This window comes from Mytilus californianus, unplaced genomic scaffold, assembly GCF_021869535.1.
Source record: "Mytilus californianus isolate M0D057914Y unplaced genomic scaffold, xbMytCali1.0.p SCAF_1, whole genome shotgun sequence".
Lineage (NCBI taxonomy): Eukaryota > Metazoa > Mollusca > Bivalvia > Mytilida > Mytilidae > Mytilus > Mytilus californianus.
Window position 1 is genome coordinate 74,966,909 of NW_026262581.1, and position 144,179 is coordinate 75,111,087.

A 144,179-nucleotide genomic window follows, 5' to 3' on the forward strand; every position below is an offset into this window, starting at 1 on the left:
AGGTCTAAATCCAAGCTGTGCGTATGTGATAATACAGTATTTATCGCTCCATTTCAGCTGTCTGGTTGGTATTGTTAGTAGCTGTAAATGTTTTTCCTATATGAGACACTAATAATATACCTCGATTATTTCCAGAGTCATTAACGGGACCTTTTTCGGCACTATTATACATTTCACCTAGAGCTCTGGGAAGAACCCAGTGCATAAAATTACATTAAAAAGTTTACACAATAAAGGTAATAGTACTGGCATGCTTTCAATAATGTATTCCTTCACGATTTTGTAAGCTTATTTATTCTTTGAATAAACTTATTCTAAAATGTTATCAATTTAACACTGTAATAAGATTTTTGAACATTGTTTTTATCGGTACTATAATCATTAATTTTGTTATCAATCAGTAATCAACACTTATGTTCTACGTCCTGCCGATGCTTATATTTTGGCATTTCAAATATTTACCTACAAGGTTATGTTTTCTTAGACTATTTTAACAATTTAGTCTTCATACTCAATCCATTGCATGCATGCTGATTGATATTTTGTCTTGGATACATGCATGATATATTTTTTATTAGTTGTTATTGGCTTTGGAGTAGCTTTCAGTAACTGAAAGTACTCTCAGATCAGTATTTTGTGTCTTTAGTGTTTTTTTAATTTTTTTTTTTGTGCTTTGTATAGGTCTGATGAGTCTAGCCCTTTCACAACTAATCTTATAGTTTGTTCATACGTTATGCTGTCACACCATTGTCCCACACTAGGAGAGAGTTTGGTGCTAACAAACAGGTTTAACCCCGCCACATTCCTTATGTACATACCTGTCCCAAATATTTTGGTGCTGTATATCATATTTGCTTTTCGTTTTTGTTTTTTTACATAAATTAGGCAGTTGTTTTTCTCGTTTGCATTTTTTTTTTATATTTTGTAATGTTTGGGTCTTATATATCTTACCATAATATTTTTTTTATTGTTGAAGGCCGTACGGTGACCTATAGTTGATAACATCTACGTCAATTTGGTCTCGGGTGGAGAGTTGTATTATTGGCAATCATACCACATCGCCTTATTTTAACTCCAGGTAACTTTTGCAGAAGCTTCTTCATAATCAAAAGATAGCAGCGTTGAATTTTGATGTTTTCCTTATTAAGTTGTCTGGTTTTTTTTCTTTTAAATAAAGTTTCTTTTTTGACTGTCAACATTAACTTTTACACGGAGAGCAGCACCCAAAACCCTTTACGATTTTTGATGGCGATGGCAGTACATAAAACACGTATATAATAATTACATAATGTAAAACAATAGTTATATAAACTGTTAACACAGAGATATGTCTCGCCTTTTTGTAATTTTGATAATGCAAATGTTGAAATTAAAAAAGCAACACTTTAACATGTAAATTATGCAAATATTCAAAGTCAATGAACCATGACTGACGGTACATGGCTAAACAATCTCCATATAAATGAGATGTGCCAATGCTAATACAACTGCATACCAAATACCATTGACTTATCATAAGCCGTTCCCTTTAAACAAACCTAAACACAAACATTAACTTGTAAACTATGTAAAAGTTTCAAAGTCAATGAACCATGATGAGGGGGTGGGGCTATATAATCTCCATGGAAACGAGACTTGCAAATGCCAATAAATTTGCATACCAAATATCATTGACTTAAATTAACATTAGCGGTTCATCTTAAACTGATCTAATCACAAACTAATACATGTGAACTTAGCAAAAGTATTAAAGTCAATAGACCATGATTGAGGAGGCGGGGCCAAATATTCTCCATGGAAATGAGATGTGTTAATCCTTATACAACTGCATACCCATTAACATTGGCCTACCACTAATGGTTCCCCTTGAACTTACCTAATCACAAACTAATACATGTAAACTAAGCAAAAGTTTCAAAGTCAATAGACCATGACTGAGGGGGCGGAGCCAAATAATCTCCATGGAAATGAAATATGCCAATGCTTATACAACTGCATACCAAATATCATTGACCTACCACTAGTGGTTCCCCATAAACTGACCTAGTCACAAACTAATACATGTAAACTAAGCAAAAGTTTCAAAGTCAATAGACCATGACTGAGGGGGCAGGGCCAAATAATCTCCGTGGAAATAAGATGTCCCAATGCTAATACAACTAAATACTGCCGCCTCCGGAAACAGCATACATATGTCTCGCTTTTTGATTCCGCCAAGGCGAGACAAAAAACTAAACGATATATGGGTTAAAGGTCTGCTACAACAACTTTTTATATACTATGATGTGTGATAACAACCCAGCGACTTAAAATTACAATAATAATATAAAAGCAAGTGTCTATACAACATATCAAGCCGTAAATCGTCTGGAAACCAACGATTTAACAAGGACTTTTTTTTCACCTCACACACTCCTTCTTTGTTATTGATACTTGTCTTATAAGCAGTTGCAAAATAGATTGTTTATTTACTTCACATATTAAGTGTTCAGCTGAATACGACGGACTTGTTTATGTAAATTTTGCCCTTAAACATTTTTAAATACATATTTGCCAAATTGGTTTAGATTACCACTGAAGATTAAACGAAATGAAATGTTGATGTATGAGTTACTGGAAATCTTGGGAATAACAAACTCAAACCATAGTTTCATATAGAAATGAATTGAACAAACTCGACTTACTCGCTACAATAAAAGATTTGTGAAAAAAGTATGTAAGAAAAAGAGAATATACGGGAAATTACTTGTTTAAATTAATAATAATAAACAAAAATTAAAAGAGTACATACACAAATATATTTTAAATTGCAGTTTACTCTAAATTTTTAAACTGGAATTTTCTATTGAAACCACAAAAAGTAACAATTCTGAATTGTTTTAAAGGAAGAAGCTTGTGTTATACAATGCAGTAATTTATAAGTAATGTTGTGAAAACTTGAGTATGAGGAACAATGAAGGAAATATTACATCCGTGTGATAACAACAATTTTCCTTGAATATGTTGGGTGTTCCTTCCTTTTTTTATTAAGCTGATTAACCTTAAGCTTCATATCTCTAAAATAACGGAAAAAATAAGAGGAATAATATAGTTGTGTGATCAAAAACTTCCTGTTCATAGAGTATAAAATCAAATCATTTCTCACTATATCTACTACTTGCTACTCAACATGACTACGCAGTCCATCATCGTAGTGGTTATTCTTTTTGCTGTGTGCAGTGGTAGAACAATACAGCAGAGAGAAAATGGGTTCTCTTTTACTGGTAACAAATGTGTGAGCTGTGCAAATGTTACAGGTAATTCATAATAATGACTAACTTTTAACACTGATATTTCACATAGTAATGTTTGAAATATATATCATGTATATACAACAAATGAAAATTGAATTTCTAATTTATCATTTTTGTCGGCATTTTATCTTCCAATAGACGAGAGTCTGGGAGGGTTTCACATAATAGAGAATATTGGGCCAAATGTACAGAAAAAAATCAACCCTCCAAAAAAAAGAAAAGAGAAATATAGGATAGAAAATAAAGAAAAGAGAGATATGGAGTGCAGAAATACAGAAAAAAAAAGAGAGTAATGGGCAAACATATCATTAATAGAGAAAAATTACCTAAACATTAAAGAATACAGAAATGAAGAACCCCATCCAGACCCTAATAAATTCCATTGTCTTATTTTTTAATTTTTTATCAATTACGAATATTTACCAGGTTTAAGGAAAGAGTTGTCAAAGATGGCTACACTAATAGAAAAGATTGAAAAGACATGCAAAGTTAGAGGTATGCATCTATAATAAGAACCAGGTAAAAAATCAGCACACTCGTTCTAAACTAAATAAAGTAAAAATCTACGCATTTGGTGTTTGATCATGAAAACTAATTCATTATGAAATGCTTGGAAAAATTATAGTGATATATAAAGGCTATTTTTCAGTAAATGTGTATTTTTTTTTGTTATTCAGAAAACAGGTTCACTACCAAAAAAGTTTATAGACTGCACCATACGCAGTATAAAATCAGACAGAAAACAGCGATATTAGTTCCATTATCAATATTAGAAGCGAAACAAATAATGAACAAAACGTTCACTGACCATGGCATGCTGTCTTTCACAGGCACATTACAATGTGGCTAGATGAGGGTCACGTGTCAGCATAATAATCAACATAAGATAGATTTGAAAAAAAGTATTGAGGGTAGTTAATATACCGAAATAGGTATCATGCTTTTCATTGGGAATGGTTATTTCTAGTTTTTACCTTTTATCTCGAAACTATAATAGAATTGGTAAAAACTGTAAACAGCAAAATCTTTACAGTCTCTAGAAAAACTATGTAATCTTAAATCGAGCATTAGGAGGGAGTTGTTTCAATGAAATAATATATTTTTGTTGCAGAGATCAATGAGTGTGAAGCCAAGCCATGTAAGCATGGAGGGACCTGTAAAGACCAAGTCAATGGATACAAATGTTCATGTTTACCAGGATATGCTGGATCGAACTGTGAAATAGGTATTAATCGATCGGTATCATCATTTCCATAAGGTATCAAATGTAGAAAAGAAGCATCTATATAAAGCAAATATATTTCAACAGGAACTAAGAGTATTAAAAAAAAAACAGCCAATCAAATATAATCCTATATAGTTTTTTGGCCTTAAATAATGATTTTTCAAACTTATTTCCAGTTTTAACCTTTTATCTCGAAACTATAATAGATTGGTAGAAACAACAAATGGCAAAATCTTAACAGTTGTGAGAATCAGGCTTTTAAAGACTCTTCTCTATGTCAGAAATCTATGTCTTCTTTAATCGGACAGTAGGAGGTGGTTACAACAATTAGCAAGTGACTTCACAATTTTTTTAAGGAATTTTATGTTTTCGTTGCAGAGATTGATGAGTGTGCAGCCAAGCCATGTCAGCATGGAGGGACATGTAAAGACCAAGTCAATGGATACAAATGTTCGTGTTTACCAGGATATGCTGGACCAAACTGTGAAACGGGTAATAATCTATTTGTGTTTTGTCTTACCCATAAGGTAGTCCAAACATCTGAGATGATTTCTAAAAATAGAATATTGATTTGAATAAAAGACTTATTTATTATATATTTCTCTCTAACGTAATGACATCGACCAAGTTAATTATTTCATAGTGAAAGACATTTTTGAAAGGTCGTCATCTTTAGGTAATCTTTAATCCTACAATTTGAGGGGTAATGGCAACAATTTCATTTATAAAAATTATATATTTTTATGACAGATGTCAATGAGTGTGCAGCCAAGCCATGTCAGCATGGAGGGACATGTAAAGACCAAGTCAATGGATACAAATGTTCATGTTTACCAGGACATGCTGGATCGAACTGTGAAATAGGTATTAATTAATCTACCGGTATCATTATTTCCATGATGTATCTAATGTAGGTAAGAAGCATCTATATGAAGCCAATACATTTCAAGAGGTAATTAGAGTACTTAAACAAAAACAGGCATTCATATCTTGATACTTTATATATAAATATTTTGAGGTAAAACATCCATTTTCTCTCTGTCTTTCTATGTTAATGCAGCAAATATATGATAATGGTTTAAATCATAGTTATTTTTGAAATGTAATCAACATTTGAAAATTAATTTTTGCAAGTCTTCTTTAAAGTAGAATAGGTTATAAAGTTTTAATTAAAAATAATAATAGTAAAATTAAAATATATTCAGATAACAACCTAAAGTGTTTCAGTTATTTCTTTTGTCGTTTCATCTTCTAACAAAAAGATGCAAAAATTGACGGAAATCATTGAATGGCTCCTTACTTAGTTTGTTTTGTCTTAAATGGCGTTTGTTTTATCCTTATTTCTAGTTTTTGCCTATTATCTCAAAACTATAATAGATAGGTACAATGAATCAACAGCAAAATTTTAACATTGAGCGAATCAGGCTCTTATAAGTCTCTTGTTTATATCAGAATCTATGTCATCATTAAACGGACAGGGGGATGGAGTAATACCAATTATCATGTGACCTCAGAAATGTAAAGACCAAGTGAATAGATACAAATGTTCATGTTTATCAGGATATGCTGGATCAAACTGTGAAACAGGTTATAATCTATTGGTGTCATCTAATCCATAATGTAGCCCAATTAAACAACTTGGTGATTTCTACGAATAGAAGACTGATTTAAATAAAAGAATTTTTCATCACAATTTTGTCACTAACGTAATGGCATCCACCAAGTTGATTATTTCCTAAAAATAAATTTTTAAAAGGTCATCATCTTTATGTGATCTTTTATCCTACAATTTGAGGTAATTGCATCAATTTATTTATGAAATTATATATTTTTATGACAGATATTAATGAGTGTGTAGCCAAGCCATGTCAGCATGGAGGGACATGTAAAGACCAAGTCAATGGATACAAATGTTCATGTTTACCAGGATATGCTGGACCAAACTGTGAGACGAGTAATAATCTATTTGTGTTTTGTCTTACCCATAAGGTAGTCCAAACATCTGAGATAAATTCTAAAAATAGAATACTGATTTGAATAAAAGACTTATTCATTATATATTTCTCTCTAACGTAATGACATCGACCAAGTTAATTATTTCATAAAAGACATTTTTGAAAGGTCGTCATCTTTAGATAATCTTTAATCCTACAATTTGTGGGGTAATGGCAACAATTTTATTTATAAAAAATATATATTTTTATGACAGATGTCAATGAGTGTGCAGCCAAGCCATGTCAGCATGGAGGGACCTGTAAAGACCAAGTCAATGAATACAAATGTTCATGTTTACCAGGATATGCTGGATCGAACTGTGAAATAGGTATTAATGGATCGGTATCATCATTTCCATAAGGTATCAAATATAGAAAAGAAGCATCTATATAAAGCAAATATATTAATTATTTCATAAAAGACATTTTTGAAAGGTCGTCATCTTTAGGTAATCTTTAATCCTACAATTTGAGGGGTAATGGCAACGATTTTATTTATAAAAATTATATATTTTTATGACAGATGTCAATGAGTGTGCAGCCAAGCCATGTCAGCATGGAGGGACCTGTAAAGACCAAGTCAATGGATACAAATGTTCATGTTTACCAGGATATGCTGGATCAAACTGTGAAACAGGTAATAATCTTTTGGTGTCATCTTATCCATAAGGTAGTTCAAACATCTTAAGTGAAGATTACTATTTGAATAAAAATATTATTCATCATATTTTCTCTCTAACGTAATGGCATCGACCAAGTTGATTATTTCATAAAAGACATTTTCAGAAAGTCATCATCTTTATGTGGTCTTTAATCCTACAATTTGAGGGATAATGGCATCAATTTTATTTATAGAATTATATATTTTCATGACAGATATTAATGAGTGTGTAGCTAAGCCATGTCAGCATGGAGGGACATGTAAAGACCAAGTCAATGGATACAAATGTTCATGTTTACCAGGATATGCTGGATCAAACTGTGAAACAGGTATTAATCTATCGGTATCATTATTTCCATGAGGTATCAAATGTAGAAAAGAAGCATCAATATAAAGCAAATATATTTCAACAGGAACTAAGAGTATTAAAAAAAAAACAGCCAATCAAATATAATCCTATTACTAGTAACCAATGTGTAGCTAAGCCATGTCAGCATGGAGGGACATGTAAAGACCAAGTCAATGGATACACATGCTCATGTTTACCTGGTTATGCTGGATCAAACAGTGAAACAGGTATTAATCTATTGATGAGGTAACGGCATCAATTTATTTATGAAATTATATATTTTCATGGCAGATATTGATGAGTGTGCAGCCAAGCCATGTCAGCATGATGGGAACTGTAAAGACCAATTAAATGGGTACAAATGTTCACAGCCCTTTTATTTTATGTATTTATGTCTTTGAAAATCAGAAGGTCGCTATTTGACAGATTTAATATACATATAATTTATTCCTTTTTTTGGGGGGGGGGGGGGGGGGCAAAAAGGATTGCCTTATACTGTTGTACTGTGTGGTATTTTTTTACGATTTATGTTATCCCCATTTTTATAGTAGTAATTTTTGTAGTAGTACATCTACAGATGTGGATCCAGGATTTAAAAAAGGGGGCCAAACTAAGTAACGTCAGGAGTTGGGCAAATACAAATATATGCATTAACCATATATGTAGCTCCATAAGGGGGGCCGGGCCCCTTTATCCCTAATACCGTCCCTTATCTAATATTTATTAATTTGTACTATGTATTCCTTCATGCAGTATTATTTTTTTTTATTAAATAAATATCAATGAATGTGCATCAAATCCTTGTGGTTCCTATGGACGCTGCACAGATCGTGTAAACATGTTCACCTGTGCATGTGTTGATTGATATACCGGATCGAGATGTCATATAGGTAATAAGGTTATATTTAAGTAAAAATTTAACACTAATGATAAAATGCTTGCAAGATGTTTCTCTGGATCTATATTAACATATATATAAATAAGTTTTGACATCCTTAGACATATTTTAAATTATGATTTTCCATGAATTTTTAAGTCCTTCTTACATATTTTAGGCTTTTAAAAGTACAAGAAGAATATTCAACATGCCTAAGTCAAGAGTGAGTCATCTGCTGTCCATGCATAAAAAAGTAATCTACATAACTGCAAAACTTTTCAAATATATATCAGTTTTCACTTGTAGTAAATTCAAATTCTGAAAAAAAAACCAGAGGAGAAGGAAATATGCGGACAATTGGTGCCTTGAATTAGAAAAAAGGGAAGGCAATATGCAGTCCCTTGAATTCGAAAATAAAAAAGGCATAATATGTCTACCAAAAACATCCAACAAATATTGATATCAGTATTCATGCTTTTGAATTTTGTTTTTTGTCTTACACATTGGTCATTTTCTGTAAATATACTGTATATAAAATGTTGAATTACTCGAAATACTAGGGGGTATTCTATCCCTAAGAATAGATTGCAATAGACAGGCTTGTTTTGTTTGTGTTTTTGTTTTTGTGTTTTTTGTGTTTTTTTTTTTAGATTTCAAGGCCTCTTCAACTCCATATATTAAGGTTGTTTTAATTCGAGTGACACTGATTGGTGTTATGTATATATAGACGAAGCGCGCGTCTGGCATAACAAATTATAAGCCTTGGTTTTTTTTATTGGTTGTTACACTAAGGCTTTTCTACCCCAGACATAGATTGTCAAAGATGTATTTGACACATTCGTTTTGGAATTTTCGGTTTTTAATACTCTTCAACTTCGTATTCGATTTGGGTTTCCAACTGTTTTGATTCAAGCGCCACTGGTGAATCTGGTGTGGACGAAACGCGCGTCTGGCGTACCAAATTACAAGCCTGATATCTTTAATGAACTTTAACGTATTTGATTTAGAGCTTTAAACGTTTTGCATTTAATAAAATCAAGCAAAAAAGGTAAAACATAGTACGTTTTGAGCTCTTGCTATTAATATTTAGATATGAACCTTACCCAAAAAGATGTTTTGCTACAAAATGTCTTCCTCTGTTTTTCATTGTCTATACATCTAACATAACTTCTGTATATTTTTACAGCAACGCAGTGTCCTTATAATTGGAAACTATACAATGGCCATTGCTACTTTTTTGCAATACAGAAGTCGACATGGTACGAAGCTAAGGTAAACGTAGAAGTAAAAGAATTTTAAGTTAGGTGTCAGACCGCCAATTCACCCACTTCAATTTAGAACATATAAGTAAAAGTAGCCCTTCCCTGACAAAAAAAAAAATTTGCTTTTGATGTCATAGTTTACTTAAACTAACAAACAAATAAGCAGAAATTAAACTTTTGGTGAAAAAGAAATATATGTAGACCATTTTGAGCCATACGTCGTAAGAGTAAAAAAAAAAAAACTTTATCCACTCATTATGTGTGAGTAAGGTAAAAAAGTTTATGAAAAAAAAATCGAATCCAAAATGTGAATTTAAAAATGATCTCATTAAAGGTTTAAACTAACCCTTTTTAAATTAGTGATGGTAATTAGTTAATAAACGGTAATATAAAAATAGACTTTAATTTTAAATTTCCCTTTAGAATATGCATGTCGAGTGTTCAGTAAATAGAAAAGTGATGAACACAGAAATTTTTCTGCAAAAACATATAGTTTATTGCAACTTTTGTTGCCTCGAGGGACGGATCATTCCAGACTAATCATTGAAATGTATTGTTCTCGTATCAGCACGAAGTATTGTGGAGTAAGAGAAAAGATTAAGTCAGACTTTCTTGTTTGAGAATTGTTTTTCTGCAAATTTATAAACATGAGTTAGCGCTAACGCCGTTCAAAATCATGCTTTGGGTATCGGACATCATCACAACTGTTAATTGTCCAGAAAATTATAGAAAGATTTTTAAGGATGAATTACTGTTCTTTACAGCGACACATATCAGTTTATATATCAAAGGCTGTCTCTTTGGATGAAACTATCATTTCTTATACATTAAATCCTTTATAGATACGAGATCATACAACATCACGGCGGTTGTATAATTATACAAATACCATCTTATTATCGCGTTTAACTGATCTGTACTATTCTTCTAGTTATATACATTTAGCGTTGCGATATTACAGTATTTCAACATTTAGCAAACTGTTCATTATTTATTATAACTAAACCAAGAAAAAAAATATTTAAAAATATTCAAGGAGTAATCGAACAAAACATCAATTCACGAATGCGTATATGCATAGCTCACGCGTGAAATATTACTGTTGTTCGGTCACGAGTTATCCTTTTGTATTGTGGAAATAAAGTGGAAAATGCATACTAGCTATATAATTACTATTTATTTCACTCTGTTTGGATGCACTGTTATTGACCACGTCTTGTAATCACCTATCGCTATTCGATTTCAGTAATGTGGAATTACAGGTTTTAATTGCCATGTAAAATATCGGTTCTTATTTGACAGTGTTTATCAATGTTAAATTAACATATCTTATGAGATGTTATACATGTATATAATTATATAATAATGAATTTTAATTTTAGAGTCAATGTTCACAGGCAGGTAGTTATTTAGCTGTAGTTGATAACAGATATGAAGATATGTGGCTGCAGAGTAACTTAAAGGGTAACTTTTAGAGGCTACAAATTATGGCGGTCATGTCAGGTCTCAAAAGATTGGGAATATTCATTATTATATCTCCTGAAAAGTTTTTACAGAATATTATTCATTTGCACGAGATAAAGATTTATGTATTACTTATTTCTTCGATAATAACTTTGCCAAAAGTATAAGATCGATATATTGAAAAAGGAGAATTTCGTAATCTTATAATGACTAGGAATAAAGTGTAGTTACAATATTTTTTCTATTTTGATGCAAGAAAATAAGATAAGTGTTCCCATTTATCATTTATTTTCTGACAGCATTTAATGGCCTGTTGTCATAATTAACAACACGTACATTGAAAAAGTTCAGAAAAAGCTGCACATTTTACGCTTCGGTTTTCATCTGGAACTCTGAAAACAACAAAGGGTTTTGCTCATTGTTAAAGGCCGTACGGTGACCAATAACTGCTTTTAAACAACAAGCCGGAATACAAAATTTAAACTGTACCGTTGACAATCTTTGAATACAGATAAGGAAATGTAGCGTGATTGCATTTAAGACACCTCCTCAAAGATCACAGTACAAACACGAGAAAAATTATATATCAACATACGGCCTTCAACTATGAGCAAAACCCTTATCGCATAGCGATATATCATTATAGCATACAGCAACTAACGACAACCACTTGATAAAGTGATACAGACAGTTAAATGAATACAGTAACCCCTATTATGTTCAAATCTTTAAACGGAAATGTGCATAGCAAATACATATTTACAGATCTCTTCACAGATTTGTAATTGATTGTTTTTTTTAGTATAAACAAGATAAATGCTATATTCATAATTTTGTCGATAGTCAAGTGCAGTTCAACGAGTTATAAACCCCAACAAAATGTCACAAAAATCAGAAATACGTTTACTTTGCCTTAATTGCAATAACTTCACTAATGGGGAACTAGGAAAAAACAAATACAGCTATTTCTCTGTACGTTCGAGATATGTGTATGATTTTGCATTACAGTGTTTATGTGGTAAAACATAGTACATTAATTTATTTTGATATCATGTCTACTCTGATGGATTATTAAAATACATTGCAGACGGTGCCTGGATCGATGCAACTGACTATGGGCATGAAGGACGGTGGATAAGTTCTTATTATGGTAGAAACTTACCATACACGCGCTGGAGAGGTGGAGAACCTAACAATTCTAATGGTGGTGAAGACTGTGCATACATGAATGCTGATGGATGGAACGATTGTCCTTGCAACGAACATAACATACCACAATATATCTGTGAAAAAATCCTCTAAACACAGTTGTTCGAGGAATTTTACAATGGCATAAAAATATTTAAGCTGCTTTTCTATCTTTTGACATTTGATACTTTAATATAAATGAAATATATGTATTTATTTAGTTGATTATATTCTAAACATAAAATATGAATGTTTAGGAAAGCATGTACAAATAAATACATGAGATGGGATAATACCAAAATGCTACAACTGTCAATTGCAAGGATCAACGTCAATGACAAGGATATAAAATCCTCCAGGTTAGCGTATGGACGTCAACAATGAGCAAACAAAGATGTCATATATAGCAAATTCTTGGCTTAAACCGATTGGAAAGCTCGATAAGTATTGGATATACCAAAAGCAAAATAGATAAGATATTGCACTGTAAATGTAGCTGTTTATGGTCAAGTGTTATATATTCTGGTAACACTTGACCATCAATTCGCACGTCCATTTGAAAAGAAAACGGAATTTAAAACTGTGATACAAATGTAACGGTGTTGATACTAACGTAAGAAATCCTTCAATTCTATTTTATCTACTTTCTCTTTTCTCTATTCTTATTAACTTTGCCCATTATTCTCTATTCTTTATATTTTAGCGCCCAATTATTTTCTATTCTTATAATTCTTTTGGTATACTTTTCTCTATTTTCCCCCCTTTTATTCTGCATATTTTGCCCATTATTCTCTATTCTGTAAACCCCACCAAGACCTGAAGCAGTGATTTGTTTCCCGATTGTCATCTTGTATATATTTGTATTTGTGAGGATTTGGATAATACCCAGTTTAATATCCAGTTTGATTATTGTCTTTTATTACTTTTGTTTGGATTCAACAAAACAAGAATACTGTGGATAAGATTTTTGAATATAATGAGTATGTTAATGTAGATTCATGGTATACCGCCATCTTGGATTGTACAATCGCAGTACACAATCGGTCTAGATCTTTGCCAAAATCTGCAAATTTGGAGACAGATAGGCAATTTATAGGTTAGACTGTTTATTTGATGAAAGAAAACTTGGTAATTTATTGCATTATTCAAAATGTTTAAATAAATTCCAAATAATTGTGTTTTTAGAATCATTTTTATTTTCTTACAGCATATTATAAAACCTATCTTCTAATATTTTATTTCAAAATTCTATCTCATAGATTTCTTTTTATGCACAAAAATGTGTTTTTTCATGAACAATCTAAGCAAATTTGTGCAATTTCGTACGACCCGTAGCTTGAAAAATAGCACGGTGACCCATACTTTTTATTATATTTTTTAAAAAAGCATAGAAAAATCTTTATTTTGGCAAAGTATAAAAAAAATCTATTTGAGGAAATATATACCTATGATATACCTTAAATCCCGTATTGAATCCAATTATTTTAAATGATTGCTTGGAAAATTTTCGCAAAAAGCTTTCACAAATTAAAATTTCCTGTTACAGAATTTAATAGCATTACACCAGGAGTTGGTTTTTACTATCTCACCTGTTTGGTAATCACTGAAAGCTGATGGCAATAGCTTTGTTGGTGGGTTTACAAGGTGGTGTCAATACATACACGTGTGGGTAATGATATCAATATTAGGAAGGAATCTTCCTAACACCAATATTTGTACATTTTTTTGCAACACCAAGAATGCATTTACAAAATTTAATATTTAACTTCTCTTGCTCCCAATCTGTGTACATTATATAAGTACATATCTTTCCTTTTTGGGTCAGATTGATCATCATTCTCAAATTTTCAAAGCCACAAAGCACTTTTTTACAGCGCTGGACTTTACATATTCAGCGCTGTATTTAATATCTGCAGCGCTGGACTTTGCATCTCTAGCGTCTAGACTTTACATCCTCGGCGCTAGACTTTTCATGTTCAGCGCTAGTCTTTAAAACTCCAGTGCTAGACTTTACATCTCCAGAGCTAAACGTTAAATCTCAAGCCCTTGACTTTAAACACCACACCTTTTTATTTGTATGAGACCAACAAGGCTCCGCACATAACAGATCATGACATACAAGTAGTATAAACTGAAACAGACAATACTCAAGACCAACTCAAACCTCGTAAGATACCATTATGTGGCAAAGCGAAATAGGAGATCCACGAAATAACATAACCTTTGAACTTCCATCCAGAGTTTTTAGTTTCACAATAAATCTGTAGCCCGGATTTAATTGCTGAAAGAAACGATTATGGTAATGTGAACAGAGGTTTCTTTGAACATTTGGAAGACTTAAATAACTTTGTATGTGAAGACACTTAATATATAATTTGTGTATCTACTCGGAGTGCAGCAAGATTCATGCAATTTTTCATCTTTGATCGAACTTCTCAGTAACATACAGAACTTCGATTTGCACCTCCGGGCCGGGGCTAGATATTTTACTTTTATAATATATTTCTGTATTAAATGTAAATGGACCTAACATCATTTCAAACATCTACGATTCAACAAGACTTATCAATAAAATTATTAACAAACTTTTACCAAATTTACGAAGGTTTATGGTAGCAAAAATTACAGAAAATATAACAGCTTCCTCGTAGCTTTACCCTCCAACGGTCGACCTAACAAGTCTTGGTTCTTGATTCATTGAGGGTCTTAATATGAGATACTGGTCATTATCCTCGTTTCCATCGTCATTTAATTGGTCTTCCTTCAAATACCTCAAAGGAAAACTATCTAATAGAATAGAGAATGGCGTCACCAAATACAAGAACTTTCTATTGTCGAGTTACCTGCGGGTTTAATTTTTGTTTAAAAAGAGGAATAAATCGGGGGGGGGGGGGGGTATTCTGGCCTGGTTATTTATGTATTACTTTTATTGACACGTTTCTTGACACCACCATAACTTTAGAAAACGGAGTCATGACAACCGACCTTCATACCAAAAAAACTGATAAACACCAATTTCTCTCTCCGAAGAGTTGTCACCCAAATCACTGTTCCCGGAGCATCCCGTACAACCAAGCCATCAGGTTAAAACGGATTTATTCATCGGAATCAAAACTAAACAACCGTTTGGGACAACTCAGACAGCAACTTAAATCAAGAGGTTATAAGAACAAAAATATTTCAGAAGCTTTCGGTAAAGCAAAAGAAAAAGACCGAACAAACCTACTTGAATACAAAGAGAAGACGTCCCAGACAAATAAAATTCCATTTGTTGTCAGCTTTCATCCTGACCTGACAAATCTTTCATCTATTGTCCACAAACACTGGCGTCTTATTGAAAATGATCCTTCCTTAAAAGAGATTTTTCCATCACCTCCCGTCATGGCATACCGTAGACCCAAAAACCTCAAAGATATTCTAGTAACATCCAAATTATCTAAACAGGAGATATCGACAATAGGAGGTTATAAACCATGCGGAAGGGGCAATTGTAATTAAGTGCTGCAAAGTCGCCAACATCGAAACCCAATTCGTCAGCACAGTCACGAAGAAAAAATACAACATATTTACAACATCAAATTGCAAAACGCAAAATTGTTTTTATGTTCTAACGTGTGGAACTTGCAAGTTGCAATATGTTGGTGAAACAGAAACCTCATTTAACATCCGACTAAATAACCATCGGTCATTTTATACAAAAGAAAGAAACTGCCCAATCACAAGACATCTTTTAAGAGCAGGGCATGATTTTGAAAACGTCACATTTCAAATCATTGAGAAAAACCAAAATTGGGATACACAAGGAAGACAAAAAAGAGAGGGATTTTGGATGCACCAGCAGAGACATATAATACAATTGTATTATATGTCTCTGGCACCAGTTACGAACTCTTGAACCTGATGGACTCAATGAGAGAGACGAAAAAAGATTTAAAAACAAATCTAAATAACAATCCTGAAATCAGGCAAATTAATTTATAGAAATTCATACAATTTATCGAACATCAATAAATATGTTAAACTTTTACTCCAACTTTATGTAGTTGTAGCTACAAACATATTTTTTTATAGAACATCAATAAATATGTTAAACTTTTACTAAAATTCTGTGTAGTTTGAGCTACAAAAATATTTTTTTGTCATGCATCCGATTTCACCTTGAGAGATGCACACGCCTGATGAAGCTAATTTGTTTAGCGAAATATTGCGTATTTCTATTTAAAATCTAATATAACTTTTTAATGTATTAATTAGCGTGTTTAAGTTATATTCTTAGACATTTATATAATTTTAATTCAGTAACTGTATCAGTTTATTTTCACAAACTGATCCACGCCTAAATAGATTGAATGTTGATTGTTGCTATTTTTAGACATTATAAGAGACATTAATTGTCGAAATCCGGATATGGTGTACAAAATTTTTGCACCTCATGTTGCGGTATACCATCTTTTCCACAAGTTCATTGTTTCCTGTTTGGTAATTAATTAATTATAAGATCCATTTTTTACATCTTGTGATCCGTTTATTTGGCAATCGCCAATGGCAGTCAGCAGGGTTTAAGAACATCAGTTGTTCGACCTGCTAGTCAAATGCGTTTTGTTAAAATATACTTTTTCACTTTTTTGGTCTTTTGGAAAATGTTGTTTGTGCTGTATTTAGACCCCTCTACAAAGAAATTTGTTTTGCATGCACACGTATAAAAATTGCGGTTTTTAAAAAAGGACGATGCTGTGTACTAAATTATTCTTTATCTTTCCTGCATCTTTTCTCATCTTTTTCTCATCTTTTTCGTTAAGACCATCAGGTTCTAAAGTGTGGAGTTGGTGGATCCAAAAATTTCCTCTTCTCCTTCTCGAAGTACTTTCCAAATCATAGAAGTCAACACCGAGTGGGACACCACGGTGAGAAGGAGAAGAGAAAATTTTTGGATCCACCAACTCCACACTTTAGAACCTGATGGTCTTAACAAAAAAGATGAGAAAAGATACAGGAAAGATAAAGAATAATTTAGTACACAGCATCGTCCTTTTTATCCTGTAATATTGGCCAATGGACGTTGCTAACTTTAACTACCAATTTTGTAAAAATCTTGAACTTCATCCAAATTATGTATTATTTTCAAGCCAGCTAAATTCAAGTGCAACATATACATTGAGCTGCAAAAGTTTCTTATCATCTACATCCGATTTCACCTGGATAGATGCACGCTTGATAAAGCTAGTTAGTCTAGCGAAATATTGCGTTTATTTTCATCATTTTGTAAATATTTTAAACATTCTTATATTTACATACTAAAAAGTGTGTTAAAATTACATTGTTAGGCAATCTATATAATATATATATATATATATATATATATATACTTCCCTAGAAAAGTGCGACGACTTGAACGGACGGACGGTTAGGAAAATGCCTCTATCCCCTTAAACATGATGAATGGTCGGCAAAACAATGACTTAATAATAATAATGATAACACATGCTTTATTTAAAGATGTTAAACGCAGTCAGATACAACGTGACAAAACGTTATCGTTCCTCATTTGACTTCTGATATTTCACGCTAGAGGGTCGTAAAAAAGGGGGTATGGTAACTAAAGTGGCCATTTAACGATGAACGAACAATTAAAACTTATTTTTATATAAATTTGCACGAAATACGGTTATATTGAGTTTCAAGCACGATAACACGTGAAATAAAAATTGCACACGCGTTGCACGAAAATAACCCTTTACCCTCTAAATAACACTATATTGAAGACGTCAAAGAATAAGCACCTTTTACCTAGATCTGAGTTAACTTGCCCGACAACGCCCGCACCGTCTATGATGCCCGGTCTTAATGGGGTCCTTATCTGTATTCTTAGGGCATTTGTCTTTATCTTTAAAAATCATGCTTATTCTGTAAATTCTCATGCAAATGATTTTACTATCAACATTTTCTGTAATTATATTTCATTTAATATTACATTGCTCATTTCTGTAACCAGTTACTGTATTTTATTGCTGAATTCTGTTATTCTTTGTATTTTGCACCTCACGGATCACGAAAATATAAAAAAAAATAAATATGTAGAAAAAAGGATCACGATAGCGAAAATTCGCCGATCACGAAGAACGAAAATAACCCATCAGGCCCCTCATTATTGTCTATTCTTTATAGTTTTGATCATTTTTCTCTATTCATCTTTGTTTAGACCCCATTTATACCCTCGTCTGTTTCGGTTTTAACATTTTTGACTTATCGGCTTATGATACTGAACGGTGCTAGTTTAGGATGCCGGCTAGCCGGGTTTGATAAAAAAAACAGCATATTTTGTTATGTACATTGACAAGGGGGTGACAAGTTTTTGGGATGTGGGATTAGTATGGGTGGTAGAAAAGTGGGGATGTGGGATATAGGTGATAAACAAGAGGGATCTGGGAAAAAGAAGGGGAAAAAAAAGCGGGAAGTGGGAAAAAATTACAAAAAAAGCGAGATTTTGGAAATGAGCACCTCCGTGTCACCCCCTCACTGACGTCAAAAAAGCACCTTTAACCTTGACGTTATATACACGTGGTTATCGAACCTCGATTTGACTGAAAGTAACGTCTAAATTCCGCCATAAAAAGACAGAGAAAAAAGTTGTAATTTTTGTCATTTAATGTAGGTATTTTTTAACATTGTAAACTATCAACAATACTTAATGGTATCTGCAAAGTACATATTGTGATGAATCAATATGTCAAACTGTACATTCATGATGATGTGTGCCTAAAGAAATCTTGCTAGACGAAATTAAATTTCTGGAAATAAACATGTAGAATATGGGCGGGATATAAACAAAGCAATGGCGATACATCGATAAATTCCTATCTTATTATTATATTAAAGATACATGTAGAATTCCTGTTTATTATACATTGTAGTTATTTTCGCGGCTGACTGAAGCAGAAAACTTGTAAGTTGTATGTATAAATGTAAGACAGTGAAAAGAAAGAATTGGGAGGGGCTTTACCATCGAATATATAATATATAACAACTAACCAAGTGCTTGTGCAGTACACAGGTATGATCAGTAACAAATGGTTAAATAAGAGACTCATGCAGACAATTCAGGAGAAGGAACAAAAGGGCTATTTTTGATCCCTGGAATCCATGCAACCTGGCTAAACAGAATCCAATAAGTGATTGTAAGCACAGGAGCGTGGATATATATAGTTTGGATTTTTTTTTCATTGTTTGCACTGAATATATTCAATTTTCCATGAAATATTTGCCACTGGACATTAAGGAACCAATAACTGAATAAGCAATAAATCAAAACATTGAGTCTAGTCAAATAATGTTGAAGACATTTAAAACAAATAAACTGCAAAGTAAATTATTTTTACTGGTGAATTATTGAAAAAATATGTTTTTTTTCAACCACTTTTAAAATGTATCTTATTATTGTGTCTGTTGTTCAAACAAAAATAATAAAAAAATCCAATATTAAATTACAAAGAAAAGGAGATCAGATGTGGGGTAAACAATGCAAGCATCTTAGATTTTTTCTTTTAATCAAAATTTTGGAAAGTGCTTTTGATTGGATCAATAGTACTAACTCTTGGTTAGTAACTTTTCCATGAGAGGAATAAGTTGCTTGAGGGATCAAATTCATTGATAATTAGGTATCCAGAAAAGATGCTTACCAAAAGTTATGCCTTTTATGTAATCTTTAGCATGTATATTTTTCCTCTAAAATCCAAAACAAATTTTTGCACAGTAAATTTCCAATTTGGCAACATATGGTCACATATAATGAGAGGAAAGTACTTTTGTTTGGATCAAAAGTACCAACTTTTGGTTAGCAATTTTTCCATAAAATGAATAAGTTGCTAAAGGGATCAATTTCATTGATAATGAGGTATCCAGAAAAGTTACTTACCAAAAGTTATATGCCTTTTTTGTAATCATTTGCACATTGTTTTATTTCCCCTAAAATTTTTGCACAGTAAATTTCCAATTTTGGCACATATGGTCACATATAATAGTCAACAAAAGAAACGATACAAGGAAATGTATTTTCCATATAAAATGAAATTGGATACACTGTACCAAGGTCAATAATTGCCCAATTGGTCTAATATTTACAGAGTGTTATTTTCTTATCAAAACCATTGATTTAAGACAAATACGCAAATTTATTTTTTTTGCAGTTTTTGTTATTTCAAAAATTGTATTTTCACACAAAAATTCAAAAAGTGATATAATAACTTAAAACTTTAAACGTAAACATGGTCTGCTTAAAATTTTGAATGCATTTGCAGATATTTAAATACTTAATTCTCATCTTCCAAATTAAGTGCCAACTTTTGACATCATTTTCCGCAAAATAAATTTGACCCCTGTGTTCAATAACATGGTATTTTCTCACTTTCCAATTTTGTCAGATTCTTTTAATCATATGCATTTGCTTTGCAAATGAATGTTTTTCATTGGATAATTCAACAGTTTTTTCTATTTATTATATTTTATGATAAATTGGAGTTCAATCTTGTGTATCGTTACTTTTGTTGACTATAGTATATATTGAGAGGAAGATCTCTATTGATTTCGTGGTCACAATCAAAGGTCAAGGCCTTAGTTATTAAAATTAGACCAAAATTTGTGTAATAAAAGAGCCTCTGGATGCAACATCAAATACTACATATGGGATTGCAACTTTTCTTGGATAAATGGTCAAATATATATGTGATGGAAATCCCTAGTGATTTTGAGGTCACATTATACCTGTAGTGGGAATAAGATCCTTGTTGATTTTGAGATCAATACCTCAAAGGTCAAGGTAATAGTTACTAAAGATAGACCACAATTAGTACAGACAAGTGGCTGCTGGATGCTAAATCAATTACTGTCTATATGGAATAGACACCTTACTTAGATATACAGTCACAATATAATGAAAGGTAGATCCATAAGATATAGATTTTGAGGTCACTATATCTAAGGTAAGGGTCATAGTTACTAAAAATAGATTTGTGAAATACAGTATAATAATATTAGTCTAAAATCATAACAGAAAAGAATGATACCATAATGTTAACAGAAAACAACTGCTATCAGGTCAATAAAAGCTTTCTTGTTTACAGGGGGGTGTTGACTATGTGACCTTGATCACTAAATGGTCTTTAATTATTTCTTGGACCATTCTGGATTGTAGTGGATCTTACTGAGATTGAAATTTTTTTAAATAAAAGACAAACTATCATTTAAGCATTTTAAATTATAGCCATAACTTTCATGGGTGCATTCTATTTCTCATCACTTGGCGTCTGTTGTCCGTAGTCATCTGTTTAACTTTTACCATTTTTAAAAATTTTTTGCCTATTATCTCAAAAATTATAATAGATAAACAGAAACTTTAGATAGCAAAAATTATTAGGAAGACAAGATCTACAAATCAGTCAACATAACCACAATTGTCAGACTGCTTATTATACCTCACACAACGAAGTTGGGTAGGGTATAATGTTTTTGACCCGTCTGTCTGTCAGTATGTCTGTCCATCAGTCCGTCTGTCTGTCTGTCCGTCAGTCCTGTCTTTGTCATCACAACTCCTGAAACCACACAACAGAATTTCATGAAACTTTGTAAATAATAAGGACATACTGTGTAGATGTGCATATCGACAGGATATTATGATATCAATTTTTTTCTAGGTGTTATGCCCATTTGAACTTAGAATTTTGGTCTAAATATTCTACTGCAACAGTTTGTCATTGCAACTCCTCTAAAACCACACAACAGCAATTCATGAAACTTTGTAGTTAATGAAGACATGATATGTAGATGTGCATATCCACAAGAAATTTTTATCAGTTGATTTTTTAGGAGTTATGAGTCTATGAACTTAGGAATCTGGTGAGATTTTGTTTGCCCAGTCACGGCCAGTGACAATGTTGGGGTGTGGGATATGTGAGCATGCTCACAAAGGTTCTTTAATTAGAGATATTGCCCTTAAATGATGATTTTTACCAATTTTTTTTGTGTTATTGACTCATATCTTAAAAACTATGATAGATAAGATAGAATCTTTAAACAGTATAAATGATCAGCACAACAGGATCTACAAATAAGTCAACATATCCAAAATCTTCAGTTGACTCCTTATTAGAGTTATTGCCCTTTAATGACGATTTTCCCAATTTTTATGCATTTTGGCTTACATCTTAAAAACTATAATAGATATATAGAAACTTTAAAAACAAAAATGATCAGCAAGACAAGATCTACAAATAAGTTAATAAGACAAATATTGTTAGTCGATTCCTTATTGAAGTTACTGCCCTTTAATCACCAGTTTCCCATTTTTTCCCATTTTTGCCTATTATTTCGAAAACTGTTGTTGATAAATAGAATAATCAGGAAGGTAAGATCTACAAATAAAGCCATATGGCCAAAATCTTCAGTCGACTCGTTTTTGGAGTTATTGCCCTTTAATGATATTTTTTTTGCATTATGTGCCTATTATCTTGAAAACTTAAGATAATAGAAACTTTAAAAAGAAAAAATTTTCAGTAGGATAAGATAGATCTACAAATATGTCAACATGACTGAAATTGTCAGTTAACTCTTAATAGAGTTGTTGCCCTTTAATGATGAGTATTTTGAATATAAAAAGCCCTGCTGTAAGGGGTCTTGTATTAAGGGGATTGCCATATGATTTCCTTGGTGGGCCAGAAGAATTTTTCTCTGACAGAATATTCTATTCACCCTTCTAGCCTGACTTATTTAGAGGCTAGGCAAAGCAGAGGATCACTTTTTTTCACTTTTGTACAAACTTTAATAATATCCTGCATTTTGTGGGGCAGAATATTAATTTTTATCTTATCTGGATCAAGAATATTTATTTTCACTTCTTACAAGGCCAACATATTCATTTCCAAACCCCTCCTATTTTCATTATAACAAGCAGTGTTATCTATTTTTTTTCCAGTATGCCTCCAGACTCTAAACAAAGACAAAGAGAATGTCAAAAATGTCTTGCTCATGGTGTCCATGTTAGATTCAAAGGTCACAAGTTTGGATGTTTTTTTCGTGACTGTCAGTGTCAACGATGTCAGGTTGTTAGTATAAAACGCCAGAAAAACAAGTTAGTAACTGCTCAGAAAAGACGACTAGAAATGGATAAAGTAAAAAAATTCGAAACAGAACAAGCAAATGGGAAAGGAAGTGGAGAAATCTCGGGTAATATTCTAAGAATAAAAGTAAGATAATTAGATTGTGTTACCTGCTGATGGCAATGGGTAAAAGCTGTTAGTTACTGGGAAGGAAATATAAATCAGGCAGGCTTCCCCAGAATCAGTTGTTGTTTATCAAGGAATTTAACTTTTTGCATATTTTTAGTGAACGGTCCCATTGAATAAATACAAAAGCTATTGTTGTCTTTGGAGTTCTTTCTGACAGTTGGAACTTTAAAGTTCTCCTTGGAAAACCAATAATTCATTTATTAATTTGGCTGAACTAAAAATAAACTCCTACTGATGAAAATACATATACCAATAAGGACCTGTTCAAAACTGCATGTGATGTTGTATTTATTTAATATCAACTAATTTATAAATGTAAACTGTAATAACAGTCTGTTGTTTATACTTGGTTACTAGATTGTATGAGGGAAATATTGACTGCATTGTTAACTCACCTTTAGTTTGCTCACTATAACCATAATAAACTGATATAATTTTGCAATATGTTCCATTTAAAGCAAAACTGCCTACAGAACCTTTCCCCTTAAATATGTACAAAAGTTTAATTTTTCAATATGTTCAATAATAACCAAAACAAAGTGAATTTCTGGTATTATGAGAAATTTGTAATGTTCCTGAGTTATTTTGTGACCTCCAAATTATCTTAAAATTAGGTACCAATGATTAGGCTGTCCTGAATTTATTCTATGTGTAACATCAATAATAACCCTATAGTTTTGGGAAACAAATGAAAAATAAATAAACAATATTAAACAGATGTTTCCTTTCAGAAAATGAGAAATTGACTGGTCTTTCGAACACAAAGACATTTTTCAAACAATGGTCACCCATTTTGATAAGAAATTTCAGCTGTTTTGTTATCATTCTTTTGAAATATTAGGTATTATTACTGGACCTCTTAGCTAAGTTTAGCCGCATGAGATGCTATATATTAAATGTTTGGGGTTTTTTCTTTGTTTATCACTTTTCTCTTTCCCTCTAAGGTTTTGCATGATTTAATTAAAGTTAAAAAAAATTCAAATTGGGACAGCATTTCTATGAATTTAGAAGGCCATTTCTTGTGAATCTGTACAAAATGAAGTTCCTGTACATTCATCCATCAGGGGTCCTTCCATCTGGCCTTGTAAACGCACTCACATGCACAGTTCTTGCCATATTTTTATCAAACTTATATCAGAGGTTTATATTAGCAATGTCTTAGACAAGTTCGAAAATCAGTGCAGATCAAATATATTTAAAAGAGTTATATACCCTTGGATATATTAATTTTCAAACCTACATTTATATCCTATTTCTAGACAAATTTAAATATAAAAATTATAGCATCTTTAAAATGAATGACTATACTTGTTGGGGAACACAAAAAAAATCCTGTAATTTAAAGTAGATTTTTTTTCAAATCAAACAAAAGGAATAATCATAAAAAATGATTTTCTATTTCTAAATGACTAATTCCTCAACAGAAGTCTGGTGACTTAAACATTTTGGTGATTTTCATGACTTCCAAGTGGAGATAACTCTAGATAAATTTAGTGAAAATTAAGTGATTCATCATTTTCTTTTAAAACTTTTACTTGTTAGCTGCCAATGATAGAAAAAATATTCATTAGTTTATGCTGATTAATTTTTAGATATATTGCCTGTAAATAACCTCTATTGGAGTAGTGTCTTCAGATTAATTGTTGATTTGGTTTAGATTTATAAAGATCTATTCTTTATATGTAACTGGAGTGCATGATTCTTATTAGAAAATCACATTGTCTCCTCCAGGACTCAAACCCAAGATCTCTGTTCCAAGTCGGTGCTCTAACCGACAGAGCTTAAGAAGAAATTCCCTAGCTCGATTACTGCCTAAAGCTGGCTAAGTATCTACTACTCATGGGAAGCAATCCTGTCACGCATAAGATGCGACAGTATCTGAGTTTCACAATAGTTAAAACTTGCATTCATAATTTTAGAAGTGATTTTCCTTCACAAAATATTGGCAATTGCATTATATAGACCTCAGGTTTTTACCAGTTATCACAGTGGGAAATCTAGTGGCTGAGAACAATAGAAAATTCACTCTTCTTGTGAAGAAGTCGAGAAAATCAATAATAAAACAATGCCTGTCAGGATCAAAATTTTTTTTTGAACAACAAGCGTAAAATTTAAAGAAATTATTTGTTAAACTGTGTTTTTAGAAATATACATGCAAATACACAATGTTTAATGTTCAGTATAGATTTAGATTATAAATTGCATTAGAAGCTTGTGAAACTGAAAAATGAAAAATGTTAATCTTTGACTGCATATTAATAAAACAAATTGAAAAAGAAAACATGCACATACTAGATTAAATCTAAAGACCTTTCAGGCCACCAATTTTGAATTGTTCCCCAAAGTCCTTATTGCTGCATGTTACAATTTCCCAAAATTTACCTATTTTTCACATCAAAGTTTTTCAACTATACCAGTCTGCTCTTGTCAACTACACAGAGAACAATAGCTATTGTATTTATTCAATGGGACACTAGAACTGACAAAAGTTTAAATACCTTACCAAGAGGAGATGATTCTATGGAAAAGTTTCATTTGGTTCGCAATAATCTTTGTTGCATATCAATCGATTCCTTTGGAATTTTTCCTGAAATTCTCTGATCTAGCTGCATACATATACAGATAATTGCCATGTTCCAGAGAGGTATACAGCCAGTAGAAAAATAAATTGAAATTGTTACTCCAGCAATATTTTAAACCAATTTTACACCAAGCTCCTATAGCCTGCTGTATTTGTCATTTGCCATTTCAAGGGGGAAATCGGAGGTGGATTTAGGGGGTGGGGCCCAGGGTGGGTCCGGGCACCCTGGGCCCCACCCACTAATTTCTGAATTTACAGTATTTAAAGGGGGAAATCGGAGGTGGATTTAGGGGGTGGGGCCCAGGGTGCCTGGACCCACCCTTTAGTGGGAAAAATTTGGTTGATTATATAGGAAATCACTGAGGCATGACTGGAGCTGGCCCCCTCTTAGGCAGTCAGTGGGCCCGCCTTATGACAATTTCTGGATCCGCCACTGGAAATGTTAACAATAAATGGAGATTTTGTTTTTATTCTAATTTATTTTTATTTTTACTATAACAAGAACGTTTTCTCTTGAATTTATAATTGATAGTGTCCTTGCTAAAACAGGACAAACATTGAAAAGATCAAGTTTTCAGTGTTTAATACAGGGGAGGTAATATTTTGTCACTAGATTTCCCACTGAATCGGTGATTCACAATAACAAATGCTCCCATTTAACGGCATTAATTTCTGAATTTACAGTATTTACAAATGATTACAGGTAAAAGTATGAAATCATATGAGGCAAACACGCATGTGGCAATATCCAATTCAACAAAACTATAACGTACAACATCTTGAGATCACTGCGTGGTCTACAAATGCTAATACTCAAATACAATCGAGCAAGTTCAAGAAGGCCCTGCAATCAGCAAAAAAAAATAAATAGTTAAATACCACATTATTATTGTTGAATAAAGGCAAGTTTTATTGTATACAAAAGTGTGTAAAAAAATGCCAAATTTTACCCACAATTTGCAACATCATATGAACCTCAAAATGAGAAGCCTTAAACTCTAATATGACAGCAAAAATTTCATAAAGTATTTGAAGATTTTTTAATCTATTTGTAGATTCAGAAGAAAACCAGTTAATAATTGATGAGAGTAGCAATCAACAACAAATTCAATTATCTGACAGAAGAGCTGTATATTGCCGTAGATGTCAGATCCATGGCGTTAAAAATCTGGTGCGTGGACACAAGGATAGCTGTCCATACAGAGGTTGTTGGTGCACAGAGTGTAGAATAATAAGTAAGTCTTAATAGAAAATGGTTCTGTTCAAAGAATAGATTCCATAATAGACTTAAACTTCTGTTATTAAGGTTTTTGCTATAAAAACTGGATACCAAATCATACCATAGATAACTTATAATACATCAACAGCCAAAAGCCAACTTATCCAAGACAGTCATTCCCAAGGTCGCCGGACATTGGACAAAGACCAGTAAAAATTGGTTTGGTCCAGTTAAGTGATATGCATTACTGGACCAAATGATCAGTAAAATTTTTAATTTTGTCCAAATCATATGTGTAAATGTCCTGTAATTAATAAAGAGTCTGGTCCAGTTAAAAAGAATTGAAATGTCCAGTTGATTTCTCAAAGCCTTGGGAACCACTGCCAAGAGTGAAAACGTGTAATCAGACAATCTATAAAAACAACCAATAAACAATTGTTCTCAGTACTCTCCAGACCATGGGGTACATATTAAAATAGAGTAAAAAAGAACTGCAAACTAGATGACTTATTAACTTAGAAGCAAGATGTGGCATACAATTTGGAAATCATGTTCAAAATCTTCTTGTTTACAGGTAGTTAATATGATATAGCTATTTGTTTAAAACTAATATTCCAGAATACATTATTATAGACAACAAGGCTAGTATGACACCCTAATTCATTATCAGATTTGCATAAATGCTCAATATTTATATCACAGCGATATAGCCTTTTTGTGCTGATGCGGCGTAAAGGAATCACCAATCAATATTTATATACATTTGTACATGTAAATTAATTTTTCAATAAGGCAAAAAAAAATAATACATGCGTTTCTGTGATGTGCTGAAAAAAATAGGGTAGGTAGGAAGGCAATATCATTTTATTTCACAAACATTTTTTAGCTGGTTACTACTAGGGAATCAGTCTGACTTTAACAGTGCTTGTTCCAAAATGGCATAAAAAGTGTAAGGGTAGGTAGGGTTAGCAGAAACATATGTTTTATTTTTTTTGGCCAAATATATGATCATTATATTTTTCAGATTCTCAGTCCTCTGTGTGTAGCCACTGTGGATTTTATCCACCAGTTACACCCTATCCACGACCATACCCACCATCACTTAATTGGGTAAGTTTGTATTCATGTATTATGTGAAAATCTGTTTATTTCTTCCCATATTAATCATTATGGGTAAAGGCTGTCCATATTTCTGACTTAGGCTTGCTGTCTATCTGTTTTCTATTACAAAATATATAGTTGACATTAATGACACTAGCATGGTACCAAACTTTACAGAAAAACCTCATTCCAGATATAGAGAATTGCAAGCACCATTCTAGTTTAACCTTCCCATGACAATAGTCATAGATAGGGAATTAGGCTGGCTGTTTCTTGTGTTGGTAATGTCAACAAACATAAATAAGATAATTAGGTAACATAGGCAAGACATATCTCTGTGTTTTAAAACAGTTTTTTGAGGTTTCTCATTTCAAAACAGAAACTGTCCTTTCTAGTTACATTTTGCAATACTTTCAAACTACACCTTGAATGCAAAGCACTCACTAAATGGATTTTATGGATGGATTTAAATCGGAATAGAACTAAATTTGTATAGATAAGTCAGCCAAAAACTTACACAGCATTCTTTCTTTGTTTTAATATTCTACAGGATATGACATCTTCATGAATATTATAACTCTTTATTGTTGTATCCTTGCAGAGCAGGTTTCAAGATTAACTGATTGCCCAGGACAAGTAAAATCATTCTTAAGCAACCAAAAGCTGCAATGTACTTGTCCAAAATAAAATAAGAAATAATCTTGTCTAAAGATATGGTTCCACTAAAGAATAGGGTTGGTAGGTAGGATATTTTTTATCTTTTAACTTTAATTTCTTATTGACAATAGATTTTAAAAAAGTATCGCTGAAACTTCATTATTATTTGAATAAACACCTCTTTCACAGTAACTTAAGTGAGTTTGATACCTTTATGAAAAATGAGTTTTAATTTTTTAAACAGTTGCTGCATCAACAGAACAATACAGCATGTGGAGGAGGTAATGTAATCAATGATTTTGTTTGCCTTATTTAATATGTTTAAATATCAAGCTGTAATATTTAAATAGATTGATTGATTAATGTTTAATGCCACTTTCAGCACTATTGGCTATTTACTGGCGGTCAGTTTTTATAGGTGGAGGAAGATTTTTATTGGTGGAAGAAGCTGGAGTGCTCACAGAGAACCACCGACCTTCGGCAGGAAAACTGACAATCCAAGTCAGTTAAGATTAGAGTTGAATTCACCTGCCACGTACAGGGTTCAAACTCACAACCTTATAGTGTTGACAGTCTTTATATTTTAAAAAATGTTTGTCATATTTAATTCTAATTTTAACATATTTTACAAATTACAATGAATTTTCACATATTTGCATTTTCAGAATGAATATTGAAGTACAAAAGTTTTTACTTTTACACCTGCACCTTTTTTGTTTGGGTGTTGCTATTATGAAGAGTACATTTTCTAATAAGTGACTAGTTTTTTTTGCAAAGGGTTTTTGTAAATGGATTAAACACAGTTATATAGGAAAAGCTTTGGTTCCTTATCTATACAATGCAAATGGCACATGCAAGCATAATGTATTGTCCTAGATTTGATCTAATTTTGACTCTGTAAGTGCATCATACATTCATGGTAAACAGGCATTGTGAAATCAGTAGGTTATTAGGGACCTAAAATTCTTAGCAGCTTACATTATAACCATTATCCTATATGTGCTTCTTCCATAAGAAATTGAAAGATTTTACATACAAGTTATCTCCATTTTCAAAAAATTCTGAAGTTTTATAGAAACTACTCAAAAGTTATCTACCTTTACAAAATATTCTAAAATTTTATAGAAACCATTCAAAAGTTATCTCCCTTTGCAAAAAATTCTGAAGTTTTACAGAAACCCCTCAAAAGTTATCTACCTTTACAAAAATTCTGAAGTTTTATTGAAACCATTCAAAAGTCATCTACCTTTACAAAAATTCTGAAGTTTTACAAAAACCCCTCAAAAGTTATCTACCTTTACAAAAATTCTGAAGTTTTATAGAAACCCTTCAAAAGTTACCTACCTTTACAAAAATTCTGAAGTTTTATAGAAACCCCTCAAAAAATTATCTACCTTAACAAAAAATTCTTAAGTTTTATAGAAACCCCTCAAAAGTTATCTACCTTTAAAAAAATTGTGAAGTTTTATACAAACCCCCCAAAAGTTATCTACCTTTACAAAAATTCTGAAGATTTATAGAAACCCCTCAAAAGTTATCTACCTTTACAAAAATTCTGAAGTTTTACAGAAACCACTCAGTTATATACCTTGACAAAAAATTCTGAATTTTTTATAGAAACCCCTCCAAACTTATCTCCCTTTGCAAATATTCTGAAGTTTTATAGAAACCCCTCACAAGTTATCTACCTTTACAAAAATTCTGAAGTTTAATAGAAATCACACAAAAGTTATCTACCTTTACAAAAAATTCTGAAGTTTTATAGAAACCCCTCAAAAGTTATCTACCTTTACAAAAATTCTGAAGTTTTATAGAACCCCCTCAAAAGTTATCTACCTTTACAAAAATATTGAAGTTTTTAAGAAACCCCTCAAAAGGTTATATACCTTAACAAAAAATTCTTAAGTTTTATTGAAACCATTCAAAAGTTATCTCCCTTTGCAAAAAATTCTGAAGTTTTATAGAAACCCCTCAAAAGTTATCTACCTTTAAAAAAATTCTTAAGTGTCATACAAACCCCCCAAAAGTTATCTTCCTTTACAAAAATTCTGAAGTTTTATAGAAACCCCTCAAAAGTTATCTACCTTTACAAAAATTCTGAAGTTTTATAGAACCACTCGGTTATCTACCTTGACAAAAAATTCTGAAGTTTTATAGAAACGCCTCAAAAGTTATCTCCCTTTGCAAATATTCTGAAGTATTATAGAAACCCCTCAAAAGTTATCTACCCTTACAAAAATTCTGAAGTTTAATAGAAACCCCTCGAAAGCTACCTACCTTTACAAAAATTCTGAAGTTTTATAGAAACCCCTCAAAAAGTTATCTACCTTTACAAAAAAATTCTGAAGTTTTATAGAAACCACTCAGTTATCTACCATAACAAAAAATTCTTAAGTTTTATAGAAACCCCTCAAAAGTTATCTACCTTTACAAAAATTCTGAAGTTTTACAGAAACCACTCGGTTATCTACCTTGACAAAAAATTCTGAAGTTTTATAGAAACCCCTCAAAAGTTATCTCCCTTTGCAAATATTCTGAAGTTTTATAGAAACCCCTCAAAAGTTATTTACACTTACAAAAATTCTGAAGTTTTATAGAAACCCCTCAAAAGTTACCTACCTTTACAAAAAATTCTGAAGTTTTATAGAAACCACTCAGTTATCTACCTTAACAAAAAATTCTTAAGTTTTATAGAAACCCCTAAAAAGTTATCTACCTTTACAAAAATTCTGAAGTTTTAAAGAAACCACTCGGTTATCTACCTTGACAAAAAATTCTGAAGTTTTATAGAAACCCCTCAAAAGTTATCTACCTTTAAAAAAAATCTTAAGTTTTATAGAAACCCCTCAAAAGTTACCTACCTTTACAAAAAATTCTGAAGTTTTATAGAAACCACTCAGTTATCTACCTTAACAAAAAATTCTTAAGTTTTATAGAAACCCCTCAAAAGTTATCTACCTTTACAAAAATTCTGAAGTTTTAAAGAAACCACTCGGTTATCTACCTTGACAAAAAATTCTGAAGTTTTATAGAAACCCCTCAAAAGTTATCTACCTTTAAAAAAATCTTAAGTTTTATACAAACCCCCCAAAAGTTATCTACCTTTACAAAAATTCTGAAGTTTTATAGAAACCCCTCAAAAGTTATCTATCTTTACAAAAATGCTGAAGTTTTACAGAAACCCCTCAAAAGTTATCTACCTTTACAAAAATTCTGAAGTTACAAGAAACTCCTCAAAAGTTATCTACCTTTACAAAAATTCAGAAGTTTTATAGAAACCACTCAGTTATCTACCTTAACAAAAAATTCTGAAGTTTTATAGAAACCCCTCAAAAGTTATCTACCTTTACAAAATTTCTGAAGTTTTACAGAACCCCTCAAAAGTTATCTACCTTTACAAAAATTCTGAAGTTTAATAGAAACCCCTCAAAAGTTATCTACCTTTACAAAAATTCTGAAGTTTTATAGAAACCACTCAGTTATCTACCTTAACAAAAAATTCTGAAGTTTTATAGAAACCCCTCAAAAGTTATCTACCTTTACAAAAAATTCTAAAGTTTTATAGAAACTACTCAAAAGTTATCTAACTTTACAAAAATTCTGAAGTTTTATAGAAACCCCTCAAAAGTTATCTACCTTTACAAAATTTCTGAAGTTTTACAGAATACTCAAAAGTTATCTACCTTTACAAAAATTCCGAAGTTTAATAGAAAACCCTCAAAAGTTATCTACCTTTACAAAAATTCTGAAGTTTTATAGAAACCACTCAGTTATCTACCTTAACAAAAAATTCTGAAGTTTTATAGAAACCCCTTAAAAGTTATCTACCTTTACAAAAATTCTGAAGTTTTATAGAAACCCCTCAAAAGTTATCTACCTTTACAAAAAATTCTAAAGTTTTATAGAAACTACTCAAAAGTTATCTAACTTTACAAAAATGCTGAAATTTTATAGAAACCCCTCAAAAGTTATCCAACTTGACAAAAAATTCTGAAGTTTTAAAGAAACCCCTTAAAAATTATTTCCCTTTGCAAAAAATCTTAAGTTTTATAGGAGTAATACCACCAATATTTTCCCCCTATTAGTCTTTGTTAAATTCTCATTTTTATTTTTTTTTAAATTGTGCAGAATTTATCTTTGTTTCAAATATTAAAGAAATACTTGGCATGAGTGAAGTTTGATCCTGTCCAGACTACTACAGTCAAAATTTCACATAACATTTCATTGCATATAAGATAATAACCATCACTGGAAGTTAACCAATCAAATTTTTTTCCCCTTTTTTTCCTGTTTAGTAACCATGCCACCTCAAGTTTCCAAAATATTTTATAGAAACACTTAATATAAAAAAAATCTTTGAATCACCCAAGATATATGTTTATGACTCAGAATTTTTTTTCTGCAATGAAATGCATGTAACGAGGTTTAATTTCCTACAACTGTCAAATTCAAGGGAACATTTTTTTTCTACCCTTTTTCATATGAAACAGGATGTGACGAACAATGTTTTGGTGGTATTACTCCTTAAAGAGACCACTTAAAAGTTATCTCCCTTTGCAAAAATTTCTAATAATGGAAACAGTTAGTATTTGAATATAGACTTTTGAAATACCTGGAAATCTAGCCTTCTTTCATATGTCTTGTGTGATAGGTCAACAATACATGGTAGGTTAATTGTGAGGGGTTTAAATGTTCATCTGAGATACTTCATTTATGACTTTGACCTTATTTACACATACAAGTGGTCAGATTAAGATAAAATAAGGAGATATGGCATGATTGCCAATGAGACAACTATCCACCAGAGACTAAATGATGTAGATTTTATTTATTAAGTATAGATCACCATACAGCCTTTAACAATGAGCAAAACCCATAATTCATGGCAAGCTTATAAAAGGCCCCAACAGGACAAAATGTAAAACAACTCGAACGAGAAAAAATCAACAACCTGATTCACGATCACGATTCACTGATTGTACGATAAACAAATATGATATGTAGCAACAAACAACAACCACTGAATTACAGGCTTCTGACTTGGGACAAACGCATACAGAATTTGGCGAGGTTAAACAAGTTTTTGGATAGACCAACCGCCTTTAACTTGGGACAGTGGTGTAACAGCACAACATAAGAATAATTATAAGTTGAAAAGGGCTTGACTCATCATTATTATCATAAGTTTAAGGATTATGTCTGTAACTTGACATGAAAGGTCATGATATTTTGTGTATGAATTAGTTTTAAAAGAATATACACAGCTGACCTGTGATAAGGGTTAGACCTTTTTTAACCATAATATTTGTTTATTTTCGCACAGAAATTCTCGGGGTTCGTCCAGTCTTGTATGCACTCTCACAAGTACAATTCTCCCTAGATTTTTATCAAATCTTTATAAGTGGTTTATATCTGCATTGTTTCTGACAAGTTAGAAAATCAGTGTCCATTAACTATTTTTTAAAAGTTGTGCCCCTTGGAAATATTAATTATATGTGTATGGGAAATTGCATTGCAAGTGCTCTCACATGTACAGTTCTTTTTTTATCAAAGGTTTATATCAGCAATGTCTTGAACAAATTGGAAAATCAGTGCAGATCAACAATTGTTTAAAGAGTTAGACTCCTTGGAAATATAAGTTATATCAAGGATTTGTATCAAATCCTTGTTTATATGTAAAATTGCATTGTAAGTGCTCTCAAGCCTATATTTCTTGTAGGACTGTTATGAAATTAATATTGAAGATTTAAGTCAGCAATGTCTGTTACAAGCTTGAAAATCAGTGCAGATGAATTATTTGTTCAGAAGTTATGTCCATTAGAAATGTAAATTCTATAGAAAATTGCATTGTAAGCGCTCTCCCGTGTACAATTCTTGCCTGGTATTTCAAAGGTTTACATCAGCAATGTTTATGACAAGATTGAAAATCAGTGCTGATCAATTATTTTTAAAAGAGTAATGCCCCTTGGAAATATTAATTATATGGAAAATTGCATTGTAAGCGCTTTCATGTGTACATTACAGTAACAATTCTTACCATCTTCTTTTATCAAAGGCATATATATCAGCAATGTCTTGTACAAGTTCAAAAGTCAGTGCCCATCAACTATTTTTTAAAGAGTTATGCCACTGGCACTTGGAAATTTTAATTGTATGTAAAATTGCATTGTTAATGTTCTCAAGCCTTCATTTCTCTAAGGTATTTATAAAAAAAAATATTAAAGAACAAAAAAATTTTTTTTTTTTTTAGTTCTAGCCATTGGGCAGATGAAATATGTACAATGTGGGGGACATTTGAACTCTGTTCTTTTATTAATCTTTCAAGTAGTCTATCCATCTGTATTAATAAGAGTGACAAGTCATCAATTTTTGGTATAGCAATTTAATGTCCTTCAGACATGTCAGTACTGAAACCTCTACATCAATTTCACACACTTATGGTCAGGTGATATTTACAGGTTTAAATAATAGAAGGCTTCCTCCAAGTAACCATACATGAGGTCTGGAATAAATTATTGTTGTTGAAAGAATATGTCATTCTGGTTATGTCATCTGGTCTTGCCCAAGCTCATATATATTCATTTTCCTGTGCTCAGTATATGTTTATGCTCAATCTAGGATAGTCAGGTGGGGGGAAGCATTATGTTTTCTGGCCTGTACATCTGTCCTTCTGTTTGTGCATTAGTCCATCCTGAGTATCAGGTTAAAGTTTACCAAGAAGTTGTTGTCTCCTTGATTTGAAACTTTGTACACATAATCATTATGATAATATTCTTTCAGGTAATACCAGTTCATCTAACTATAGCAGCAATCTTGGATACAAATCACAGGTGTGTAAAACAAAAATCTTGTGAATATAACTTGATTGCTAAACATGATAATGTCATTAACCTTTTTCTACTGCATTAGGGCCTAAGCCGTAAAAAATACACAGTAGTCAATTAACCTGTTAAAGAGGTAAATCATAATCTTTTCATGTGAGTGATGATGTGACCTATAAAGCATCATGAATAAATTTAAGATGTGGAATAAAAGTCATTAAGAAAGCAACCTAATGACAAAAAAAAATTAGTCATGGAGAGAACGGAAACTAAAAATTTTGTAATTTTTCCATTTATAAAGGGGCAGAACTCTAGAAGGGTTAAAGTGACACCTCCAAAATTCAATCTTGATCTGTGTTTTGTGGAAATAAGCATTGTGTATAAGTTTCATAACATTTGGTTGAGGCAAACTCAAGTTAGAGAACGGAAACCAATTTTAGGACGTACGGACAATGCCCCCTCCGCTACGGCGGGGGCATAAAAACACCTAGAAATGAGCATAAAGTCTTCAACAAAAGACAGGGGACTATAGAATATATGTCAAGCTCTAAACATCCTGAGTCTAATAATAATATTCAATAAGATGAACAGAAACAACCTATCACAGGTCTGCCATCACCACCAAATTTTCTAAAGATATAACATGAATCATCCACTGATAGGCTCCCTGACCTGAAACAGGTACACAAATTTATATGGGGTTCAAGTTTTTTTGAAAGAAAGTTCATGAAATCTCCACCCTCCTTCTTAAATCTTGATAAGAAACATGAAAACACTAAAATAATGTTATTTTTGACATTAAAAATACTTAGTCTAGTACAAACAATCTAATGCACAATTCTTTTTTCAATTTACTATATTGAATTTTTTATGAATATTTATTTGTTCTGTCTTAAAATAAGAAGTTGCAGTAAAGTCAAGTTTGTCTTTTAGTAACTCCAGTTAAAATTAACCAGTGAAGCATAACCATATAAGCCATCAAAGAGTCACACTTGATTTAAAAAACCATTCTAAGTAAAGAGCTGGATTTTACATGTCTGTTCATTCTGTATTAGCCTTTCAACATATGAATATTAAGAAATGTTGTTTAAACATCATTAATACTGCACATTGAACAAAACAATAAGATAATAAAATACAGTCCATATTTCAAACTGACTGCATTTACTTGAATGATAAATATTCTTCATTGTCATTCTGTCACTTGTGAAACAAACAATTATTACATGTACAATGTACTAGCTGCTTATTATTAAGTAGTGCCCATGGAAGATGATATAAAAAAATCAAAAACTGATACTATTTTCCTTGTATTTACTTATGAATTTCTTAATCAGAATTATTATCTTCATAGAGATTCAATTTAATAAAAAAAGTTTGAAGCAGTAAACAATATCATTGACACCAGTGCATGTGTATCTCAGTCACTAGTAAGACATATATGAAATTTCTAGGAGTTTCTGAAATAAAGCAGTTAAAGCAGTCACAGAATTCTTTGATAAAGATCTTTATAAAACTTTACACTGACTTTTCTTGCTTAGCTTTAGTTATACATCTATTCATTTATTTATAAATAAGATATTATATAAAGTTGACCATTTATTATAGGTAAATTATGTTCAACCAGCTAACCTTAGCCTGCCATATAATTCTACCCCAGGATACATGCAGGGACCACAACATGATATACCACATTCAACTGTACCATATGAAACTCCAGCTAGTCAACAAGATGGAAACTTGAGTCTGTAGTCATGGCAACACAAGAAAGAAGGACCAAAGTTTTTTTTTATGACAGTTTCTCTTCATTTTCAATTTAGCAGTTGTATCAAAATCTCAAAATTGCATCCCTAGTCATGTATGGCTTAATTGAATTGTTAGAAATTCAAAATCAAGGACTTTCAAGGGATTTAAAGTACGATATTTGAGAAATACAAAGTTACAAGATACACGTACAAAATTGATTTGATTAGTCTTATGCACATTTCATTACTCAAAAATATCCTAAGACCAATTAACTAAAAATAATATGTGTAAAATAGACAATAGACAATAAAACTTCATAGACAATTTAGAAATTAATACAAACACCTTAAAAAAAATTTAAAAGTATATGACACATTTACCAATAAAAAAGATGTATGTAAAAATTTAATGAAAAATGTTAATAATTAATAATTAGTTTACGAGAATTAAGATTAAATTGGCATAAGTGGAGAAATATTATTTTGATGTTCAGAATGTTTCTCTAAATGATTTTTATTACTGATCATTAGTCAAACTCAATTCAGAGGTAAATAATTATAGCTCACTCTTGAAGCATAATAATGAAGCTTGCTATTGTTGAGGGTGGGGGAAATATTGTTGGGAGTATCTGTCTAACTTATTACATTCCAATATTCAAATATACAAATTTCCATATCAGTCACATAGAACTTTTGAATGCCTTGAAAAAAATTATTTATACTTTGCATTATTATTGGCAAGCACCAGAGGATGTGTCTTGAATAACATTAGAATGCCCGTCTGCAAGTTCAAGGTGACAAACATATTGTTTAAAATACAAAAGTCAGGAGGACACATTTTTGAATGCCTGGAAAATTGACATTTTTGGTGCCCACCACCAGGGAGAGTTTTGCAAATAAGTTGGAATTTTTGTCTGCAAGGTCCAGGTCACAAACTTCATTTAACTTTATATTCCTATATATTCAAATATACAAAGTTTTGTCTGATTTAGTACTTTTGAATGTCGACATTGATATTAATGATGTTTGATATGAATCATAGTTGTCCACCACCAGTGTATATGGTATCTTAATTTTAGTGTCTTTCACCCTCTTATTTGATACTGTATAGTTTATTATGCATTTTCAGGAATTATTAGCCCTTTCACCAGTTAATGAAATATCATAAAAGGCAAGAAATTTTAATGTTCCATTTCTTGTATGGGGCGATAGTTTGACTCGTCATATCATATGATGCAATTTGAAAAATAGATAAGATAGGCAAAACTTGATGAATTTGACATTGTTAAGAGTGCTTTCGAATCTTTTTCACTTTTACTCTTGGAAAAGATATATATTCCACTTCCATCATCAGAAATGGTACAATTACCGGTCTAAATGAAAATCAAGATCATAATTTTAACTGCTATTATATATCATGTATATATACAACTAAATTGTTTCAAATGTTTGTGGGCTTAAAAACTAATATATGGAAATGAAATTTACATATTTTACACCAGAAAAGGCAAACAATAAAAAAAGCATGAGTTCTAAATAATATGTGAATTAATATAATGGTAGCGAAATGAAAAAACAAAAATAATGAAAGTGAGTTTGTTTTTCGTGAACAAATAGACTTGATGACTTTATATGAAATATAATTTCAAAAAAAAATTTATGATTAGGTGTATAATTTATATGCATGCTGGATATATTTTTAAACCCAGAAATTGTAATCTATAGAAAGTTTTAATGGTATGAATTGTTCCCATGCATGATATGAGCAAATATATATTAGCAATACTTAATTATGTATTAATTTTATTTTATCTAATCCAAGGAATGGATTTTAATATTGAATTTTGATTAAGTGATGATTTTGTTAATAATTGTTGAATGAAATTTGTTTCTTTTGAATAAAATGAAAAAAGTAGACCTTTTGTCTCTTTAATTTACAAACCTCTTTGGTTTCAATTAATGGTAGGTATCTACAGGATCACAGCGATCATTGTTACAATTAGAATTCTACACATTCAAAAGAATTAAGATGACAGAATGGCAGCCATTTTAATACTGATTACACTTCATCAACCTTTGTTAAATCCTCGAGAAAGTTTTCCAGGCCCTGTATGGTAATACATTTATATTTATTTGTCGTAAAAAAAATCTTAAGTTTTATAGAAACCCCTCAAAAGTTACCTACCTTTACAAAAATTCTGAAGTTTTAAAGAAACCACTCGGTTATCTACCTTGACAAAAAATTCTGAAGTTTTATAGAAACCCCTCAAAAGTTATCTACCTTTAAAAAAATCTTAAGTTTTATACAAACCCCCCAAAAGTTATCTACCTTTACAAAAATTCTGAAGTTTTATAGAAACCCCTCAAAAGTTATCTATCTTTACAAAAATGCTGAAGTTTTACAGAAACCCCTCAAAAGTTATCTACCTTTACAAAAATTCTGAAGTTACAAGAAACTCCTCAAAAGTTATCTACCTTTACAAAAATTCAGAAGTTTTATAGAAACCACTCAGTTATCTACCTTAACAAAAAATTCTGAAGTTTTATAGAAACCCCTCAAAAGTTATCTACCTTTACAAAATTTCTGAAGTTTTACAGAACCCCTCAAAAGTTATCTACCTTTACAAAAATTCTGAAGTTTAATAGAAACCCCTCAAAAGTTATCTACCTTTACAAAAATTCTGAAGTTTTATAGAAACCACTCAGTTATCTACCTTAACAAAAAATTCTGAAGTTTTATAGAAACCCCTCAAAAGTTATCTACCTTTACAAAAAATTCTAAAGTTTTATAGAAACTACTCAAAAGTTATCTAACTTTACAAAAATTCTGAAGTTTTATAGAAACCCCTCAAAAGTTATCTACCTTTACAAAATTTCTGAAGTTTTACAGAATACTCAAAAGTTATCTACCTTTACAAAAATTCCGAAGTTTAATAGAAAACCCTCAAAAGTTATCTACCTTTACAAAAATTCTGAAGTTTTATAGAAACCACTCAGTTATCTACCTTAACAAAAAATTCTGAAGTTTTATAGAAACCCCTTAAAAGTTATCTACCTTTACAAAAATTCTGAAGTTTTATAGAAACCCCTCAAAAGTTATCTACCTTTACAAAAAATTCTAAAGTTTTATAGAAACTACTCAAAAGTTATCTAACTTTACAAAAATGCTGAAATTTTATAGAAACCCCTCAAAAGTTATCCAACTTGACAAAAAATTCTGAAGTTTTAAAGAAACCCCTTAAAAATTATTTCCCTTTGCAAAAAATCTTAAGTTTTATAGGAGTAATACCACCAATATTTTCCCCCTATTAGTCTTTGTTAAATTCTCATTTTTATTTTTTTTTAAATTGTGCAGAATTTATCTTTGTTTCAAATATTAAAGAAATACTTGGCATGAGTGAAGTTTGATCCTGTCCAGACTACTACAGTCAAAATTTCACATAACATTTCATTGCATATAAGATAATAACCATCACTGGAAGTTAACCAATCAAATTTTTTTCCCCTTTTTTTCCTGTTTAGTAACCATGCCACCTCAAGTTTCCAAAATATTTTATAGAAACACTTAATATAAAAAAAATCTTTGAATCACCCAAGATATATGTTTATGACTCAGAATTTTTTTTCTGCAATGAAATGCATGTAACGAGGTTTAATTTCCTACAACTGTCAAATTCAAGGGAACATTTTTTTTCTACCCTTTTTCATATGAAACAGGATGTGACGAACAATGTTTTGGTGGTATTACTCCTTAAAGAGACCACTTAAAAGTTATCTCCCTTTGCAAAAATTTCTAATAATGGAAACAGTTAGTATTTGAATATAGACTTTTGAAATACCTGGAAATCTAGCCTTCTTTCATATGTCTTGTGTGATAGGTCAACAATACATGGTAGGTTAATTGTGAGGGGTTTAAATGTTCATCTGAGATACTTCATTTATGACTTTGACCTTATTTACACATACAAGTGGTCAGATTAAGATAAAATAAGGAGATATGGCATGATTGCCAATGAGACAACTATCCACCAGAGACTAAATGATGTAGATTTTATTTATTAAGTATAGATCACCATACAGCCTTTAACAATGAGCAAAACCCATAATTCATGGCAAGCTTATAAAAGGCCCCAACAGGACAAAATGTAAAACAACTCGAACGAGAAAAAATCAACAACCTGATTCACGATCACGATTCACTGATTGTACGATAAACAAATATGATATGTAGCAACAAACAACAACCACTGAATTACAGGCTTCTGACTTGGGACAAACGCATACAGAATTTGGCGAGGTTAAACAAGTTTTTGGATAGACCAACCGCCTTTAACTTGGGACAGTGGTGTAACAGCACAACATAAGAATAATTATAAGTTGAAAAGGGCTTGACTCATCATTATTATCATAAGTTTAAGGATTATGTCTGTAACTTGACATGAAAGGTCATGATATTTTGTGTATGAATTAGTTTTAAAAGAATATACACAGCTGACCTGTGATAAGGGTTAGACCTTTTTTAACCATAATATTTGTTTATTTTCGCACAGAAATTCTCGGGGTTCGTCCAGTCTTGTATGCACTCTCACAAGTACAATTCTCCCTAGATTTTTATCAAATCTTTATAAGTGGTTTATATCTGCATTGTTTCTGACAAGTTAGAAAATCAGTGTCCATTAACTATTTTTTAAAAGTTGTGCCCCTTGGAAATATTAATTATATGTGTATGGGAAATTGCATTGCAAGTGCTCTCACATGTACAGTTCTTTTTTTATCAAAGGTTTATATCAGCAATGTCTTGAACAAATTGGAAAATCAGTGCAGATCAACAATTGTTTAAAGAGTTAGACTCCTTGGAAATATAAGTTATATCAAGGATTTGTATCAAATCCTTGTTTATATGTAAAATTGCATTGTAAGTGCTCTCAAGCCTATATTTCTTGTAGGACTGTTATGAAATTAATATTGAAGATTTAAGTCAGCAATGTCTGTTACAAGCTTGAAAATCAGTGCAGATGAATTATTTGTTCAGAAGTTATGTCCATTAGAAATGTAAATTCTATAGAAAATTGCATTGTAAGCGCTCTCCCGTGTACAATTCTTGCCTGGTATTTCAAAGGTTTACATCAGCAATGTTTATGACAAGATTGAAAATCAGTGCTGATCAATTATTTTTAAAAGAGTAATGCCCCTTGGAAATATTAATTATATGGAAAATTGCATTGTAAGCGCTTTCATGTGTACATTACAGTAACAATTCTTACCATCTTCTTTTATCAAAGGCATATATATCAGCAATGTCTTGTACAAGTTCAAAAGTCAGTGCCCATCAACTATTTTTTAAAGAGTTATGCCACTGGCACTTGGAAATTTTAATTGTATGTAAAATTGCATTGTTAATGTTCTCAAGCCTTCATTTCTCTAAGGTATTTATAAAAAAAAATATTAAAGAACAAAAAAATTTTTTTTTTTTTTAGTTCTAGCCATTGGGCAGATGAAATATGTACAATGTGGGGGACATTTGAACTCTGTTCTTTTATTAATCTTTCAAGTAGTCTATCCATCTGTATTAATAAGAGTGACAAGTCATCAATTTTTGGTATAGCAATTTAATGTCCTTCAGACATGTCAGTACTGAAACCTCTACATCAATTTCACACACTTATGGTCAGGTGATATTTACAGGTTTAAATAATAGAAGGCTTCCTCCAAGTAACCATACATGAGGTCTGGAATAAATTATTGTTGTTGAAAGAATATGTCATTCTGGTTATGTCATCTGGTCTTGCCCAAGCTCATATATATTCATTTTCCTGTGCTCAGTATATGTTTATGCTCAATCTAGGATAGTCAGGTGGGGGGAAGCATTATGTTTTCTGGCCTGTACATCTGTCCTTCTGTTTGTGCATTAGTCCATCCTGAGTATCAGGTTAAAGTTTACCAAGAAGTTGTTGTCTCCTTGATTTGAAACTTTGTACACATAATCATTATGATAATATTCTTTCAGGTAATACCAGTTCATCTAACTATAGCAGCAATCTTGGATACAAATCACAGGTGTGTAAAACAAAAATCTTGTGAATATAACTTGATTGCTAAACATGATAATGTCATTAACCTTTTTCTACTGCATTAGGGCCTAAGCCGTAAAAAATACACAGTAGTCAATTAACCTGTTAAAGAGGTAAATCATAATCTTTTCATGTGAGTGATGATGTGACCTATAAAGCATCATGAATAAATTTAAGATGTGGAATAAAAGTCATTAAGAAAGCAACCTAATGACAAAAAAAAATTAGTCATGGAGAGAACGGAAACTAAAAATTTTGTAATTTTTCCATTTATAAAGGGGCAGAACTCTAGAAGGGTTAAAGTGACACCTCCAAAATTCAATCTTGATCTGTGTTTTGTGGAAATAAGCATTGTGTATAAGTTTCATAACATTTGGTTGAGGCAAACTCAAGTTAGAGAACGGAAACCAATTTTAGGACGTACGGACAATGCCCCCTCCGCTACGGCGGGGGCATAAAAACACCTAGAAATGAGCATAAAGTCTTCAACAAAAGACAGGGGACTATAGAATATATGTCAAGCTCTAAACATCCTGAGTCTAATAATAATATTCAATAAGATGAACAGAAACAACCTATCACAGGTCTGCCATCACCACCAAATTTTCTAAAGATATAACATGAATCATCCACTGATAGGCTCCCTGACCTGAAACAGGTACACAAATTTATATGGGGTTCAAGTTTTTTTGAAAGAAAGTTCATGAAATCTCCACCCTCCTTCTTAAATCTTGATAAGAAACATGAAAACACTAAAATAATGTTATTTTTGACATTAAAAATACTTAGTCTAGTACAAACAATCTAATGCACAATTCTTTTTTCAATTTACTATATTGAATTTTTTATGAATATTTATTTGTTCTGTCTTAAAATAAGAAGTTGCAGTAAAGTCAAGTTTGTCTTTTAGTAACTCCAGTTAAAATTAACCAGTGAAGCATAACCATATAAGCCATCAAAGAGTCACACTTGATTTAAAAAACCATTCTAAGTAAAGAGCTGGATTTTACATGTCTGTTCATTCTGTATTAGCCTTTCAACATATGAATATTAAGAAATGTTGTTTAAACATCATTAATACTGCACATTGAACAAAACAATAAGATAATAAAATACAGTCCATATTTCAAACTGACTGCATTTACTTGAATGATAAATATTCTTCATTGTCATTCTGTCACTTGTGAAACAAACAATTATTACATGTACAATGTACTAGCTGCTTATTATTAAGTAGTGCCCATGGAAGATGATATAAAAAAATCAAAAACTGATACTATTTTCCTTGTATTTACTTATGAATTTCTTAATCAGAATTATTATCTTCATAGAGATTCAATTTAATAAAAAAAGTTTGAAGCAGTAAACAATATCATTGACACCAGTGCATGTGTATCTCAGTCACTAGTAAGACATATATGAAATTTCTAGGAGTTTCTGAAATAAAGCAGTTAAAGCAGTCACAGAATTCTTTGATAAAGATCTTTATAAAACTTTACACTGACTTTTCTTGCTTAGCTTTAGTTATACATCTATTCATTTATTTATAAATAAGATATTATATAAAGTTGACCATTTATTATAGGTAAATTATGTTCAACCAGCTAACCTTAGCCTGCCATATAATTCTACCCCAGGATACATGCAGGGACCACAACATGATATACCACATTCAACTGTACCATATGAAACTCCAGCTAGTCAACAAGATGGAAACTTGAGTCTGTAGTCATGGCAACACAAGAAAGAAGGACCAAAGTTTTTTTTTATGACAGTTTCTCTTCATTTTCAATTTAGCAGTTGTATCAAAATCTCAAAATTGCATCCCTAGTCATGTATGGCTTAATTGAATTGTTAGAAATTCAAAATCAAGGACTTTCAAGGGATTTAAAGTACGATATTTGAGAAATACAAAGTTACAAGATACACGTACAAAATTGATTTGATTAGTCTTATGCACATTTCATTACTCAAAAATATCCTAAGACCAATTAACTAAAAATAATATGTGTAAAATAGACAATAGACAATAAAACTTCATAGACAATTTAGAAATTAATACAAACACCTTAAAAAAAATTTAAAAGTATATGACACATTTACCAATAAAAAAGATGTATGTAAAAATTTAATGAAAAATGTTAATAATTAATAATTAGTTTACGAGAATTAAGATTAAATTGGCATAAGTGGAGAAATATTATTTTGATGTTCAGAATGTTTCTCTAAATGATTTTTATTACTGATCATTAGTCAAACTCAATTCAGAGGTAAATAATTATAGCTCACTCTTGAAGCATAATAATGAAGCTTGCTATTGTTGAGGGTGGGGGAAATATTGTTGGGAGTATCTGTCTAACTTATTACATTCCAATATTCAAATATACAAATTTCCATATCAGTCACATAGAACTTTTGAATGCCTTGAAAAAAATTATTTATACTTTGCATTATTATTGGCAAGCACCAGAGGATGTGTCTTGAATAACATTAGAATGCCCGTCTGCAAGTTCAAGGTGACAAACATATTGTTTAAAATACAAAAGTCAGGAGGACACATTTTTGAATGCCTGGAAAATTGACATTTTTGGTGCCCACCACCAGGGAGAGTTTTGCAAATAAGTTGGAATTTTTGTCTGCAAGGTCCAGGTCACAAACTTCATTTAACTTTATATTCCTATATATTCAAATATACAAAGTTTTGTCTGATTTAGTACTTTTGAATGTCGACATTGATATTAATGATGTTTGATATGAATCATAGTTGTCCACCACCAGTGTATATGGTATCTTAATTTTAGTGTCTTTCACCCTCTTATTTGATACTGTATAGTTTATTATGCATTTTCAGGAATTATTAGCCCTTTCACCAGTTAATGAAATATCATAAAAGGCAAGAAATTTTAATGTTCCATTTCTTGTATGGGGCGATAGTTTGACTCGTCATATCATATGATGCAATTTGAAAAATAGATAAGATAGGCAAAACTTGATGAATTTGACATTGTTAAGAGTGCTTTCGAATCTTTTTCACTTTTACTCTTGGAAAAGATATATATTCCACTTCCATCATCAGAAATGGTACAATTACCGGTCTAAATGAAAATCAAGATCATAATTTTAACTGCTATTATATATCATGTATATATACAACTAAATTGTTTCAAATGTTTGTGGGCTTAAAAACTAATATATGGAAATGAAATTTACATATTTTACACCAGAAAAGGCAAACAATAAAAAAAGCATGAGTTCTAAATAATATGTGAATTAATATAATGGTAGCGAAATGAAAAAACAAAAATAATGAAAGTGAGTTTGTTTTTCGTGAACAAATAGACTTGATGACTTTATATGAAATATAATTTCAAAAAAAAATTTATGATTAGGTGTATAATTTATATGCATGCTGGATATATTTTTAAACCCAGAAATTGTAATCTATAGAAAGTTTTAATGGTATGAATTGTTCCCATGCATGATATGAGCAAATATATATTAGCAATACTTAATTATGTATTAATTTTATTTTATCTAATCCAAGGAATGGATTTTAATATTGAATTTTGATTAAGTGATGATTTTGTTAATAATTGTTGAATGAAATTTGTTTCTTTTGAATAAAATGAAAAAAGTAGACCTTTTGTCTCTTTAATTTACAAACCTCTTTGGTTTCAATTAATGGTAGGTATCTACAGGATCACAGCGATCATTGTTACAATTAGAATTCTACACATTCAAAAGAATTAAGATGACAGAATGGCAGCCATTTTAATACTGATTACACTTCATCAACCTTTGTTAAATCCTCGAGAAAGTTTTCCAGGCCCTGTATGGTAATACATTTATATTTATTTGTCGTGAAACTTGATTAAAATTTTAGATCTGGTTCATTTTGTGTACTGAAGTTTTGAATAACTATACAAAATTTTTGATGGATAATATTAGCAAATAACAAATCAGATCCATGCAGAGAACATTTAATGATCTGCCATAGTTGTACAAGTTTGAATTATGGGTTAAACTTCAATATTTACTCCTCGAGTTTGTAGTGGCTATATTGCAATCATCTTGTCCATCTGTTGGTCCAACAAATATTTTCATCTATGATTTCTTTGAAACAACTTAGGGCTGACAATAATCGCTATTCCATTAAAACATACATGGTACCAAGGGAAGCTGCTTTAAAAAAGAGGTAACCACCTATAGAGGCAAATTAAAATTTCACCAACATTTCCACTATGCAAAAACATAGTTGACACCCCATGTATGTTTGTATGGAACAGCCCTTAACAGATGGAATCATATTTGGTCAGTAGCAGTAATTTCAAGTTATAAGGGCTTAAAACTTTCCCTTTACTTTCTCCTTAAAATTCAATATGTACTAGCTTTATAATCCACATATGGCAAAGTATACAGATATCAAATGATAAGGTCCATATTATGAATTTTACATTGCTGCTCCAGAAAGTGGACCTCATTTGTGAACATTTAATAGACTTGCATATTTCTATGAACAACTGACCATTAACACTGACAGACCACATAACTGTACCACATATTTGCTTAATAAATATAAAGTAGACCTAGTGATTTAAATATCAGTAGTATTTTTTGTCATCAAATGGAGCATAATCAAATTTAGTTTGGAAAAAGTTGGACATATGGCTTCAACAATACCACACGGAAAAAAATCTCCAAATTTTAGTCCATCAATAACTGTTGTGAACTTGACCTTTGACCCCAAATCAATAGACCTGATCTTCTCCATCAATTGGCCATTAATGAACTAAGTTTGGTATAAGTTTGACGAAGTGGTTCATGAAACCAAATTTTGGCTTCAGTCTATCAACATGCCTTGACCTTAACATTTGGTCGATTGATCTCAAAATCAATCGGGTCTAATTATCAAACCAAATTTGATAAATATCGGACATGATTCAAAAGTGATCATCTGGAAGCTAGAATTTTGTCCAAATCAATAAATATTTGGTGTAACCTTGACCTCATGACTCGAAATTCACTTGGGGCCATATTTCTCTCATGGGGCTTTACCAAGCCAAGTTTTGAAGAGATATTCTTTTTGGCAAAAAAGTTACATGGAAACCAAAATTTTGACACCAGACAGTCGAATGTTTTGACAGCATACATCTTATCATAAGCCTATATTGACTTCGTCACAGCTCTGATAGAAAGCAAAACTCTATTAATTTGCATACCTTTGCTATTTGATAAAAAAATAATTTTATAAAATAAAAGTTTTTCAAAACTGAAAGAGTTAAATTAAGCAGACAATTTATAAAAGTTCACAAATGCTATACAAACAAAATTTCACACACGAGTGCACGTCTCGCCTGCTTAGCTTATGATTGAATTTATGTTGAAAGTCTTAAGGTTTTACTGCAAGTACCAAATAAACTTAACATTACAAATAATCCATGAAAATGAAGTCAAGGTCAGATGAACCATGCCAGACAAACATGTAAAGCTTTCAATCCTATTCCATACACCAAATATAGTGGTCCGATTGCTTACAGTACCTGGAAAACAGACCAAACCACAAAATTTTAACATTGACCGATGAACCATGAAAATGTGGTCAAGGTCATAAAAACCCTGCCAGATAGACATGTACACCTAACATTCATTCCATACACCAAATATAGTTCACCTATTGCTTATTAAAAGTATATGATAAACTGACAAACCCATGAAAACTTAACATTTAACAATGAACCATGAAAATCAGGTCAAGGTCTTATGGACCCTGCCAGACGGACATGTACACCTTACAATCATTCCACAAACCAATAATAGAAGCCTCACTGCTAATAATATCTGAGAAATAGACAAAACCACAAAAACTAAACTTTGTGCACTGAACCATCAAAATGAGGTCAAGGTCAGATGAAATCTGTCAATAGGACATGTACACCTTACAATCCTGTATGCCACCCTAAAACAATAGTTTTAGGGTGGCATACAGGAAGTTTCATTTCCATAACTTCAAAATATATCAAAGATCTGAAAGCTCTGAGGAAAAATGACGCCACTGTCTCTAATATTGAGATATTTTTTATGCAAGTCTTGATTTTCACATGTCGTAATAAGTTTAACATTGCAACATGTCTCGTAAGCATATAATTGATATTCGTATATGTGTCTGTTTTTTCAGTACAAATAAATAGGTCAAGACTACCTGAATGATCTACAGTATCCAATTACTACTAGCTGTTTTTTTGTATAAATAAATAGGTCAAGACTACCGGAATGATCTACAATATCCAATGACTACTGGCTGTTCTTTTGTACTAATAAAAAGGTCAAGACTATTTGAATGATCTACAATATCCAATGACTACTGGCTGTTCTTTTGTACATATAAATAAAGACTACCTGAATGATCTAAAGTATTCTAAGTAATGTGATTTTTTTCTTGCAATTACATTTTTCTAAATCAAGAATATAGACTACTAGTATCCTTTTCAAACCAAATGATTATGAAGAGCCTGTTGTTAGCAAGCTCTTATACCCCACATACTCATTAAATAAGTTACTAGTGACCTAGTTATTTCTGTTACTTGAAGCAAATTATATTTCTGTATATTTAGACAATAGTATAATATTGTTTTATTAGTTTTATTTCACCTTGAAGATTAGACAAATAGGGATACTCCTTCGATTTTTTATTTCATGTCAGTCAGGTCGCTTTATATGAAACTTGAAACCACTTCTCTGCCATATTGTTATTTTATAACAACTCTGCCCTTGACCATGTTGACCCATATGCATGTAATTGATATTCATTCTTTAACCATATATCATAGTCAGTTAGTTTTTGATTTTGCACTCCCACACCACCTTTCATGTCTTTCAGGTCAAATGTCTGTCTCCATTTAAGTTAATGACATTGAACAATCATGGTATTAAATACAATTTCAATAGTGATAATGCTGTTCTCGTGGGTCACCATATATTCAACTTGGGTAGCATTCCAGTTACTGAAATTTGTGTCAGATTAGAACAATGATCTAGATCTTTAGGAATGGATCTTATAATTTAATATAGAGCCATAGTATGGGACCCCTACACGGTAACAAAAAAAAACAAGCTTGAAAGGATACAATGTCAAGCGGCAAAATCTATCACCAGAGATTACAAGTCAAAAGAGGATGGACTTGATACGTCTCTAAAATGCTTGCTGAACTGGAACTACAGCAAGATATCCAGACAAGACGAACAAAGCGTTGAAGCCAGAAGTTAACATTTATGTAAAAAGTAGTTGAGGGGCTGATTCCCGCTATTGAACCATACTGTCATTCTATAATATCATTGCGTAAGTATTTCTGTATTGGCCTTGTTATTGGTCCATGTCTTGGGTGTATTGGTCTGAGACGAAGCGGAAGGCCAATACTGCTGGCCGAGGACCAATAATAAGGCCCAATACAAAAATACTCGTAATAGTATCTTTATTAATTAACTACAGTGTTACAATATTTTTTTTATTTCATTTCACAAGAGATAAACAATTTTACCTTGAAGTGGAACTATCCAAATCTCAGTTTCCTTTTATAAGATGCAATATCTAATGATTCGGTGTCGTTTGACTGCTGGCCGAGAAACGATTATAAGGCCAATACAGAAATACACGTAATAGTATCTTTAATAATTAACTACAGTGTTACAATATTTTTTTTATTTCATTCCACAAGAGATAAACATATTTACCTTGAAGTGGAACTATCCAAATCTCAGTTTCTTTTTATAAGATACAATATCTAATGATTTGGTGCCGTTTGAAGTATCTTCAGCCTTTTCTCATCTGATGAATTTTTCTACCCTTTCCAGTCACTATAAAGTATTACAACTTTAATTTAGACACAACACATAAATAGTAATTGGAAAGGTACTGCCATTGCATGTGTAATGCAAATATATTTTAAAAAAAAATAATGTAAGAGTTGAAATTTTTACAACTATCCATAAGCCAATTGACCAAAGAACGAAGATTTGCACAATTACAGAATGCATATGCCTGGTTCGGGTTTAAAAATAAACGACCGTTTAAATACAAAACATGAGAAGCGACAGTAAACAGTAAAAATCGATTTGTACCATGGACATGAAATTATGAGGTCGTCAAGAAATGAACTTTGTGATAATTTACTCATTCCCCAAACCTGAAATAATCCCATCGTCTACTTTCAAAATGCTTTTTAAATGAATGGGACCGTCTTTAACCTAAAATATATGCCATACTGAACGTTTCAGCTTGTTTATGGTGAGTAAACCTGCGTCTTACAAACAACTGTTTACTTTCAGTTTGAGTTTATCGTGACTTACTATCTAAAAACTAGAGACTTCCAAAATCCTGTTTTGTAAACAAAGATTCATACGCACCGTGTGGGTATAACCGTATTACTAATTTCCGATTTTTAAAGTCTTCGTAAATCTGGATAAAGACCAGTTTCTATTCAATGGATATCAAAATGATTCCGATTTTCACTTTTTTTAATGATTGTAAAGTTGAAATGGCATGAAAGGCTGACATTATTTAGGAGAACTATTTTGTCTAGCGATTGCTGATCATTGGAGGGTAAAAAGTCCAACACCATAACAAAACGGATCTATTTATCATGTATACATACCGATTGTTTACGATTGTAAGACATGTGCATAAAAGTGAAAGCTCGAATAAATATGAAAAATATAACAAAGGGATAGCTCCAAATACCATTTAATAACAGAAAAAAAAGGGCAGGTCAAAATATCTTTTTGGTAAATAAAATAAAGTATGTAAACTGGTTCCTGACCGACTACAACACCTTGTTCGAGTGTAGCGTAATACAAGCAGATTCCAGTTAGTATGTAAAATAGTAAATATGAAACCGAGTGCGGTAGGCGGAGGCAATAATCGACTTCCGTAAGTTCTGGTCAATGGTATCGGAAACATGCCGCTGATAGCGTCATTTTCCAATAAAATGTCTATAATACTCTATTGTCAAAAGATGGGAGAATTTTTCATGTTAGAGGCATATTCTTTTACTTTTTTAATTTCAGAAATTGAACCTATTTTTTTGCATATTCTTTTAACAATAACTGCTATAAGTAGTTGTCTGACAATTTTGGTCATCCTGTTGGTAGCTGTACTATGCAGGTTTTTCATTGTGTGTTTTAGTTTTATGGCATATGGTCTTTATAGACAAATAGGAAGTTTTGTGCAGAAAAACACTGGTTTAACCCCACCACATTTTGTGCCTGTACATAGTTAGGCTAGCTTGATCATGTGTTGTCTGTTGTAGTTTGTATGTCTGGGAAACGTCTATGTTTGTGGTAGATGGTGTCTGTTGTTGTTTGTATGTCTGGGAAACGTCTATGTTTGTGGTAGATGGTGTCTGTTGTTGTTTGTATGTCTAGTAAACGTCTATGTTTGTGGTAGATGGTGTCTGTTGTTGTTTGTATGTCTGGGAAACGTCTATGTTTGTGGTAGATGGTGTCTGTTGTTCTGTGCAGTACTTCTATTATTCCTGATATAACTTTTTATGTTTTAGAAATCAAAAACTTTACATATAATACACACTATCCTTTCATTTGATCATGTAGATAATTTATTAGATATAATTTTCAATATTGTTTACATTGCACAGATCACCGCCTTGCAGTCCTGGAAATTTGTTAAAATTTAAAACTTAAAAATGTGCACTACACAGGTATGTTTATGGTCCGTAAAACACACTTCTCTGCTTCATTGTGATGGGCACAAAACATAGCATAACATGGCTGTTGTGATAAAGACTGTAAAAATTCTGTTAGATAAGCCTGTAAATAGACAAAAAGTTATCATATTATATGTTTTAAATATACATGTAATGAAAAATTGCTTAAATTTGTTTTTTTAAACTTTCTTCGGAGCAAGCTAGAGGTTTCACTTAGCCTGTATCACACACCTCATGGTTTTCCCTAACCAATAAGAACACATCCACAGAGATTGGTAACTTTAGGGTTTTATATAAAAAAAAACTGTTCAAGGTTTATCTCAAAGTTGGCCATCTGATGCAAGATCAAATTTGAAGATAATTCGTCTCATCTGAGGGATGCTGATAGGCGCAGCTTACTGTAGCCTACCTATAAAGTGACCCCAGTTAACACATGAACCTCAAAAATTCTAGTCTTTGAGAAACAGGTAGTCTAAAGAGACCATTTCAACCAAAAATCTGGAGTTTTCCAATTTTTGACTTCTCATGGACCTGCAACTCAAAGTAGTCAGTCCATAAGCGTAATAAAATTATAATCACAGTCAGTAGTTATATTCCTTGTATTAAGTCTATTTGATAAATTGTCTTATAACATTTACCTGTAAGTCTATTTGATAAATTGAGCCTTTTAGTACTGTGAGACCATTTACCTGCCAAGCCTTATGATAAATTTGGTCATTTTTATAGTCTAATAACATTTATCTGTAAGTCTATCCTATAATTTGGGTCTTTTTTATATTCTAAGAACATTAACCATGTAAACCTGTAAGTCAATTTGATAAATAGAGTCTCTTATTAGTCTAATAACATTTACCTGTAAGTTTAAAAGATGAACTGGGTCCTTTTAATAGTGTAAGGAACATTTACCTGTAAGTCTATCTGATAAATTGGATCCTTTTTATAATCTGGATCTTCTTCCTCTTCCACATCATCTAAACCTAAGATAAAAAATATTTCTGTTCAAAATAAAATCTAACAATTTGATACAAGAGTTGTCATGTTGAAGCCCGACTATATGGCATTGGTGAACGCAGTACGGGACCTATAAATGCTTACATCCACATCATTTAGACTCTTGTGGATAGTTTTAATTGACAATCATACCAAATCTCCTTATTTTTTTATTGACATATTTACAATAAAACATCTTGCTTGCTGCAATACTCTCGAACTGAGGACAACTTACTAGTCAAGTGAAATCTGTCAGGTATACACAGGTGTTCACACTGTACAACTCATCCTTGTCAAGCCGCTAACAAAATAAAAAGTCATTCTGTTTGGTAGTACCAGAGAAAAGTGTGAAGGGACTTTTTGTTGGACAAAAGGACAGAGGGATGAACAAGGTTAATGCAGTATAGCCCCCACTTTTAGAGAGAAAGAATGGACTGGCAGTGTTAAAACAGTGTACTCACCCTTCTTCAGAGCCAAGGTATAATCAGTGTTGGTGAGCAGTAAAGAGGTAAAGATTGCTTTCAAATTGCACTAAGAACTTAAATTTTAAACATTTGCATTGCAATAACTGACAAAATATGTCATACGTGTAGGCAATATTGAAAACTGAGACCATTATTTCCTGTCTTTAATTTTTTTTTTGTAGCAATGGAAATTTTCATAGGAATAATAAATTTACCATTAATATAATCTTCTGACATCTGATCAATAAGAGAAGATAGTGACTGTCCAGATAAAGCTACTTCATCATCATTGTCATTTTCTTCTTCATCTCCCCAGCCTTCATCCTACAACAAACAATATATATCAATCATGAAGACTTTCCATAGTACAAACATCATGAAATGAGAAGATAGATGACTGTCTATACTATTCATTGTCAAATTTAGTTCCCTTATTTCACTTTTGTTTCCAATCAGACTGGAGTATAGAAATGTGGTCAGCCTCTTCTCCTGTCCTGTAGTAAAACCTTTCCTAAAGTCAAGTGTCCATTTTTGAATTCAAAGATATATACATACACTCCCACATCTGGTAAGAATGGGGAAATGTCACACTATATACAATAAAGATCTCTTGCAACAACTCTCTTAGGGGGTCTTTAGGTGGCCTGTTGCATGACAAAATTTCTACCTTTATGCAACATGGCCTCCTTTTCCAGTGGCAGTCCAAATGTTCTGCCCCTTCGTCCTGGTTTAACTACTTTTTTGTATGAAATGTTAATTTATCCTTGTCTATATATGTCTAAAATATTTGTCACTGGACAATAAGCAAGCATCAATCAATCAACCAATCAGCCATTATATTTCAAAGCTGATTATTTTTTTAATTATTTGCAGTCTGTTCAATAGTAGCTACTAGGAACTTCAGAGCAGATTTTCTTATTTTATAAAGACTTTTTTTCTGTGACTTTAAACATGGCTGTGAAATAAAAAGAATGTAGAATATGGTTTGTCTGAGTCTGATTAAAATTTTTGTTCAATGATGTTCAAATTCAAGTCTTCATGTCAAAGATTGATTGTATATACTGTTTTATATGCTGCTTCATGTCGCAAGTGATACGGAATTTGCAACCATTAAATCCTCAATTGACAACTACAGTAGTACTGATATACCTTGATTGTAAAGTATAGGAAAGAAAACTGAGGCACAAGCAATAACTGCTTTCTCAAATTATACTATTCTGTAATGTTTTCTTCAGCAAAGCCAATATAAAATAATGACACATTAAACACACATAACCAATCAAAGACATCAATGCACTTAATACATAACATACCTCATCTTCCTGACTAAGGCTGTCGTCTTTCTGTTTAGCCATGTTTTCTTCAATTTGATTTGATAATTCATTAATTAAAAGTTTATAAATCTTAACTAAAACAGGTACTGTTGTCCACTGTGTAGGAGCTACAAAAAAATCCAAAAAAGAAGTTATATATGTCTAGGTTGATATTGCACATTTTTTAATTATATCTCATATAAAAATTTCAGTACAGGCTATAATTTTTAGTTTCTATATGTGTAACATATAGGAGTAGAGCTGTTCCTTTGCTTTTTTTGTTTTTTGCTGTGCATATAGTGATCTTGTGTTATTGATGGATACCCCATATCCCTTTTTTTCCTATCAGATAAACAATAAGTTTATAAAAGTTGCAAGATTATATGTATTTTCAAAATTTAAAGGCTCCAATTAATAAATTATGTAAAGAACTTCCTACTTTTATTGCGAACCAAATGAAACTTTTCCACAGAGTCATCTCCTCTTGGTCAATCTATTTAAACTTTTGTCAGTTCTATTGTACCATTGAATAAATACAATAGCTATTGTTCTCTGTGTAGTTTATTCACTGGGACCTTTCAATTTCTTCCAAGAGAAATCCATCACTCATTGATTAATTTACCTGAGTAAAAAAATCATCTTCTAAAAGATGAAAAAACACGTTTTAACTCACAAACGGCATGTGATTTTGTATTTATTCAATATCAATAATATATTTTCAATTTGTTCACTGTAAACAGTGATTCAACATAAATAGTTTATTTTTGACAAAATTTTCAACATTGTTCCTTTTGAAATTTTTTTTTTGCTTGTGCTTGACAAATAAAAACTGGAAAATGATGATGTTTAAGTAAAGGCCTTCTTAAATGTATTTTATAACTAAACAAAAACATAAAGTGATGGATTTCTCTTAGAAGAAATTTAAAGGTCCCAGTGAATAAACTACACAGAGAACAACAGCTATTGTATTTATTCAATGGAACAATAGAACTGACAAAAGTTTAAATAGATTGACCAATAGGAGATGACTCTGTGGAAAGGTTTCATTTGGTTTGCAATAATATTGATTTAATGTTGACTTACTGTGTTTAGTTTTTGACCTAGTTCTAATTTCGTTAGTTTCTGGTTCAATCTGATCTCCTTGTACTGTAATATCCTGTAGTCTTTTATCATTACTTTGAATTGTATGAAGTAACAGCTTGCTTAAAGCTATTGCACTAAAAACAAATAAAAAGAGGTCGTCTTAAATACATTTTGAATATCAAGCATGTACTCCAAAATCATTCAGATTTAGCAAAACATACTGAAATCTTCAGCAACAATTACTTTCATAATTTTTGCGATGTTTTTATTATTGCGACTGGATAGGTTTAGCAAAAATAAATCTCACATTTTGAATTTTGATAGCATTATTTGTATGCAACATTTCCTGAAATCACAATATTAAATCTATGATTTTTCAACAATCACAAAATATATGCACGCAAAAATTTCTGAATTTTCAGTACTTATGTTTATGGTTTTTTAAGTTGTACTTAATGCTGTAAGACAAATCAAACTAGGAAAAAAAAGATAAGCATGGAACACTTATATTCTATAAAATTGTACTTGATGACTTGGTTTTACTTAAATCTCAGACAAATAATATTTAAATGACAAGACTACAGAAAGAAATATATTTTCCTTTTTCCTTACATGCTATATACCCACCATCAAATTATTCCATATACACAATAAATAAAAATCTAGATTTTTGCTAGAATATTAAATTATTCCATTTTTTTTTAATTTTAAAAACTGTTCCATATCAAACATAAAATATCACTTAAAAATGAGGTTTGTAACCTATACATTTTAATTTCAGTTCCATTTCTTAACAAATAATATCAAGGACATGCTTTAAGCTTTTATCAAACATTTTTAAAGTATCTTTGGAACTTACCAAACTTTTCTTTCATAAGAACCAAAGAAGAGATGTTGTCTTGAACACCATTCTCGTAATACAAACTGTAATGCTGGTTTTCCCATTGGATCTGGTACACTAGTTAAAAATTCTAAAACAGCTTCTATCTGTGTGTTGATCAGCTGTGCAAATACTATTACTAAACTCTGAAATATACATCATAACCATAAATCTCTAAACTGAAAGCTTAACTTATGATACTAGATTCATGAACCATATTCGATTTATATTACTTTCTTGACAAGAATGGTTTTATACATACACATCATTTTGTAACTTGAATTTCTGAGTATATATCATTGAAAAATTTCTTGAAATGTTCATGGAACATTTTACATATCCTATATTTTGATAATCTCAAAGGTAATGATAAAATCTGGAAAATTGATAACTATCAAGCCAGCTACATAAGGGTTTTCACTGCATGAATGCAATCTTTACCCTAAAAATGAAACAATGATAATTCAATTGACAATAATTATACCTGTATCACAGTAAGTGTTTCTGCTTGTTGCATCTTACTCAGGACAGCTCTCAACATTAGATCTAAATTCTCTCCAAGCTGACTACCAACTTTACCAATCACAACCGAAACTAATCGACCAACAAATGATGCTGTGTGTTCAGATGTCTTAGGATCTAACAATTTGGATATGACTTGAATAATATAGTACAATCCATTGTGACCTGAAAATGTATACATGAGAAATAAAAATCCTCCATTTTTTTTTTATAACAAGAAGTTGCAATTTGAAAAGTCTTTCCCTTTTGCTAATGTGGCTAAAATGTTTTCTCAGTAGATACATCACTTATAAATATTCAATTCTGAAATACCTTTTAAAATTGTCATATTGGCTAATTCAGGGGATCTACTAAACATGTGTTATAAAGATACTGATCGGATATTAGCAGGAACTAATAAAAAGTAACTCTTCTTATATATATATTCAAACCTGTGAAACAACACCTGGTTAATTAGGGTATATCAGGTTTCATTGAGGTGGATATCAAAGGTATGCAGTGTGTCCTAATTCAATGTTCAATTGAAATTATAAGTAAGGACACAACACTTCATAGAAATGCAGGCATAATTTATTTCAAATTGACATGTTTCAGTTCTTGAAGCTGTCATCAGGATAAATACATTTAGAAAATGTTCATACTTGAGGCAAAATATTTTTTCGGCTAAGGTTAAGGATTTGGCTCATATTCAAACATCTGTTTCAAAGATGATTTCAAAATGAGGCCATTCAGGCAGTTTTTCAGTAAGTGCTGGAAGTTTGAAGCTCTTAAGAAATATTTATGACACTACTGATATCTCAAAGTCTTAGGTTCTGTGAATGTCTGAAGGAATGTTACTTGAAAAATTTTGAATATCTCAGATTCAATTTCAATATCTGACCTAAAATAAAAAAGAATATTTACTTGTTCTTGCCTACCTTGTTCATCATGCCAAACCATAACTTGTTCTAAACCAACAGAGGCAAAAGCTCGTAAACATTCTCCTCCATTCTGTAAAAATAAAAAGATTCATTATAAAATTAACATAATTCAATAAAAGAAGAAACTGTTAAATTAAGATGGTATTTCCCTGATAAAGATGTAACGAAAATTTCGTACATGGCCACTATGTGTAAGAATATATATAGAAATTCTGTAAAGAGGAAGGCGATGAGTATGGCATACTTGTAAATGCTCTTTTGTTCCGACGTTGGAAAGTTCCGGGCGGAAAAAACTAACTAGCCGAAAAGTTCCGGAGGAACTTATTAACTAGTTACTTTGTTCCTCCTCTGGTTGAAAAGTTCCACCGGAACAAAGTGACTAGTTGAAAAGTTCCAACGGAACATATCAACTAGTTAGAAAGTTCCTTTTTGCCAAATTACTCAAACCGGAACTAACAAACTAGCCCAAAAGTTCCAACGGAACTTATCAACCAGTCACAAAGTTCCATTTGGAGAATTGATGCAAAGTAAATGCGCAACATATTATCTTTGAATCTTTTCAAAGGGAACATAGATACAAGCCACAAAAGTCAAACGGAACTTATCAACTAGTCACAAAGTTCCTCTTTGTCAAATAAATCTATAACGGAACTAACAAACAAGTCAAAATTACCAACGGAAAATATCAAATAGTCAGACATCTACATTCAGAGAATTATCTAAAAAAGGGAAGAACATATCATCATTGAACTTTTAAAAAACGGAACCAAGTGACTACAAGACACTAGCCACAAATGCAAAACGGAACTTATCAAATAGCTACATAGTTCCTCCTTCATCGGCGAATTATCCCAAACTGGAAATAGCAAACTAGCTTAAAAGTTCAAACGGAACTTATCAACTAGTCACACAGTTCCGTTTATATTGTTGTTGTTCCAAGCAATAACAAAACTAAAATACCATAACCTGATTATCATAACTTATGTTTTATAATAATGTTGAATCAGAATCTCATTTTTAGATAGTAATTTATAACGGAATTTTTCAACTAGTCAGAAATTTCCCCACAATTTTGAAAAAAAACCTTGAACAATGTTACAACATTAAAAATGAAAGTGAATAAATATTTTTTTTATATTATTTTTTTCATATTATTACAATAAAAAAAGTTTAGATGCTAAATACTGTTAGTTATATATATAAACATGATTACGGTTCAAAATGCATGATTGGTATTTAAACTGACATTTCACTGGAATGCAGGTTTCATGGTTCAGCACACGTGAGTACATTTCAGAAACAACAAATGCATATATAAGATGAGTGTTATAGTCAGTAAAATCACAGAAATGGAAGTTTCAGATTACGAGAAGCTCGTTCTGTACTTGTCGGAGAAAAAATATGACGAAGCTGCAACAGAAAGCGAGAAGAGAAGAATACGGAAACGGTCGAAGTTATTTCAAGTTGACAGAAACAAAAGTTTGATGTATATCAACAACCAGGAGGGTCAAGAGACTATGAGAACTGTCATCACCAGAGAAAGAAGAAAGAGTGTAATCAAGCTAATGCACACAGGACACCTTGGCAGGGATAAGACTTATGAAAAATGCAATTCAAGGTAAGATTATTTTAATCCATACGGTAATAATAACATAATGACATAATCTTTTCTTACATTCATGTATTAAACGATTAAAAAACGTTTGTAGTACAAATGGATAATTTCTAACAAAAATGATGAAAATTATTGCCAGTGTTTTTGTACACGCTACATGGAAAGTCACAAGAAATATCTCGCTGATCGTTTTCATTAGTGTGTGGCGAACGGCCTACGGCCATATGAAATTTCAAACTCAAAATTAACAAAAAGGGGATTGGGGATAGAAAATGGACCCAAAACTCCAAAAACAAGCAAAATGATAGCACTGCATTTTAGAGTCTATGGTACTTCAAATCGAATTGCTTGAAATATGGTGTTAAGTATAGACCTCAACAATGGTAAAATATGGAACGCCAACACTGTCTCGTTATGACCATTTTCATTATATGATGTGTATTTACCTTTATATGATGTGCACTTGTCATTATATGATGTGCAAACACCTTTATATGATGTGCAAACATCCTTATATGATGTGCAAACATCATTATATGATGTGCAAGCATCATTATATGATGTGCAAACATCATTATATGATGTGCAAACATACTGATATGATGTGCATATATACTTATATGATGTGCATATATACTTATATGATGTGCAAATATACTTATATGATGTGTAAATGTACTTATATGATGTGCGAATGTACTTATATGATGTGCAAACATTCTTATATGATGTGCAAACATTCTTATATGATGTGCAAATGTACTTATATTATGTGCAAAGATCCTTATATGATGTGCAAATATACTTATATGATGTGCAGATATACTTATATGATGTGTACATATCATTATATGATGTGCAGTTACCATTATATTGTGTGCAAATATCTTTATATGATGTGGTTGTGTCATTATATTATGTGCTTGTAATCTTATATGATGTGGTTTGGTTTACTTCATTATATGATGTCGAAACGTCATTATATGATGTGCTTTCATCGTCGTTATGGTCAATGAACATGATTACGATTAGAATGATTACTGTCTACGTCATAACTGATTCCGATCTGCTTCTGTAAACTATAAACCCAGCTCAAATATATGTCTATCGATAGCGAGAGTGCAATTAATAGGAAAAATGAGACAATGCAATTTAACAAAATCAACGTTTCAAACATTTCGGAGGGAGGTTAAGATCAATTAATACAGGACCTAATTGGAGAAATTTGCGGCTGTGGCGAAAATATGATAAAACAAATTTTGAGGCTCTTTATAGCTTGCTATTTGGGTTAAGCAAATGCTACGTGTTGAAGGTAGTACTTTGACCTATGATTGTTTACTCTTACAAATTATGACTTGGGTGGAGAGTTTTCTCATTGGCTCTCATACCACATCTTCTTATTTCTATTCATTGCAAAATGCAGCATTGAACTCACAGTCAGTTTTAAAAATATTTCACAACAATAGCTATATAATTATCTACTCGTGCATAATATGGCGAGATGGTTTGTTTTATAAAATGTTATTGAATAATATAAATGGTAAGATGTATAATGTAGTGTTACTCCTACAAAACCATACAAAGTCGGAAATATTTGTGATATGACGTATACATGTAGTGTTTTGTACTTCCTTAATTTGTCTTTGAAACAATCTTTTTTTCACAGAAAAAGCCAAAATATCCAAATTTGGAGACCGCATGCTTAGTCCACGTACTGCCCGCGAAATGCGAAATGGTCAGGTTGGGTAATGTTCACATATTTGTATATACAGATTGTTTATTTTCAACTTATTTTAATGGAGATTTTTTTAATTGCTAATAAAATTCTGCAACTTTAGTACTAGTATGACAACAGATTTGGAGTGGCGTCAACGGTTTCTGAGATACAGAGGGGTTGATTCCTGGTGAAGTGTTTTGGATTTTATTTTTCATCCGATTAGATGGGATTTTTTTCATTGTGTACTCATTTTGATCCTTTTCGGTAATGTCAAAGGATTTTACGTAGTTCATACGGTTATTTAGTTAAAAGGTAAAAAACCCACTGAAAATCACACTTTGCCACACTTTTTCAATTTAGGGTATTTGATATTTTTATTTTCCAACAGAGATGAATGGGGTGATGCCCGTCTTTTGCATTATGTTCCTTGTTTTCGTCTCTTTAAAGAAAAAGAATTAAATGCATTAAACGTGTCAAAATCCTTACTGTGTCCACCTTATTACTGTGTCCACACTCTTTGTTTCAACACTTGCCCAATTGTTCCGCGCTTTCGCTGGCATTTTCTAGTAATTATGATTCGAAATACTTTGCTTGCTTGTGACAATGGTGTTCGACAAGGAGTAAACTTATCACCTTTTCTATTTTCTTTACTTTTGATTGACTAAAAAAATTCTTAGTGAGTAAAAATATTACAGGACTTAACAGAACTATACCAGAAGATCTGGAAAGAGAATTAGAAATATATCTTAAAATTTTTATACCTCCTGACTAAAGACTTTTGAAACCTCTCTCTCTTGTTTTGTATATATTGTAAAGTTATTATTGTTATCTCTGCACTGATGTCATACATTGGCTTTATGAGAATAAAGATATAGATTTAGAGGCCATAATTATACCGGTATGGATGATTGATTGATTAATTTGTTGATTGATTTATATTTATCGCCACTTTAAACACTTTCATGCTATTTCGTGGCGGTGAGTTTATATTGGTGGAGGAAGCCGAAGTTCCCAGAGAGACCACCCAACCTTCGTTTGGAATACTGACAATTCTGGTCAATTAAGATAGGAGTCGAGCTTACCTGCCACATGCGGTATTCGAACTCACACACCTAAGTGTCGACAGACAAGTGATACAGTAGTTCGACTATTCACACCACTCGACTAGCGAGCGCCCATCTCTTTCATCCGAAATGCTTTAAAGGAGATATGGAATGAACTTCAACTCGGTATTTTTCATTTGCTTTCAGCTTTTTATTGTGTTTTCGTGCATATATTTCACAACTTCAATATAGATGGTTATGGATGGATACTTGATGTGCAGCGGCAAATTGATATGCATATTCGTACAAGAACATGTTACAGCTATTTTCCTGATGTATGTAGTTTAAAGGTTTGGTTGGCTTGCTTGCTTTGTTTGTATAAATGTTTGTTCAAGCATTCAATAACATCATACAAGCTGAAACCCAGCCTATCTGTTGATTAGAATTGTAAAACTTAATTAAAATGCATGAGAAAACAGTTATAAAAACAAAGCAATCAAGCCAATCAAACCTTTAAACTACATGCATTAGGAAAATAGCTGTAATGTGATATGAATATTAACCCTGCTTTGTACTAGACCGACACCGTGGCCTGAGCCGGATTTTTAACATGCTAGTTCACTAGGCTACTTTCCGAAGGAAGACATGTCACCTTTCCCGGACAAATTCTTCTGATTCCGAGCCGACCAGCTTTTGCTCTTATTCCTTAATTTCGCGGGCTTAGCAGGGAAGCAGCAAATATCAATTTAAAAGTCTTTGGATTTGACCCGGCTGGGGGTCGAACCCATGACCTCTCCCACTCTATGCGAACATGCTACCACGAAAGCACCACCACATGCAGTAACCCGCAATATAAAAGGTTTTGTGGGAAGCCGCTCATTCTTTGGTGAGGGGGGGGGGGGGGGCAACATTTTTGGAAAATGTTTTATTCCAAATTTCTTGAAAGAGATTTTATATTTTCAGAAGGGGAGCGAAATAGTTTGTTTCCATTTTAAATCAGGGAAAAATAAAACAATAATGAAATTAAAAAAAAAATAAACATGTTCTTTTTTATTAAAGTCCATCAAGGAAATACACGTGCTCCTACCAACACTACAGTCGGTGTCTAACAAATGATTACTATATAATGTACAGATCATCTGTCTAAGCTTTGGTTACAAGGATCTGACAACACTTCGTTTTACTTTCTGTCCTGGTTAATATTACATCAGCCAATAAAATTTCAGCCTTCATATTTTTGAAGGTGTGGATCAATCCGACAAAACCAGAGAATCCCAATGGTCTTGAATTGAGCGTTTTCAGATCGGCGTAAGCAAAGCTTGAACACACAATACATGTAATCTAATCAGATTGGTGTCTAAATGATCTTAAACACTGCATTTATTTATTGTTTACTGAGACCTGTTGTTCTCTTACAGATAGAGAGTTGTATTTTGAATTTTTCAAAGTGAAGATTTACGGCAGCGGATTTTAATATTTTGCGTTTATCCTGTAAACTATAATACATTTAAAAAAACAAATAGTGCAATGTGTCTGAGTAAACTCTATAGTAAAGGTCCTTTTTGGGCAATTTTGGCTCTTCAGAGTTTTGTTGTTTTATTGGCTATTATCTTGATAACTTATCTATAGAACAACCTTTTCTTGAAAACTGGTATAGACAAGAACAGATATAATCAAAGTAGTGAAGTACTGATCATCGGATGACCGCAAATTCTTGTGGATGGTCACAAGCACTTGTCCCAGAAAAAAATCATATCTGTACCTGAAAGTAATGTTAATGTACAGAGATATATTTTTTTTCTGAGACAAGTTCGTGCGTGGATGATGAATAAGTGTTCGGGAATTCAACCTCACCGTAATAACTATTATATTGTAGTGGTACAAATTATATATTATTAATCTGTGATCTAAAAAAATTTTTTTATGAGTATTCATTGAAGAAATAAACTTATAAATCGGTTACCAGTCAAAAACGAAAGCTACGTAAGTAGAAATCTCTTTGGTAACAATACATCGGAATGTTAAAATGAATAAATAAGTAATAATTATGGTAATTTTCTTTCTTTTGGGGTGGGGACGTGTGAGGAAACAGTGGAATTTCTCTTATTTTTTTTTCAAGTCTACACCTTGAAGAAGGAAAAACAGTCAATAAATACCCCCTTTTCCAAAGACCTACAAATTTCGACCCAACCACCCCCCCCCCCAAAAAAAAAGGCACCACCGGACAATTACACACAAACGCACATACACACATTTTCAATACTTTTGTTCGTAATAACAAAAAAATCGTATTAAGTTTCTCAATGCATTATAAGTTTAAAATATTGCGTCAGTAGTGAATCTAGAACTTCAAGTGTGGAAGTTGTTTGCGACTTTACGAACTTATTTTGGATTTGGCGGTTATGGTCTCATTAATATTTACCACACCTTCATTCGATATTAGCTTCAGATGAAAAATTTTCTGCTAGTGAAATTGTTGAAACTAAGGATTCAGGTTTTAACAATTGAGGCGAGCGGAACCAGGCGTAAAAATTGATGCCTACGGATTTTGAAGACATCGCCATAACATTATACCGCAAATCTATAACTATATAAAATTGAATGCACCTTTCCATTAAAAAATGATGAAATTAAAGGCCCCTTTTATTTCTTCCTATCCCTCTTTTTGGGGTTACAAATGACTGGTCCCTTATATAAGCCATTATCCTATCAAAGTCCGATTTAATTTTTTTCCCATTCTTTTGTGTCTATCTTGAGAATATATAAAGAGAAACTCGAACAACTAAAATAATCAGCAAGACAAAATTTACATTAATGTACACACTAGACATTCGTGTATTAACTTCTTATAGATTATTTTTTTTATGGTGTACAGAAATTGACAAATATAATGCCCTCCCTTGTTAAAATGAGCATAGAGCATGAAATAAAAGAATTATGTCTTAAATTTAATAATTTTAACCGTATGTTCATTATTGCAGACTCCGTATGTTTATTATTTTAGACCAATCGATTAAAACAAAACTTTGCAATTCATATATTTTGACATTTTTCCAACAATATCAGGTGTGATTTTTTACATCTTAAAACGAGGTACTAATATGCCAAGGTTTATCTCTTTTTAAATCTCAACCATTTTCCAAACGACAGCTAAAAATTTGAGCCTGATTAATTGTTACTCCGCAGAAGCAGATCGGAATCAGTTCTGACGTAGTGAGTAATCGCTTTAATCGTAATCATGTTCATTGACCATCAGGACGATGAATGCACATCATCATAATGATGTTTCGACATCATGATAATGATGTTCTGACATCATATAAAGATGTAAACCGAACCACACCATATAACGATGTTAGCACATAACATAAGGATAAGTTCACATCATATAAAGAAGTTTGCACATAATATAAAGACATCTGTACATGATATAAGATAATTTGCACATCATATAAGACCATTTGCACATCATATAAGATAATTTGCACATCAGATAATGTCAAATTGTCATCATATAAAGGTGATTGCATATCGTATAAAGGTGATTGTACATCACATAATGCCGTTTCTACATCGTATAAGGAAAGCATCACATAATATAAGGACTCAATCACATAACATAATGGAAAAAGCACATCATTTAATGAATTGTGGACATGATATAAAGATGTTTGCACCTCATATAAATGTGTTTGGACAGCATATAAGGACAACTTCACATCATATAATGACAAGTGAACATCATATAAGGACAAGTTCACATCACATAATGACAAGTGTACATCATATAAGGATAAGTGCACATCATATAATGTCATTTGGACATCATATAAGGGTAGAATGACATCATATAATGGCAAATGAACATCATATAATGAGAAATGTCATAATAAGACAGTGTCGGCGTTCCATAGTAAAATATGAAATTGAATCTCCAGAAATTGGAAAATGTACAAGAAATCCCGGCTATATTTACAAATTCCTGATCCGGACGTAGTGCCGCCCATCCACAACGTAGTATATAAATTAACCCTCCCCCATGTTCAGCCCGTGGGATGGGGTAATTTGTGTTGCGGTTTATAATACATTTGTTTTAATCTACTTATTTTTTTTTAAAAAATGGCATTACATAATATTCATTTAACAGTGCATGTTATTTATGACAATAATGAGGATATCTTTACTTTAAATTGAGATATATAAAAAAATGTTTATTATTTTTTCAGATTTTATTGGAAAGGAATGAAGCAAGATGTTGCAAAATTCATAAAACACTGCCCAGAATGTCAGTCTCAGAACAAAAAAACAAAATCACATGTCCAAGAGATGGTTCCAGTTTCGTTCCCACCAAGAGTATGGGGAAAGGTTGGAATAGATCTTATAGGACCATTTATGAAAGCAGATAAAAAGAAGCCAATTTGTAAAAGGGGATACCGGTATGTATTTTTATTTTTATGTCCCAATCAAGCATATGAAAGGGGCATATAGTTTTACCCTTGTCCGCATGTCTGTCCATATGTCCGTCTATACGTTCGTCTGTTTCTTAAGTTCTGCTTTTAGGTATGTTTCTCAGATACCCGACATGTTATAGCATTGATATATGTTCAGTGGATAGGTCTTTGGAAATACTACAGGATTCACTAATCATGAGGTCACTTTGACCTACATTTCACGCATGATTGACTCCGGTTAAATGTTGCGTTTAGGTCTGTTTCTTATATACCCGACATGGTATAGCATTGCTACTTGTTTAGTAGATAAGTCTTTGGAAATACTACAGGGTTCACTGATCATTAGGTCACTTGGATCTACATTTTACACAACAATGATTCAGGTCAAATTTTGCTTTTTAGACCATTTATCAGATGTAACATTGTTTTTTGGTCAGTGCACAGGTCTTGGGTAAAAAATATTTTTTTATTAATAAGGTCACGTTGACCTACATTTTAAATATAGATGTTTGTATGATTTAGTTTTTATAAGCCCGTCAAATTTTTGACGGGACGTATTATGGTATACAAATGTCCGGCATCCGTCTGTCTGTCCGTCGGTCTGTCCGTCCGACCGTCTGTCTGTCCGTCTGTCTGTCCGGCGTAAACATGTCGCACCGTAACTTGAGAATGACTTATCCAAATTTCATGAAACGTAACATAGTTGTTCCTTATGTTGGTCAAACGATCTGTATACTTTTTGGTGAAAATAAGATTAAAACTTTTTGAGTTACGGGACATAGTAACTAAAACAGGTGTGTGTTTTTTTCACATGTCGCGCCGTATCTCAAAAACGATTTATGATTATTGCTTAAAACTTTACACACTTCTTAGTTATATTAATATTAAGATCTGTATACTTTTTGGTGATGATTCAAAATTTTATTTTAGAGATATTGAGTATTTTGTTAAAAAAGGGGGAGGGGTTTTTCACATGTCGCGCCGTATCTCAAAAACAGTTTATGATTATTGCTTAAAACTTTACACACTTCTTAGTTATATTAACCTTAAGATCTGTATACTTTTTGGTGATGATTCAAAATTTTATTTTTGAGTTATTGAGTATTTTGTAAAAAAAGGGGGAGGGGTTTTTCACATGTCGCGCCGTATCTCAAAAACGATTTATGATTATTGCTTAAAATTTTACACACTTCTTAGTTATATTAATCTAAAGATCTGTATACTTTTTGGTTTTGATTCAAAATTTTATTTTTGAAATATTGAGATTTTTTTTTTTAAAGGGGGGTTTTCACATGTCGCGCCGTATCTCAAAAACGATTTATGATTATTGCTTAAAATTTTACACACTTCTTAGTTATATTAATCTAAAGATCTGTATACTTTTTGGTTTTGATTCAAAATTTTATTTTAGAGATATTGAGTTTTTTGTGTTAAAAAAAGGGGGTTTTCGCATGTCACGCCGTATGTCAGAAACTATTTATGCTTATTGCATAAAAATTCACACACAAGACGACGGGCGTATCATGCGCTCATGGCGCAGCTGTTTATTAAATCATTATGATAAACGTTAAATGATAATGTGACTATGCGAATTTCAAGATTCCCTATAAATTATGCATGGGCCATTTGGCAAGGGGGGATTCAACAGCAATTACATTTTTACCCTAAATTAAAACATATTTTTAGTTAAAAATGATATTTATTGCCAACATGTTGTTTCTTTATGATATATATCATAAATTTTAATATTTAAAAAAGCTTTTTTTTTTATCTCTAGAGGACTTTTATTATTTTTTAATTGGAAAATGGCACTTTTTTGCATTGAAAGTGAAATATCGGTGACCTATGTTATTTATTCTGTTTTTTTATGTCCCGACCACGAATGTACCACCATTTTTCCCAATCTATTTGAAAGACTTACTTTAAAGTATGGAATATCTAAAAATCATCAATTTATGTAGGTAGCTTCTAAACATTATAATACCCCCCAGTCACCTTAAGAAGCTGTTTTTAAATTTTGGTATCGATTTCACTGTTTTAGGCTGAAATTGAAAATATGCCCTGGAAAAAAGGCTCCCCACACATCAAATAGACTCCGGTTAATGTTACCTAAATTTTGCAGTTTAGGTGGCGCGCCTGTATGACATAGGATTATAGGAGGTAGGTCGACAGGAACCCTTCATGTTGAATTATTTATTGTATCTTTTTTTTTTTGCAATTTAAAAAAAAATCTAAATTTAAACTTATTTATGTATGCAAATAAATTATTTCTTCAATTCTCATTTTGCAGATACGTTCTTACAGTGATGGATTACTTCAGTAAGTGGCCCGAAGCCTTTCCATTAAAGTCAAAAACAGCAAGTGAGGTTGCCAGTAAACTTCATTCTACCATATGCAGATTTGGAGTTATGGAAGAGATCGTCTCCGACCAAGGTGGAGAATTTAATAGTAAAATAACGAAGAACTTTACTAAAAGTTACGGTATTAAGCATGTTACGACTTCTCCCTACCATCCACAGTCAAATGGAATGGTTGAGCGGTTTAATCAAACTTTGAAAAACATGCTGAATAAAATGCTTCGCTGGGGCGCAGCTTGATACGACCGCAGAGGTCGAACCCTGAACAGTTGGGGCAAGTATGGACACAACATTCAAGCTTGATACAGCTCTGAATTTGGATTGTTATTAAATATTTGACACAGCATAGGTTTCTGACACAGAAAGAATGTGGTCTAAGAACTTGATTTTTTTTAATTTACCTATTATGGTCCAATGTCCAAAATCAAAATACATGGTTAGATTCAGCATATCAAAGAACCCCATATATTCAATTTTTGTTAAAATCAAACAAAGTTTAATTTTGGACCCCAACTTGGACAAACTTGAAAACTGGGCCCATAATCAAAAATCTAAACACATGTTTAGATTCAGCATATCAAAGAACCCCAAGAATTCAATTTTTGCTAAAATCAAACTAAGTTTAATTTTGGACCCTTTGGACCTTAATGCAGACCAATTTAAAAAACGGGACTTAAAATTAAAAATCTAAATACACGGTTAGATTTGGAATATCAAAGAACCCCAATAATTCAATTTTTGATGAAATCAAACAAAGTTTAATTTTGGACCCTTTTGACCTCAATATGAACCAATTTGATAGCGGGGCCCACAAATAAAAAATCTAAATTCATGGTTAGATTCAGCATATCAAAGAACCCCATATATTCAATTTTTGTTGAAATCAAAAAAAGTATAATTTTGGACCCCAACTTGGACCAACTTGAAAACTGGGCCCATAATCAAAAATCTAAACACATGTTTAGATTCAGCATATCAAAGAACCCCAAGAATTCAATTTTTGTTAAAATCAAACTAAGTTTAATTTTGGACCCTTTGGACCTCAATGAAGACCAATTTAAAAAACGCGACCCAAAATAAAAATCTAAAAACACGGTTAGATTTGGCATATCAAAGAACCCCAATAATTCAATTTTCGATGAAATCAAACAAAGTTTAATTTTGGACCCTTTTGACCTCAATATGAACCAATTTGATAGCGGGGCCTACAAATAAAAAATCTAAATACATGGTTAGATTCAGCATATCAAAGAACCTCATATATTCAATTTTTGTTGAAATCAAACAAAGTTTAATTTTGGACCCCAATTTGGACCAACTTGAAAACTGGGCCCATAATCAAAAATCTAAATACATGTTTAGATTCAGCATATCAAAGAACCCCATATATTCAATTTTTGTTGAAATCAAACAAAGTTTAAATACTGGACCCTATCTTGGACCAACTTGAAAACTGGGCCCATAATCAAAAATCTAAACACATGTTTAGATTCAGCAAATCAAAGAACCCCAAGAATACAATTTTTGTTAAAATCAAACTAAGTTTAATTTGGACCCTTTGGACCTCAATGTAGACCAATTTAAAAAACAGGACCCAAAATTAAAAACCTAAATACACGGTTAGATTTGGAATATCAAAGAACCCCAATAATTCAATTTTAGATGAAATCAAACAAAGTTTAATTTTGGACCCTTTTGACCTCAATATGAACCAATTAGATGACGGGGTCCACAAATAAAAAATCTAAATACATGGTTAGATTCAGCATATCAAAGAACCCCATATATTCAATTTTTGTTGAAATCAAACAAAGTTTAATTTTGGACCCCAATTTGGACCAACTTGAAAACTGGGCCAAAAATCAAAAATCTAAATACATGTTTAGATTCAGCATATCAAAGAACCTCATATATTCAATTTTTGCTAAAATCAAACAAAGTTTAATTTTGGACCCTTTGGACATTAATGTAGACCAATTTGAAAACTGGACCCAAAATTAAAAATCTAAATACACTGTTAGATTCGGCATAACAAATAAATAAATGTGATCAAAGATTTTACAAATCTAATGCGCCATACTGTGCAATTAAAGATTACTTCTTGAAATTTTTCAATATTTGAAATTTGAAAAAAAAATAATATTTGAAGAATAATTCTTTTTAATTTCTGAAATCTGAAATGAGAAAAAATTGGCCCCCACAATTTCTTTTTATCCCCCCCCCTTTTTCCCCAAAAAAAATTCTTTCCCTCAAGATATGGTCATAATGTCAATTCAAATTTCCAATGGAGTTGGCAACCATAATTACCCATTTAAATTTACCATAGTGCTAACTTAATCTATTTTATAATAAAATTAATAAAAATATAGTGTCAAATCTTTCATATGGATTTTTTTGTAAAAAAAAAAGATGAAAACATTTGCAGATATTTTTACTGGTCTTCCTTTATAAATATGCATTTCTTTAAACATAATTTAAAAGCAGTGTAAGGGAAGTAACCAAAACTTTGTATTTGGATTACCTCCCTTACACTGTTTTAGATTATCTTTATTGTTTATTAACCATTACTTTATACATAATTTAAAAGCAGTGTAAGGGAGATAATTTCAATGATGTATTTGATTTATCTCCCTTACACTGCTTTAAATTATGTTTTGTACTAAAGTATTTGTCCATTAACCAGGACAACCTTGTTTTTCCCCCTTTTTTGCCCCTAATTCCTAAACGGTTTGAGCCATAACCCCCCAAAGCAAATCCTAACCATCCCTTTGTGGTATAGAAACTTGTAGTATAATTTCAGAGAGATCCATACACCGTTCCACAGTTATTGTCTGGAAACTAGAAAATGCTCATTTTTGGCCCCTTTTTGGCCCCTAATTCCTTAACTGTTGGTACCATAACCCCCAAAATCAATCCCAACCTTCCTTTTGTGGTATTTAACCTTATGGTCAAATTTCAAAAAGATCCATTCACTTAAACTAAAGTTAGAGTGCGAAAACCAATATGTATTCGGACGACGACGCCGGACGACGACGACGACGCCGGACGACGACGACGACGCCGGACGACGACGACGACGCCAACGTCATACCAATATACGACCACAAAATTTTTTTGCGGTCGTATAATAAAATGATTGATAAAAATGGAGAAGATTGGGATTTGTATTTAGAGGAGGCCCTTTTTCATTACAGAACTTCGAAGCACCACTCTACCCAATACTCACCCTTCTATGTCATGTTCATGAGACAACCAGTCTTACCAAATGAATCTGAATTTAAAAACACACAATCTAATCACGATGAACAAGACATAGAAGGCGCAGTTAATCAGATGATTAAAATTAAGGACAAAATAAGCAAAGATGTGGTAAAGAACGTAAAAAAGGCTCAACAAAAGCAAAAGGAAAGTTATGACGTAAGACACAAAGTTGAGAATAAACTGTACCTTGTAGGGGACAAAGTGTTATTAAAAAACTTTAGGAGAAAGGCAGGTATGGCTACCGTACAACAACTGAGATATAAAGGACCATACGAGGTTACCAAGTACAATGGTAAAGGTAACTATTCTATGTTCGATGACGAAAAGGGTGTTACGATTGGACCATACAATCAGAGAAATCTAAAAAAGTGGTACGATGAAGATATTAGTACATGTAGCGAAGGTGAGGAAATCGCGCACGAAAGAGACAACGAAAAGGACGACGACAATGAGAATTGCGATATTGACGTTGATTCTGATGCAAACGTTGATGACGATGATGAAAACGTTGTTGATGATGATGATGGTGATGATGATGATGATGATGATGATGACGACGACGATAACGACGATGAGGATGATGATAATGACGATAAGGATGTTGTTGAGGATGATGATGATCATGTGGATGCACATGACGAAGATGAGGAAGAGAGTGTATTCAAAACTCAGGACACGTTTCAATTCCAAGAAGATGATGAAAGTCAAACAGATATAGAATTGAACGAAGTTGCGCAATTTTTGCTGGAGTCGCAACCTGGTCCGTCTAGACCAAAAAGAAAAAGAAATGTTCGAAAGAACAGCATGTATGAATATTTCTGAAAATGATTTGACTTGTTTACTAGTGTTGAATCTGATATTAAATATGATATTTCCCTTGCATTTATTCAATATCTTTAATACAATGTGTTATTAAAGCAAAGTGGGCACACGTTTATTTTTCAGTAACACATTTTAGATTTCATTTGATATACATAACTATGAAGTACATATTGTCCAACTAATTGTTTGTTACGGTGGAACTTTCCAACTAGTTGGTTTATACCGAGTGTAGTGAAAAGTTATTATGATTTGCTTTAATAAATTGACTAGCTGATTTGTTCCGGAACGATGTAACTAGTTGTTTTGTTCCGCCAGAACTATTCAACTAGCTACATTGTTCCGGAACATTTCAACTAGATACTTTTTTCCGGAACTTTTCAACTGCACTCGGAATAAAACAACTAGTTGGAAAGTTCCGTCGGAACGAAATAACTAGTTGAAAAGTTCCGCCGGAACAAAGTAACTGCCGGAACATAGTGGCTGTTACATACTCACATAAAGCTTGATACCAAATTTCAGAAACTGATTTGTAGTTCCTGAGAAACATGCTTAAAATATCATGGGACACACAGACAGATGTAAAGCACTTACCAGGGAGGGGGAATTAATACATAAACAATAATTTTCTATTTTACGGTATGTGGTTAGTTAATTATAACCAATAAACACCTCTTACATAACTCTGCATCTATGAAAGAAATTGTTGATTTTTAAATTTTTTAAATGAAATTGGCACAAATGTCAAATTAAGAAATTTAGAGTATTTAAACATTTAACGTAAGAAATATTTAATAACAGACAGAATGATCAAACATCCGAGGAAGTCAAAACACACCTGCATTGTGGCATTGTCATCAGTATTGAGTGTAGCATGTACAACAGCAGGAAAACCTTTGGTTACCATACCATTAGACAATGGTCCATTACTGGCTCTGACTAGAACTTCTACCAACTCTAATGCTGTCTAAAAATAACATATAGTCATTTTACAATGCATTCAATGTTCTAAATTCTTATACAATATTAGCATGCCATAACTGTGGACACTCAGAAATGTCACACAAAAGAAGTATAACTACATAAGAAAATGTCAAAAATCTAGTCTTAAAATATCTGTTAAGAAAGCTTGAGAACATTAATATCAATTTCATTTTAACTTCTTCAAGAATAGCACTGTCATGTCTTATTATGTGAGTTTTTCAATTGTTTTGTACGTGGGACGATTTTAAGAGAGCTCTTTATTTCTTTTTTCTAACCTGTAATATCTTTTAATTTACAACAGTTAAAAGCATTCATGTACATCTCAGAAAGCATGACAGAAGACTAAAGTACACTGTTTTTTTTAACACAATTTGTATTTTACACTACTGAAAAAAAACTTCAGAGATCACAATAAAACACAAATTATTGCCCTGTTCAATGTTGGAAACAGCTATTTTAAGATTTGTTGGGAATAAGATAAGGTTATGTGTTACAAGTACATACTGATGGCATTCCAAGAGGAACTTTATCTGGAGAATGAAGAATGCTTGTCAGTGTAGGTAATAGTCGATCTTCTAGTGGCTGTCGACAGTTTTCATTTTCTGATAGTTCTCTAAATATATCTTGTACTATACCACCAATAACAGGATCTATTGAGAAAACATCATAATAGTATAACCTATAAAACATAATTTCAGGAGTAAGCTAGACTTTTTTTTCTTATAAAACTAGGGTCTGTAAATTTAACTATGTCTATTTGTGATTATAAAACTAGGGTCTGTAAATTTAACTATGTGTGTGACTTGACATTTAATCTATAAGTCCCAAACTTTTAATTTTACAATCTTCTAGAAGTGGTGAACAAACCTACATTTTATTGGTACTATAGAAAGGCAAAGGACATAAAGCAACAAGTTGTAAACATGCACCTGAGGTCTGAAATGCTGAACTGTTTGTGACTGACCTACACAGATTTTAACTTTAATAGAAAAACAAAGAAAATGGGGTATCCATCCACAACACTAAATCAGTACATGCACATTAAAAAACCCACAAAAAGCAAAGGAACAGCGCTTCTATTGCTGTACTTCATCTCAAAGTCACAGTGAGACCTTCAACATGGAGCAAAAAAAGCGGTATGAGCGGAATTCTTTGCAAAATAATTCAATTTTAGCTCATTTATGTTTCAGAGTTTAGTAAGACTTCCATTTTCACTGAACTAGTACACATTTTTGTTTAGGGGCCAGCTGAAGCCCACCTCCGGGTGTGGGATTTTCTCGCTGTGTTGAAGACTCATTGGTGACCTCGGGCTGTTTTCTGCTCTTTGGTCGGGTTGTTGTCTCTTTGACACATTCCCCATTTCCATTTTCAATTTCATTTGTAAGATGTAACACCACCAAATCAGGCCCGGTCAAAAGAACATACTGGAAAGTGGTACATATTTAAAACAAAATAGTTCCTACACATAGGTGTAAATATCAAACGATGTAGAATATATTTTGGTAATTTAGGTATCAAATGAAAGGTGAAGGACTGCTTGATATCAACTTTCAAGAAGCTAAGGGGACAACAATCATACCAAGTACACTTAAGATTCAGACTGGAAAGAATAAATGGACAGACATCTTAATTAATGTAGGGTTCCATCTAAAGGCCAAAGTAGGAAGAAAATAATATTTTTACATTTTTTTTTTATCATGAACATATATGAACCACATTGTTCCGTCTCCAAGCCAACCAGTCTTTGCTCTTACTCTTAAATGCCTTGTGCTTCGCAGAGAAGCAGCAAAAATACAAATTATCAAGTCTTTGAATTGACCTAGCTGGGGATCAAACACATGACCTCTCACATTTCAGGATAGCAGGCTACCATGAGGCCACTGAGGTGGTTTAAAATTAAAGAAGGTCAGGAAAAGTGAAAACAATAAATAAAACTTAGATAAATACATTACCACAAGAATATTTCAGATAAACTGCCAAAGTAAGAGGTGTAATTTTATTTTCAACAGTTGCTGTGAATGCTTTGTCTACCTGTAAAATACAATAAAGTCAATAGAATCACTAGAGCAGAAGAGACAATTTATTACAACTACAACTATCAAACAAGAATGTGTCCAAAGTAAACCATGCCCATCACACACGGAAGAAAAAAACAAAAGCATAATGCCCCTTACTATTGAAGGTGGGGCATGAAAATTTTGTTATTCTTTACTTATTATTTTTTCATATCTTTTGATATTTATTTGTAACACCAATTTTTATTAAAGGGGACATCTTCCATTTCTTTGATGTAGGGTCATAACTAGCCACATAAGCATTGAAACCTTTTTTGTATATAATTAACAAAATAATTAGTGAATTATTACTTTTTCATCAATGAAGTGACAATTTCTTGTTTTTTGTAAAGGTGTATTAGCTGCCAAATTCATCTCTTAACAAGTGAAAATGTGAGCTAATGCTCACTGATGATACCCCCGCCCAAATACTTGATGGTAAACAGAAAGTTGTTGAGGGATGAATCTGAAAACGCATCACACGGTATAGCTGACTTATATAAACCCTGAAACCAAATTTCAGAAATCCTTGTAGTGTAGTTCCTAAGAAAGATGCGACGAAAAATATTCATTGGACGGACGGACGGACAAAGGTAAAACAGTATACCCCCACTTTTTTAAAGCGGGGGTATAATTAATTGACTAAAGCTTTCAAGTTTGATTATGAAATACTAAATCATATATAAAATACAAAGACTTAGTACTGTCAAAGGCCTAGTCATATGATTTGTGTGTAAACTTACCGATAACACTGTGGCTATAGATTCTAGACACAAAGACAGCACATCTGAAGAAAACTGTGTAGCTACAGACAATAATCCATCCATGATGTTCGGTAGGAATGGTGTAAGTACTTGTGGATTCTTCAGAGATTTAAAATGAATACAGTAACTATATACAGATCGAATGGCAGATACTCTAACAACTGCTGGCTGGGTAGGGTGGAGACCACCTATTGTAGACTGTAAAAATCTGTAATGTACAAGTAACACATAATATACAAAGGCTAAACAACCTTTAAATCCTCAAAATAATCTTGTTCATATTAGAATTTCAATAATAAATGGGGAATGTGTCCATGGGACACAGATGATGTCCCCTCTTGCATATAACATTATAAAGGGACATAACTCAAGAACTGTAAAAGTGATGCTACCCAAATTTGTACTTGATCTGAGTTTTGTGGCAATAAGCATTGTTTATAAGTTTCATAACATTTAGTTGAGGCAAACTTAAGTTAGAGAACAGAAACGAAAAATTCAGCAATTTTTCCATTTGTAAAGGGCATAACTCTATAAGGTAAAAGCAACACCACTAAAATTCAAACTTGATCTGTGTTTTGTGGTAATAAGCATTGTGTATTAGTTTCATAACATTTGGTTGAGGCAAACTAAAGTTAGAGAACGGAAACCAATTTTGGGACGTACGGACATATAGACGGACAAGGGTAAAACTTAATGCCCCCTCTGCTACGGCGGGGGCATAACAAAAAAGCTTTCTGATAAGTTTTTCATTGTATCATCCATTTATTTTTATTTTTGAGAAACAATGTAGCATGAGACACAATCTTTGAAAAATAAGGAAAATAAAAATAGTTAGATTTTGAGAAAACTGAGGCTTAGTTTAGGGTGTTTTGGTTATTAATTTTTAGTAATTTTGCAATAAAAATGCTACAAACTTTGAATTTGTTTTAATATATTGCATTTTGTATTTCAAGCGGGGAAACAGCCATATTAGTTTTATTCTAAAGCTTTGGTATTTTAAATAGAAATTTGGCAAAAATATAATTAAATGAATAAAAGTTATGTTGTTGTAAACTTCAAGAATTTAATACCCAATTTTAACATCACACATAAATTTTATCTCAGTAAACACTAAAAAATCATTCAAAAAGTTATATTTTTGTTTGCATTGAGATAAATGATAATAAATTCTCCATGATTACTATATTCTACATCAACATTAAGTTTTTAAATTTCTACAATGCTGTTACCTCTGTAACAAATCAGGTGTCATGGCTTCTACATATCTACTGGCAGCCCATAAACATCTACCTACTAGGAATGGAGAAGCTGAAAATATAAAATGAACAAGTGAAACTGCGAGCTAATGCTCACGGATGATACCCCAGCCCAAATATTTCGGTAAACAGGAAGTTGTTGAGTGATGAATCTGAAAACTCATCACACGGTATAGATGACTTATATAAACCCTGAAACCAAATTTCAGAAATCCTTGTATTGTAGTCGCTGAGAAGAATGTGACGAAAATTTTCAACTTGGCTATCATGTGTAAAATGATACAAGTGTTCGGCAAACAATAAGTTGTTGAGTGATGAATCTGAAAACACATCACACAGTATAGCTGACTTAAATAAACCCTGAAACCAAATTTCAGAAATCTTTGTCATGTAGTTCCTGAGAAAGGTGCAACGAAAATATTCATGGGACGTACGGACGGACTGAAGGATGGACGGACTGAAGGATGGATGGACTGACAGATGGACGGACTGATGGATGGACGGACAGACAGAGGTAAAACAGTATACCCCCACTTTTTTAAAGCGGGGGTATAATGAATAAAAGTTTTTTTGCTATACATATATTGTAAACCTAAAAAGTCAGATTGCACGTCTTGTCAAAAGATTAATTTTGTGTTTCATACAAGAATCATTTGTGCATCTTATTTATTTATTTTTTTTCCTTTAAAGAAGAAATCCATCAGAAGTTATAATTTAATGTACCAAAAATAAGAGTTAATTTTCATAACTTTTTTATTCACCTGAGTAATTCATATCATTTAAAACAACAGTCTGTAAAAATCCCATGACATCAAACTGAACTTTCCCAGTCTGAACATACTCAACAACCAAATTCATCACACTTCCCATAGCTAACATACATGACTCATGGATCTTCCACCTGAAACAGAAAAATATTTAACAAGTCATCACATTTTCCATGGCAAACATATACAACTCTTGTATATCCTACCTGAAACAAAGAATTAATCAACAGAAAAATTGATCATTCTTCCTACAAAAAAAAAATACACAACTTGTGTATTTTCAACATAAAAACAAACCATTGTTGTATATTTAAAGTTACAGATTGCCAATGTCTTATATTTATGGTTTGTATGTGTGAGAAAGTTTTAATAAGATTAACCAGGTTATTTACTTATAATTGGCCACTGAATATCAAACACAATGATCAATCTTCCTTTACAATTACACATATCATTTAGCCTCTTTACCAGTTTTCATTGGCAGAATTCTTCTGTTGTTCTGATTCTTGTAAATGTTTGGTTACTGCTGCACATAAAGCTGGAGCACTTTCTGCCTGGAACTCACTGGCTAATGACTGAAATATACAAAAATTACAGTTATAATGTAGGTGTCAGACCATCAATTCAATTACTCCAATTTAGAACGTATGTAAAAGTAGCCCTTCCCTAACTAAAAATAGTGCTTTTGATGTCATTGTTTACTTAAACCAACAAATTTGCAGAAATGAAACTTTTGGTGAAAGAGAAATATAATTAGACCATTTTGAGCTAAAATTTACTTGTCCAAGAGTTTGCATTAAAAATTGAGGATTAATAGGCTCCATAGTTTACTTATTTAAGATTTCCAGAAAACCAGGGGTTATTTTTAGTAGTAGTTACCTTTCGAATGGTTGTTGTTCACTAGAAGACTTTAAACATGAAAATTGGCATGTAGAATGGTGATACATGTACAATTCAGGAAATACCTGGTTTCTATGAAGTTAACCTTAAGATAACATATTAGAAAGCTGTGGATTTTGGTTGAATAGATAGGGATTTTGAATTGGTGGTCTGACACTACTGTTTAAACATATCTAGTTTTGTCACTTACTTCTACATAACTTAACCAAAGAAAACAAGAACTGAATGTCTTAACTCAATAAAGATTATAACAAGAATATGTGCCCATAGGACACAATGCCCTGTTCACACCTTGTTTCTATGTTCAGTGAACCATGAAATTTGGGTCCCAACCATACATTTGGCACATAATATTAAAGTTACCAGTTAATTTTAGATTCTGATGTACAATATACACATGGGAGACAACTTACCAGCAGTAAATCTTGTGAGGAGATTCTGATGTACAATATAAACATGAAAGATTTAATACAAGCAGTTGAGATTATGATGCAAAATAGACATGGGAGACAACTCACCAACAGTAAATCTTGTGAAGAGATTCTAACAGAATATGAAAAAGATTCATCATCTTCATCTTCTACAAACTGATCTGGATTATTGGACCACAATCTGACCTAACAAACAAAAAAACAAACTCATTAATGTACATAAAAATTTTCAAGGTAATACATTTTATAAACCATTAAGAGCCTTAAATAAATTTCCATTGTTGAGAGAAAAAAACTTTAAAAAGAAGGAAAATGGTATCCTTAATTTATTTGCATGAGGTGGTGAATATTTTTGCTTTCCCTTGTCAGTTGATTTTGTTTTGTATTAGCCCACTTATTGGACAATGTGAGGATGCTTTTTTAATGAGCAATTTGTCATTGTTGACAGTTTTAAATTCAATAGACACACCATTCAATATGTAGATAAAGTATATTCAAATCATTATGAAAACTCTACTTCTATTATTCAGTACAAATCAGTATACTGTCAAAGTATTGTTCATTTAAAAAACAATCCAAGGTTGGTTTCTTTTAAATATTTCTAGGGAAATGCTAGTTGTGACACAACTTTCATATAATTATCATTTATTAAGCACCATATGCTTGGACTAATTCAATTAACCACTAAGTTAATTTGCCAGAGCAAAATAAGAAAGTTGTCTCTAGTTATATCTTAAGTTATTATCTTTGTCCTTAAGAAATGACAAAGATGGCTGACGTAAGGTAGTCTTTTTATCCCAAACTGTTTAAGACTAATTTAAGAGCTTGAAATATGTTATAGAAACTTTTTAATAGTTGGACTATGTTTATTTCATAGTTCCATGTTTTGTGTTGTTGTTGCTGTGCTGCCTAACTAATGTATAAAATTGAGAATGGAAACGGGGAATGTGTCAAAGAGGCAACAACCTGACCAAAGAGCAGAAAAAAGCCCAAGGCCATCAATGGGTCAACACAGCGAGAAAATCTGGCAACCAGATGCGTGCTTTAGCTGGCCTCTAAACAAAAATGTATACTAGTTAAGAGAAAATGCATGACACACTAAACTCTGATATACCCCACATCTTATTTTTTTCCATTTTACAACCGGATCAGGTCTTTAAGTTGCATCAATTAGTTTGATGTTTTCAAAAATAATGGCATTGATGATGGGTATTAACTTGTCTGTTTATACCCAACTTGTCGTCTGCTTATACCCAACTTGTCTTCAGCCTAACAAAAGTTACAGAAACCCCACTATAGTTGAAGACCATGTTTATTTATAGATTTCTTTTGATGTTTTTATGTTGTTGTTTTGCTGATTTACCAATATATACCCTACATCTTCTTTACTAGTCAGTCAATTTAACTACCTGATCATCTGTCATCTGCATATAAATGATAACATAGTATAGTATATCATTGACGGACTTCTTCACAGTATTACGGAACTTTGAAGTGTCTATTAAAACTTGTACAAATTCAAACACACTGTAAACCAGATTTTCAAATCCCAAAGCTTCTCCTGAAAAAGATAGAATAAAATAAAATTCCCACTATAATCATACCTAAAACTAGCTGTAATTCAAAAGTTGATAGAAAATGAATCATTTTTGTAAAGTAAAAAGGTAATTGTATAAGCGAGAGTATGTATAAGGGTCCTGTCTAGATTGGTAAAAACGGTAGGTATCATACATAACTTAGAATATTTAAAGTAACCTTTACAACAACTGTATAAACAAAGTGGCATCATGTTGTTTAGCTATGTGGAAGCAGGAATAACTACATTTTACATGGTATGTTCAATGATGGCAAAAACCAACACGATAGAGCTAAATATTGATTAGATATACAATAGAAATCAACTTGATAAATTTATATACAATTATCATATTTTATAAATACACTTTATAGAAAAATAACTACCATCTGAATCAACAGGGTCATTAGCATCTTCCATATTGTTGACAACTGTTCTTACATAGCTGATGAATCATTAAGGAATTTTTAGATTATATATCATAAAACATAACACACAATACATGGTGATGGCAATAACTCACACTTGCCAAAATACTTATATAAAAATTTCAAAGTTGTTTTCATCATATAAAAAACTAAATAAAGGATACAACTCAGCACTCTGTGTGAAAATCAACCATATAGGTGGTAAAATCTCATTCAGATATGGTGCCATAAACTTTGGAAAACTTTTAACTAACTGAGTTATGGCCTGCAAAAAGAAAATATTCCTTATAAATTAAATGCACTACATGTTAGAAAAGCGGCTTTGGTTCACTACAATATTGTTTTGCTTTTCTTGTTGTTAAAACTTGTTGCTGTTTTTTTCCTTCGTTTTTTCCGGAAGTTTTCTATTTTTATCTGCTGTCAACATGGTCAAGGAACAAACGAAAAACTAACATAATTCTGTCTCTTATTCTGAAACATTAATTGATATGTTGGAGAAAAGTTAATGTTAAATAAATCCTTTAAAATATATTCAGGTTGGAGCTTAAATCTATTATCTGTGGGAGATCCCTTTACACACATATTGGTCTATCATGTATTTTCACTGTGTGTGTTTATCTTTTTACACAATGTTATAATGCAATTTCATTGTTAGTTTATGTCTTATGTTAAGGGCGTTAACAAGTTTCAAAATAAGAAGGTTTGTAAAAAAGATTTCATTTATTGAGACATTTTCTAAAGATAAAATACCTAGCTAGAAAAAAAAATATATGCCACTGTTTTCGATAAGTTGGCATTTAAAAAATTTGTCCGGAAAGATTTTTTAATATCTTATATACTTTATATATAGATAATATCACTGTCGAAATATGAGAAGGAATAACAAGAGTTAAACCAGCTTTTGTAGGGATAATGCTATTGAATGGAAAAGGCTAGATGAGTTGAAAAAAATGATCACAAGATGGCCAACATGACCAGCAAACATCCTTAATTGCTCACAATCACAGTGCCAAGCTATAAGTTTTGTTCGATATTCACGTCATATTGATATAATTACCTCACAAATACCAGGTTTGATTGGTTGCCTTATGATGTTGCTATGTTTTCTATTGACTAGTATGAGGTATTGAACTGGGAACATGTCCTAGACAGGAGTCAATACACAAGATATGGACTAAAACTACAGTATGGATATTCAAGACCTGATCAACAATTATTGCTTAAGTCTTGAAGTAATTTATGATACCATGAAGCACTCCATACCTTTTTAGAAAGGAATACAAGTTGTTTGAAATCTTGATAATAAAAAAATTCTAACCTTAACTATTTTCATTTTTAAATAATACAAGTTGTTTGAAATCTTGATAATAAAAAAATTCTAACCTTAACTATTTCCATTTTTAATCCACTGTCTGAGGTAAAACCATCCGGTACTTGGAGAGTCTGTATAAATGCCTGTGTAAACTGTGGAATTAGTGGGAACAGCAACTGCTTGGCTATACCCTGAAACATTCATGTATACATTTCTGTATAGACTGGGAAACTACATCTGTTCCACAATTAACAATGCATGGACTTGTTATAATGCATCAGCTTTTCCTGAGTATTTTAGACTAGACACCATCTAGTTAACCATCAAGATTACCTCCGAAGTCTGCCGATAGTCATGATATAAACATCAATATAAATATAAACAGATTGAGAACACATGGAGTTGTGTAATTAAAAATTTCCAAGTCTAACTGATTTCATGTCATGGATTAAAAAAATGTAAATCATCGTTTCACCTGGCTATGTATGATTTCTTGTTGGCCAAATTGGTCAAAGAAATATTTTTTTTTATGGTTGCTCCCTTGTTTCTTTTTTCAATGTTGACATTCTAGTCTTTTTAGAGCTATTTTCCTAATGCTTGTAGTTTAAAGGTTTGGTTGGCTTGCTTGCTTTGTTTGCATAAATGTTTGCTCAAGCATTGTAATTAAGATTGACATCTGCAGTCAATAGATAGGCTGGGCTTCAGCTCGTATACATTATACTTAAATGTTATTGGATGTTGAGTAAAGTGCAGAGTATAATGTATACAAGTTGAAGCCCCGACTATCTATTGATTGCAGATGTCAATCTTAATTACAATGCTTGATCTAAATCACAAGCTAATGCCGCTTAAAGCAATAACAAAGTTATAAATTGGAACTAAGAATTTCATCAGAATCTTAAAGTGAAACAAACCCAGCTGATCTGGTACTGATGTGGGATATGTTAGTTTATTGCTATATATTTTAAGTTTTAAATATAGTGTAGTTCCAGATTAATTCATTGTTGCCTGCTTAACAAATTGCTCTTATCTACTGTAAATTCAGAAATTATTGTGTGCATTTATTTGTGCGATTTTTGAAGAATGGACAAAAATACGAGATAAATTATTGCGATTTCAAGAAAATCTGTTTACAAATATATGAATCGAAATTCAGAATGTGAGTTCTTATTATTGCAATATTCACCCAATACTCACCCAATCGCATTATTTGCATTAATAAAAACCTCGCAATAATTTATGAATTTACAGTTTTCTCTCCTGTCTAATTGACTCACATTTCACCTATCTTTGTTGCATAATTAACTCACAATTTAACCAATCTGTGTTGTTTTAATTAACTCATATTTCCATAATCTCTGTTGACTGAATTACTCATATTTCATCAATATTTGTAGTTTTATTTACAGAATTAGGTTTTGGTATTAAAATTATTTGTCTTCATTGTTTGATTTATTGCCCAGTCTAGGATGAGATCTTTATGGTGTGGTTTCCAGTGAAGGTGATAAGATCATACCAAGCTTTTGTATATGTTTTTTTTCAATTACTTTTCACATGTTGGTTGTGATCACATTGATTTTTAACCCGATCTGTTTTATTAATGTATATATTTGTAAGGAGTAAGTTTGGTAGGGCTTCATTTTAATATTAAGTCCATTGTTTCCAGTTGATGAAGAGATAAGTTAGTCAGTGAAATAGAACTATTTGTGTTCAGCATTTCTTATAAAGCGTTCATATTTACAACATAAGAAATTTTTGTGAAATTTGACAAAATCTTAAGGATTTCAACCAAATTTAGGCCTAGGAAACATAGAGCCCAGGCCACGACAAACTGAATATTTAAGTCAGATATGTAAAATGTTATAACAAACATTATGTTATATTATCTTTTTTGTCAACGCACTGTTTTTCCCGTTAAAAAATCAATGGAAATTTACTCGCTTTCATTGAACTTTTGAAGAAAATCAAAATGAATACTATTTGTGTGACTATATGAAAAGATGGTAAGCGTTAATTTTCAACAAAAAGACATATTTCCTATCTTGTCATTGTATAAGCTATGATCTAATGTGATATTGGTCAATAAATCCTACTTTGAAATTGTAGCTACAAAAAGGGTCCATTTTAGGGCTTTATGGAACCTACTCCTTTCTCACCTTTTGAATTTCAGCCATATTAGCAATCATAGCAGCACATGTGTTAAATATAGTTACTGCCCTTCCTCTTGTCCTAATACTAAATGCCTTCAAAATATAGGAACATGCCTTTAAGTACAAATACAGTGTAAAACTATTTTCCTGATTAATACTGCCTATATATCTTTCTCATTTATTCTAAAATTAGGTGAAAACTTCATTGAGTATACACTGCCATATTTCTGGTGTTTATAAAATACAGATGTTATAACAGTGGAGCACAATCTATACTTTTAAAAGAATGGACTCATGTACTAATCCAGATAAAACAATCAGTTTAAATATACATGTAAATGTATCATTCAACTATGGAAAGCCAACGAGGTCAAAATTCAAAATTCATAAATTGTCAATTTGTAACTTGTAACTGTGTAATTTCAAAATTCTTAATTCGTAAATTGTCAATTTGCCACTTGTAACTGTGTAATTTCAAAATTCATATGTTAAAAATCTGTATTTGCAACGTTGAAATTCAACATTTGTAACTTTGAGATTCTTTATTTGCGACTTTGTAATTCATTAAATCTAACATTCATATACTATTTCTTATTTTGCCATTCTTCATTTGTAATCACGTCACTTAAATATTTGCCATAGACATGCTGAAATTCGTATATTGATGTTTTGTAATTTGAAACATTTCGATTTGTTAAATGTCATCGTTGTATTATTCTAACGATCATTATGACGACAGATGGTGCTCAGTTTTCTTCTTCTGTGTATAAGCCTCCTGTAAGTAAGAGCACCTCCATATGGAGTTATAAACCCTTAGTAATTTAAATCAATTATGTACAGCACATACATATAAAAGAAAACAAATAGATAAATAAACTGTTAACACAGAGATATGTCTCGCCTTTTTGTTATTTTGACAGTAAAATGCAAGTGTTGAAATTAAAATAGCAATACTTTACATGTTAGTTATGAAAAATATTCAAAGTCAATGAACCATGACTGAGGGGGCAGGGCCAAATAATTTCTATGGAAATGAGATGAGCCAATGCCTATACAACAGCATGCCAAATATCATTGACCTACCACTAGTGGTTCCCCATAAACTGATCTAATCACAAACTTATACATGTAAACTAAGGAAAAGTTTGAAACTCAATAGACCATGACTGAGGGGCAGGCCAAATAATTTCCATGGAAATGAGATGTGCAAATATTTATACAACTGCATACAAAATATCATTGACCTACCAATAGTGCTCCCCATAAACTGGTCTAATCACAAACTACTGTGGATTCATTATTATTCGTTGGATACCAATTTTCGTGGGTAAAAGTGAACCACGAATTCAAATGTTCAACGAAATACAAATTTTCTGTAGGCTTTGTATGAAGACATTGGCAAAACCACGAAATCAAATATCCATGAAAATGCAAGTTTTCCTTAATCCACGAAAAGTGATACCCACGAAAATAAATGAATCCACAGTAATACATGTAAACTAAGCAAAATTTTCAAAGTCAATAGACCATGACTGACAGGGCGTGGCCAAATAATCTCCATGGAAATGAGATATGCCAATGCTTATACAACTGCATACCAAATATCATTGATCAACCACTAGTGGTTCCCCTGAAACTGACCTTATCACAAACTAATACATGTAAACTAAGCAAAGTTTGAAAGTCAATAGACCATGACTGAAGGGGTGGGGCCAAATAATCTACAAACTAATGAGATGTGTGAATGCTAATACAACTGCATACCAAATGTCATTGACCTACCATTTGTGATTCACCATAAACTAGACCTAATCACAAACTAAAACGCCTCTGCCGGAAACAGCATACCAATGTCTCGATTTTTGATTCCGTCAAGGTGAGACAATAAAATTATTGTTTCTATATGGCATATATACAGGGACTTGGTTTTATATAAAGGTGACCTCGAATATACATGTATGTCTACTGCTCACCACACCTGGGAGGGGTTGTGTCACTTCCTTTATTAAGGTATATACAGATGTGTCGCTGGAATGGGTCCCTTTTTCAACTTGGCAAATATATGACTGTCACTTGGTCAGTAATTTCAGACTTAATATATGACCGGTTCAAAAATTTCAGACTAAATACATGAAATATAAGACTGAGCCACAAAATCCAGACTAATATTGTTCTGGGCCGGAAATTTTGGACTAAATATATGATGGGAGAAATGGGTTGACACAGATTATGCCTTAATATTATAATCTCAATGTTAAAATTTTGGAAAAGAATTAAACTATCAAATGATTTTTTAATACAAGAAGCAAATAGATGAAAAAGTCTTTATTTATTTGACTCTTGAGTAATGAAGATAAAAATGTTTTATATCATGTTTGTACTTTGGAAAACAAATTGAATGAGCAAAGAAGTATTAATTTAAATGAGTCACTTAGTTACTGTATACTATATATTAAAACTGTATAGTATATGCAATATTTTGTTATATATATGAAGTCTAAAGGAATCTGACCAACCAGAAAACTTAATGAATACTAGATCATCGAGACATGACATTTATACTAGTAGTATAATGGTGTAATGTCCTGGTGTCCCCTCTGGATATTTTGTCAATGACCATGATCGTTAAACTATGAAACTGTTTCTTTTTTATTACACACCTATACCCACTTTGAACCCCTCAAAATAGAGAATTTTTTTATCAGCCACATTCATCCGTAAACATATAAAAGTTAACATGCATTATGTTCATTTCTGTGTGCATGCTATGTTTCTGGAAAACATCAGGTTGACCAAGATAGCTAAAAACATGAAATTTGTATAAGCACTCAAAACTATCTACAGAGAAGAGCCACAACCATCTAAGGTCTACTTTGCTTAAATTAGTTGCCTTATTTTTAGTGCAGTTGCATATTATTTTGCAAGAACAATTACACAGTTACATTGGGGACGGATAATCAACCAGCAGCAGTACTAAACAAATGATAATAAATAAAAGTAGAATGTGTCTGAGGACACGAATGCCCCTGCTCAAGCTTTGCAATTTTCCAAGTTAAAAAGGGGCATAACTCTAAAACGGTAAATGACTCACAAGCCAAATTTGAAGTCTGTCTACGTATTGTGGTTCTTAGCATTGTGTACGAGTTTCATAAGATTTGCATGAGACAAACTAAATTATAGTGCAGAAACGAAAATGTAGAAAGTGCAGGACAGTCAAGAGTAACACTTAATATCCCTGTTGCCTACGGCAGGGGCATAAAAAACAATCCAAAAAATATATGATACAAAAAAATAATATAGTAGGTGAACATATATATGATCTGTACAAGAATCTGCAAGTTTGGTGGAATTTTGTGAAGCAGTTTTCAAAGAGTTATGGATTAACGAAGTGTGATGCAGTTGAAGATGCAAGATCACAGAAGTGATCGCTAGAAACAACTGAATTCTATCAAACGGCCAAATAAATTGAACTTACATCAGCAGCCATAAATATTTTGTACATTTCCGGTAAAATCACAGGAGCCACTTGACCCATCTGTATGTCTGTTACATCTTGTGTGAATTCTGAAATGTATTAATTACAAGTATGCATGTCTGTAGCTTCTTGCTTGAAATGTATCAGTTTTCTATTGGGTTGTTACATCTATTGATAATTCTGAAACTTTTTAATTATACACTTTTTCAATGTCTGTAATATTTTGTGTGATGTCTGAAATATATCAATTATACATCATTATGTGTGTAACATCTTGCATTGTGTGTTATCTCAAAATCATCACATATAAATCTGTAAGTCTATACCACCTTACAAGAGATCTAAAATTTATCAATTATACATAGTGCAAACCATCTTACTCTATTTTTGCGGACACTTTTTTCATTTTAAGCCCTTTCTAGACCATTTCAAGGCGATTTAATTTTGCAATTTTCGAATTTACTAGATGTAATCAGATAAGGGAATATCCAAGTCTTCCATATTCATATTTGCGATATCTTTCTAGCTGTGAAAGTCGAAAAAATAAATCGCAGGTAAAAATGAGTTGGTTTACAGTATTTGATGTCTGTAACATCTAGTGAGATGTATGACATGTTTAAATTAAACATTTTTTTATGTCTATAATAACTTGTGAGATATATGTAATATTCATTAAATCTTGTGTAAAGTGAAAAATGTCAGTTGGGTTATAAATGTAGCAAACAAACCTTGTTTTCATTTTGACCCTACCTGCTAAAACTCTCATAGCTCCATGTACAGAGGTAGGCTGACCACTGGTCAACGCTTCCATCAGTATCTGGAACAATTCCGGCCAAGCTTCAGGCCAGTCCCAGTGGGCTATTGCAGATATGGCATAAGCACAACTAGTTCGAACCTTACTGATACTTTCTTTCAACCCAAGTGGTAATATTCTTCTGATCTGTACTTTTGCCTATCATAGCAAATACAATTTATCATGCCATACACTTTATCAGTCTGTATTGAGTATGAAATATATATTTAGGAAACTTGTATCTTACATGTACATGTCTTAGGCAGAATTTCAAGTCAGGAAAAAAAAAAACAAGTTTCATGAGTATATTATATAAAAATAAGCTGATGTAGTATGATTACCAATGAGACAACTAACCATAAAGGATAAAGATTTGAAACATTGAATGAACTTAAAGTTTAAAGACATGGACCTCACCAAGATAGTCATTTAACAATGAAAATTCATTTGGGAAGAAGTTTTGAAATGCCGCTGCATACTAGAAAACTACAAATTTTCAAAGGATATTAAGCAATCAACAATCAATCAATCACAATTTCAAAGGTAGAAATCAATTATCTTCAGAACCTGTGAAACCTTATTACACAATGTTTTCAGTAATAAATAAACTATAGATAGTACAGATCTTTTTAACTAAAATTTATATGAACTGAAGGGGTCAAAATTGCTCTCGCACAGGTAGAGCAGCTGGTGAAGCATATGACCAGCGAGTCATGCCAAAAACTATATCATGGATTCTTTACCCCTAGTCTGAGATTGCTCTAAAGACTGGTTGGGGCCCTGGGAAGTCAGAGCCCAGTTTATATAGAAAACATGGAAATTGCAGACCCTGACATACATAATGTAGGGCGACAAATTCCATCTAGAAATCGCAAATATTTACTAACTATAAACTAATCTTGAAAAATACTCACACTTTCTACAGCCTCAGGGGATCTAAACTTTTCAGCATTTTGACACCAGTGTGCTTCTACATATTGTTTCAGTAAGACTGATGCTAGCTGTCGGATAGCCATAGGTCCATGAGGATCAACTGTGAGCTCAGCAAGGTGTACACCAAATTCTGTCAAAATTTATAAGTTTTGCATCTTAAAATAAGAATATTTGTCAAAATATTTAAAAACATAAATATGCAAAGCTTTGACACATGTTCATGTATATACAAGTATACATTGCATCTCAGGGAATAAGACTAACATTTTCTGACTAGGGGCCCAACCCGCCACAATATGAAAATTAAGTTAAGCACTATGGTCATTTTCATAAAAGTTTAAGGAGCCCAACCCAAATTTCGGTAGCATTGGCTACTGGGCCCCTGCTAATCTTTTTCCCTGTGATGATGATCTTGGAGCCGGAGGGCTCAAGCTACATTGTGAGCTACTTGGCAACTAGGGTAAAGAAGTTACTTTCCTGTCTCCACTAAATCTCCTAATCAGTAGTTTTTTGTTTAAATGTAGATCAGCAGATGAAACAGCAACTTTTAAATAAGTAAATAACAAAAACAATTTATTTCTCGAGAAACACAATGAAAGCATACATCGTTGTTGATTGTATATCCTTCATTAGAATATTATTTAGAGCAAACCAATCATGGAATTTTGTTTTTTACTTTCAGCCATTGTTACTCAACAGTGTCTAAATCAAAACAAAAATTGTGTTCACAGAGTCCGATTCCGGTATTTAACACGCCCTTACCGGAAGTTAGCCATTTTCTATATGTTTGGTTGTAAAATAAACAGACATGTTACGTTTTTAGTTAATTTCTGTTGCATTCTGTTAAAAATTTGTTTCATTTTTAGCTGTAGTGGATTTTTCTAATTCAAATTCAAATGACTGAAGTCTATGAATTTAATTATTGAAATTCACATCCTACAAAATGGGATCCTTCAAAATTTACTTTTCAGAAATGGAAAAAAAAGTTCTAGGGTCTGGGGTTTAAACTAGGGTAGGTCGGGTAACTTGGACCACACATATACTTTTATTTCAATGGCCTAAGTACACACATCATATTACCCAAATAGCTTATCAAAGATAAGTTTATAATATTTTGTAAATTTTTGTAAATTAAAGTAACTGTTTGTGTCATACATGTACATGTACATAATACATTGTACATATGTATGTGGTCAGTATCTTCCATAGGTTAATTTCCAATAGTGAAAATGGTGAAATATCACATTTTTTGTGTGTATTCATATAGCACCATTCTATAAGTATCTTAAGGATTATGTACCCTATTGTTGTTTCAATGGAAATTTTATAGAAAATCCACAGCCTTTCGCCTTGTACTCTCATATTTGACAATTCCGTGCTTGATAGAGGATTATTGCATGCAGTGCTAGCAATGATTTCCTTAAAACAAGTTTATAAATTCAGATATTGGTTAACAAATATAAATATGGACCAATTCAAGTACACCTTCTACTTTAATTTAGTGACTCAGCACAAGATTTTTTGGAATGTAAAGGTTGTTTTTAGGACTTTTATGCTGTTTTGATATTATTGCACTTTGAAAATTTCGTAATACACATGGCTACAGAAGGGGGCATAAACCTTAAACATTATAAAAAGGGACAAGAAAAAGTCAAATGGGTTTAAAGTATAATATCAATCCCTTTGAGTGGAGCATAGCAATAATCTGACACCCCAAAATTCTGACAGTCCATTGGTCCAATAAGTTGATGGTCTGATAGTCCTGTCTGGACATTTGAGTACATTAAGGAACAACAATTTGATCTATGTGGGACCAAGATGGACTTAAAAATAATAAGGCTGGACCAAAAATGTTACAAGAAAATCTAGGGTGATCTACATCAACCTCATTGACTAAGGCCTAAACAAAAAAATTGTTTGGTTTGGGTAACATGTCCAAAAATTTAGGTGGGGTATGTAGGCATTTTATTTAGCAAGTATTGCGACATTGATAGTGCTCAGGATGACCCTCTGACAATAGTTATTGCACAATGCTCCAAAAAAAATTAGGGTCAGCGTTTTTTTTAAGGTAGGATTGGGTTAACCTAACCAAACATTTTTTTTTCTAGGCCTAATTATAAAGTGTGTTTAAAAATTTGATGTGAACAAATTTAATTGTCAGCCTTCCCCATATTAATCAAATGATTCCTCTCAGTGTGACACCCATCAATCAGGGTTCAATATTGCAAAGTCAAAGATGTCATGTGTGAGAAATATGTTCATGCCCCACCATTCTACAGCTTTAACTTGGAATGTCCATTTGAACACATACATCGCCAATTCCTTCTTCTTATGATACTTCCAAGTTTGCTTGAATGGATTTTTGTAAATATTGATGTTATAATATGTCCTCATATATAAATTAATCATTTGACTGGCATTTCAGCCTCACATATCACAATGTGTTTGATTCTGTTCTTCTGTCTATAGGTTGCACTTTGTTAATACAGCTGGTTCACAAACCACGCCTCATACATGTATATTATTCATAGATATTTTGTTTTGTTTACTTACTGGTTCCCAGACACGATCTCTATGTTTCATCTCATAGAGACATAGTCTGAGATTACTCTGACGTCCAACGGCTGTTTTGCCAGACAAGCTGGGGCCGTGGGACGTCAGAGCTCGTCCCATATCAAAAAGTGGATATTTGCCCGTCCAAAATAGATGCGCTGCTTCGTCGCTTCTGGTGCCAACGGACGGCCTTAGAATTATATAAATCGGGTATCAATTTGATCATTTTTCATTTATCTCTTCATTTATATAAGTTTCACCTACCTGCCACCCTTTATTTTCTCATATTTAGACAGTTTTCACTGTGACCCATCGATTCAGACATTTTTACTTTTATTTTCAAATGGACGTCAAGTTACGAGAGATTTTGCGACCTTGAGACTCAAATATGCAAATATTTATACTTTTTTTCACCTCCTTTAAAGGAGATCGATATTTAACATTTAGTAGTCAACCACGATTTTTCACCTCCTTTACAGGAGATCGGTATTAAGCATTTAGTGCCAACCACGATAACATTCGAAAGCTCTCGGATATTTACATTGCTTGCATCGTAAATGAGCGAGGTGTTAGATTATATATTCATATTGACCTAGGGTCATATGCATACATCATTTCCCATAGTCCATTGTGCCTTACTTTTTTCTCGTGATCACGACAATCTTTCAAAATGAAAGTCAAAATGCCAGAATCGGTGGGTCACTGTGAAAACTGTCTAAATATGAGAAAGTAAAGGGTGGCAGGTAGGTGAAACTTACATAAATGAAGAGATAAATGAAAAATGAACAAATTGATACCCGATTTATATAATTCCAAGGCCGTCCGTTGGCACCAGAAGCGACGAAGCAGGGCATCTATTTTGGACGGGCAAATATCCACTTTTTGATATGGGACGAGCTCTGACGTCCCACGGCCCCAGCTTGTCTGGCAAAACAGCCGTTGGACGTCAGAGTAATCTCGGACTAATAGAGACATAACTTGGGAATGTTACCAGTATAAATAAACATGAATAGCGGCCAAATTGAATTCAGAGGAAGACCCAAAGTGAGGGGAGGGATAGTACTTTATTTTAGTATAAGTTAAAACTCTTAGTTCAGGGCATATAAATGTTGAAAATATGACGCATAGCCCTATATTTTGACCTTTGAAAAAAATAGTAATGCATATGAGTTTTTTTTCTCCATTCTATAGTGTTTCCTGCAGGATGTTTTGGCGTGGTATGGCGTCCTGCCGTGTTTTCTTGACGCCCTGCCCTAAAAGTGTAGTCCTCCGTGCAAAGGGTGCCTTTAAAGTGTAGCCAAACACGCTAAGAGTGCCCTTAGAAAAAAATTACCCTGCCCATTTCAAAAGCTGCAGGAAACACTATTCTCATGATTCTAGGATGTAATTTTTTACGAAACTTCTTCACAAAAAAAGTGGTACAGTTTTAGCTCTAAAAGGAGTTCCTATGGGAAATTGCATTGTCTACATTAACAGAAGTGCAACCTATGAGAGTCTTCAGATTCACCTCAGTATTGCCATAACCTTTTTTTTTGTTGTAAAATTGCAACCAAAAGTTTGTAGTACAGTACAAATAAAATGCTCCGCTGGGGCGCAGCTTGATACGACCGCAGAGGTCGAACCCTGAACAGTTGGGGCAAGTATGGACACAACATTCAAGCTTGATACAGCACTGAATTTGGATTGTAATTAAATATTTGACACAGCATAGGTTTCTCACACAGAATGAAAGTGGTCTAAGAACTTAAAATTTTTTAATTTACCTATTCAAACCATATCGTTATTATTTGCTTTTATATATACATCAGAAATAACCAATTTAAAATGGAAAATTTTAAAGAAAAAAACATACATGTGATGGACTGTGAAACTCAGATCAGGAGATTGGAAAATTTTGGTCAGGAGATTAGGACTCAGATCAGGAGGTTTTTAATCGACATAAAGTTTGTCGTAAATGTAACCGTGTGCTGTAAAAATTGTCTTTTAAAGTGTGTTTTCTTCAACTTTCAATCCGAATGTATTATGTATTATGTTTATAGTACCCTTGTACTTATAAAGTTTCTTTATCTTAATATTCTACATGTTCAATCTAAGATTCTTTTTTTTTAGTATGTTCTTTAAATTTTTCAATTCATATCTTTTATATCATTATTCTATAGGACAAACATTGCAATCAGATCATTTGTTTACCTATCTGCATTTGCAGTTAGATTTTATTTGAATAATCAGAAACTCATTTCAATTTGGGAACATGGGTCATAGTTATTATATGAATTCAATTTAAGCCTTGAAAGAAAGTATAGAACCCTCAAATAATTTTCAAATTATTATTTTTTGATTTGTCCTAAGACATTTAAAATCATTTAATTACCATCCTTTTATGATTATTTGTTCAATTTATATTTTATTTATATTCTTTTAAAAATTTACATTATTTAAAGGAAAGTAACTTAAAACAGGATAAATCAGGGGAAGTAAACCAATAAATACACAAAGTTTTTATTACACAACGGCAGTTAGCCTGAGGTAAAAATCGTTGATTACCAGTATGTTTGACACCCAAGCTGACAAGTGAAGCCATATAATTATGCATGTTAATTGATTTACAGGTAAAATATAACTTCAGGTGATGTCAGTTACACCAGATGTCTGAGATGATATGTTGGGCAGATTTCATACACAGGATTTTTTTCTCTTCAACGCGAGGTCGGGAGGAGACCCCTGAAAACGGGATTATTGTACTCCCGTCAGGAGGTTTACATGTATGAAAAAAATAAAAAAAAATCCCCCAAATTTTTTTGAACCCCCTTATGATTCATCATCCCATTGGCCCAAACTCAATCCCAGCTTTCCCTTTGTGGTATGGTACCTTGCAGTACAATTTCAGAGAGATCCATACACTTGAACACAAGTTATTGTCTTGAAACTAGAAAAATGCTTGTTTTTTGGCCCCAAATTCCTAAACGTTTAGGGCAATTACCCCCAAACTCAAACCCAGCTTTCCCTTTGTGATATGGAACCTTGCAGTACAATTTCATAAAGATCCATACACTTACACACAAGTTATTGTCCTGAAACTAGAAAAATGCTTGTTTTTTGCCCTTTTATGGCCCCTAATTACTAAAATTTTGAGGGAATTACCCCCAAAAATCAATCCCAGCCTTCCCTTTGAGGTATGGTACCTTGCAGTACAATTTCAGAGAGATCCATACATTTGAACACAAGTTATTGTCTGGAAACTAGAAAAATGCTTATTTTTTGCCCCTTTTTGGCCCCTTATTCCTAAACTTTTTGGGCAATTACCCCCAAACTCAATTCCAGCTTTCCCTTTGTGATATGGAACCTTGTAGTACAATTTCATAAAGATCCATACACTTACACACAAGTTATTGTCATGAAACTAGAAAAATGCTTGTTTTTCGCCCCTTTTTGGCCCCTAATTCCTAAAATATGGAGGCAATTACCCCCAAAATCAATCCCAGCATTCCCTTTGTGATATGGAACCTTGTGATACAATGTCAGAGAGATCCATACACTTACACACAAGTTATTGTCATGAAACTAGAAAAATGCTTGTTTTTTGCCCCTTTTTGGCCCCTTATTCCTAAAATTTGGAGGCAATTACCCCTAAAATCAATCCCAGCATTCCCTTTGTGATATGGAACCTTGTGGTACAATGTCAGAGAGATCCATACACTTACACACAAGTTATGTCTGGAAGTTACAAAAATGCTTATTTTTGGCCCCTTTTTGGCCCCTAATTCCTTAACTGTGGGTACCATAACCCCCAAAATCAATCCCCACCTTCCTTTTGTGGTATTGAACCTTATGGTAAGATTTCATTGAGATTCATTCACTTAAACTAAAGTTAGAGTGCGAAAACTAATGTGTATTCGGACGACGACGCTGGACGACGACGCCGGACGACGACGACGACGACGCCAACGTCATACCAATATACGACCACAAAAATTTTTTGCGGTCGTATAAAAAGATGTAAATAGAAATTATAATATTTCTGGACCTAGTACATACATACAGTCATGTTTGTCTAGTATGGATATGAAAGAAAAGATCATCAAACATATAGTTTGCACGGGTAACACGAATCACCAAATAACACCGTTATTAGCCAAATAACACTTGTAATCACCGAATAACACTTGAAATTTTAATATTAGCACATATTGGTGACATTTAAACATTGATAATTAAATAATATTGTATTATAAGTGTATTTTATAACTTAAAAATTATATTTATAGAAAGCAGGTAAGTTCATAAAGATCGCATTAAATATTAGTGTGTACATCCAACATGGCGACCAAGGAAAACACAATGGGAAGAATAAAAGAATGATTGCATACAATCCCTCAACGTGTTCATTTTAGACCACCAAAGTGGAGCCCTCACGCCACGTCAAGGCAATGAACAATGTGATGGTGGGCGCCTCCCCTTTTAAAAAAATATGGAATATTTAACTGTTTACAATAATAATTTTTGTGTTTATAGTTATTAAAAAATAATATTATATTTTTTATTTTAAAAATGGAGAGTAACCAAGCCCTTTTAAAACTAATAAGATATCCTGCACAAGGCACGGGCTTATCTGTCATAGTCCGCGAAAACAACATTTTATTTAAAATTTATTGTAAAAAATTAAAACTACTAAGATATCCTGCACAAGGCACGGGCTTATCTGTTATAGTCCACGAAAACAATTTATTTGCAGCCTTGGTATACCAAGACAGTCACAAGCCTGTTTAATGCAGAGTGTCCATACCGAAATATAATTAACGTGTCAGTATACAACAATCTAATTAACAATATGATAGAACTGTTAGGTAATAAATATTTTGATAATTGGGAACTTGGCATTATCACAATTAAATTATCCAATTGGCAAAAAATATTTCATTATTAAACTTAATTTAATGTATTAAAATGGATGAACATAGCAATAAAAAAATAATTAAACGTCAATACTAAGAATATTATTTTTTTTTCCATTAATTTTATTTCTGAATTTTTAGTAAATTAAGTAAATTGAATATACAAATGTATATTGCCAAAGAAAATGAAATAAGAAACAAGTTAAATATAATCGAATTAGTGAAATTAATGTCTTCATTAAAATTAAATATGTACAATTTCACATTTGTTCTTTATATATTTCATATACATTCTAATAAATATTATGTTGAAAATATACTTTATAAAATTACTTACCTTTCTAGGGACTTGGCCATGTCGTACTTGTTGTCTGTAAAGCAGCAGTCCTTACATAGGAACTTTAGAGACACATCTGACCAGGCCGATAACATTGAATCATTCATTGGGACACAAGCACTGTGAACCCAACGATCACAACTACTGCACTGAATTGTGCAATCAACACATTCTTCATCACATTGAACACAAGGATATAAAGCCATTTTCAAAATGGAAGACAGCACATATGTCTTCACATGTTTTTATACCAAATTTTAGTTACTTGTAAAAACATTAATATTTGCCGATGAAAACCTTTAATTTCTTTTTGAGAAAATACACACATACGAATCATCCATTCAGCTGCTTTGTTTTTATTATAAAACAATCAAGTATAATTAATTTTTTGATTAAATTTAAATTAAATATGTGAAAATTCTTAATTACGTTTCATTCAATATTGAGTAAATCGTTAAGAAAACTAATTGGTGATTGGAGTAATTGCATGGCTTTGATGTACTTGTTAACTTTTTGAAACCTTACTGAAAAACAATTATTGGACAATACTCTGTATATACAGTACATTATTTAATATTTTATTTTCATAGCTTTTCCCTTTGTATGCATATGCATTCATTCTTTTATACTTCCCATTGTGTTTTCCTTGGTCGCCATGTTGGATGTACACACTAATATTTAATGCGATCTTTATGAACTTACCTGCTTTCTATAAATAATTTTTAAGTTATAAAATACACTTATAATACAATATTATTTAATTATCAATGTTTAAATGTCACCAATATGTGCTAATATTAAAATTTCAAGTGTTATTCGGTGTTTACAAGTGTTATTTGGCTAATAACGGTGTTATTCGGTGATTCGAGGTACCGAGTTTGCACTTGTAAAATATTTTGAGGATGACCGAATCAGACGAGTCAGGGTGTTTATGTTCGTGTTTTATAATGCACTGTAATTATATATGTTTTGGTCTCCTTTACACCATAACTCATAGTGGATCATGGTTAGGCTCTTCAGAAAGGAAGCTTGTACATACATACATATGATACAGTACTCTTACCACCATAGACATAGTCCTGTTGGCAATCAGCGTTTTTATTCTAACTCAAAAATTGTTTTGTTTAATTAAAAAAAATGAATGAACCTTCAGTAACTTCAAGGGCTTTAACTTGTTCTTCCCCAGAAACTCTAAGATCATCGTCGGGAGACAACACAGAACCCAAACTTTCAACTAATGCTTCTTTCAATGACAGATTTCGGTCTGCTCCCGCCATTTTGCAGCTTTTAAGTAAAGCTAAGTTTGGCGGTAAATTGTTTTCGTATTTTTTTTTTAATCATTTTTTGAAAATACAATTTGCGTATCATCAAGATTACAAATGCATCACAACACACTGTAATATATTTTGAATTCGAATTTAATTCATGCCGAACTCTATATTTAAAAGCTATATTATTATGTATGTACTGACAGCTCTTTGATGATTGTCTCTCCTAAGAACCATTTCGGATAAAACCAAAACCAAGTTCTATATATACACAGTACAGGAAAGTAACTGAACGATTTATATATTTATGATATAATTTAACAATATCAAGCTTGACGTCATACTTAACAGGGTTTCCCAGCTTTAAATATTGATGAAAACACATCCATTTTCACTTATGTCCAACAATATATACATGTACATAAAACTGGAAGATATAACCATCCGTTATTTAATCATAGTTTAACTTAGATATAACTGTTTAATATTGAACCATGTTAATTGACTCACTGCAATAAAGAATATTCTATTTATTATCAGAATTATAGAATAACTAATCGAAGAATTCAAATAGAGAAAAATATTCAACGAGTGACCGAACAACACATTAATTCACGAATGCGCGTAGCGCATGAGTTAATTATCAGTGTTGTTCGGTCACGAGTTGAATATTTTTCGATATTTGAATTCTTTGATTAGTTATTCTTTTTATTACATTGGCAAAAGGCTTTTTTTAATGAAATTAATGTAGAAAATGTAAGGAACTATATCTTTTTTCTACGCATTCACATTTGTTTTGATCCGACGTTATCGACGTCTTGACAACGCCTATTGTTGTATGACGTCAGAGAGTGAAATAACCACGTTTATTTCACATGTGAAATTATCGGTTTTTATTTGACTGGGGAATCAATGTAATTCGTTGCTACCAATGTAATAAATATATTAAATACTATCAGATTATTCAATACAAATTATGTGGGGAAGGATTTGTACAGCCTTTCTTTGCCTTTTGTCCAACCTTAAATGAACGTTTGGTGTTTAACCCTTTGAGCGCCGAGACGTTGTTTTTTCACATTGTTACGTTGCCATACATATTTGAATGACGTTACTAAAAACGATACGTAACGTAACGTCAACACATTTACCTAGTCAAGCACATGCACGTTATCCTCGTTAATTGATTAATTTGACATATCATACATTCGGGTAAATTTCCATCATCCTCGGGATTAATCTTTAAACTTTAGTACACGTAGCGGACCTTGCGTATATTCTGTGATTTTTTAAATTTTTGGGTTGGAAATCGAAATTAATTTATTACATATCTATTTTTTTTCTAGAATACTATAAAAAAAAACACGACAATATGGAAATAAATGAAGGTTTTTATAATATGATAAATATTACAAACAATAAAGATATGTTGAAGAAAATATAGTTCAATCACTGTATTTTTATATAAAGAAGCATGCAAGATTTTATATTAATACGAGGGATTCAAAAGACAAGCAGTGTTCTCAATTCTTCATAGTTGACACGGTCTGGTTTTTTTTTCTAAAGCACCGTCGATGAAGAGTCCGACTTAACACTTAGTACTATACATCACCACAAAAATCGGGATACTAGTATATAGCATTGTAATGACTTATGATTTAACCATAAAGTCTTAACTGATTGATCAATAAATCGAATGACAACTGCGTTCAGCGGCAAATATTTCATGATATTTCACAACTCTTATCTTTTTTCTGATAATGTATAATCTGAAATAAGTTTACTTTTGCCGATTTGGTTTTGAGAAATGTCACTTGTCTGATTAAACTAGTCAGTCAGGGGTACTACTTGTACAAGTAATCTTTATTTACTTGAAGAAGTAAATAGAATATACTTATATAAGTTAATTATAATGTTTGAATAATCTTCCCTTAATTTTCTCAAAAATTCACTTGTAAATTTTTTTACAATCCCACAAAAATTCTCAAGTTTTGAGATGTAAAAACATGCCTTTAATGATTTTTCCCAGGTTAGCTTATTAGAGTTCAATGTTTCATCTCATTAATTCAACAAAGAAACTGATTGCGCAAAGATCTTAAATATTTGCGCAAGGCCTTCAAACATTGCTCCTTGGGGGCTTGTATATGAGCAGTGTTCTGAAGATAACAGACAAATGAGATTGTCATTGTCCATGAAATTACACTTAAATGATTAGTTAAGACATCTGCAAAGGACTGACAATTTAAAATTCTATTAGAGCAAAGAAGTCCTAAGAATTCTAGAAAAGAAGATAGGATGACTTTTTCACTTATATAAGTAAAAAAATCTGAATGTCTAAGGGACATAACTAAGCCAATTTTTTTTACCTATACAAGTAAACAAAATATACTAGTATAAGTTTCCTACAAATTTACTTATATAAGTATATTAATATTACTTCTTCAAGTAAATAAAAATTACTGACTGCTAGTAGTTGTGAACTTTTAGCATCAATTTTGCTTTTTTTTATATAGGCTTAACTGATCGTTTTTTTTTTTGGTACTCAAGTCAATATTTTACATGTCAAAGGCATTCGAAGTTCCATTAATTTCGCTAAATCTGTACTTTTTATGGAACATTTAATGTCTTAATTTAATGTGTATCTGTGGTCCAAACTGTCTTGACCCTTTCAGCAAGAGTTCGTTTAGGAATTTCGGTAAAATCGATATGGTCCCAAATGCTGTAACCATTTTTTTTCATTGCTTCCTACTCATGCTACTTTATGATATTGTTTCTATTTTTCAAAACAATTACATGGTTAGTTTGAAATACGAAATAAAAGAGGTAAACGTTGGTACCAATAGTTTAACCCAAACATTATAAATTACGGACGACGTACTTTCCTTTTGTCTGTGGTTAATTCTTTAAGTTTTTGAATTAGATTGTTACATGCACAAACATAATCGCAATCTGGTTTCTTCACAAAACCTTCTCCAACTTTTAACAGAGATGCGGATTCGATATAAATGAGACTTTAACTCCAGGACTCAAACAATTAACAAAGATATATAGAGGTCAACTTAAGTCTTAAAAGATAGTCGGACATTATACAATATTTCAAACATTAAAAGGATAAAGTATACATAGTCTGTGAATAAATTATCAGAGATTACTAAAATTTGGCTTCATTATTCATTTCCTAAAATACACAACTGCTTGGACAATAAAAGAAACACTCAAATATAAACGAAAACAACGACTGGGACAATAAATCAACTCTGACATGAGTGAAATCAACCGCCGTTGACTGACACAGATAAATGGTGCCGGGTTGAAATAGTTCTCATATCCCATCCATTCTATAACCATAAAGTTAGATTGTGTGAAGAATAGACGATTTTAGACGTCGACCCTTTATTTTCCAGTCGAAAAATTTGAAATAAACTCTTTACAAGAATGGACATTTTCAAATTACATGGATTAATCAACCCTTTCTTGTATGTTCTTAAAACTGTAAAAAATGCTTTGTTATATGCAATATTCAGGTTCCAACAAAAAGGAAAGCTTTTCACATAAAAATTGAAAATAAACTATTGGACTAGATGATCACGATGAGGACATGGCGCAGCGAATGGTCGCTCCCTCGAGATTTGGATTTTTTTTAAAGCCAAACGGAAACATTTCTTACAACACTGTGGTCTCGGAATGACAAGAAAGGCCTCATTATATTTTGATATACTAGTATCTCTTTTCCTTAGCTCTATTGAATATATCTTAATCTTTTTCATATATAGTCATACGAAGTAGTTAGATTAGAGTCTTGTTTAATTTTTCCTCCTTACAAAACAAAAAAAAAACAAAAACAAAAAAAAAAACGATTCAAAATGCTGACAAAAGTTTAATAGTTTTAATGGATCAGATGAACTGAAAAACTCTACATGCTGTTAAAAAATTATGTATAAAAACAAGTTCGTATATCAATGTTGTGTGTTGGATTTGAATTTTTAATATTAGTATCAGTTTAACCTTTGCATAGAATCAAGCACTGCCGTCCGTGTTTATATATTGTTTTTCTTTAGCTACTGTTAAACAATTTTGGTTGTGAAAAATAAACAATTCAGAATTTTCTTTTGCACCAGTATTATTTGGAAAGAGTCCGTTATAATATGAAAGTCAGGATATTTGGTATGGTTACAACTGAGACACCAATAGCCACTAAAGACATCAGGACAAGACTGTACACTACGGGTCGTCTTAGTTGCCTTCAACAATAGTTTGGGATATATGATTTCCCCAGTTTTTGGTTGGGTTCGTGATGTTCAGTCTTTTTAGTTGGTTTTCGTGTTTTGCAATGGCATTGTCAGTGTGATTTCGATTCATAAGTTTGACTATCCCTTTGGTATCTTTTGCCTCTCTTTTATGTATGCAAGACTGTCCATCATGTAATTCAATGTGAAACAATTTAAATGAGAAAGTTTACGACGTTTTAAGCTTTTAGCATTGAAGGATAAAAAAAACCAAACATGACAAATAAAGGGTGATAACGCCAACCACTTGGCCAAAGGATTCTTTCTGGCTTTGGCTTTGGAAAAGCTCAGTATATTTTTGTAAGCACTGATCCCCTTTTCTAAACTTGAACTGTCTGTGTCGTGTACCCGTATATCATTAGAACAAATACGGTAGCAAAAAACATTTGAAAAGATTTTGACTTGTAAAAATTGGACCAAGCACCAAAAAAAACCTAACACACTGACAAAAGACAAAAAGTAAATAAATTAATAAAAGATAGATTATTCAAAACACGATCTTATCTAAAAATAGAACATGTTTTTGAAAACAAAGTGGGACGCATGAACAATTAAGGCGGAGTATGAAAATTGTATGCCATGATCAAGTATTAGAATGATGAATAAAAAATTCAGTACATGATTGGCTCTTCGCAGAAATTATTTTAAAAGACATTGTCGAATTTATAATTAACTTTAATATTTTGGTATTTCTAAAACTAATGAAGTCAAAAAATGTCTACACCAACAGCAAATGGGTAAGTTTCTCAAGAAATATGTTGGGTAAAATAGTGCATACAAAAATAGATATTACTGATTTCGACCGACTTTATCTGCCGGCCTTATAAATTTGAACAAATAGTTTTTATTGAATATATATACAGAAACGATATCGAAAGATATGCAGTCTGTAACACTTCACATTGTGAAAATCGGTAGAAACTCATATGGTTTTACTGCAAAACGTTACCAGTAATTTCAAGTACCTGCAACTTTTATACGCATAAACGTCACATACAGCACCAGTTTTGATGACGTCATTCGGATAAACGTTACAACTTAAAAATAAAATAACAATTGTTTTTTTTTTCACAGTCAACCATTTGAACTAATTTCACTAAGTAAATTCGATAAATAAAGGCATACAAAGTTTATAATTGGAGTATAGCTTGTGTAAATATTTGCACGATACCTCTAAAAGAAATTGTTTTCAACCACGAAAATTCGATATATTTTTGGGACTTTGAAGGTTATTCTTGTATAACAGAACAAATTCAGTTATTTTTCTTCAAACCTATTATGGTTTCGGCAGTAAAATGATGATTTTTACATACGTTTTTAATGGATTGTGGGTTCTCCTAAAAAGCGACAAAAATGTCGTTTTGGCGTGCTAGCGGTAAACGACAAAAATGTCGTTTTGGCGCCGAAAGGGTTAAACATTAAACTATTTTGAATTGTACTATCTTATGTTTCTGCTTCAAGATATGGCAACGAAAACATTTTACATGTATAAATATCAACCAAATAAATATGTTGTCTGCTCTATGGTCGGGATGTTGTCTCTTTGACGCATTCCCCATTTCCATTCTCAATTTTAAATAACTGAAAATTCCATATTCATCCAAACGTTTTCCTTGTATGGATTTTTTGCGTGTAAGAGAGCTGCATGCCTACTAATAAAATAAGTTTTTATTATTACATTTTTCTATTTCTTTAAATTTAAGTTTAGGTTATCATATTTGCCCCTTCTATGGTTTTACTAAGTATTCTTATATTTTCTGTTCGTGCCCTGTGTTTGTTATACATTTTTTATGTTTTACTCTTAACGTCGGGCAGTTGGTCCGATGACACAGTTATCGTCCTTTGATTTTCGTTGTATAGTCCCTATTGTGGACAGTATATTACTTTTTTTTTCATATACCTTCAAAATTTATTTCTTTATATTTTATGCAGGAAATATAAAGTAGGCGATTGAAATTATGATTTTTAATAACTTTGGATGATCATTTTTAGGTAAAGTAGTGATTTAATGGTTTAGTTTAATAAGGTCAAACATTTAGTACATGTATGTCTAAAACTGTCATACTGAATTATAGATCTTCTTACTTATTGTACAGAGTTTCAGTCAGGGCTAGTAAAAATATTTTGTAGATAGAGCAGGAGCGATTTTTTTAATTTGAATTTATTGTCCTAAAGAAATGCACAACGAAATAATTACATTACATGTATGTTTCATTATAACACGTTATTTTGATTGGCTAACAGCAATCTCGCGTCATTCTAAAAGTAACCTTCATTTCAAAATGTAACATTCATGATGACACGAGCTTCCACAATAAAGTGCACAGGTAAATAAAAAAAAACTTGTTAGAAATCGTGTTTTCATGATCCTAGCAAAAAAATGTAATTAAAAGTATTGAATGCCTATTTTAGTAATTTTATAGGGTTGTAAAAGCGTCAGTTGACCGTGCGCACATTTTTAGAATGAAACGCTTTAAAGCATAAAGCATACAAGATTTATTTAAAGTCGGTTATACATATAACAATACAACATAAGCTCTGTAGAGCTTTTATCCGACATACATATATGACAAGCACAATACATAAAACACATAAAACAGTAAGCACATTATGCAAAGAATAAATAATGTTTTCAAGCACAGCAATTTGTAAGCAAATTTAAAGCATATAAAGCAAACATAAAATGCAGATAAACTAACATTCATGCAATAGCTATTAATTAAAGCACTAAAAGTAATTCAAGCATTTAAAACACAAATAAAAAGTTATGCATCAAAATATAAAAGCCAGAGTATACAAGACAAATTAATAAATGATCTACAACTCATTGAGATCTGCAGGAGGAACACTGACACGAACTGCAACCAAACTTTTAAACTGACCCAAAGGCATTTCTTCCCTCATCTTATTCGGCAGTTCGTTCCAGAGTTTGGCTCCTGCATATCTGAATGAGTGTAGCCCATTGGTAGTTGTCCTTACCCTGGGAACATCTTCTATGTTGTTATTTCTAAAAGAGTAATTACATTTTTTAATTTCAATAAGTTCATGTAGATATAATGGACACTGTTTATTAATAATTTTATACACCTCTATTGCTATCATTCTAATTCTACTACAATAGTCTTCATATATAAATCTTAGGGCACGCTCCTGTTTTTTTCTCTATTTTTCTGGTATTACAATCACCACAGAAGTGCCATATTACAGGACAATAATTAAAATTTGACATGATAAATGAATAATGTATAGTAAGTCTACCTAATTTTGTTAAATGTTTACCAATACGTTTAAGTACATGTAACTGTCTTGATGCCTTTTTACATGTTAGAATTATGGGCATCAAACTTAGGCTGATAGTCAATTGTTACACCAAGTAATTTCACTTCTTTTTCACAGTGTATGATATTACCATCTAGATTAAAAGACATATTTTTTATTTTCAGTTTTCTTTCCAATGGCTATTGCCTGAAACTTGTCAGGGTTGGCCTTCATATGATTTAAACTAAACCAATTAATTAGCTCTAAGCTTTCTTTTTCTAAAATATTTACAACAGTGTCTATATCAGAATGTGAATATGAAAAAGTATTGTCATCTGCATAATTATACAATGAACTGCTTGATACAAAATGAAAAATATCATTCAAGAAAATATTAAAAAGTACAGGTCCTAATATAGAGCCTTGCGGCACACATTTAGATATATATCTTTCCAGGTACTTATATCTATACCAACTTTTACACATTGTTTTCTTTTACTTAAATAGCTGTCTATCAAGCTTAAAGCTGATTCAGATAATCCATATGCCTTTAGTTTTAAAATTAATAAATTATGAGGAAGGCAGTCGAAGGCTTTCGAGAGGACCATCAACACAGCAGCAATATATTGATTATCATCAATAGCCTTCTTCCAATCCTCAATGATTTACAAAGGTGCTGTCTGGCAGCCGTATCCTGCTTTAAAGGCAAACAAATATGGGTGAAAAATATTTTGAAAAAAAATCAACTAGCTGTCGGAAGATGGCTCTCTCGAAAAACTTTGATACAACAGGTAAAATACTGACTGGCCTATAGTTACCAACTTCGAGTTGACTATTCTTCTTGTGAAGAAGCACCACTTGAGCCTCTTTTAGTTTGTCCGGAAATACAGAGTGCTCAATAGATTTGTTTATTAATTTTGATATTGGTGTCACAACTGCTGGTTTTGCCAATTTCAGTATTTTAACGGATAATCCGTCTTTTCCTGTAGCCTTATTTACACCAAGTTTGTTTATTTGTTTATCAACAAATTTCTCTTCTATACATTTAAAAATTAAATAACCTTCAGTTCTACAATTATTATATATAGCTATTATACTAGGGTGGTTCTGATCTACAGTACATTCTGATCCAATATCTTTTGCTACATTAACAAAACAATCATTAAACATATTAGCAACCTTTGACTGCTCATTTATAATGTTATCATTGTCACATAAAATAATGTTGTTCACAAAATAACTACCTTTGTTTGTTAAGAAAGCTTCCGCGCTTCATACAAAATGTACTTCGGTCAACGCTTTTACACCCGAGCCAGTTTACTACAGTTTTTATTAGAATTCTTCGACTGCACTACTTAATTATATCTACTCATCCCGTAAATTTTATACAAAGCTTTGACATTCGGCCTCTTTTAATTATCTACTTCTAAACAATGTAATATCATGATTTTAAGAAACGGTAAACATGGTAAAATAAAAATAAAAAAAAAAAAAATCTCCACACTTCGAATATCCACGTGCTTAAAAAACCACGTGCTTAGAAAACCGCGTTCCTAGTATAATTTCAACTGCCGCTAATCGAAATTCACCTTCAAAGTTTAGTACATTTCACAATTGTGTTAAAGGAGGCAATGCAGCTAGATTGTTCAACAAAAACGCACGTGGACATCCACAAATATTCATGTGCAATGCCAAAAAATTGCAAACCTGCTCCAGATTATCTTCAGATAATACCGCTTGGTCATCAGTGAACGGAAGAACTTTCTCTCTCTCATTTTCATATGACATTACTTGAAAAACCCAAAGCCTCACATATCTTGTAACATGAACAAAACCGAAATGTAGTATTCAATATGTAAGGCAAACTGGACGTGAATTTTTCAAACGAACAGAAGAACATCTTTACCCTTCCGCAGACCTGAGAAATTCAAAAGTTTAATTTACCAACATTTAGAAAAACACAAACACAATATTAAATTTATAAAATGGTGCTTTTGATTCGGTTGACCGTTTTGACTTTTCCACTCTTTATACTACACTTCAACACAATCTAATCAAACAAAAATGTTCGTGTTTAATTAAATGGTCGTTTGATAAATCTGATTGCAAATTTATTTGCTACAACTCATATAAAGCCTCTTTATATGCTAGATATACTTACTGGAGGTGTGGTAAGATGATTAAAGCTGTAAATGTTCTCCTTGACAACATTTATGTACGTTTTGGCAATAAAGTTTATCGAAAGGTTGTAGGTATTCCTATGGGCACCAACTGTGCACCTTTAATAGCAGACTTGTTCCTATACTGTTATGGTAGCAATACACAGTTAGAAGTTTAGTTTCGCATTATGGCCATGGTGAATTTTTTAAATATGAAAGTTTTTGTGCAATAAAATTGATTTTTAGATAGTTGAAGAATAATATAGCCTTCGAAGTGGGTTTATATGAACATTTAGATTGTTTTTAGCATGTTTTATAGGCCATTTTTTTCTGTTTGACAGTCCGTATTTTCCTATCCGTACCTCCCATAGGTCCAGAAATTATTGTAGTGTTTATCAACAAAGATTTGACGCTCGATCTTTTCAATTCAATTTTATGGAAAAACGAGCAGAAAGGCATATGAATTTTTTTGGACCTCTTGATAGATATATGTCTATGGTTTCAGGAAAGGTATCACTCTAATTGATTGAAATTTTTCTTTGGACCAAATTTTGGAGACTTTTGTGACATTTTCACCCCCCTTTTTGCAATATTTTGTATCAAATAAATGCAGATTGTTGCCATGGTTACACCAAAAAGAGATTATATTTCACCTTTTTAACTACTGAAAATGAAATCAGAAATATACACATGCATAACACAAATAGTAAGCCTTATTTATTAGATAGGAATTAGGAAAAGAGGGTGGTTAAAAATTATGAGTGCCAATTTTAAGATTTTTTCCTAACTGTGTATTGCTACCTATGAATCACAGTCTATGGCCAAACTCGGTAAAGAACCGTCTAAATTCCATTTAATTGATAAATTCAACAATACTTACCGTTATCTTAATGATATTTTTTCGTTTATTAATTTAGAATTCTCTAAATATACTGCTGAAATTTACCCAAAGGCACTTATTTTAAATAAATCAAATATTAACAGCAATAACTGCCCTTTCCTAGATTTAGATATGTCAGTGTTACACCATAAACTCTACACACAAAAATTACGACAAAAGGGATGATTTTTCTTTCCCTATTGTTTATTTTCCTTTTTTGGACGGTAATGTTCCTTTGGCACCATCTTACGATGTTTATATATCCCAAATCGTTCGCTATGTCCGTGTATGTAGTGACGTTTTGGATTTCAATGAGCGTATAATCTATGTATTACTAGTAAATTATCAAGTCAGGGATTTCATACAAAGATTTGGTTTGCAAGTTTGGCTGTACCTGTAGAATTCTTATTTCAAACGGAATAGCACATCCTAAATTTTATGGTGATGTTGTTAACCGAGCCCGGAAATTTAGATACGATCCGCGACTCTTTTCAGTAAAAATTTGACGACTAAAATTGATCGTAAGTTATACTGAAATGTGTGTGACTTACGAGTATTTTTACTCTTAAGATTTTTTGTGAAAAGAGCCGCTGGTAAACTTATTAATCCTTTAAAAAAACGTATTCTAAAAGGTTACCAATTCAACACTGTAATTAAATCTTTGAATATTGTTTTTTATTGGTATAAATATTGATTTTGCTATCAGTAAATTAAGACCATATCAAATATTGTTGTTATACACATATGTACTTTTACGCTACTACAATCTGTCGATACCCACGTTTTGGCATTGCACCAGGTCATGCTTTTCTCCGACTGTTAATGACGTCTTTACACTAAATCGATTCGATTGTTATTGGCTTTGAACTAGCTGTCAGTAACTAAGAGTACTCTCAGATCTGTACTTAGTATCGTTTTTGTTGTAAGGGATGACAGATGGATGAATACCCTGCCACGTCCGGTCTGTGTTTTTGTGTGATGTTTTTCTCTTTGTATCGTTCTGATGAGTTAAGCCTTTTTCAAATGATTTTTATAGTTTGTTCTTATGTTGTGCTGTTACATCCCTGTCCCAGGTTAGGGCGAGGGTTAAGCGCTCACAAACATGTTTAACCCCGCCACATTCTTTATGTGCCTGTCCAAAGTCAGAAGCCTGTTGTTCAGTGGTTGTCGTTGGTTCATGTCTGTCATATTTGATTTTTGTAAATTGTTTTTTTTTTCATAAATTAGGCCGTTAGTTTTCTCAATTGAATTGTTTCATATGTTTTGTGTCGGGGCCTTTTATAGCCGACTAGACGGTGTGGGTTTTGCTCATTGTTGAAGGCCGTACGGTTGCCTATAATTGCTTACATCCACTTCATTTCAACTTTGGTGGATCTATGTCTCATTGGTAATCATACCACATCTCCTTATTTTTATATTGATCTCTGGGTAAACTGGGACCTGAATATAGTAAAGTATGTCCCAGCTGGGGCCAACAGATGAATTCATGTATTAATCCTAGGAGTATACTGACCAAAATTGTCAGACGAAAATAAATTAGATACGATCCATGTTAACTCATTGATTCTTTGGAAAAAAAAACTATTCTTAAAGGTAATCATTTTAATATTGTTTTATTTTATCGCAGCTAAGTAAAAATTGATTATGTTGTTTTTTTATAACTTAAAACATTACTAAATACGTATTGCCATACAGTCATGAAAACTTATGATCTAACACAATTATATTGATAACGAGTCAGTTATTTCTGTACATTTTCTTAAGAATATTTATCAATTTCAATGCATATTCCTGGCAAATTTATAAGATATTTCAGTAAATATTACACATATTTTGAGAAATTTTATACAAAAAAATACGACAGAAAAGATGATTTTTCGTCCCCTATGGTTAAATTTCACTTTTTGGACATTTATGTTCCTGTGATCCCTTCTTACGTTGTTGATATTTCCACATTCGTTCGTTTTGCCTGTTTCTGTTGTAACATTTTAAATCTGTACAATTACTTAAAACTTTTACTGAATTGTTTCATGGATACAAAGATTTAGCTTGGAAGTTTGGTTGAACCTGTAGAATTATTAAAAACGGGATATCACATCTCAATTTTCTCGGAGATGCCGTTTGTAAAGCCCGCGAATTTAGATACGATCCATGTAAACTCATTAATTCTTAGAAAAAAACCTATTTCTAAAGGTAACCATTTTAACATCGAAGTAAAATATTTTAATATTGTTTTATTCTATCGCAGCTAAGTAAACAATGATTATGTTGGTTTTTTATAACTTAAAACATTACTAAATACGTCATGAAAACTTTTGATCTATCATTTTTTCAATACTATTTACTAATACGTTGGCACTGCACAAGGTTATGCTTTTCTTAAATTGTTTAAATTTACATTGAAACCGTTGGATATGTACTGACTGATACTATAGTCTTGGAGAAGATGATTGATCAAATAGTTGTTATCGACGTTGAACTAGCTTTCAGGAACCGCGAGTACTCTTTGTGTGTGTCTTGTGTCTTAAGTTTATCCCCATACATGTTCAGAGATATAAATTTATGATAATCAATCTTAAGTCCTCTTAAGGATGATAAAAATGAAAATTATACAAGAAAAGGATGTTTGTAGTTTAAAACATTGTTTTATTCTTGCAAATTAAAACTACAGGTAACCCAAATGTTACTTCCAATTTCTTTTTGACATGGCCACCCCCGTTTCTATTGAAGTTATCATGACCACATTTGGACCATCGATAGACCTCATCAAGTATTACCAGATGACGCTGTGTAGGATTTCAACATCCCCTTTAGAAGTTATCTCCCTTTTATTGTTTTTTTTTCCGACATGCCCCCCTCGTTGTTTTTGAAGATATCAAGACCTTATTTGGACAATATGTAGATCTCATCATGAAGTGTAACCAGATGACACTGTGTAGGATTTTATCATCCCCTTTTAGAGTTATATCCCCTTGAAACAATTTCTATTTTATAGCTAGATAGTTTTGCTTTTATTTGCATATATTATCTTAAAAACTGCTACAGATATAATCGGTCTTAAATTGGCAACATGTACAGGAACAGATGGCAATGCTAATAAACATAAACAATTATTTATATAAAATTATCTAGCTATAAAACCAGGTTTAATCCACCATTTTCTACATAAGGAAATGCCTGTTCCAAGTCAGGAATATGACAGTTGTTTTCCTTTCGTTTGATGTGTTTGACCTTTTGATTTTACCACTTTTGGGACTTTCCGTTTTGAATTTTCATTGGAGTTAGGTATTTTTGTTATTTTACTTTTTGTTATCAACCCTTATAAGAGTAATTTCCCTTGAAGTATTATACACAATTTTTGAAAAATTATATTTCGAGAAGCGGTAGTTGTTGAGACATGGGACCCTCACCAATAATATTTAGTTCATGCGACCTTTCATTTGCACCCAAGGTCAAGGTCATAGAGTGCAAACCGTTTTTACGCTTGAATTTCAAGCTGGAATGTTAAGAAAACGATAAGAGATAGCTGCATACACACAGTGTATAAAATGTTCTTCTCGAAGAACTGTACATATTATACATTAGAAAACATCCGTTCAAAAGTTACGACGAGATAATTCTTTAAATTAAGTTTTTCGTGTATATCTTTGAAATGGTAACAGATATCAACCTATCATAAACTGCAAAAATGATCAGTATTTTGTAAGACCTTCTATTTGAAGTCAATGTCAAGGTCATGAGGAAATTTCACTTTGACCTGCAAAGGGTACTATGACCTTGACCTTGTGACCAATTGAAAGGTCAAATGGTCCTTACCCGAATGATGGTAGTTCCATGTATCTACGACTTCCGGTTCTCAAGTTCGGTATTGCATCATTTAATTATTCATTGTGTCCTAAATGAGCGATGGAATTGCCCCAATGTTTTTCAGAGTGTTATACTTCATCTGCAGATCATCTTACACTTAGCAGATTTGAGACATCTCTGGTCATTTAAGAGATATTGCAGTTTGAACTTTTGTGAGGGGGGGGGGCAAATATTTCTGAATCAACAACAGCTAGCCACCTGAAATTTTCAGAAATTGAGTTTGACATGGTTATATGTTTGACTAAATACCAAAAGCATTTGATAAACAAAAACAAAGAAACATAAGCAGTTTGAAATTTTCATGTTTTTCATAGACTTTGTAATATGAGCTTATAATTATTAATTTCAGTTATTTTTTTTTTGTTTTTTGTAAATGCTCTTTAACTTCGCATTAGGTTTTGCCTCCCTGCTGTTCTGGTTCGAGCGTCACTGACGAGTCTCATGTATATAAAACGCTTGTCTGGCATACAAAATTAGAAGCCTGGTATCTTTGACGAGTTTCTATTTACCATCTATAATATTTTACTTTATACTTGTTGATTTCCTTTCTCGATAACTTTTATCAAACCAGAAATATAATCATTTTATGAATATTGGTCTTTAATCTTAATACTTTATTTATTAACATGCAGATTCTGTCAATGTACTGGGGGTTAAGTAACCAACAATCAATCAATCAGCCAATGTACTAGGGGTTAAGCAATCAACAATCAATCAATCAGCCAATGTACTGGGGGTTCAGCAACCAACAATCAATCAATCAGCCAATTTCCTGGCGGTTAAGCAACCAACAATCAATCAATCAGTCAATGTACTTGTTCTTAAAGATTCTAAAGATATGCTCCATATCTTACAATTATATCGAAACTTGAGCTTACCCTTCTGGAGCACCTGAGCTCACCCCCAGTTTTTTTGGTGAGGTTCGTGTTGCTCAGTCTTTAGTCTTATATGTTGTGTTTTGTGAACTGTTGTTTGTCTGTTTGTCTTTTTCTTTTTTAATAATGGCGTTGTCAGTTTATTTTTGACTTATGAGTTTGAATGTTCCTTTGGTATCTTTCGCCTCTCTTTTGTGATTTTTCTTAACTCTACACTACTATTTTCCAGGATTAATTGAAAAGTCGACTAATCTTCTCTTTAAACAGTGTTGTTTCTACAAAAATGTGGATCGTAGATACCAATTTCTTGTCTCAGGTCATGGCAAATCTTACGTTATGAAAAACCATTATGATCTCAACAACAAATACACCATAGACGATATCATCAACATTGTAAACTTTCCTATCGACAACATATTTGTTGAGTTAGGTAGATTCATCAGTCGGTATGCCAAATTCAGAACCTATACTTGTTTTGTACACATATGAAGCGGGAATTCAAGCGAAACCTTCTCTTTTGGTTTGTCTAATTTATCTATAAATGTGTCATAACCAGTTTTCTCTTTTATCACGTCATTGTGTATATGTAACCTGTATGGATCACTTCTGTCGCCATGCGTCATTGTCCGTGTCGCCATTGTCGTCTGCATTGCACTTTGTTAATCCTCAACTCCTTGAATATTTTTTTACAATTCAAACAGTTTTGCACCGATTCTTTTACAGGAAGTGAAATTGTACACCTGGTTATTTTAATCTGAGTTGTTTTAGGGGTTCAACACTACAAAAAAATAGTCTTCTGCATATTATTTGGAGACGGTAAGTGACACACGTCTTTTTAGGACGACTCATACTTTTTTTCTAGTAAAGCCAAAAGTAAAATGAGAGTCGTAATGAGGTACTTTCATGACGAATAACGTTAAAAAATCTTTCCAAAAAACGTTAACGGTATTTTCTTCTCTGTTTTTGACTTTAACGATACCATTTGGGGCATGACGATAAAGAACAACTTTGTGAAATTATTTGGATGTAGCCATTTGGAAAAGAAATTTAAGGCATAAACAAGAAAATCGCATTGAAAAATATTCCTCTTTTGTTATACAAAAATAGAAACTGCAGTGATATTTGTTCATCAGCTGGGTCATCTTATTAAAACGAAAAAAGTATTAGGTGATTATCCAATTTTTTGTTGCTGAGATTTTAACTTGTAAGGTCGAGCCATATTACTGTAAATTTCTGCACAAATAACGCGATTTTATCACATGAAGGTAAATTATAATATGATTTTGCTGTAAACGACACTGGCGACATAGGAGAATGAAAAGATTAGATAAGAACAATTACAACATTTGTTTCTAAAATTGCACAATAACTATATTAAGTAAATTCTTTCAATTATGTTAAAATTATTTAACTTTATCTGTCTTGACAAAGTAAAATGGAAAATACTACGGCAATGTTTTCTTGTAATTTTCACATAATATGCTAATCAACACATAATTTTTGTTATACATAAGGTAAATAGTGCATTGGCATTTTTTAAAACAATATCTTACAATCTACTCCGAATGAAACATAAATTGGAGATAAAATTATCATAATAAATGCTGTGTAATGTGTTACTTTAAAAGAAATTCGGATCCATTTGAAATCCGTGTGCATTAAAATATCCATACAAGCAAAAAGGATTTAAAGACCAAACAGCCTATTCAGTTCTACCAGTGATTTTTCCTTAAAATTTTGTGTGAAGGTATTTCATGATTTGAGGAACAAAATATGAGAAAAAAAATTGGGGGTCACCGACTTAGTTTTGTCACTATAGCAACCTCAGTTTCGTGTTTACCCGAATATTAACATGATATTTGCTTGTTATTTAAACTCTCAAAAAATCCCATTATATCAAACCTACAAGCATAATTCTTGTTTCATGTTAAACAGTAGATTTATGTCTATCAAATACAGGTTCAAGAGTTTAAGACTCTTATTGTTTTGATCTTAAAAAATATGATTTATTTCATTCCCGCCAAAAATAAAACGCAAGAATGAAAAACGTTTCAAGTATTAAAAAATATCTACCAGTGATTTTTTCATAAAAATTTCAAGAAAGAAAGTGCCATGTGTACTCTTCAAAATAAAGCAAAAAAATGTATATGTCACCGACCTTTCAAAAAAGTTATGATTAATTTTCATGTTTTTTTCTCGTTCGTTTTGAAGAAAAGAGTTGTCTTTCTTCAGAACATCGAATCTGACGTCATAGTACAAGTTTTCCTTGCTGGCGCACTGTTTGAAAAAAATTGCAAATTGGACTTTTGAAACCCACATTTAAATTTTCAAGAATCAAGAATAACAACTTTATTCACCTACTTTATTATCCGGTAATACAAGAGATCACATGTCTGTATCAGTATCAGATCTCATGATGTTGTTGCCGCACAAAATTAACCTTCAGAAACACCATCCGTCGGAATAAAAAAAAATGTTCGAAATAACCTTTTAAGACGCTTTAGAAAGGAAAGTATGTTGTTGTCCTCTCTCTCTCTCTCATTAGCAAAATCATTGAAAATAAAAAGAGAAATGAAAGATGACACTGGCTAACTTACAGACTATTTGACTATATTAGACTAGATGTGTGGGTTTTTTTGTCGCGTCAATTTCAGAACTTCGCTCTAGCTCACTCTTTCGCTACTGTTGACAGACGGACAGACATTAGCACGGACGGACTTCTTTATACCATTATGTGTCCCGACTAAGACGAGCGTATGCAAATTATTCCATCTAGTTTGTGGATTCATTATTACTGAATATTTAAAATATAAGAAAATTAAAATTATAGGTATAAAATTTTTAATATATAAATTAAAGTTTTTGATTCTAAAACGTTTTACATCCATTTAACCTATCATAAAATACGATCCCCGTTATTACTACCTCACGTGTTTTGAATAAACGAGACAGTAGATATAAAATACAAATAAGTTTTTATTTCAACAATTGATTTAGAATCTAAGAAATAATTTTCCGTTGAAAACTATAAAGTATTTCTCAAAACAGGATGAAATATTATGAATCTAAATAGCTCATTTTGGAAATTAAAACAAAGACAAGGTTGTATGTATAGATTGCCGGCATTGAAAATCGAAATTTGTTTTCAATCTTTCCGGTCATTGTAGCTTTTTGAAATTGAGAAATTTTATGTTGGATCTTATTCTTGAAGCAATTGTTTTTGTCATAAGTTAAATTTACAACAAGTTTAGTTTTAAAAACCGTAAATTTTTATTTTAATTCACATTCACTGAGTATATTAATTTCTTATATTTTTTGCCGTAAGCCTCTGTGAGATCAGGCGAAATCTTTATCATTTCTCCTTGCGACAATTTGAAATGAATCGAATGACAAAAGACAATGAACCTTTATCATTTTATTTTTACTATAAGATTTTGTCAATTAAGCAGTAAAGATAAAATTTAACTTCATTGCAAGATCACCATTATTTTACGAGAATCTTAAAGAAATAAGTTAATCTCAACATGCATACGTTGCCAGTATATCGAAACTTCTTGAAAGTATTGTTTATCGGCCTAACCTTCTGAAAACTCAGTTTTGAAAATCACATATTAAGTTAAAATTCTAAGCGTAAGTCATATAAATCTACCAGTGTAAAGTTACACGGGCGTACGAGATTTGCGCCGATTTAAAAAAAATTTCAATCTTTAATTTGCGCCGATTTGATTCTTTCATTAGCGCCTATTTTATTTTTTTATCACTAGCCCCGATACTTTATTTGCTATACGAGTAAACACATGTACATGTAGTAAACCTAGAATGTATATTGCATGGTAATATATGGATATAAATAGTGTTCCCTTATGTTTAAGAAAATTTTGGTCATATTGTTCGAGAACTTCGTTTTGACACAAGAAAGAAAAGATGGACTTCGTTATTGGCAAGTACAACAAGTATAGAAAAGATAAAATGACAAGAAAAAAATATATCAGATGTGTGGCATATAAATTCTCGACAAGATAATAATTCATTGTACTAGTATTACATTTTTATGGATTTTATTGTGGTGCTTTGAAATGCTGTAAATAGAATTTTACTCCGTGATTTTAGTGGATGTAAACAGAGTGCACAAATATCTCTTAAATTGACTTATCCTGCTCGAAATTCTACTCCCACCTCCCCTTTGTGAGCAGGGGACAACAGTTATATACATGTTATAATTGACAATTCATAACATATGTACAACTTGCTAACGGAAGAGGTGTATATGATAAATATGCTTTCACCTATAATCTACCTGTACACAATCGGCGCAAATGAAAGACAAAATCGGCGCAAGTGATGAAAGAAAAATATGAAATGCAGATCGGCGCAAATGCAAAAAGCCGAGTTCAAAATTTATATTTTTATTATTATTTTTATTAGAACGGAGGTTACAGATAGTGTAGTATCTTTTGTGTTCATTTGTATTTAATTTCTTCTAGGTATCAGTGCGACGCTTAATTCCACTTTTCTTGGCAGACGTAGTTTTTTAAGCGTACACCATGTTGAAATCCGTGAAAAACGCGAAATAGGACGTTATAATTTGACGTTTTTTTCATGGCTAGAAACAACGTCATAGAGCTTTTATGTCACTACCAAGTTGCGTTAGTTGATGCGCATCAACAATAGGCTGTTTGGTCTTTAAATCAAGAATGATTTAATATATTTTTTTGATCATAAAAAAAAGGCTTGACTTGCATTAAATATAAATTAGTAAGACTTTAAAAGAGTGGTTATAACGAGTTATCTAAGTGGTTATAACGAGTTAGCTAATTGGTTATAACGAGTTAGCTAAGTGGTTATAACGAGTCAGCTAAGTGGTTATAACGAGTTAGCTAAGTGGAAATAACGACTTAAAAATTAAAGTCGTTATAACAAATGATCTAAGTGGTTATAACGAGTTAGCTAAGTGGTTATAACGAGTAAGCTAAGTGGTTATTACGAGTTAGCTAAGTGGTTATAACGAGTTAGCTAAGTGGTTATAACGAGTTAGCTAAGTGGTTATAACGACTTAAAAATTACAGTCATTAAAACGAGTTAGCTAAGTGGTTATAACGAGTTAGCTAAGTGGATATAACGAGTTATCTAAGTGGTTATTACGAGTTAGCTAAGTGGTTATAACGAGTTAGCTAAGTGGTTATAACGAGTTAGCTTAGTGGTTATAACGAGTTAGCTAAGTGGTTATAACGAGTTAGCTAAGTGGTTATAACGAGTTAAAAATTAAAGTCATTAAAACGAATAAGCTAAGTTGTTATAACAAGTTAGCTTAGTGGTTATAACGAGTTAGCTAAGTGGTTATAACGACTTAAAAAAATTAAAGTCGTTATAACGAGTTAAGTAAGTCGTTATAACGAGTTAGCTAAGTCGTTATAACGACTTAAAAATTAAACTCGATATAACATGCTAGCTAAGTCGTTATAACGACTTAAAAATAAAACTACGTATGATACTAATGGGCTTCCGTACCTGAGTGCTTTAAGAATATTCAAACGAAATTTCTTGGTGATCTTCTTTAAATATGTTCGAATTGATTTCATTGTAATACATGTGTATTTAATAAGTTACTTTTATTTCAAAACAAAAAAAAAAGACGAAACAAGGCAAAGGAGAAATCAAAACACCATCAGTCGCAAAAAAAAAGACTGAACCTTTGACGAATGAAAACTTCTTGATTCACAAGTGACAACCATCGTGTTACTCAAATTTTCATCTGATTCATTTAAATTAATTGCCAAAAACGTCTTCATGATTACAGCAATTTCTTTGTTTCACTGGTATTTTGAAGCCACTACTCACATAATTTGAACTATATTGTACTGAAGTATTTCGTTGGTGTTTTACGGACCTGAAAAATATTCCCAGTTTTCATTTTTCCATTTAAATTATTAAATTAACTTATTTTGACGAATAACGGTATATTATTTCTATTTATAACGACAACAGTTACATAATTGAGATCTCTGACGAATCACAATAAATATTTAATAAAATTGACGCAAACAAGTCGAAAATTAAAATTTGACGCCTGACGGTAAAAGGCATTCCTACCCTCTAAAATTCCTGTGGAGGAATTGTGTCAGGAAATTTTGACAATGAACATGGAATTACGGACACTTTGTGTCATATTTTTGACTTTCATCTAGAATTTGACACATATTGTGTGTAGAGAACTAAACTTTTCGACAAATGAGATGCTTTCAATTTTCCAATTGCCAAATGTTCATTTAGGTGAAGCAATATTCTAGTTGTACCTCAAACTGTATATATATATATATATATTGCATTTCATAACATACTTTTTAATAGGAGGTAGATTACAAGAAAGGTATCGAACTATCTTGAAGTCACGAGCACATTTAAAGCACTTTTAGCCAAAATCCTATCTTGTGTTTTCCTTTATGACATCACAGAACGCATCTTATCACCGCATTTTAAAATTTAAAAAAACGACACAACGAATTGTGTGCAGTGGTGCAGTAATCCCTTACCTTTCCGTAGCATAGTTCAGTTTTGGGGGCTGTTCTTGTTATTTTTGGTATAGTTTTCCCTGTATTTCAATGTCTGTTTCGGTTCAATCGGTAATGGTTTTGTTCATTATTTGCCTTGAAAAACGTCATATTTTGATTTCAAACTTTTGCAGATGCCATCACGAGTTGGTTGACAGCTATGGAATATCTGTTTCACAGATTACGACGGATGTGTCCCAATTGTCGTAACCACAATCCGTCCTCTTTTCCTCGAATATAAACTCACCGGGTTTGTACTTACATAAGCTCCACGACGGCTGTCACATGTGAAGCAAGATCTGCTTACCTACCCTTCCGGAGCACATGCGATCACCCCTAGGTTTTGGTGGTGTTCGTGTTTCTTAGTCTTTAGTTTTCTATGTTGTGTTTTGTTTACTCTTATTTTTCATTTAGTCTTTTTTTATTTTTTGGCGTTTTCAGTTTGTTTTCGACATGAATTTAAGTATCCCTTTGGTATCTTTCGACTATCTTTTACCATTAGTATTGTTTAAGGGTTAGACAAAAGTCACCTTTCAAATCACGCATTTGCATATAAACCTATCATCCACGATGCCTAGTTGGATTAATACGAGTAACGCGACGGGTGTCACCAATGAAGCATACTAACACTTCTAGAGCACACAAATTCAACCATAATTTCTTTTGGTGTTTCTGATGCTTATTTTTCAGTTTTTCTGTGTAGAGTTTCGGGGACTTTCTTATCTAGGTAACTAGTTGCGGTCATTGTTTTTTTCTGCCTTTATTCGATTTACGTGTATGAATTGCCTCCTTAGATTATTCTATCCATTTTGTGGAAATTTATATTCAATATGTTTATGTAGCCCAAAAAAAGAGAGACAAAACAACACAAATCTAATATATGATTTGAATATTTATTAAAGAAAATGTTTTTATTCATATAAAAGACACAGTTTAAATATTTATTTAAGAAAATGTTTTTATCCAAATAAAAGACATATGTTTCACACCGATTAAGTAAAGGAAACAGTAGTTTACCAATGTTCAAAAGAAGAAACATTCAATTTTATAATCTTATCTTTTAATAGGTATCACTTTTTTGAAATAATCAAATCAGCAACCTTGAAGCCAGAGAAGGATGAGAACAAATTGTAATCACCATGAAGAACATTAGCTGCACCACCAATTGTATTTATTCTTGCTGTATCGCCCTCTTTCATCTCAACGACAAAATTTTTGGTTGCCTGTACGTACTGATTAATGTTCTCAGCATTTGCTCTGTTTCCGGATATTCTGTATCTGTTGAGTATAAATCGTGTTTCGAAACGTTTACCAGGTGGCGTAAGTGATGTCCAGCTAAACGAGTATAAACCGACTTTCGGACATGTAAATATGCCAGTTCTTGAATTGTAGCCATTCCCGACATTGGTGTTTACTTTATCATACACAACAGTTTGATCCCGGGCAGTATTAAGAAATAAAGTTGATCCCCTATTAGCATGAAAACCAACCGGATTACCTGAAAAAAAAGAAAAAAACTTAAATGTCCCTTCGGTATCTTTCGACTCACTTTAAGATATCATAAACGGTAAAAAGAACGGTTTTTTTAAATGGACTTACGCTGTCAAATTCATATTCACCGATTTGACAATGCATAGACTATAATCTATCAGTATTTCGTGTGTATTTTAGACGAGACGACCTTTAATAAACCATCAAGATGACCTCCGAAGAATTCAAATGGTCGTATGACACTATATTAACATATATATACACTGACAAGCACGTGCAATCATATAGTGAAGATTTTCTAGGTCTTTTTGACTTCGATCATAGATTGATTAAATCTGTTTATCATCGTTTTATCTGTAAAAGATTGTTTGTGTGTGTCCTGAATTAGACAATGAAATGGTTCTTCCTGGTGGATCCATTGTTTCACCTTTTAATGTTGACATTCTTTACTTTAAAAACTAAACATGCTTACCCAATCGATCTCCCGCTAAAGGTTAAATCAAATGTCGGATGAAAGCTGATTCAAATGAGGTTTGAATTATTGACTTGCAATCCAATAATACATCAGCAAGTGTTGAGCTTATTTTGACAAAAATGAACCAAAGTATCTGTTAATTGCCAAATAGTATTTCTTAATTCCGTTTTGATAAATCATTATCATATTTTTTTGGGATCTAAATCGAAGGTAATAGCCCTTTAAATTATAATAGAAAATTTAATCCAAGCAAAGCTGAAAGACGATACAAAAAATTAATCAAATTTATCATTAATAGAAAATATGAAAACAGTCAAACAGCTGAGTGAGCAGGATTACTAAATAACCTTTTCCCACACATGTTCGGAGATTTAAATTATGGTAATATAATTAATATAAAAATAACAAGATGTGGTATAATTGCCAACGAGACAACTCTCCACAAGAGACCAAATGACACGGAAATTAACAACTATAGGTCACCGTACGGCCTTCAAAAACCCATACATAGTCAGCTATAAAAGACCCCGAAATGACAAATGTAAAACAATTCAAACGAGAAAACTAACGGCCTTATTTATGTACAAAATAATGAACGAAAAGCAAATATGATACACAGAAACAAACGACAGCCACTGAATTACAGGCTCTTGACTTGGGACAGCCACATACAGAATGTGACGGGGTTAAACATGTTAGCGGACGCCCAACCCTTCCCCTCACCTAGAACAGTTGTGTAACAGTACAACATAACAACAAACTATAAAAAAATCAGTTGAAAAAGGCTGCATTTGTTTGCACCTGTCCTAAGTCAGGAATCTGATGTTCAGTAGTTGTCGTTTGTTGATGTGGTTCATAAGTGTTTCTCGTTTCTCGTTTTTGATATAGATTAGACCGTTGGTTTTCCCGTTTGAATGGTTTTACACTAGTAATTTTTGGGGCCCTTTATAGCTTACTGTTCGGTGTGAGCCAAGGCTCCGTGTTGAAGACCGTACTTTGACCTATAAAGGTTTACTTTTATAAATTTTGACTTGGATGGAGAGTTGTCTCATTGGCACTCATACCACATCTTCTTATATCTATTAACTCATCAGATGGATACAAACAAAAATACATATAACACAGAGTGGACGTGGCAGGGTACTTATACATCCCCACAACAAAAAGTACAGATCTAGGAGTACTCGCAGTTACTGACATCTAGTTCAAAGCTAGTAACAACTAATAAAAATATCATGCATCTAAGACTAAAATATCAATCAGTACACATCCAACATCCAATGGATTTAGTGTAAAGACGGCATTAACAGTCAAAGAAAAACATGACCTTGTGCAATGCCAATATACAGGTATCGACAGATTGTAGAGCCATGAATGTGCATATGTATATAAACATGATATTTAGTTTGACTTTAATTTACTGATATCAATATTAATACCGATAAAAACAATATTCAAAGATCTAATTACAGTGGTGAATTGGTAACCTGTTAGAATAAGTTTATTTAAAGGTTCGATAAGTTTACCCGGATCGTATCTAAATTTCCGGGCTCGGTAAACAACATTTCCGTAAAAATTAGGATGGTCTATTTAGTATTTTTGTATCGATAGGATAATTATCATAGACTGGTGTGTATTGGTGGTCATCATGTAAAATGAAATCAGTTTCTACCGATATTCTTGCATTAAAGTCCCCGCAAAGAATAATGTTTCCCACCCTCTGATATTATATAAATAACACATAGCTGAGAGTGTGATAGAGCAGATTGTTACCCCGAGAAAACATTGTCAACTGAGGCGAAGCCACGGTTGACAATATCTTTTCGAGGGGTAACAAACTGCTCTATCACCCTCTCAGATATGTGTTATTTAATTTATTATACTGAATGTTCTGTTATTACTGTCTATTAAATTTCAAATTCAGATGATGTAGTTTGTTTTCTAATATAGAAATGTTCCCATTTTGCTTGAGATTTGGTCATGTTAGTTGTTGTCTTTAGGTATCTATCTTTGAGTTAAGAGCAGTGATTATTTTATTAGTGTTGTCCATACAACTATATTCTAACTTCAGAATAGCATTAGAGAAACAGGATTCCATCATTTCTAAGTCACATTTATCAATACATATAAATACGAAGATGTGGTATGAGTGCCAATGAGACAACTCTCAATCCATGTACTGTTATTATTAAAATCGCATTGTCTAGAGGAGCTTGTGTAGGCGTGGTTGCATTCTTTTGTTAGGGTTGCTGATGGGAGCAATTTTGTTGGTTGATAATGGGATACATGTATGTCTGCTTTCTCACCATTAGCACAGCTGATGCTATCATTGATGTTATGCTGGCTTTTAGTGTTAATAACCTCTTTAACATTAGTATAATCATCCAGTTCATCTTATTGCGACATGATATCCTTTTTAATTTCAGAGGGGAGAGTACCAGATAATTCCCAAATTATTGACATTAAACTAGGAAAATCTGTGTGAATAAAATCATGGTGGTGACTACCCTGCACCTATTTGAGACCTGTTTTGATAAATAATGTTAATTTGTACAGTCTTTCATCTTTGTTCTTTTTCACATCAATGGTAATAGACTTTAGTGTCTGGGATGAAGAGATTGTTTGGGGGTTGTCTGCCCATGTGATCACTTTGTCACTTTTCCTGCCCAAAAATTCATAGAAATACACATTCAGGGTTTAAATCCACGGTTGTAGTCTTTCGTGAGTTGTGCGGAAAGCCACCATTCGGGCTTCCTTTTTCATAAATTGTAGTGTCAATTTGTTCATATAGCACTTACTAGATTTCTCAGTGCTTGGATCAACAAGTTTTTGCGGGAAACAATCCGCGGAGTAATGTTTCTCTATGACGTCATTTTGGAGAATTACCTTGATTTCTGGGTCACACAGGTTGAGTGTCATTGTCCTTTGTATGAATTGTCTCAAAAGAACTCAATTATATATCTCACTCCGGCTTGTGGTCTAGGAAAAGATAAATTTTTCTTTCCTCCAATTTTTTGAGTAAGCGTCCATGCCGGAAACGGAAGTGAATATATGTGGACCTATTCAAATACACCTTCTAGGGTGCGCTCGACTTTTGTGACTCAGCACGAGACATAACAGAAGTTCAATAGATCGAATTGTTACACGAAGAATCATCATCGAGTAGTCATTTTATCTAAACTGTTATTGACTGGATTACAAGACAAGCATTATATTCAAACAGAGGAATCAAACGCACAACAGTATTTTACAACGTGATCTTAAAAGGAGTAAATAACCAAGGGGGCATAAAAAAAATACTGTTAAGTCCAATAAAAAGAAATAACACCATAGCAATTAAATAAAAATGGACGAAAAGACTCACAACAATGATAAAACGCTACATAGAAATTGAAAGCCATAGAATGAACAACACGAATCTAAACGGTTGATTTAGCACCATTCTTTACCAGGAACACTAAAAATTACTAATATTCAACGGTACACACGAGTTATAAATCGAAAAGGACATAAACCACCAAAATAATCTGAGATACGAATTACCTAATTCAGGAGTTGCAAGTTTTGTTTTCGAAAATCAACAAAACTATTCAAACTATATAAAATTCGTCAGCGTTTTGTTTTGTTGCTTTCTTTACTGTTTTTGTCTTTCACGAAATTCAATGTTGGTGGCAGATTAAGATATGTAATGGTGTCTGTAAAAATATATTCACGTTTTTTTCGTACTAAGGATAATGCTTAGCTTCGCATACCATATAGACCGAATGTGACCTTTATATTTCTTCCAGATATAGTTTCGTTGGGTTGCTTTCTTATAAAAACATATCTCAGATTTGATTTTATTAGCATAAACATATTGTGCGCAAAGTTTGTGCACATCTGAATTAATGAAGGAACATTTAATATTAATACAGATTTAACGTACAAGCGTTTTGGGGTCGTTTAAGATAACGTTTCACATTCTATCTCGAATTATAAACAACTGTTGTACAAGGGGGAGGTTAAGCTAGCTTTAAAACCAGGTTTAATTCATCGTTTTCTTCGGAAAATGCCTGTACCAAGTTAGGAATATGACAGTTGTTTTTCACTTGCTCTGTTGGTTGTTATTGTTGAATTTTTTAATGGACTTTCCCTTTTTGAATTTACCTTGGAGCTCGGTATTTTTGTTATACTTTTTGCAACTAACATCTGAATACAAGGAATTATTATTGTTTTTGTTGTATTCATTTTCGGATTTATTTTGTTATAAACATTATCAGATTTATTGAATACAGTAAACTTTCATTTGTTTGTATGTAGTAGTAAAATCTGTGTTAAAGCTTCGAAATTTGAATGTGAATCAACTGGAAGTCGAATATTCATTATTCTGATTTGTCCCCAAGTGGCGACTAAGTATGAGGCAAATACAAATAAAACTGTAACTAGAAGCAAAACTTGACGACAAATCACTTGCACTTTGAAGTCAATTCTATCACCATAACTGGAGGAAAATGTTCTAGTTCTTTTTTTCAATGTTCATTTTAAACATGAACTATACCTAAAATTCAACTAGATGACAAATTATATGATATCGGAGTGTAGCTCATAATTTTAAGACGAACATTAACTAGCAAACAATCTTTTATCTGAAACGGTCATTTTGATCTGAACTGCTCTTAAATGACTGAACAATAAAGTATTAAGTCATTTCCTTCTTTCAGTCAATGTTTTAACTCATCTACTGCGGTATTCAGTAATGTTCAGTCTATTTTCAGACTATTCAAAAGTTGTTATTTGCCTGTACACATCAACATCAAGGGATAAGTCTAAAATTGACCGAAAGACTGAACGTGACTGAATAATGTATTGTTCAGACTTTTCAGATGATGTTAAGATCGAATTGAACGCTTCAGACTAATTCACATTTACTAGGGAATAAATCGAACTTAAATTCATCCGTTTATTGGCATTCACACAAAAAATATTATTTTGCACACTTTCTTTGACTCAAACTTAGATCCTAATTCCAGCACTAAACAGTTTTAAAAATAAGAAATTTATTTTTAATTGAAACAGTTGATTTCCATGATTAGAACTTATAAATATTAAAAATGTTTTACTGTTGTTTTTTTCTTTTTTTTTTCAAACAAATAAAAATAAATGGAAAAGATTTTGAGGATTGTTGTTTTCAAATCCTTTTGCAAGATTTTCTTTTAATGATTTTTAAAAAAATTTATTTTGCATTGTCCTCTGTATCTTATTTTATTATACCTACCAAGAAAAAAGAGGAAGAGTTGAAAAAGCACAAAACAAAATAAACTACGCCATATGCTACTGTGCCCGATCCTAGTAATGGTCAGACAGTTCGTGTACGTTTTTCTTGTTCACATTTGGACGCTTTCGTGCTTAAAGAATAATAATGCTTTAAATGTTAGGAACAAAACGAACTTTTTGCAATTAAAAGATCTTAGGGTTAACTACTATAACTCCCTGTCACAAACCAAATTGAACGATTATAGTATAGGCTTACCTTATCAAGCCCGCAGGTCTAACGTGAATGAATAAGTATATGAAAAATAACAGTGCATGTAGTGAGCAACTGATGATGGACAGAAAAAAAAGAACAATCCTATACTTTTCTAGTCACGCGCATTTTATATAAATATTCTGGGACTCGACAGCTGTATCCTCGAAACCAACCTTTTTAAAAATTACTTACTTTGAATTATATTATAGATTAAACTCAGTTCTTTACATCAGTGATACACCGTTGTACATTTGTTATGTGGATGTCTTATTATATTTGGGGCTTGCAGAGTGAAGAGTGCACTTGACATCGGCAAGAACGAAAATTCAATTATCTGTCCAAACATAGTAGGATGTGTACTGCATTAATTATAATAATGTTAGTTTACCCGTTTACCGCGACATTTTCAGAATTAACGTAGCGTCATATACGACATTTTCTTACTATTATTCATTTGATCTGCATTTTACGAAGAGTTTTTGTGAGTTCCTGTACATTGGTCAACAAAGGCAATATTATATGTAAATCATTCCAAAAATCTAGTGGATGACTTTGAACATCAGACAACATTCGGTTCTGAAGTCAATAGAGCCCGCTACACACACAAACACAATTGGGGGGCAAGGAATGTGTTCTCCGAAAAAAACTGAAGTAGAATGGGAAATCCAAGATATTTATACACAGTTTCACACATATGCAGAGGGATATGGCTAGTATATAAGAGAGTACAAAGTATAGTCCAATAATTTCAAGGCTTCCCAGCAACCTTATTACCGAGTTAATGTTATAGTCAACAAAATGGTAGGGCAACCTCAAGGAGCCATTCCCCGAAAGCAGGGTACTGGTTTTGATGTTGATATTGTAGTTTAGATGCTCTAAAATGGCAAGAACATGATTCATAAGTTAAAAGGACAAAGAGAAACATTTGAGGATGCTTAGAGTCCGTTTGACTCAGACGGACTTACTCCAAAGCCTGAAGCCCTTAAAAACGATTTAAAAAAAATGACCTTGATCATAGAAGAAAGACTGATATTGGGTATGATACCTTTTGGAACAACTGAATTTAATAAAGGGATAGGAAGATATAAAACAAAAAATATTAAAACTAACAGAACGAATTAAAAACAACAAGTATTAAAATTAACAGAACGAATGAAAAACAACTGTCATATTCCTGACTTGCTACAGGCATTTTCCGAAGAAAATGATTGGTTAAACTTGGTTTTATAACAAGTTAAACCTCCCACTCTTATAGTAATACATTTTTTTTCTTCAAACATGGAGAATCAGGATGAAACGTTATAGCCCCCCCCCCTTTTTTTTCTTAAAGAACGTGGCTGTTATCCTGTAGAAAAAAGGAATATTTTGTCATTTACTAGAGTAAAGGGTATTTGTTTCAGCCTAATACACGGAGGAAAGAATTATTTCTGCCTAAATGTTTTTAAAAGTGTTAAAGATAGAAAATTGAACTATAAACCCCAATTGGCAACAACAAATGGATTAAATCATTTAGTATTAATCTGCAGTTTGCATTTTAATCATGGAAAATAATTACCTGACGCCGGTCATTATTTTATGCATTGAAGCACATTTCATTGAAACTCGATATCGTCCAGGTTGTTTCTTCAAAAGAATGACCTGTCGTTCTGAAAGGAAATAACTCCATATAGGAATATAACAGATGTGTATATGGTTAGATCTGTTATAGTATATAAATAAGTTCACTATCTTGATTTCGATTATAGAGGGTTGCTGCCAACAAGGAAGCTGTCATACCTGCGAGATTTGACTGACTACTTTACGGGTTAGTTGACAGTTATGCAATATCTAGTTCACAGATGGGAATGGATATTTTCCAATTGTCGTATCACAAACCCGTTCTTTTTTCTCGAATTTAACATCCCGAATGAGACTTATCACTGAATTTTGAAATGAACAACACGACGGGTGCCAAATGTGCAGCAGAAATGTTTACTCCTTGGGGGCACCTTAAATCACCCTCGGTAATGTTTGTGTTTATGTTGATTAGTCTTTAGTTTTCGATGTTGTGTTTTGTTTTTGTTTTTTGTTTTGCCATAGTAATGTCAGTTTGTCTTCAATTGATGAGTTAAAATATTCCTTTGGTATCTTCAGCCTCCCCTAAATTAGGGATCTTTTTGAGAATATTTTGCACTTAAAATATTGAAATCAAATATTTGGAGTAAATAATAACCCTGATGTATGTGAGTCATGATTTCTCGTAGTAAAGGAGAACTTGAGAACGGCTCAGTGTTTTCAATCTTTTTAAAGGTCCATGCTCAACTTATTACATGATTTAAAGAAGCATAAGGAAAGGGTTATCATAATTTAGAATTAGGCATATTGTATTTGAATAACTGTCTTCCACATATTGATAAATGATCGAGGTATAATTGAAGGCGTGTATATACATTTTAGATATAAATGTGCATTCTTTTCTTTTTTCATTATTTTCAGTTTTGCGTTTTTCAGTCACTTTACAAAATTTTTGTATAGTATTCAGCTGTATGGGAAAGTTTTTAAATGGTCCCTTGCTTATGAGTTTGAATGTCCCTTTTGTATATTTGGCCTTTCTTTTGTAACTAAAGTTTTTTTAACAAAAGTTTGAGGAGTGTAGAACTCAATTAAGTTATACTATCGACAGACTAATTTCCGAAATAAATAGAATAATCCTCTAAGAATAACAGCAAGATTTAAAACAGAATTCTACAATTTAAAGAGAGCCAAGCGATCACATAATGTTTGGGTTATTTGCTGTACCACTGTTAACGGGACTGTTAAAACGTATGGGCAGGCTTATATAGAGGTATACATTGGTTAAAACATTGTTAACACTTCTGCAAAGGATATGAGAGTACATGCACATGAAGTATAAAACAAATTACACACAACAACTAGCAAACAAACGAACATTCTATTGTCTATTGGTATTGTTTATTATTGTTTATTATTGTTTTGTCTTCATTTATGTTTTATCATTTATTACATCGTTACTATGGAGTTAAGTTCTTTTTTTGTACCGACATGTGTTCTATATTCTTCTTATTTGTACATTTTGTGAGTCGTCCACTTATCGATATTAATAGTGAGAAGTTTATTTCTAAAAGTGCAAGCTGAACGACGACACGTGTTAATATGTTTGTCCTAAGTTAGAAGCCAAGCTAGTGTTTGCCTTTATGCGACTGTCATACAAGTGAGAGATTTAGTTAGCTATAAAACCAGGTTTAATCCACCATTTTCTACATTAGAAAATGCCTGTACCAAGTCAGGAATATGACAGTTGTTATCCATTCGTTTGATGTGTTTGAGCTTTTGATTTTGCCATTTGATTAGGGACTTTCCTTTTTGAATTTTCCTCGGAGTTCGGTATTTTTGTGATTTTACTTTTTAGACACATTTTATTGGTTTAATTAAAATATGGAGTTGTGACATATCTTAAATAACTTTCACATCTGTTTTTTGTTCGCATTAGTAACAGAGATTGTCATTGTTCAGTCTTGATACAGTAGAATGTTACCCTGTGCTTGAGGTATCGTCTCTATATTTTTTCAAATCGGAAAATTGTGAGCGTGAGAAAAAATCCCATAATATAATATTTATCTCTTAATTTCAAATATGGAAAGGTTTTGGATAAGAAAGCTAAGGACAGTTTCCCCAGAGGGCATAAATGAAATGATATAGAATGAGTCACTCATTTTCCCTACTATCACTCATTTTCCTAACATCACTTGTTTCCAGTAACTCAGGCTTCCGTACTGGACTCTTACAGTTTTAAGGAATTTTTTAATTATACCAGTTTAAAATACAGGGTTCTATTCATTTGGGAGGGATGTATAAATACGCAGTCACGTTCAATTATTTAACCTTCGTCACAATTTATTATTTTTTTTTTAATCATTATCAAACTGCTATTTTTTTTTTTGTGATGTTTAAATACGCAGCCTCTGTTTTAATTACTCTACCGTTGTCAAAACTAGTTTGGATCGGTCAGTGCTGTTTATTGAGAATGTATTTTCACGCAATCGTTGTTGTAACATCTTAACTGTCGTCAATTTTGAAATTTTAGAGTTGTACCAGTTCATATCGCACATTACTATTTTTATTTGAAGCATATCTTTGCAGTCTCTGTTGTAAATAGCTACATAACCTTCGTCATGTTTAAAAAAAATTTAGAATTGTACAAGCGTCTCTATGATGTTCATTTTTTACTTTTTTATTGTACAAACTTCAAGATTGTTATAGTTTTATAATCAGACTAGATTGATATGATTCATTTTACATCGTGATCATACTGATGAAGGATATCTGTTATCCGACATATTTAACATTTGTTCATTTCATAATTTTTTTTTTGTGATTTTGACCCTTTTAGACTTGTTATATATATATTATATTTTGTAGTGTACTGTATCGCCCCGTAAGATTTATCGTTGGCTATTATTCAGTCATTTAATACATCTATTTCTTTGATAGACTGTGTAGTTAGGCACTTTCGTTGATTTTCTTTCCACAATGATTGGAAAAAACTCGCGAACCTGTAAATCAGTGCTTATTTAATGGTTATATTTTTTGAAAGAGAAAAAAATTAGCACTTCATTGTAAAATTCAGAATTTACTTTGTTGTTTTGTATTGCTATTTTGTATTTTTTTTTTTTATTTAGTTTTAACTCATTGTCATATACTTGACAGTTTCATTGGTAGTAAGTAGATGAACAGCAAAGAGGTTACAGATTTATAATACAAAAGCTTAAAAAGAAGAACATAATACATAGGTAACACTTACAATAACTCCCTTTTATAATTAAATATTGAAAAAATGAAAATTCATTTCTAATTATTAATGAGAACAACTTATGTCATAACCTACACTTCAATAGTTTTCTAGCAAATGTATGACAGTGTGCAATTTTTTTTAGAATAATAGCACAAAAACATCCTATCCCGCCTGCTATGAAAATTTACTCAAATCTGTATTTTTGTAATAACGAGTTGTAGGAATCGATTTATCCTATACACTAGTTCATACCTATTCTTCAATTAAATATATGTGGTCAAAATTCAATATATGTTAAATGAAAGCCCCTGTTTTTTTTTCTTTTCAGTACATATATTCCGTTAAATACTAAATCTTATTGAAATCGGTTTCACACACAAAGCGTGATCGCTACTGACAGTGTGTTATATTTATTATAACCCACGCAACGAAGTTGCGGAGGGTATAATGTTTTTGACCCGACCGTCCGTCAGCCCGTCCGTCCGTCATTCCTGTTTCTTGTCATCGCAACTCCTCTCAAACCACACAACAGAATTTCACGAAACCTTTTTAGATAAAAAGGACATATTATGTAGTTGTGCATATCGACAGGAAATTACGATTCAATTATTTTTCTAGGAATTACGCCCCCTTGAACTTATTTGCTTCAATGTACTACTGCAACAGTTTGTCATCGCAACTCCTCTGAAACCACACAACAGAATTTCATGAAACCTTTTTAGATAATAAGGACATACTATGTAGATGTGCATATAGATAGGAAATTATGATTCAATTTTTTTTCTAGGAGTTACGCCCCTTTCAACTTATCTACTTTAATGTACTACTGCAACAGTTTGTCATCGCAACTCCTCTGAAACTACACAACAGAATTTCATGAAACCTTTTAATCAATAAGGACATACTATGTAGATGTGCATGTCGACAGGAAATTACGATTCAATTTTTTTTCTAGGAGTTACACCCCTTTGAACTTATTTGCTTTAAGGTACTACTTCAACAGTTTGTCATCTCAACTCCTCTGAAACCACACAACAGAATTTAATGAAACTTTGTAGATAACAAGAACATACTACGTAGATGTGCATATCGACAGGAAATTACGATTCATTTTTTTTTCTAGGAGTTACGCCCCTTTGAACTTATTTGCTTCAATGTACTTCTGCAACAGTTTGTCATCTTCACTCTTCTGAAACCACACAACAGAATTTCATGAAATTTTGTAGATAAGAAGGACAAACTATGTAGATGTGCATATTGACAGGAAATTATTACTAGTATTCAATATTTTTTCTTATACAATTTTTTTTTGTAACACTTGTTCTCCAATGACAATGTGGGGACGCGGGGTATGTGAGCGTGCTCACTAAGGTTCTTTAATAGTTTTTATAACGATTGGGAACTGGATATCTAATTATGCCAAGATGACACCTAGGTTGCATGAACAGTTTGTTAAAAACATAAGTATATTAGGTTTCCATCCTTTACTGCTTCCAAGAAAATGGTAGGACAGCTTAAGGGGTCAGAAAGAGAAACATAAGTATAATAACTAGAATTGCTATTGCAAACTAGTTGGCGGATGTCACCCTCCATCCATTGCTACTAAGCAGCAGCCAATTCGAAAATTTTAAACAGTGAATGCACATATGTGCATGACTATACACCTTTCTGTAAATTTTAAGAACATAAGAAGCATTTTGAAATATAACACATTTTTGCTGTTTCCATGGAAACGACGGTCATTTTGGAAGTTTCAAAGTCAGAAGTCTCATCTATACTAGCCGGTTAACATCTATATTAAGTTTTATTAAGTTTGGAGCATTTTGAAATTTTGCAAGCTAAAGAGTAACGGCAGCCATTTTGAAAATTCCAAATTAAAACAGCACATCTTCACATGCCGATTAACATTTTTGTAAATTTTTATTAAGTTTGGAGTATTTTGAAATTTTTGACAATTTTGCAGTTTACATGGCAACGGTGACCATTTCCAAAACTCCAAAGACAAATGCCAAGTAACATATCTATTTAGTTTCATAGGGTTTGGTGTAATATTCTTTAAGAAAATGCTGCTTTAATGTATTTTCCCATAGGGTCAATGTAAACTTTATTCCTGTTTTCATGACTATGGCGGCCATTTTGGAATTTCTAATTACTGTATGTACATCTAGGCATACCAGGTAATATTTCCATAAAGTTTCATCCAGTTAGTCTTATAATAAAAGATTTAGAATATAGATTTTTTTCGCATTTTAGCAGTTTCCATGGCAACGGTTGCCATTTTATAAATACCATACCCCGTTTGCAAATTTGCACATGCTGGTCAACATTATGGTAAAGTTCCATTAAAATTGGTTCATTCAATTCCGAAATATAAACCAAACCGTTACTAAATGTTATAAACCCCATAAGGTAAAGAATAAACTAAAGTATTAGAAATCTTCACCATAAGCCAAAACCGAAACTGAGACCTATACCAAATTCGAAATGAAGGATAGTTGAAAATATCATGTGTAAATGTGTTTGTTATAACAAAGAGAGGGGAAAGATACCAAAGTACATTCACACTCATAAGTCGAAAAATAAACTGACAATGCCATGGCTCAAAAAGAAAAAGACAAACAACAGTACTCAAACACAATATAGAAAATTAAAGACTGAGCAACACGAACCCTACCAAAAACTAGGGGTGATCTCAGGTGCTCCGACAAGGTAATCAGATTTAATCAAATCAGCCCGTGTATTCATTTATATATTTTTTAAGCTGACAATATGACATCGATTATATCAGGAATCACCAATTTCCATGAATCTTTTTAATTATTGAGGATTATTTTTTCAGCCTTTATTTCAAATACTTGTAAGTAATATACAATTAAAAACTTTATTTATGATGCACATTAATCATGAAAAATGTTTCACCGAAGGGGCAGTGTGCACATAGTTATACAATTGGTGCAATATCGCTTATGATTTTAATAATTTTCGTTCGTCAAATGGGATTTCTGCATTACCTCTTGTTTCTGAAGTCTTTTCCTTGACCATTTTGCTTTGATCGTGATTATCGCATCATCATAGCGTAACATTCTTGAAGTATAAGGTAAAACAATTGGGTTTTCAGAAAGATACATGGTGCCAACAAGCAGATGACAAACACGAGGAAAGGATAGTGTCTCCTCTGGATATATGATATATGATTTATGGATATATATATCAATCTGTGTAGCTTATCGCGTCATTATTGTGACCTAGGTAGCTAGGTTGCAGATATCTTATTTTCATGAACTTGAGAATGGAAATGGGGAATGTGTCAAAGAGACAACAACCCGATCAAAGAGCAGAAAACAGCCGAAGGCCACCAATGGGCCTTCAACACAGCGAAAAAATCCAGCACCCGGGGACGGGCTTCAGCTATCATAACCTGTGTATGAATGTAGGTTTTTAATGATCACCACTATAAAACATAGCCTGTTTTCTGTATTTTCCAGTAGGTGCTATTAATAGATATAACTGTTCCTCAAATTCTTGCCAATTTTCTTTTATATTTTATCATTGTTCAGCAGAGGGACTGTAATAATCAATTTCATGAACCTAACAAGAATTTGTCAAATGTTGTGCCCCCCCCCCCCCCCCCCCCGCCCCCCCAACGGTGACTGGGGAAAAGAAGTATGGTCACCATTGGCGTTCCTCCGACCGGCAGTAAAACCCTCGCCAAAGTGGGGCGTCCGTTTGGCTGTGCGGTATGTACAAACTTGCAGCCACGTCCGGTCAGAATGGGGACGTTAAATCCGATGCCTCGTGTAAAGGGAGTGCCACGCTCTTTGCACGTTAAGAACCCTTGCAACAACTCTTTAGGGGTCCGTAGGTGACCTGTTGCAAGGCTAAATTTCTGTCCCTATCCAATATACCCTCATTTCCCGTGGCAGTCTAAATTTTTCCGACCTTAATCCAAGACGCCTCTATTACAGAACCTATTGTATTTATTGTTAATTTGCTCTCGTCCTTAATATGCATGAAATATTTGCCACTGGACGTTAAGCAACCAACAATCAATCAATCAATTAAATGTTGTGTATAGCTTTATGCACTAAAATGTAGACACCATCAAACTTCAAAGATATTTCTTGAAGCGTAGGATAACATTTTAATCATATTAAAGGCATCGAATGATTATGCTGCCAGCTTAGTAGACCAGCTGTTTCATTCATCATATTTGTCTTCTTTAACGTGTGCTGTTAATTTATTGGAAACATCATTTCCTTTCTAGGTTTGGTTATTTTCTTTTTGGCCATTTTTTGGTAATATAACTCTTTACTTGCTTTCCCTTGTGGTAATTCAAGTACTTATAATCCTTGGCCTGTTTTTAGTATGAGAGTTCCTAATGAAAGTAGATCAAGAAAAGCGCTTCGGACGAAACAAATTTATAAAGTACGGCTATGTTTTATTGTAATGGATAAGTAATTTGATCAGGTAGTAATCGGGTTGAAAAGATCTGACTCGTATAAAAGGATATTTATTGCCGAAAAAAAAACAGAAGTCTGTGCCGTTCCATTTTCTTCTTATTTGCTCAGCCTTTGAAATAGCAAAAATATTTTATGAGACATCATTTTATATATATTAATTTGTGCTCAGGTTATATAAGGAAAAAAAGGATATATAAAATCTGGCTTCCTATTTGAAACAAAATTACGCAATGACTTACAGATTGATGGACGTCATATGTCGAGAGGAGGCATGCCCGTTTCCTTGTGGTTGTCACTCTCTTGTTAACACCACATATCTACAAAAAAGGAAGATGTGGTATGATAATTATAAGATAACTCTCAACCAGAGCCAAAATTTCGTAAAAGTTAAGACCTATAGATCACCGCACGGCCTTTACCAAATGGGGTCAATATCCCTAACGCGCCTCAAATTGAGGAACACAAAAGTTGTGCGTGTAGTGGTATTGAAAATATTTCAATTTTTAACAAGTGACTGAGCTTTACGATTTTTTCAGATTTGGAGAGCAGATGACCATAGAATTAATGTATAAAAACTATGGAGTTATCAAATGTATGCAAAGAACTAAATTTTCAAAGAACTTATTGTGTGAAAAATGGGATTTTTTACCTCATGGAGCCGCATCACAAAAAGGGAAGTAACACACTTCGTACGAGTATAATTTGATACATGTGTTTTACACCAAGAATTTGACCATTATTTAGCAGTTGGTCACTAAAACATGCAAATAAACAGACAAACATATTCTAAGAACTGCATGAATTGCTATATTTTAATGCACAGTAACAAATCACAAGATAGTGTCTTTTCTCAGTGAAAAAGGGGGAGGGTCAAACCTTAAAAAAACAAAGTGCTTCGCCTATTCAGCTAGGAAGCTACTACTGATTGCTCCTCATAAAAAAGGTTAAAATGAATGTTGTGAAGCCACAAGGGAGAAGCACCTCTCTTTTTTAGTGATAAATCTTTCAAGAGTTTGATTTTTTTCTCTCAATAACATGAATAATACAGTTTGTATTTAAACGAAATGATAACACAACCTCAATAAATTTTTTGTCTTATTTCAGTTTCAGACGTATCATTCCAGTTTGACCTGAGACGGCAAATTATAGGTTCTAAAAAGTTCTGAATTACTGGTTAGCATTCAGTTTTATTAAGCAAGCTCTAAATTGTTTATCTATGGTATTTATGCAATTGAAATTACAGTCAGGACGTAGAAAATATCCTGATATGAAAACTGTTGCTATGGTCTTGATATAATATAAAAATGCTTAGTTACTGATTTTTTCGACTCGACATTTAAACCCTGAGGCAACTGTTCATTATGTAACATTTCGCATTATTTTAATCAGTCGTTATTTAATGACATCATAATACGTGTGATGTCATAATGGTTACTTAAAAACCTAATGTGCATTTCTCACTGATAAAGAGTTTTCACTGAAATACATTTTAAAAAACATTTTTTCTAAATAGAATTATGTGAAAGGACTCAAATCTCTGTGTTGGGATTTTGGACGTGTTTCATTTTTAACAAGTGACTGAGCAGATTTGGAGAGCAGAGGACCATAGAATAAATGTATAAAACTATGGAGTTATTAAATGTATGCAAACAACTAAATTTTCAAAGAACTTATTGTGTGAAAAAAGGGATTTTTTACCTTGAGGAACCGCATCACAAAAGGATTTTCGGGTGTGGTCTTTAATTACGGAAAAATGAATCTCATTTCGTAACCCGAAAATTTAACCTCATATTTGAAAATGTATCAGCTTCGAAACGAGCCATCATACATGTCGAAGTTTACGATATGAGCAGCAGAATTGACAAAAAGCTACCATTACCGCCTACCTGAAATGAATTGCGCATATGTGCCAAATTAGTAAAACCCACACCGTATAGTGAGCTATAAAAGGCCCAAAATGACAAATTTAACGGCCTGATTTATGTACAAAACAATACAAGAAAAACAGATTTGATACACAGCAACAATGCAAACGACAACCACTGAATCACAGGCTACTGACTTGGGATTGGCACATACAGAATGAGGCTGGGTTAAACATGTTTGCTGGAGCCAAACTCTTTCCCTAACCTGGATCAGTGGCGTAACAGTACAACGATCAGTGGCGTAACAGTACAACGATCAGTGGCGCAACAGTACAACGATCAGTGGCGTAACAGTACAACAAAAAGAAAACATTATAAAAAATAGCTGAAAAAGTCTTAACTCATCAGATCGATACAGAACAAAAACAAAACCAGCAAAAACATATAAGACACAAAGTACAGATATGAGAGCACTAGGAGTTATTGAAAGCTAGTTCGAAGCCAATAACAACTAATAAAAAATAATCAGGTATCTAATGCTTAACTAATGTATCAATCACTTCACATTCGGCAAACAATGAATTTAGTGTAGAGACGCCATTGACTGACAATCAGAGAAAACATGGCCTTGTGCAATGCCAAAATATAGGTATCGACAGATTGTAGGACCGTGAAAATCTACCTGATCATGCCATTATTACACCATATACCTTAAGACAGTTAAACTATCAAAATATGATAATATGTGATCAACACAAACGTAACAACGTCTACGAAAAGCTGCGGGCAAGAATAGGTTTTGTAGAACTTTCTATTAGCCGAATGAAAAGTAAACTATATATAGCACAGTGCCTTTGACGAAAAAGAGAGGCGGAAGAAACCAAAGTAATATTCAAACTGATAAGTCGATGACAAGCTGACAACGACATCGCAAACAAACGAAAAACGAAAAACGACCCCAAAAAAAAAAACCAGACAAACAATTTTCAAAATACAACTTAGAAAACTAAAGACTCGGCAACACGTACCCCACCGAAAACCGGAGGTGGTCTCAGGGACTCCTCAAGGGTTAGCAGATCGTGCTCACAAACATTCTTAATGATTATATGAATTTTAAATCTTAAATTGTTGTAGTGTATTCAGCGTAGGTTGAATTAGTCTTTTGTCATTTGGTCTATTGTGTAGAGTTGTCTCATTAGCAATCATACCACATCTTCTTTTTATATTCACTATTCAAACAGATTCATATGAATTGATGAGTCAAAAAATCATCGGTATTATACTTTCAGATTTCGAACAATATAAATGAATAGACGGATTGAGTTTACATTGACTTTAACAGAGGAAATTTTCAACTCACTAAATTATCCTTTGTTTCGGTTTCGTTATCGGCCTCGGTTCCGATTTCGGATTCGGCTTATGGTGAAGATGTCTATTAGCAAGGTACTTACAAATTAAATCAAATTAGTATACGATTATCACACAATCCAAATTTGTATGGTAAATAGGCTTATTTTAGGATGGGAATTATTTAAACGTTTTTTTTGTTTTTGTTTCAGTCATACACACACTATGTATACGGTGTCCTCTATGTAATGTGCCTTCGCGTTCTCGGTGTACTATGACTTCCATTTTGCAACACCAATTAACAATAGTACATTCAGTTTCGCATGTTTATTTTGTTTTCTATATTGATTCTTCACTTTTTAATAACATGATGCATTACATAATGAATTTTTCATAAATTAATTGCATATTTACATTAGAATAATACAATTTAAAAGTCTGGGCCCGTATGCATAAAACATCTTAACTTAAGGGTTCCTTCAACTTAGATTTCACTAAGAATTCCCTTAGTTAAGTAAAATTCCTAAGTCGTATGCATAAAATAACTCAAGTCTTCACTTAACTA

At 32.2% G+C, this 144,179-nt stretch overlaps 3 protein-coding genes and 3 long non-coding RNA genes across 6 annotated transcripts; 3 read left to right on the top strand and 3 right to left on the bottom strand.

The window, feature by feature from the left end:
- Window positions 1-3,169: 3,169 nt before the first annotated feature.
- Window positions 3,170-12,697, top strand: LOC127707615 (fibropellin-1-like). Its single transcript, XM_052212232.1, has 12 exons — window positions 3,170-3,296; window positions 3,720-3,788; window positions 4,405-4,518; window positions 4,897-5,010; window positions 5,269-5,382; window positions 6,359-6,472; window positions 6,728-6,841; window positions 7,036-7,149; window positions 7,389-7,502; window positions 9,586-9,671; window positions 11,044-11,125; window positions 12,213-12,697. The coding sequence occupies exons 1-12, from the start codon at window positions 3,170-3,172 to the stop codon at window positions 12,425-12,427; spliced, it is 1,377 nt and encodes a 458-aa protein (XP_052068192.1). The 3' UTR covers window positions 12,428-12,697.
- A 10,580-nt stretch (window positions 12,698-23,277) lies between these two features.
- On the top strand, window positions 23,278-38,780 carry LOC127707802 (doublesex- and mab-3-related transcription factor dmd-3-like). Its single transcript, XM_052212558.1, has 6 exons — window positions 23,278-23,527; window positions 27,226-27,405; window positions 28,414-28,499; window positions 29,392-29,428; window positions 35,928-35,977; window positions 37,577-38,780. The coding sequence occupies exons 1-6, from the start codon at window positions 23,278-23,280 to the stop codon at window positions 37,718-37,720; spliced, it is 747 nt and encodes a 248-aa protein (XP_052068518.1). The 3' UTR covers window positions 37,721-38,780.
- Window positions 38,781-43,707: 4,927 nt separating this feature from the next.
- LOC127707931 (uncharacterized) lies at window positions 43,708-46,573 on the top strand. The gene is made up of 2 exons (XR_007985100.1): window positions 43,708-43,770; window positions 45,370-46,573. It is a non-coding gene; the product is annotated as an uncharacterized LOC127707931 (long non-coding RNA).
- Window positions 46,574-50,049: 3,476 nt separating this feature from the next.
- Window positions 50,050-51,899, bottom strand: LOC127707922 (uncharacterized). The gene is made up of 2 exons (XR_007985097.1): window positions 51,513-51,899; window positions 50,050-51,319 (listed from the first exon to the last, which is right to left on the bottom strand). It is a non-coding gene; the product is annotated as an uncharacterized LOC127707922 (long non-coding RNA).
- Window positions 51,900-53,369: 1,470 nt separating this feature from the next.
- On the bottom strand, window positions 53,370-101,826 carry LOC127707511 (importin-9-like). Its single transcript, XM_052212091.1, has 25 exons — window positions 101,688-101,826; window positions 92,740-92,888; window positions 91,783-91,984; window positions 91,033-91,121; window positions 87,564-87,650; window positions 85,479-85,598; window positions 84,260-84,360; window positions 84,054-84,112; window positions 83,501-83,652; window positions 82,179-82,277; window positions 81,229-81,335; window positions 80,755-80,894; window positions 79,967-80,045; window positions 78,717-78,945; window positions 77,872-77,950; window positions 76,424-76,569; window positions 75,774-75,902; window positions 59,670-59,742; window positions 58,715-58,917; window positions 58,210-58,376; window positions 57,351-57,484; window positions 56,268-56,395; window positions 55,170-55,278; window positions 54,407-54,477; window positions 53,370-53,603 (listed from the first exon to the last, which is right to left on the bottom strand). The coding sequence occupies exons 1-25, from the start codon at window positions 101,815-101,817 to the stop codon at window positions 53,487-53,489; spliced, it is 3,099 nt and encodes a 1,032-aa protein (XP_052068051.1). The 5' UTR covers window positions 101,818-101,826; the 3' UTR covers window positions 53,370-53,486.
- Window positions 97,561-99,303, bottom strand: LOC127707912 (uncharacterized). The gene is made up of 2 exons (XR_007985087.1): window positions 98,977-99,303; window positions 97,561-98,815 (listed from the first exon to the last, which is right to left on the bottom strand). It is a non-coding gene; the product is annotated as an uncharacterized LOC127707912 (long non-coding RNA).
- Window positions 101,827-144,179: the final 42,353 nt, after the last annotated feature.

What these genes read in the sequence shown, in the direction of transcription:
- LOC127707511 (XM_052212091.1), bottom strand. Translation starts at nt 101,817, where the DNA reads ATGGCGGGAGCAGACCGAAATCTGTCATTGAAAGAAGCATTAGTTGAA. An exon ending in AGCCCTTGAAGTTACTGAAG is followed by an intron (nt 92,889 to 101,687) that starts GTTCATTCATTT and finishes AAATTTTGACAG; the next exon opens with AATTTGGTGTACACCTTGCT. An exon ending in ATGACAATGCCACAATGCAG is followed by an intron (nt 59,743 to 75,773) that starts GTGTGTTTTGAC and finishes TTATTTTTACAG; the next exon opens with AATGGAGGAGAATGTTTACG.
- LOC127707802 (XM_052212558.1), top strand. Translation starts at nt 23,278, where the DNA reads ATGCCTCCAGACTCTAAACAAAGACAAAGAGAATGTCAAAAATGTCTT. An exon ending in ACCCACCATCACTTAATTGG is followed by an intron (nt 28,500 to 29,391) that starts GTAAGTTTGTAT and finishes TTTTTTAAACAG; the next exon opens with TTGCTGCATCAACAGAACAA. An exon ending in ATCTTGGATACAAATCACAG is followed by an intron (nt 35,978 to 37,576) that starts GTGTGTAAAACA and finishes CATTTATTATAG; the next exon opens with GTAAATTATGTTCAACCAGC.
- LOC127707615 (XM_052212232.1), top strand. Translation starts at nt 3,170, where the DNA reads ATGACTACGCAGTCCATCATCGTAGTGGTTATTCTTTTTGCTGTGTGC. An exon ending in TGGATCGAACTGTGAAATAG is followed by an intron (nt 4,519 to 4,896) that starts GTATTAATCGAT and finishes TTTTCGTTGCAG; the next exon opens with AGATTGATGAGTGTGCAGCC. An exon ending in TGGACCAAACTGTGAGACGA is followed by an intron (nt 6,473 to 6,727) that starts GTAATAATCTAT and finishes TTTTTATGACAG; the next exon opens with ATGTCAATGAGTGTGCAGCC.